General features: G+C 41.5%; 1 protein-coding gene across 7 annotated transcripts; it reads right to left on the reverse strand.

Annotated features, from left to right (window-relative positions):
* Positions 1-26,246: 26,246 nt before the first annotated feature.
* On the reverse strand, positions 26,247-98,774 carry LOC121279007 (serine/threonine-protein phosphatase 4 regulatory subunit 1-like). 7 transcript variants are annotated; one of them, XM_041189735.1, is made up of 21 exons: positions 98,753-98,774; positions 98,389-98,433; positions 87,712-87,847; positions 78,609-78,715; positions 74,521-74,663; positions 72,522-72,668; positions 69,382-69,489; positions 69,226-69,291; positions 67,572-67,730; positions 64,090-64,232; positions 60,197-60,768; positions 52,741-52,919; positions 51,231-51,335; positions 49,516-49,602; positions 43,895-44,080; positions 42,220-42,381; positions 41,220-41,320; positions 35,641-35,761; positions 34,359-34,493; positions 32,915-33,056; positions 26,247-29,143 (listed from the first exon to the last, which is right to left on the reverse strand). In XM_041189735.1, exons 1-21 carry the CDS (start codon positions 98,757-98,759, stop codon positions 28,980-28,982), a joined length of 3,015 nt encoding a protein of 1,004 aa, XP_041045669.1. In that variant the 5' UTR covers positions 98,760-98,774; the 3' UTR covers positions 26,247-28,979. The 7 variants fall into 7 exon arrangements, 6 of the variants coding, with proteins under 6 accessions (XP_041045669.1, XP_041045672.1, XP_041045674.1 ...); XM_041189738.1 differs by lacking the exons at positions 98,389-98,433; positions 98,753-98,774 and adding exons at positions 82,682-82,882; positions 86,606-86,690 and having other exon boundaries at positions 87,712-87,845; XR_005943311.1 differs by having other exon boundaries at positions 29,006-29,143; positions 32,915-33,025.
* Positions 98,775-144,179: the final 45,405 nt, after the last annotated feature.

Here is a 144,179-nt window from a genome sequence, read left to right on the forward strand (position 1 = left end):
TGTGCAAACTGCTCAAACCTGTTCTCAGTCGGCCTAAGCGCATGGAATTGTTATGGGGACCCTTGGATATCATTCGGAGGTGGGAATCCTGGTAGATTTTCCCCTCTAATCCAAGGCATCGATAACAATTGTAGTTTTCCTATCAGTCATCTCAATGAAATCAGCAAGTGTCTCACGGATTGAACTGGAGCTTTTTCTGGTCTGTACTGGTTCAACCTGGAGAGATGCTGAGGAAGCCAAACAGAACCTAAAAGACAGTTTCACCAAGAAAAGCTTCACAGAGCACTTAGAGCTGTAATCGGACAAAAAAACTATTGGGAGGGTTGACTAAAATTTTAGTCAACGATTGGTTTTAATAAAAGCCTTAAAACAGGCAATGGAGGTCTTTAGTAAAGAAATAGCTGAAGGCAAGAATTGGAGAAACAAGTGCTGGAGGAACAGCAATTGTATTTAAATTTCTTCATAGCAACGTACTTTTAAAATTATTTCTGGCATGCATGAGCCATTTGTTCAAGTTTTGAGATTGCGCATGCCCAGTAACCTAAATGCCTTCTGCATGGGAATTTTTGGGTTGCTGTATTGCTTTCATAATCTTCCAGGTATAACACTGGAAGATGCTACAAGTAGAGAGGGGTAAGGCCATGAAGGGAACTAAGGTTGAGGGTGACCATTTAAATTGGCGTGGGGGGGGGGTGGATGAGGTTTGGGGGACCTTTTTTTATTCATGGGATGTGGGCTTTGTTGGCTGGGCCAGCATTTATTGTCCATCCCTAGTTGCCCTTGAGAAGTTGGTGGTGAGCTTCCTACTTGAACCGCTGCAGTCCACGTGGTTTAGGTACACCTGCAGTGCTGTCAGGAAAGGAGTTACAGGATTTTGACCCAGGGACAGCCAAGGGATGGCGATATGCTTCTAAGTCAGGATGGTGAGTGACTTAGAGGGGAACTTCCAGGTGGTGGTTTCCCATCTATCTGCTGCCCTTGTCCTTCTAGATGACAATGGTCATGGGTTTGGAAGGTGCTGTTGAAGGAGCCTTAGTAAATTCCTGCAGTGCATCTTGTAGATGTACAGACTGCTGCTACTGTGCGTCAGTGGTGGAGGGAATGAATGTTTGTGGATGTGGTACCAATCAAGCAGGCTGCTTTGTCCTGGACAGTGTCAAGCTTCCTGAGTGTTGTGGGAGTTGCACTCATCCAGGCAAGTAGGGAGTATACAATCGCATTCCAGACTTGTGCCTTGTAGATGATGGACAGGCTTTGCAGAGTCTGGAGGTGAGTTACTTGTCACAGGATTCTTAGCCTCTGACCTGCTCTTGTAGCCACAATATTTATATGGCTAGTCCAGTTCAGTTTCTGGTCAATAGTAACTCCCAGAATGTTGATAATGGGGGATTCAGTGATGGTAATGTCATTGAATATCAGGGGTGGTGGTTGGATTCTCTCTTGTTGGGGATGGTCATTGCCTGACACTCGTGTGGCATGAATATTACTTGCCACTTGGCAGCCCTGGATATTGTCCAGGTCTTTCTGCATTTGGATGTGGACTGCTTCTGTATCTGAGTGGTCGTGAATGGTGCTGAACATTGTGCAATCATCAGCGAACATCCCCACTTCTGATGGAAGGAAGGTCATTGATGAAGCAGCTGAAGATGGTTGGGGTGAGGACACTACCCTGAGGAACTCCTGTGGTGATGTCCTGGAGCTGAGATGACTGACTTCCAACAACCACAACTATCTTCCTTTGTATTAGGCATGACACTAACCAGTGGAGAGTTTTCCCCTTGATTCCCGGTTTTGCTAGGGCTCCTTGATGCCAAACTTGGCCAAATGTGGCCTTGATGTCAAGGGCAGTCACTCTCACCTCACGTTGGAAGTTCAGCTCTTTTCTCCATGTTTGAACCAATTCTGTAATGAGGTCAGGAGCTGAGTGGCCCTGGCAGAACTCAAACGGCATCGCTAAGCAAGTGCTGCTTGATAGCTCTGTTGATGACCTCTTTCATTACTGATGATTGAGAGTAGACTGATGGGGTGGTAATTAGCTGGGTTGGATTTGTCCTGCATTTTGTGTACAGGACATAACTGGGCAATTTTCCGCTTAGCCAGGTAGATGCCGGTGTTGTAGATGCACTGGAACAGCTTGGCTAGGGTGCTAGGGCAAGTTCTAGAGCACAAGTCTTCAGTACTATTGCTGGAATGTTGTCAGGGCTCATTTCCTTTGCCCTATCCAGTGCCTTTAGCCATTTCTTGATATCACGTGGAGTGAATTGAATTGGCTGAAGATTGGTACCTGTGATGCTGGGGACCTCTGGAGGAAGCTGAGATGGATCATCCACTCGACACCTCTGGCTGAAGATTGTTGCGAATGCTTCAGCATTATATTTCGCACTAATGTGCTGATCGTTGAGGATGGGGACATTTGTAGAGCCTCCTCCTCCTCCACTGAATTGTTTAAATGTTGCTTAGCTCTGCCTATCACTTGCTGCTTATGCTGTTTGGCATGCAAGTAGTCTTGTCTTATAGTTTCGCCAAGTTGACACCTTATTTTTAGGGTATGCCTGGTGCTACTCCTGGTATGCCCTCCTGCGCTCTTCATTGAGCCAGGGTTGATCCCCCTGGCTTGATGGTAATGGACAGGAGCCAATGTAGGAGCAATGGGTGAGCAAGACTTGCTGTGGTATAGGATACAGACAGTAAAGTTTTGGATGAGCTGACGTTCAGAGGGTGGTTCTGAGGCCAGGAGCTCTTTGGGATAGTTGGGTTTAGAGGTGATGAATGCAAGGGCAAGTTTCAGCAGCAGATAAGGTGAGGTGGAGATGGGCACTTTTTGAGGTCGTCATTGAGAGGCAGTGGTTATGAGATTGTTTGAAACCTCAGCATCTTTCCAGTCTGGCTCAACCTGAAACTGACAATCGTGAGTATTTAGTTTTGTCCTTTATTCTTTCTTAGGACATGGGCACCACTGGCAAAGCCAGCCTTTGCCCATCCCTAACTGCCCTTGAAATGAAGTTGCTTGCTAGGTCCATTTCAGAGGGCAGTCAAGAGTTAACTACATTGCTGTGGGTCAGGAACATAGGAGTAGGAATAGGCCATTCACTATTTTAAACCTCTGCACCATTCAGGAAGATCATGGCTGTGGTCTCAGCTCCACATTCCTGTCTGTGCCCCCCATAACCCTTGATTCCCTTGCCTAACAGATTCTGTCCAACTCTGCCTTCTTGTATAAACCTAAAGATCCAGCTTCCACTACTTTCTTGGGACGTCCTGTAGGCCACACCTAAAGGGCACTAATAAACCAGATAGGTTTTTACAACGATCGATGAGTTTCATGGTCAACGTTGGGCAGAGACTAGCTTTCAATTCCAGATTTACTAATTGAATTTAAATTTCCCTAGCTGCTGTAGTGGGATATGAACCCATGTCCCCAGAGCATTAGCCTGGGCCTCTGGATTACAAATTCAGTGACGTTACCACTACACCACCAACTCCCTGTAGTGCCAAAATATGCCATGTTTGTGGGAGTTGGTGGCTTAGGGGTAATGTCACTGAATTTGTAATCCAGAGGCCCAGGCTAATGAAGCTAATCCCATGGCCTTGGATAATGTCACCTGCAGCATTTAAATGAGGAAGGGGTGGAAGCCAGTTTTGATCCTTTGGGGGGAGTGGAGGGGGGAGTAGGTTGTAGGGGGGACTTCAGAGGTAAGATAGCAGCAGCAAAACGTCATTGCTGAAGTTGTTCCAGCTACAATTGGATAGGTAAGTGTGAAACAGGAGAGGTTGTAGACCGGGGTGGGCAAACTATAAAGAAGTAATTGTGACAAAGGGATAAACTTCTTTTACACAGCATATGGTTGGGATCTGGAATGCAATGCCAGTGTGTGATGGAGGCAGGTGCAATCGAGGCATTCAAGGGGACTGGATTAGTATGTGGAAGGGAAGAATGTGCAGGACTGCAGGGAGAGGCGTTGGGTGGAGTGCTTTGGAGAGCTGGCACAGGCATGATGGGTTGAATGGTGGCCTTCTGTGCTGTTCCCATTCTATGATATTTAATATACTGGAGTGAATGCCAAAACAAATTGTTTTGGAAGCCAAGGTAAAGTGATCCATTTACTTCAGTCCAAAGTAAGCCACAGGTTAGTGTCTTTAACTCTTTTAACTATAAGTTTATACCTGCACTGAGTTTGTTTCTTTCGGGGAAATTAGTGCTTCTCTTTTTTATTTTTAGACTAAAACTGCAATGATGATGTTGCAAAACAAATATAATTACCCTTTCTAGCTATTTTTCAAGCAACTTGTAGAACTCATTGCAACACCCAGCAGTTAAGACAAAAAGCATACATGCGTTGAAGAAGCTAGATAAACACATGAAAGAGAAAGGATGTGCTGATAGGCTGAGGTGAAGTAGTATGGAAGGAAGCATGTGGAGCATAAACATCAGCATGGTGAAGACCAGGTGAACTGAATGGCCTGTTTCTGTGCTGTAAATTCTGAGATTACATTTGGGTCTGGAAATTGTATGGAGGGCCATAAATGCTCAAGAAATTAACAATTAAAATAAAGATAAGTTTTGTTAGAAATAAAAATGAAACTTTCATTATAGTTATACCATCATAGCGATACACTGGAAGAAGGGGAAAATGGTGGGAGGGAATACAGTGATCTGTATGCTCTGTTATGACCCTTGTAGAGATTGATAGCTTTTGAAGAGAAGAATTTTGCAAATGATCCAACAGAAATAACCCTGAAGGACAAGATTGCACTTTTAAAAACTTTTACTGTAACATTCAAATCAAAATCAACAATTCAAACAATTAACAGGCAAAATTATACTTCAAATAAAAGGATAAGAATCACTTAAACCAACACCAAAAATGCTGTTGGTAGAAGTGTAGCATCAAGGGCAGTTCCAAAGATTCTCCCAGTTCTGTGATAGCTTATCAACACTCCTCGCCACACCAGGTCAAAACTTCAAAGGCCTTCGCCAACCTCTCCACTCAATTTGAGTTTTCTGGATAGGATTACCAGCAGCAAAGCACATTTTGGCAAACCCTCTCCCTCTAGACACTTCAACCCTAACAGCACAGATTTCCAGAAACTCTTCTGTCCAACTCCTTGAATTAACGTCATTAAACTGGATAGACGGCTCTGGTAAAGCTGCATTCCACAGAAAGATTGCACCTTTTGCAACCAAAAGATTCTGCTCTGTTCCATTTTGAACAGAAACAGAACCCTTAAAAGTATCCTGCTTGGTCTTTAACACAAGCAGTTTTTCTCTGCTCCTTCACAGCTGAAGATACTGTTCTGAGCTGTCTTTTCTATGTACAGGTGGGCTGTAACTCAACATCACAATTCCCAGCCTGTTTGCTCTTTCCCCTTTTCAATTCTCATTCCCATGGCAACCTGAGATCACATAGGCATTTCTCAGAACTGAGATGTTTGCTGGGAATTCCAATTACTCCTTTTCCAGAATTTTCTTTCACTTTGGATTTAAAAGGACCTTCGCAAAATTAAAATACAGGCTTTTTCCCAAAGTGCAAGGTTCATCACACCTCCATCTATCTCTCCTAGAACTGGGATTTAATAAGCTCATGGCATGTTTTAAAAGACGTGCTACAAAGTACATCTTATAATCTGTTCCACTTCTGTTAGGGAACACATTTCTAATTTTCAATTTTCTCAAAACAGAAAATCCTAAAACCACACTCTTCACTTTTTATTACATGGATCAATCTCTTAAAAATTGTTACAGAGTGGCTGCAGGATATTCTTTTGGGGTGGGTGAACAGCCAGAGATCGTGGTCCATGTTGGGACCAATGACATAGATATGAAAAGGGAAGAGGTCCTGAAATCAGATTTTAGGGAGCTAGGAAGGGAATTAAAAAGCAGGTCCTCAAGAGCAGTAATCTCAGGATTACTCCCACTGCCATGTGCTGGTGACCATAAGAATAGGAAGATTGAGCAGTTCAACACATGGCTGGAGAAATGTAGTAGGAGGGAAGGCTTTAGATTTCTGAGGGATTGGGACCAGTTTTGGGGCAGTGGGACCTGTACAAGAAGCTTGGGTTACACCTAAACAGGACTGGGACCAACGTCCTTGTGGGGAGGTTTGCTAGTACTATTGGGAAGGGTTTGAACTTGATTGGCAGAAGGATGGGAACCTGAGAGAAAATTCAGAGTGGAGAGGAGAAACACTGGCAGTGATAAGCAGAGAAATATTAACTGATAAGCAAGATATATCAGAGAGTAGTATCAAGGTAAATAGAATTCTTGGACAGTTTGATAGAATAGGCAATGGTAAGTCATTGGATGGGGCCAAAGTAAAGGGAAAAGTAAAAGAATCCTAATCAGGGTTAATGTGTATGTGTGTAAATGCATGGAGTGTGGTTAATAAGATTGGTGAACTATGGGCACATTTTGATAAATGAAATTATGATGTTATTGCTTTAACATAGACCTGGCTCAAGGAAGGGCATGAATGGGTGTTAAATATTCCTGGGTACAAGGTGTTTAGGAGAGACAGGCAAGGAAGAAAAGTGGGGGGGGAGTGACAGTCATTAAAGATGGCATTACAGTACTGGAGAGAGAGAGGATGTTCCAGAGGGGCCAAGGACGGAATCCCTCTGGCTAGAAGTAAGGAATGAAAAGGTGCAATAACATTGATCTGTGTAGTATATGGACCACCAACTAATGGAAGGGATGTAGAGAAACAAATTTGCAAAGAAGTTAGAGAGTGGTGCAGAATTATTGACTAATAATAATGGGGGACTTCAATTATCGAAATACAGACTGGAATAGGAATAATACAAAGGGAGAAGAGGGGTGAGCATTTCTGGAATGTGTCCAAGATAATTTTCTGCAGCACTAAGTTTCCAGTCCAACGAGAGGGTAGGTACTGTTGGACCTGGTTCTGGGGAATGAGTTGGCCCAAGTGGATCAAATGTCAGTGGTAGAGCTTCTAGGGGACAGTGATCATTCTATTATTAGGTTTAGGTTGGCCATGGAAAAGGACAAGGAACAATCCAGAGCAGGGATAATTAATTGGGGGAAAGCCAACTTCGATGGGTTGAGAATGCACCTGAGCCGAATGAGTTTAAATCAAATGTTGGCAGAAAAGATGGGGACTGAACAATGGGCCATCTTTAAAGAAGAATTATTGCAGGCAATGTCAAGTATATCCCCTTGAAGGGGAAAGGTGGGACAAATAAACTCAAAGCACCCTGGGTGATGAGGGAGATAGAGGTGAAGATGAAAAGGAAGAAGTGCGCGTATGACAGATGACAGGTAGAAAATATATTGGACAGCCATGATGAATATAGAAGGATCAGAGGGGAAGTGAAAAAACTAATAAGGAAAGCCAGGAGGGAGCATGAAAAGAGCTAACATAGAAGGGAATCCCCAAGGTGCTCTATAAGCACATAAATAACGAAAAGGTAGTAAAGGAAAGAATAAGGCCGATAGGGAATTAAAAAGGGGGGACTTGCATGGGGAGGCAGAAAAACAGTGGAGGTATTAAACAAGTGCTTTGCATCTGTCTTTACAAAGGAAGAACTTGCTACTCTGGCCAAGGTGAGAGGTAACTGGTACACTAGAAAAAATTACAATTGAGAAGAAGGTGGTGTTAGAAAGGCGGTCTATACTTAAAATAGATGAGGTACCAGGACTGGATGAGATGCATCCAAGGGTGCTGAGGGAAGTGAGACTGGAAATTGCAGAGGCACTAGTGATAATCTTCCAGTCTTCCTTAGACACAGGGGTGGTGCTAGAGGACTGGAGAAATGCAAATGTTATACCCTTGTTCAAAAAGGGATACAAGGATAAAGCTGCCAGTTACTGACCAGTCAGTTTGACTTCAGTGTTAGGGAAGCTTCTGGAAACTATAGCTCAGGACAAAATCAATAGTCACTTAGGCAAGTGCAGGATAATTAAGGAAAGCCAGCATTGTTTTATTAAGTGAAAATCATAATTAATTAACTTGCTGGAGATTTTTGAGGAGGTAACAGAGAAGGTTGATAAGGGCGATGTTGTTGATGTGATGTATATGGGTTTTCAAAAAGGCATTTGATACAGTGATACACAGCAGACTTGCGAGCAAAATTCTAGCTCAAGAAATAAAAGGGAAAGTAGGCACTTGAATAAGAAATTGACTGAGTGACATGAAACAGAGAGTAGTGACAAATGCTGGTTTTCAGACTGGAGGAAGGTCTGTAGTAGAGTTCCCCAGGGGTCAATGGGTTGGGACCTTTGCTTTTCCTGATATATATTAATGACTAGAGTGTGGTGTTCGGGGAATGACTTCAAAATTTGCAGATGATACGAAGATTGGAAACATTGTCCACTGTGATGAGGATAGTCCTGATCTTCCAAAGGACATAGACATGTTGGTGGATTGGGCAGACAAGTGGCAGGTGAAGTTCAATACAGAGAAGTGTGAGGTAATTCATTTTGGCAGGAAAGATATGGTGAGACAGCATAAAATAAAGGAAGAAACTCAAAAGGAGGTGCAGGAAGAGGGACCTCAGTGTATATGTATATAGATCATTGAAGATGGCAGAGAATGTTGAGAGAGCGGTTTGTTATGATATGGTAAGTGGTAATTGCCAGGCTGACCAAATCACAAAGGGAAACTTGGACAAGCTATCGCAACGATTTGCAATATGTATTTTTATTACAAGAAGGAATGTGTACTGAAGTCAGAAGTAAAGATTCCACTACTGCTTTTGGAGATTTTGAATATTAAATTAAAATGTTGATTAAGAAAAGAAAACTTAAACACACAAGATTACAGTTATAGAGTTAAATTTAGTCTTATAACATTTCCCAAAAGATTTATACTTAGCTAGACTCTCAAATAAACATCCTTTTCCAGGCAACAGTCCCTATAGATTCTTAATCTATAAAGCATCCAGTAATATTACTGACAAGGCATCCAGTGTTGCTATAGGGTAACTATCTCACAGGGCTTCTTTCTCCCTCTCACTCAACAATGGAAATCCAAGGCTTGTAACAAAATCTTGCTTTCTGGAACAACAAGACACTTCTCTGGGGTGGCTGGAGGCTGCTTCCTTTATAGGTCTGTCTTCGCACAGCATACTCTTCAAGATCTCATGGCCTCACCCACGCCTCATACAGCTTTCAATCTTTCCTTAAATATATTTTTCCCCTTTCATCTTTACCCATTGTTCTTAACTTTCTTTTGAATCTAAAAATCTTTCATGTTGTCTTTATAACCACCATTTTTGAGGAAAATAAACTTAATTTTGCTTTATTTATTTATGATCTTTGCCAGTTTTAAAACTTCCTTTTCCTCTCTTTGAAATTCAATAGCTGAAAATTCCCTCATTTATCTCTTAATGCAAATTCCTATTCATGCTGTATCTCCTGGTATCCCATTTTAGCTCATTCATCTCCATTTCAAAATGCAAGCTTTATACTTAATCCTTTGAAGAGTTAAATCTTGCAGACTGTCTTCAGTCTAATTAAATTAGTCATGCACACACAGACACACACACAAACACACACAGCCCCCACAGCCTGCTTCACAATACCCCACAATAATATTGGAAAAATTATATTTTCTTTACAAGTTAATAAAGCATATAGTATATAGGCTTTATTAATAGAGGCATTGAGTACAAGAGTAAGGATGTTATGTTGAACTTGTATAAGACACTAGTTCTAGGGATTCCAAGGATAAAGAACTGTAGCTATGAGGATAGAGTGGAGAGATTGGGATTGTTTTCCTTGGAGAAAAGAAGACTAAGAGGAGATTGATAGAGGTATTCAAGATCCTGAGGATTATGGAAAGGGTAAAAAGTGAGAAACTGTTCCCACTCAAGAGACCATCAAGAACTAGAGGGCACTGATTCAAAATAATTGTCAAAAGAGGAAATGCGGGGAAATTTTTTTTCACCCAGAGGGTGGTTGGTGTCTGGAACAAACTTCCTGAGAGGGTGATGGAGGCTGGCTCGATTGAGGTATTCAAACAAAATTGGATTGCTATCTGAAAAGAAAGAATGTACAGGGTCACAGGGATAAGGCAGGGAAGTGGGACTAGCTAGAATGCTCTTTCAGAGAGCCAGTGCAGACTTGATGGGCTGAATGGCCTCCTTCTGTACTGTAAAGATTGTGATTCTATGAAATTAAACCTTAGCTGCACCTATGGCAGGGACACAAGATGCTTTCTCAAATCTAATTTTTGTAAGTGCGTAATGAAGCTTTGGTTCCCAGAGTCTCACTTAATCACATGGCAGCCAAAACAGTATTTGAAGTTTTGTTAATCAAGTACTAGCCAGAAGGGTATTTAATCACTTGAAGTTTGGAAAATAATGGTAAACATTTAATATTGCTACAGTATTTATAAATAAGCCTCAAACAATGTAAATTCAAACATCATTTTTCTTGGCAATTGGATTTTTTGACTTATGATATTTACAGCAGTTTAGAAAATGATTGCACATCAAATTGAAGTTTAAAAAAAAATCTCTCGTTACCTTACAAATTGGCTTATTTATACTTATCATCCAGCAGAGCCAGATTTTGATCTTTGAGGGACAAAAATTGGAACTCTGTCTAACCCTAAAATGTATCCAGAAACCCTTGCCCTCTCCAAGTAATTTCGAGTGAGATCAGACTGAAATATTTTGTAATGCAGATCATCATATCCAGTCCAGAACTCAATTAGCTCAAGATCAACATTATTTCCTTCCCTTGGGACATTGTTCTTAACAAACTGCATCAAATCAGTAGAAATCAGAGGGTTTACTCAGTGCTCCTCCATGTCCACTTCTGCCATTTCACACGGCAGGACTGAAAGAGTTAATGTGGGACTGGGGAAACAGTACCGCCCACATGATGATGTAAAGGAAGTCACAGGACTAATGGTAGTCTGGTAGCAGACTGAGTGGCGATAGCTCATGGCTTTCTGTCTTGTATATCTGTAAATAGTTATGTTCTTTAATAAATAATTACTGTTCAGACTCTACGCCTCTGAACCTCTTCCTTAGACAACCACAATAATATACAACAGTTACCACTAGGAAATGCCAGATCAAGGAAACTCTGTAGAATGAACAAGCCTGGATTCCAGGATCTAATGGAATTAGCTTGCAGCAAATCCCTTTCCCCTTATCACCCCTGTGTTCACTGACCTACATTGGCTCCCGGTTAAGCAATTCTCTTCCTGGTTTTAAATCCCTCCATGGCTTTGCCCCTCCCTACCTATGTACTCTCCTCCAACCCCACAACACTCCACCCCGCCCCTAATCCTGATCCTGCGATATCTGCGCTCCTCTAATTGTTGTCCCTTGTGCATTCCCGGCTATACTCCTTCCGCCACTGGAGGCCACGCTTTCATTTGCCAAGGGCCCAAGCTCCGGAATTCCCTCCCCACAGCTTCCCACTTTGCTTTCCTCCTTTAAGACACCCCTTAAAGCCAACCTACCCCCGACCAAGTTTTTGGTCATCTGACCTTATATGGCTCGGTGTCATGCTTTATTTTACAAAGCTTCTGTGAAATGCCTGGGACGTTTCATTACATTAAAGGCGTGATATAAATCTGAGTTGCTGTTGTGAACCTGTACAAATGTGCAACTGCAGTTCTGTAATTGGGTAAGGAAACTAGTTTTAGTTACGTAAATATAAGAATTAGTTCTGCTCTTTTTTTCCCCGTAGGCCACTGTATAATAGCGGAAGAATGGTGCATGGAAGTTCCTCTCCAGAAAGATTGCCGTATTACAAGTAGGTTAGGAATGCACTTAAGGTGGGTGCAAGCTGACATTCTGCGATATCCTTTCTCTGCACTTAAAAGACAGAACCACTGGAATGTATTCAGATGTTAACAGATGTGCAAGATACTGCAGCGAGGCAGCATAAGGGATCAATTATTATCAGAAGTATAGATATGATCCAAGGACTTAAAGAGAGAGTAAGCTCAGAAAACCACAAGATAAATGAAATAGCCGGGCTGCTTAAGAGCAGCTGACTTATGAAACACTGCCACCTAGTGGAGCCCATATTGCTCTGGTCGAAGAAAGTAAAAGAATTCAGTGGACGGTAGATGGGGTTATACCTGTAATTAGGAAACAGACGTTCAGCTAATCTAATGGATAGCTTTTGAAGTCGTTGGTGGTCAAATGTCTGTGGACGTGACCCATAAATGGACTTTCAGAATGCATTTGATAAGATTCCACACAGAGTTTTGTCGGTTATATTAAAAAAAGAAGAGGAATTGGAGGTAACCTTATAACATGGGTTGGCAACTGGGAGGTTGGAGACGACAACAACAGTTCTCTCTTTGACAAGCCTCGGCTTTTCACTATAATATTTGATTTTTAAAAAATCCATGACTGGGTTATGAAATAGAGAGTGGCAGATCCACGCTTGAGATAACAGTAAGTTAAGGGGCACAGTTAATTCTGTAGATGGCAGCAGAAGTTACGAAGAGAAGAATTAAAAATGGGCAAAAAAAAATGACAAGTGGAGTTCAAGGTTGAGAAGTCAGAGGTCATCCATTCTGGATCCAAGGCAGGCAATATGGAATATTACCTTAATGGCAAAAAAAACAATGACCTGTGAAACAAAAGCTGATTTGTATGTCATGCATAGAAGTCCCAAAGCTAGCACAGGTACAAAATGGAATGAAAAATATTGGCGGAATGTTAACCTTTATCCTGGGGAGGGGGTGGGTCAGGGTGGGTGGCGTACAAAGTAAGGGCGTGGGGAAAAGGTTTATACATCTCTTGGAGAGCCATGGTTAGATTCCATCTTGGGTACTGTGTTCAGTTTTGGTCATTGTACCTTAGAAAGGATATATTGGCCTGAGAGACTGGGTACAACACTGGCCCATCATAGGGTAAATTATGAGGATAGGTTGCATAATTTGACATATTAGTTTGAATTTAGGAGATTGAGGGGTATAGAATCATAGAATGGTTACATTGCAGAAGGAGGCCATTTGGCCCATCGTGTCCATGCCTGCTCTCTCCAAGAGCAACTCAGCTATTTCCCTCCTCACCGCCCCCCCCCCACCTTTTTCCTGGAGCCCTACAAGTTTTTTTCATTCAGGTGCTTATTTGCTTCCCTTTTGAAAGCCTTGATTAAATCTGCCTCCGCCACAATCTCAGGCTGTGCATTCCAGATCCTTTTTCTCATTTCACCTTGGGTTCTTCTGCCACATTCACCTCGAATTGTCCTCTGGTTCACAGCTCTTCTGTCAATGGGAACAGTTTATTCCCATCTACTATGTTCAGGCCCCTCATGTATTTGAATGCCTCTATCTCACAATAAACAACAACATTCTATTAGCTTTTCTAATTACTTGCTGTACCTGCACACTAGCCTTTTGTGATTCATGCACTTGGACACCCAGGTCCCTCTGAATCTGCAACCTCTCATCATTTAAATAATATATATTTTTTTATTCTTCCTGCCAAAATGAACAATTTCACATTTGCCCACATTATATTCCATTTGCCAGATCTTTGCCCACTCACAACTTATCTATGTCACTTTGTAGCCTCCTTACATCCTCTTCATAACTTACTTTCCTACTTATCTTTGTGTCGCCAATCAATTTAGCAACCATACCTTTAGTCCCTTCAATCAATTTATTTATATAAATTGTAAAAAGTTGAGGCCCCAGATTTGATACCTGTAGCACAACATTTGTTACATCCCGTCAACCAGAAAAAGACCCATTTATGTTTCCTGTTAGCTAGCCAATCTTCTTTCCATGCCAATGTGTTACCCCGTACACTATAAGCTTTTATTTTCTGCCATTACCTTTGATGTGGCACCTTATCAAATGCCTTCTGGAAATCTAAGTACAGCACATCCATTGGTTCTCCTTTATTCACAGCACATGTAATTCCTTTAAAGAACTCCAATAAATTGGTTAAATATGATTACCCTTTCACAAAACCATGTTGACTCTGCCTGATTACCTTGAATTTTTCTAAATGCCCTGCAATAACATCTTTAAGAATATCTTCTAACATTTTCCCTATGTCAGATGTCAAGCTAACTGGCCTGTAGTTTCCTGTTGTTTTCACCACCACTCTTGTTTCCTGTCACTCAGCCAATTTATATCTACACCGCCACTGTCCCACTGTCCCTTTTATTCCATGGATTTCAACTTTACAGACACGTCTGTTATGTGGCACTTTATCAAATACCTTTTGGAAATCCATGTCCACCACATCAATCCTCTCTGTTAGCTCATCAAAAAACTTCTATTAGTTAAACATGAATTTTCCATAACTAATCCACGCTGACTTTCCTTAATTAATCCACATTTTTCCAAGTAATCTGCAGTGTTTTCCTAAATTACTATTTTGAAAAGCTTCCCCAACACCGAGTTAATCTGATGGGCCTATGTCGCTGGGATTATCCCTACACCCCTCTTTGAACAAAGGTGTAAAATTTAAAATCCACGAGTCCTTTGGCACCACACCCTTACCAAGGAGGAATTAAAGATTATTGCCAGTGCTTTTGCAATTTATACCCTTACCATCAGTATCCTTGGATGCTTCTCATCCAATCCTGGTGACTTATCAACTTTAAGTACAACCAGCCTTTCTAATACCCCGTCTATTAATTTTTAGCCCATCCAGTATCTCAACTACCTCCCCTTTCACTATTTCTTGCACAGCATCTTCTTCCTTGGTATGGAAAGATGCAAAGTACTCATGTAGCTCCTTGTCCATGCCCCCTGCCTTCATGTGTAAATCCCTTTTTAGGTCCCTAATCAGCATCACTCCTTTTACTGCTCATATGCCTATAGAAGACTTCTGGATTCGTTTTCATGTCAGTTGCCAGTCTCTTCTTATACTCTCTTTTTGCTTCTCATTTATTTTCTCATTTCCCCTCTGAACTGTCTATATTCTTGTTCTCACTTGGGTTTTCAACCTGGCATCTGTATATGCCCCTTTTTCTTTATCATAGTCTCTCTCTCACCATCCAGGAAGATTTGGTTTTTCCCTACCTTTCCCCCTCCTGCGAATGTACCTCAACTATACCTGGTCCATCTACTCTTTAAAGGCAGTTCATTGCCAGGCAAAGCTGAAAAATGAGCAATCTTTGACTCCAATTTACCTGAGCCAGATCCATCCTCACCTCACTGAAATTGGGCCACTTCCAATTCATTAATTTTGCTCAGGATTGCTCCTTGTCCTTTTCCAAAGCTAACCTGAGCCTTATGATTATTGTCCCCTGAATGTACCCCTATTACCACTTGACACACCTAATTCCCAAAAACCAGATCTAGCAATGCCTCCTTCAAAGAACAAAAGAACAAAGAAAAGTACAGCACAGGAACAGGCCCTTCCACCCTCCAAGCCTGCGCCGATCATGTTGCCCGTCAACTAAAACATTTTGCACTGCCAGGGTCCGTATCCCTCTATTCCCATCCTATTCATGTATTTGTCAAGCTGCCTCTTAAACACCACTATCGTACCTGCTTCCATCATCTCCTCTGGCAGCGAATTCCAGACACTCACTACCTTCTGCATAAAAAACTTGCCCCGCATATCTCCTCTATAGTTTTCTCCTCTCAACTTAAATCTATGTCCCCTCATAATTGACTCTTCCATCCTGGGAAAAAGCTTCTGACTATTTTACTCTGTCCATGCCACTCATAATTTTGTAAACTTCTATCAAGTCGCCCCTCAATCTCCATCGCTCTAGTGAGAACAATCCGAGTTTCTCCAACTTCTCCTCATAGCTAATAACCTCCAGACCAGGCAGCATCCTGGTAAACCTCCTCTGCACCCTCTCCAATGCCTCCATATCCTTCTGGTAATGTGGCGACCAGAATTGCACGCAATATCCCAAGTGTGGTCTCACCAAGGTCCTATACAGCTGCAGCATGACTTCTCAGCTTTTATACTCAATACCCCTGCCAATGAAGGCAAGCATGCCAAATGCCTTCCTGACTACCTTATCCACCTGCATTGCACTTTCAGTGACCTGTGAACCTGTACACTCCAATCCCTCTGCCCGTCGATGGGTTCTGTCATTTACTGTATAATTCCTGCCTGTGTTAGACCATCCAAAATGCATTACCTCGCATTTGTCCAGATTAAATTCCATCTGTCATTTCTCCGCCCAAGTCTCCAACCGATCTATATCCCATTGTATCCTCTGACAATCCTCTTCACTATCTGCAACTCCTCCAACCTTAGTGTCGTCTGCAAACTTACTAATTAGCCCAGTTACATTTTCCTCCAAAACAGTTATGTATACCACAAACAGCAAAGGTCCCAGCACTGATCTCTGCGGAACACCACTAGTCACAGCTCTCTATTCAGAAAAGCACCCTTCCACTGCTACTCTCTGTCTTCTATGACCAAGCCAATTCTGTATCCTCATTGAACTCATGTAGAAAATTCTCCTAAGCATGCTAGAAATTCTTGCCCCTCTTTCCCCTTTACACTTTTGCTACCTCACTCTATATTCAGATAATTAAATCCCCCATTATAACTAAAATACTTTTTTCACCTCTAATTTCCTTGCACATTTGCTCCTTTATATTTTTCCCACTAGCTGGTGGCCAGTAGAATACATCGAGTAGTTTCATGGTAGTTCTAACGTTTCTTAGATCTGACCAATAGTATTCTGCCCTCGATCCCTTTGGGACATAGGCCAGATTTTCTGTGCCCGCTGGTGTTGGGTGTGTTCGGCAATGTGCGTGGACAATATGGCGTGATCGGTTTCATGAAACCAGTTTGCGATCGTCCGCTCAGCCCTCCCATGTTGGGCCGCGTTCTCCACCATCAGATGTTGGGAACCTCATTGTAATACATCAGCATATCATTATAAGGCCAGTCCACCGGAATCCACCCCCCACCAGTTGAAATGTCTGCCCACATCGGCGGGAAAAGATGCCTATGTGTTTCACAACAACAGATAAGCACTTGGCGGGCTGCGACTTTGCTCGGGACTTCGAGGTTTGTTTGCCCGCCTTGCTTCAATCAGCACTCGCAGTCATCAGCGCCAGGCTTCACAGACAGCACCACATCACTTTTAGGGGTGCTCACGGCAGGCATCCTACCAGATCATCCATATGTGGGTGGCTTTTCAATGGCTGCAGGGCTAGGGCTTTGCTTGGCGAAGGGGGAGAAGTGGCCTCAGGCAAGGGAAGAGGATGCAGGATGAGGGCTGTACCAGGGAAGGAGGGTATTCCAAGGTGTGCATGGGAACACATGTTGATCTGTGCAGTGGTCTTGAGATGGTGAGGGCTGAGGAGGCAGTCTGCAGAGGAGATGGGGCCAGATGGACATGTGAGGGTGTGTGTGAGAATGAGAGGTGATGCCCCTTGAGCTGGCAGTGAGTGAGATGCCAGTGAATGTGCGATGGGCTTGAGTGTGTGAGTTTAGAGTGATGAGATGGTTGCCATACCCTGGCTGCACAGATGCGATCATTCATCCTCTATCTGCATTGGATGGCCAACCTTGTCTGTGCAGCATTGACATTGATCACCACTGCCATCACCTACCAAGCCAGAATGGTAATGTTGCTCCCCCTGCTGTGGTCAGAGTGGGGTAAAGGACATCACAGTGGGCCTCCACAGCATCCAAAAGGCGCTCGAGGGCTGCAGTCTTTTTGTCTTTCGTGCACATATCTTCTTTACTGCAATCCTGGGCTGGAAGCACTGAGCACAGATGTTCTTTAAATGTGGTGCCTGGCGTGATGAAGCAGCGAGGTGAAGGCGTGGCAGGCGAGTCGGAGACCACCCACCATGAAAATGGCCTGTTTCACGGGAATGCATAAATAATATGGTGAGTCTGACTGCAGAAGAACCATCACTCTCACCAGTATTTAGAACTGAGCATCGGTTGGAAGTGACCTGCCTGGTGCTCCTTGACTGTCTGATGGTCACCCATTGTTGCTCTGCCTATACTTTCAGGCTGCAGGGTGTCCACATCCAGAAACGTGCTATCCATGAAACTCAGTATCCATTGTGACGCAAGCTGCCGTTCAGACTCTGTAGCCTGGACCTAGAGCTGATCCAGTTGACACTTTCTCCAAGATGATTGTCCATGACATGAGAAGCATCCTCGAGTTCCCACATGGAACAGGATGTGTATTCTACAGGACTGAGATGCCCTGTTGTGACCCTATTTATTAGACTATTAACTGAATTAACAGAAATAAACTTGAGATAATTAAATACAGCTATTCAATCAACGATTTCTCTTGTGCTGATGTTACTATTTTATAGCGAATTTAACTTAAATAGGAACATAGGACTTAGGAGTAGGAGTAGGCCATTCAGCCATTCGAGCCTGCTTGACCATTCAATAAGATCATGGCTGATCTGACTGTGGTCTCAACTCCATTTTCATGTCTGCCCTCCCATATCTCTTGATTCCCTTGTCTATCAGAAATCTAACTCACCCTTAAATAAATTCAGTAGCCTGGCCTCCAATGTTTTCTAGGGAAGAGAATTCCACAGACTAACAAACCCCAGAGAGAAAGAAAATTCTCATCTCCTTCTTAAAAGTGAGACCTCTTATTTTTAAACTGTGCCCTAGTTCTAGCCTCCCAAGAGGAAACATCCTCTCAGCATCCGTCCTATCAAATCCCCTCAGGATCTTATGTTTCAGTAAGATCATCTCTCATTCATCTCCAACTGTTCAAGCTTTCTTAAGATAAGCCCTTCATCCCAGGAATGTTGAGGAACCTTCTCTGAACCGTTTCTAATGCAATCATATCCTTCTTCAAATAAGGAGACCAAAACTGTACACAGTATTCCAGGTGTGATCTCACCAAGGCCTCGCTCAGGTGCAGTAAAACTTCCCTACTTTTATATTCCATTCCCCTTGCAATTGACACCAACATTCCATCGCTTGCTGTACCTGACTACTAACTTTTTATGATTTTATTATAGGACACACATATCCCTCTGTATTACCAATTTCTACAATCTCCCTCCATTTAAATAGTTTACAGCTTTTCTATTCTTCCTGCCAAAGTGGACAAGTTCACATTTCCCCGTATTAGACTCCATTCGCCAAATTTCTGCCCATTCACTTAGCCTATTTATATCTCTTTCTAGACTCTTTACCTCCTTGGCAACTTATTTTCCTTCTTATCTCAGTGTCACCAGCAAGTTTAGCTACCATAACATTTGGTCCCCTTACCCAAGTCATTGATATAGATTGAAAAATAGTTGAGGACCCAGCACTGATTCCTGTGGCACCCCACTAAGTTACAGCTTGCCAACCCCAAAATGACCCATTTATCCCTGTTAGTGAACCAATCCTCTATCCATGCTAATATGTTACCCCCAAACCATGAGTTCATATTTTGTATAGCAACCTTTGGTATGGCATGTTATCAAATGTCTTATGGAAATCCAAAAGCGCTACACCTACATGTTCCTCTTTACCCACATTGCTTGTTACTTCCTCAAAGAAGTCTAATAACTCAGTTAAAAACTGTTTCCCTTTCACAAAACCATGTTGACTCTGCCTGATCCCATTCAGTGTCCTGCTATAACCTACTTAAAAATGGATTCTAGCAATTTCCCCATGACAGATCTTAGGCTAACTGGCTTCCTTCCTTTTTTGAATAATTGTGTTGCTTCTGCTATTTTCCAATCTGTTGGGACCCTTCCAGGATCTAAGCAATTTTGGAAGATTAGTACAGGCATTAATTATATCTCTTGTTGGATCCAAATGTACAAGATCTATAGTTTCTTTTAAAGTTTGGAAGGACATTGATTTATTTGGACACTTGGGGCCCTGGAGGAACCCAAACTGGGCATCAGTGAGCAGGTTATCGCTAAACAAGTGCCCACTTGATAGCACTGTTAATGACCCCTTCCGTTACTTTACTGATGATGGAGAGTAGACTACTGAGGTGGTAATTGGACAGGTTGGATTTGTTCTGATTTTTGTGTACAGGACATACCTGGGCAACTTTCCACATAGCCGGGTAGATGCCAGTGTTGTAGCTGTACTGGAACAGCTTGGCTAGGGGCATGGCCAGTTCTGGAGTACAAATCTGCAGTACTACTGCTGGAATATTGTCAGGGCCCATAGCCTTTGCAGTATCCAGTGCCTTCAGCCGTTTCTTGATATCACGTGGAGTGAATTGAATTGGCTGAAGGCTGGCATCTGTGATGCTGGGGACCTTGGGAGGAGGTCGAGGTGGATCATCCACTCAGCACTTCTGGCTGAAGATTGTTGCTAACGTTTCAGCCTTACCTTTTGCATTTATGTGCTGGGCTCCTCCATCATTGAGATGGGGGTATCTGTGGAGCCTCTTCCACCAGTGAGTTGTTTAATTGTCCACCACTATTCAGAACTGCACAGTTTAGGTCTGATCCGTTGGTTGTGCAGTTGCTTAGCTCTATCACTTGCTGCATATGCTGCTGGTGCGCAAGTAGTCTTGTGTTATAGCTTCGTCATGTTGACGCCCCATTTTTAGGTATGCCTTGTGTTGTTCCTGGCATGCCCTCCTGCACTCTTCGTTGAACCAGGGTTGATCCCTTGGCTTGGTGGTAATGGTAGAGTGGGGAATATGCAGGCCCATGAGGTTATAGATTTGTGTTTGAGTACAATTCTGCTGCTGCTGATGTCCCACAGTGCCTCATGGATATCATGTTGTGAGTTGCTAGATCTGTACAAAATCTATCCCATTTAGCACGGTGGTTGTGCCACACAACACGATGGAGAGTATCCTTAATGTGAAGGTGGGACTTCGTCTCCACAATGACTCCTACCAATACTGTCATGGACAGATGCATCTGCAGCAGGCAGATTGATGAGGATGAGGTCAAGTATGTTTTTCTTTCCTGTTGGTTCCCTCATTACCTGCTGCAGACCCAGTCTAGCAGCTATGTCATTTAGGACATGGCCAGCTTGGTCAGTAGTGGTGTTACCAAGCTATTCTTGGTGATGGACATTGAAGTCCCCCACCCAGGTACATTCTGTGGCCTTGCCACCCTCGGTGCTTCCTCCAAGTGGTGTTTAACATGGAGGAGCACTGAGGGAGGGCGGTATGTGGTAATCAGCAGGAGGTTTCCTCGCCAATGTTTGACCTGATGCCATGAGATTTCATGAGGTCCGGAGTCAATGTTGAGGACTCCCAGGGCAACTCCCTCCTGACTGTACACCACTGTGCCGCCACCTCTGCTGGGTCTGTCCTGCTGGTGGGACATGACATATCCAGGGATGGTGGTGGTGGTGTCTGGGACATTATCTGTAAGATATGATTCCGTGAGGATGAATATGTCAGACTGTTGCTTGACTAGTCTGTGAGGCAGCTCTCCCAATTTTGGCACAAGCGAGATGTTAGTAAGGAGGACTTTGCAGTGTAGACAGGGCTGAGATTGCTATTGTTGTTTCCAGTGCCTAGGTCGATGCTGGGCGGTCCACCTGGTTTCATTCCTTTTTTGTGAGTTTGTAACGGTTTGTTACAATTGAGTAGCTTGCTAGGCCATTCAAGAGTCAACCACATTGCTGTGGGTCTTGAGTCACATGTAGGCCAGACCAGGTAACAACGGCAGATTTCCTTCCCTGAAGGACATTAGTGAACCAGATGGGTTATTACAACATTCGACATTAATTTCATGGTGATCATTGGACTTTTAATTCCAGATTTTTATTGAATTCAAACTCTGCCATGGTGGGATTCAAACCTAAGTTCCCAGAGTATTACCCTGGGTCTCTGGATTACTAGTCTAGCAACAATACCACTACACCATTGACTCTCTCTAATTGATGCTTGTAAAATGGTAAAGAAATTTGCTGAGAGTAGATACAGAAAAACTATTTCCTCTGTTAGGGAATCCACAAGAAGGCAGACAATGCCAAAAATTAGAGCTGGGTCATTTAGGAATGAAATTGGGGAACACTTCTCCCCTTACACAAAGGGGCAATAGATTTCTGGAACACTCTTGCCCAAAACATTGTGAATTTTGAACATTATAATTCTGGTTCATTTGAAATTTTAAAGACTGAAATCTGAAAAGACTGATAGAGGGATTTTTCTTTTCTGTTTTTCATGGGATGCGGGCATTGCTGGTAAGGCCAGCATTTGTTGCCCATCCCAATGGCCCTTGAACTGAGTGCCTTGCTAGGCCATTTCAGAGGGCAGTTAAGAGTCAACCACACTGCTGTGGGTCTGGAGTCACACGTAGGCCAGATCAGATAAGGACAGCAGATTCACTTCCCTAAAGGGCATTAGTGAATTAGATGGGTTTTCACAACAAACAATGATAGTTATTGTGCTCACCATTACTGAGACTAGTTTATTACAGATTAATTGGGTTCAAATTCTGCCAGCTGCTATGGTGGGATTTGAACCCAAGTCCCCTGGATTACTAGTCCAGTGATATTACAAATACAACACCGTCTCCCCCAGATTATGAAGTGGGCAGGAGATAAATGGAGTAGAGCTACAATACCAGCCATGATCTAACTGAATGCAGTAGAGGCTTGAAAAGCAAAATGGCCCTCTTCCTGTGCCTACCTATCAGCCGTTTAAATATTTCCTCTCGTCTCTTCTGGCTTTCATAGTCTCTGATGTAAACAAAACACTTCTTAAAAGTATATTTGATTCCAATCCAAAAGTTACCATTATTACATGGGGTAAGGTAAATTAATGGTGAAGAGCAAATATATCAATGAGGGAACAACAAGAAAAATGGATTAATTTTCAATTGTTCCAGCAAAGAGCCAGCACATGCACCATAGATACAGTGGCCACCATTTGTGACATACATTTTTGTGATTAAAATATTACCATAATACCAGAAATAGAATCAGTATTTGTTATGGACAGGAAAGGGTTTAATTGAAACAGCCCTGACTTCTCCCCTCACCCCTATTCATAAATAGAAAGGTTGGTTTTATTTCCCCCTTTATAAGTGGTGGTGTACTTTCCCAAACCCCAGTTTTGGTGTGATCCAATTCTCTATTAATAACCCCACAGCAAACTTGAGCTAGGATGAACTGAAAGGGTTAGTTTATTTTACACACACAAAGCACAAGGAGAGGGTGTCATTACATAGTCCCTGGTACATTCATACAATAAAAGAAGGATAAAGGGAAACAAGAGGTACAGGACAAAGACCACAGAGAATTATTGCTTCACATGAGTCCAGAACCAAAGTCCAATGGTGTATTTTTTCCAGAGTCGGCAGGCTGTAAACTGATGCTGGATAATTCAGCTTTCCAGTAGAGATGAATTCCTCGTTGAGGTTAGCCCATAGGGATTAATTAGTCTTGTAGGCGCTGGTACAGAAGTTCAAAAGTTCTAGTAGAAAACAGTATTGGTGGAGAGCTAGGTTTTGAAAAACCTGGACAGAACCCTTTTTCTACTGCTGCCTGCTAGATGGAAATTGGAAGTCTGAGTTTTTTTCAGCTCCACAAGGCAACATTACAGGTTCTAGCAGTTGTGGGGAGGGGTGTCATGTCTCATGACTCCCACTTCTCCACTTTGGTTTGGATCAAGGATGTATATTCCTTGTCTGGATTCTTGAGATGGTTAATGTTTCAGCCATTAATAAGTTCAACAGAGGTTTCGGGGTCCTTTTGGCCTCACAGTCTCCATTAGCCAGGGCCTGGCCTTGGAAATGTAAAAGGCCTTTTGGACAACTCCTTGGGATCTGATCTCCATGGGGTTTGGGGTTGGGGGTGGGGGGGGTGGTATTAGCACCTCTTTAGAGATAATGAGATTGCTGCTGCCCTGAAGGCCAGAAATTCCTTTTGTGCTAGTCATAGCCAGCCATGGCTTCATTCATTTTAAAGCCTTTGCTCAGTTTTAAAAATTCTCATGAATTAGCCATGCTAACGTTTATATATTTTATAAAAATATACAGTGAGGTCTTAGGCCCCTGACATATTTAAGTTGATGCACCTCAGTCTTTATTTTTAAATTTTGGAGGGGATTATTGGTCACTGGTATAATCTGAAGTCTGGTATTTGATATTTTGGCTCTTCAAACTACTCGTTTGGCACTTGGAGAGAGAGACACATGCTGGTCAGATGGTCATCCACATCAAATTGAGCCATATCAATGCTGAATAATCGGTCAGCTTTTTTTACATCCAGTGGCAACACCAATACAGCCCAACACACCTTATAACCAACCTCAGATTCATCAGCATTTTGACATCCCACCCTAGATGGAATCCACTCTCCAATTTCTTTCCAAAAACATTCATCCTAAAAAAAAACAGGACAAAGTGGCATAGAGCTGTTTTCTTTAGGATAGAAGAAATAGCTCCATTGCGATTTTACAGCATCCAGGCCCAAACTATGGCAGTAAGGATGTAATTTGCTCCGATTTGACATGTACAACTGTATAAGTGAATACTATCAGCCAATGGTGTTGGAATCAACTAAGAGTTCCTGGAATATTGCCCAGCCCATTTTTCATGCTGTAAAGGAAATATCATACTTTTTCCTAATACCACTGTGGGGTACTGAAGCAAGCTAATGAGGACTGTGTTTGTATGTTTGTGTGTGCGCACATTTGTCTCTAGTTTAATTAAACTGCAGACAGTCAGACTGCAAAGTTTGAATCATCAAAAGGGCTTAGGTGTGAAACAAGCATTTGAAATGGAGGTGGGTAAGCTGGGATGAAATGTAATAAAAATGCAAATTCCATTCACATTGTAAGTTGAGAGGATGTTTGATTTTCAAGCGGGTATGATCAGATGCTTGCAACTGGCAAGGTAAATAAGGCAAAGTTATTAAGTTTATTTATTACCGGCAAGTGCTGGCCGTAAGGACAAGATGAAAGATTTTTTATATTCTGGGAAAAGTAACTTCCAAAGAAGAGTTTAAATAATGGGATTTACAGGTCAAGAGGGGGGAAATATATTTAAAGAAAGATGGAAAGCTGTGTGGGGTGTGACCATGAGATCTTGAAAGGTGCAGTGTGAAACAGACCTGTGGGGGATAAAGCCTCTAGCCACCCTGGGGAAGTTTGCTGTTCCAGTAACTAAGGTTAAAAGCCTTTGGAATTCCATTGTCAAGTGAGAGGGAGAAAGCAGCTGTGAAATCCCTCCTTTACAGAAACAAGGGGTGTTTGAGGTAATATTGCTAGATATTTTATACATTAAGAATCTATTTGAACTGTTGCCTGGAAGGGGTGTGCAGATGTGAGTCCAATTAAGTAGCAATCTTGTGAGAACTGTTAGAAAACTAAGTGTAACAGTAGTTTTGTGTATTTAAGTTGTCTCTTGTTTTAATTTAATCTTTAAAATCTTTTAACGGTGGCAGTAGAGTCATTACTTTTGACTTCAGTGCACAAACCTGCTTGTAATAAATACAAATTGCAAAATTGTTGTGATAGCTTGGCCAAGTTTCCCTTTGGGATTTGGTCAGCCTGGCAAATACCACCTGCCTTTTCATAGCAATGCCAGTTACTGAAGTGGATGCTGCTTTTCTGAACCTTGTAAACCTGTCCTAGACATTTGCATACAGGCTTACAGTTGCCAGGTTTTCAAAAGAACATGGCTTAAATACCTCCAGCCTTAGAGAGATGCATTTAGCTGGTTTAGACTTTTATAAGCTGGTGTGTGGTTCAGGATCAAGTCCAGAATCTTCGCCAGGATGAAAAATATGAAATCAAAACAACTTGTAAGGTTGCTCCATTCAGTTATGCCTCCACCTCCCATCTTCTAGTCTCCACAAACCCATAACCTAACACACTCCAAATCCCATTCATCCCCTCAGCCATGTGCTTGCCAACACACTATGGCTCCCAGTCCAGCAATGCTTTGACTTTAAAATTCTCATCTTTGTGCTCAAATGGCCTTGCCCTTTCCTCTCAAACCTTCAATTTCTTTGCCTCAGCATTGCCAGCTGTACATTCAGCCATCTAAGTCCCAAGCTCAGGAATTCTCTCCCTAAAACCTCTTTGCCTTTCCTTGACTCAAGAGCATTGGGTCTTAAGCAATCTCTAGTGTGGGGTCATCTGTCCTGAGCTGGTGTCAATGTTTGCCCAACTACACCCTTAGGTGCCTTACTACATTAAGGAGGTGCTATATACTGCAAGCTGCTGTTGATGTCAAAGTCAGGCTAGAATTAAGGAACTTAAAGTGCAATCTCAGCAGTAGTTTCACAATCAGAAACTGGAGTCTCGTCAATAGTCAATGACCAACATGCACTAAATTTTATCAGTTCAATAGAGCTGCCAGATAAGGTGCCAATTCCCAGTTGGTTTGCAGGCACTCCCTTCAAATATCCACAGAAGAATCCAAATCACAAATAAAACTTGAATAGCAACAAGCTTATATAGTTGCATATTTATTTTTATTTGGACAAGTACAGAACAACTTGTATTACAACAGCTTTTTATGACATGATCAACAACAGGCACTCAAGAGTGCTCACAGATATGTACATATAAAAAAAGGTGCAGCATTCAGCCGATCATGATAAAAAGTTAAAATACCTGAATTTTCAGACTTAAAGCTTGTGTGCTAATCCAATTCAAACATACTCCGCAGGACATGACCAGCATGAAATAGACATAAGTACAACGCAGAATTCTGCATAACACAGAAATATGCTGTACTTTAAAATCATTTAACTACTTTGTAGTGTTAGTGCTGAGCCCGAGCCCTTAAGAGAGTTCCCACTGCACACATTTAAACTCACACAGAAATCTGACCATTTATCACACTTTGCAGCATGTCAGATTAAATTATCTGCTATAGGCAACACCTAATTTTCTGAAGCGTCCAAAATCCACATATGGAATGGATCATCTCATTTTATTCTTGGTGGTGAGAGGTTGCTGGGGGAGAAGTGGGGTGGGGGAAGGTGGGGGTGATGATGGAGGTGGGGAAAGGAGTCAGTGGGTTTAAATAAGATGGCATGGAGCTAATCAGGTGAACACTCCCTACTGTGTCACAGATAGAGAACTATTGCCTGGAATGAGATCTGTTTCTCCAATGAGAATTCAAACTAAAACATGGCAAGACCCAGAAAGCAGAAACAAAACAATAAGCAGGTTAATCAACATGAGGATCAAGAAGAGTGTGGGTAGGCCTGATGGAAAGAACATTTATACGTGGAAGTTGAACATCTTTCAAAGAATAAGGAAGACCATAGCTAATCCATCATTTGTCTTTATATTCAACCTCCAAACACAAAAACACTAGTGCCAGAACTGGAGATTGGACTCTGAAGACTTACGACTATCGGCTGATCTGGAACACAGCAATGTCAAATCACAACCACTTATCACAATACACTGAGGTCAGAACTGTAATGCCAGTTGGCCGGGGGGTTGGGGGGGCGGGGGGGGGGTGCAAAAAAAAAAAACCATGGCAATTTTTAAGGTAGACATCAGAGAACCCATTACGTGATAGCTCATGAAGTGGCCACTCCATAAGTTGAATTCAACTCCCATTTCAAGGAGCACATTATAATAAAACCCACTGCCTCATTTGCCAAAAATCATTCTTCAGAAACTTGTTTAACCAATGGTCTCATATCCTGGACTGATGAGAATCTTTCATCTCATTCACATCTTGTAGCCAGGAAAACCTTTCAATGAATATGGTATTTTCATTAAGTTAAATTTAGAACAGACCTGAAACTTTGAAGACTTGCAATAATGGAAGACAGGTGCTATGGATGCTAGTTACTGGAAGCCATTCATTGCAGGTTTTGAAACTGAGCTGACATTGACCATGGACCAAAGAATCAAATCAACTGAGGCAGACCTCATAGGCTGCCACTAAGGCACAAAGACCATCAGTTTGAACAAGATGGTGGGATTGTTAACTCAGAAGAATGGGGTTTTATAAATGATGGATAGTCAAGTGATCAAAATGACCCTTTAGGGCAAAGATCTTTGAGGGACATTGTTCCATGGTGATTTTCCTTCTGTGTCTCTCCTTCCTAATCAAGATGGTGGATAATCTTGTTTATATGTAGAGTGAATGAGAAATAAAAGGTGCCTCGTGATTTATAAGGGGAGTCAGGCATGTAAATTTAGATAGATGTAACACCTGATTTGCACAACAAATAGTACAAAATTCCATTCATCTGAATTTAGTCAGATCCATCTCAGTCTGAGGTATAAATTCTAGATTAATTTGGCAGGGTTCGCACATCTATACTAACAGCTACCACTACCCCTTGCACGGCAGATTATTACTTCTCTGCAGTAATGAGGGATTTGTGAAAAAAAATGTACTCAAAAGAGAGTATCTTGTATGAATGTATGTATTTTTTGTCTTGTTTCTTCTACATTTCGGTCAATTGCTGTGCAATATGCAAGGTAGTTAGAACAAAATCCCCTAGAAAAGGATGAATGAGTTGGTTAAAGAGGGGAGTCGAAGCACAACAGTGGCAGCCATTTCATGTCCGTAAGGTTGAAATTTGCTGTAATATGAATGGGCAAATTTCAAGGGCACAAAGCAACGCCACTGTCCATGTTCAAACTAAATGAGGTATAACTAATCCATTTAGGTAAAAAAAAACCTTTACATATCTAGCACAGTTGAAAATAACTTTTCAGAATCAGTACATGAAACTTCTTGTACAGTATTAAGAAATACACATTAACTTGACATTCTTATTCTTTGCAGATGCTTATAGACAAGAATTGTCAGTAACATTCGTATAACTTTTTTCTGGAAGGAATGATTAGGTTTGAAATGGATAATCCCTCCTCCATTAAGGCGGCTCCAGGTGTTCAAGTTTGTTACTTTAAGAATACAGGAGATTAAGGCTTCGGTGGTAAAATCCTCTGAGAATTTTCAGTGGTCAAAATATGAAAAACAAGAGTCACGGCCACACGACTAGTAATAGTCTAAGTGAATCTCAATGTAATCAAGGGCCACTAGGCAGGTCACCACAAAACATAAAACCCCATCATTCAGTGTAGAGAGCAGATATCTCGCCGTATTCTGGAGCACTCACCCAGTACATTCCAGCTGATACACATATTTAAAGCACTCATCAGTGACTCAGTTTGATCAGTCCAATGGTGCAAAAAACATTCACCCATTTTAATAAGTGGAAGAAGCAGTACTCATGGCATCATCACCAAGTTTTGTGCTGCTGGGGTATATGCTGGCAAAATATCGGACATCCCGGTCTCGATCAGCCTGCAGTGCCACAGCGATTTGCTCTATGGCTTCCTGGTGAGAACTGCCTGAGTTCACAAAGTATTCTGCAAGAAAATAAGGAGATGAACTGGTTTGGTAGGATAACCTTCACTTTCTCTCCTAATTCTCTTTTCCCCAAGCCCCAAGCATTATTTCTCAGTTAAGAACTGCAAACTGAAACAAGATGCACTATGAACACTGACATGCCAGTCTTTGGAAAATGTTCTTTTAAAAAAATAAAATAGTCTGCTTTTTAAAATTTAGCAGAACACAAAACACTTACAAAATATATCTATTCATAGTTGTCATGCGTTGCTGTGAATGAGATATGCATGAATATGAAGTATTAGCAATCTAGATTCTGGTTTCCTTTAGATTAACATTGTTGTTCCATCTGAAGCTCAATGTTTACAGAGATCAATTTATTTATATGAATTATTTTTTGGAAGTGGAAGAGGAGACAACAATTTTTGACCAAATCAGAAAATCATAGAATGGTTCCAGCACAGGAGACCACCTGGCCAGTCACTGTTTCGTGCTGGTTCCCTGCAAGAGTAACTCACCTGGTCCCAATCCCGTCTTTCCCCATAGCCCTTAGAAATTCTCTTTTCAGATAATTACCCAATTCTCTTTGAAGGCAAAAACAGAATTACCTGGAAAAGCTCAGCAGATCTGGCAGCATCGGCAGAGAAGAAAAGAGTTGACGTTTCGAGTCCTCATGACCCTTCGACAGAGTTCTGTAAAAAGGGTCATGAGGACTTGAAACGTCAACTCTTTTCTTCTCCGCCGATGCTGCCAGATCTGAGTTTTTCCAGGTAATCTGTTTTTGTTTTGGATTTCCAGCATCCGCAGTTTTTTGTTTTTATCTCTTTGAAGGCCTTGATTGAATCTGCCTCCATCACATTCTCAGGCAGTGCACTCTAGGTCCTAACCACTTACTATGTACAAATACTTCCATGTCACCATTACACTTTTTGCCAATCACCTTGAATTGATGTCCTCTGGTGCTGGATCCTTCCGCTGATGGGAACAGTTTCTCCCCATTTAGTCTGTCCAGATCCTCATGATTTTGAATACCTATCTCCTTTTCTCCAAGGAGAATAGTCCCAGCTTCTCCAACCTATCCACGCAACTTAAGTTTCTCTTCCCCGGAACCATTCTCAAGAATCTGCGTCCTCTCTAAAAGCCTTCATGCCCTTCCTAATGCGTAGTGCCCAGAACTGGACACAATGCTCCACTTGAGGCCAAGCCAGTGTTTTATATAGGTGCACCATAACTTCCTTGCTTTTGTACTCTTATGCCCCTACTTATAAAGCCCAGGACCCAGTATGTTTTATTAACTGCTTTCTCAACCTGACTTGCCACCTTCAATGATTCGAGCACATATAAACAACCCTCCCTGGTCCCTCTGCTCTTGCACCCCCTTTAGAACTGTACCCTTTAGTTTATTTTGTCTCTCCTCATTCTTCCTACCAAAATTACGTCATATTTCTTTGCATGAAATTTCAACTGCCAGTTGTCCATCCGCCCATTTAACTATCCCTTCTATGGTCTGTTGAAGTCCATCCTCACAGTTCACAATGCTTACATGTTTGGTGTCATCTCCAAATTTTGAAATTGTGCCCTGTACCCAAGTCATGTATCAAGAGAAGTAGGAGTCCCAATGCCAGCCCTGGGGGAATCCCATTATATAATTTCCTCCAGTCTGTAAACCAACCATCACTCAGTCAATTTTGGATCCAAGCTGCTACTGTCCTTTTATTACACGGGCTCTAATTATCCTCACAGACCTATTATGTGGCACTTTATCAAATGTCTTTTGGAAGTCCTAATGCACCACATCAACAGCAATACCCTCATCAACCCTTTGTTACCTCACAAAAAGACTCAAACAAATTAGTTAAAGACAAATTTCCCTTAACAAATCTGTGCCGGATTTCCTTAATCCACACTTATCCAAGTGATTGTTAAATCTATTCTGAATTATAGTTTCTAAAAGCTTTCCCACTATTGAGGTCAAAGTGACTGGCCTATAGTTGCTGGACTTATCTTTACACCTTTTTCTGAACAAGGATGTAACATTTGTAATTCTCCAGTTCTCTGGCACCAGTCCTGTAAGGAGGATTGAAACATTATGACCCACGTCTCTACAATTTCCTCTATACTTCCCTCAGTATCCTTGGATGTATCTCATTCAGTCCTGGGGACATATCAACTTTAAGTTATCTGATACCACCTCTATCAAGTTTGAGTCCATCCAACGTCTCAACTACTTCCTCGTTCACTATGACTTGGGCAGCATCTTATTTGGTAATGATAGATGCAAAGTAATCATTTAGGACCTGAGCCCTGCCCCATCCTCCATTTGCAAATCCCCTTTACGGTCACTAATCAGTCCCATTCCCCCCTTTACTATTTATATGCCTTCAGAAGACTTTTGGGTTCCATTTTATGTTAGCTGCCAGTCTCTTCTCATACTCTCCCTTTGCTTCTCTTATTTGCTTTTTCAATTCTCCACTGGACCTTCTATACTCAACCTGGTTCTCAACTGTATTCCCCATCTTGACATCTGTCAAAAGCACACTATTTCTGCTTCATCTCTTTTGAGATTCAGGGAGCTCTGGATTTGTTTGCCCTCCTTTCCCCTGTGACTGTACCCAAACCATCTCCTCTTTAAGGATAGCCCATTGTTCTATTACAGTTTTATCTGCCAACCTTTGATTTCAATTTGCCTGCGCCAGATCCATTCTCACTCAATTGAAATTTGTCCTCCCCCAATTAATTTTCACTCTGGATTGCTCCTTATCCTTTTCCAAGCTAACCTAAACATTATGATGTTATGATCACTATTCCTTAATGTTCTCCTATACTTGATTCACTATATTCCTCCTAACCAGATCCCAGCAATGTCTCCTTTCTCACTGGACTGGAAACATACCAATGTAGAAAATTCTGAATACACTCTCGATATTCTTTCCCCTCTTTGTCCTTTACAATATTACTATCCCATTCCCCCATTATAACTAATCTATAATTTTTGCACCTCTAATTTCTTTGTAAATTTGTTCCCCTTTTTCTTTCCCGCTATTTGGTGACCTACAGAATATACTCAATAATGCAATAATGACTATCATTTCTTAGCTCTAGCCAAATAGATTCTGTCCTTGACTCCTCTATGATATCCTCTCCTTAATAAATACTGCTATCCCTCTTTCTTTCTTTCCTTCCCCATCTTTCCTGACACCCTGTATCCAGGAATATTTAGTACCCGGGTTAGGTCTTCATTATCACAACATACTACAGCTCGCCAACCTTACCCACCACATATGTACCTGTACACTTAATTTAGACCTTATTACATTCCCTCTTACTCTGACCCCACTAATACCCTAGTATTTTCCACTCCACTGTTATCTGTCTAAGCCAATTCTCTGTGCACCTTATTTTCCCTCATTCACAGTCATCATAGAACCATAGAAATGTTACAGTGCAGAAAAAGAGGCCATTCAGCACATCGTGTCAACACTGGCCAAAAAGAGAAAAAAGCCAACCGCTCATTTTAATTCCACTTTCTAGCACCTGGTCCATAGTCTTGCAGGTTACAGCATTTCAGATGCAGATCCAGCTACCTTTTAAATGAGTTGAGTGTTTCAGCCTCAACCAACCTCATCAGCATGCAAAAAACAAATTTATCCCTCAACAAGATGCTAAAGTAAATCTAAAGTACTTCTAATAGTAACTCAAGTTCTACAAACAAAAATTTCCATTTAAAAATAAATGCAAATTTCTGAGAATACCTTGCGACAGGCATAGAAATGGAGAGAAAAGGACCTCACCTTTTTCCAATAGGGTTTGTCTCAAAGTTTTTGCCAGTAACACTCTGACGTTTGGAACAGGATCGGATGCTAACTGTAGTAAATGTGGCATCAAGTGCTCAGTAAACTGTTCTATAGGGATATAATCATCTTCAATTACAGCCTGCATTTTAAAAATGATAAGTAGAGAAATATAATCTTCAATGTGCAATTCAATATGTTTATATGTAGAAAACAAAACTGACATTAATAGCCAAAACATTACCAGTCCTAAAGGAAATAGCACAGTTATAATTTTACAACAGCACTTGGAGGTATTCACTCCTCTGATTAGGTGTGTTGCATGCATGTACCTCATAAATGGCATGGTCAGGTTTCAGTGGCTGGGAGATTTCAGAGAATCTTTAAAGTGACACCCTGCGCATGCTTGTGACCAATGATATGTAAGCCTGTAATCCTAACTGGATAGCAGTAAGAGTTTGCACTGACATGATGGGTTTCTACACTCTGAAATACCATGAATACAAGGACAAAATCTCAATTGTATATTTTGACTGTAATTATAAACAGTTGTATGCAGACTGTACTACAAACAGACAAGAGAAATAGCAAACTATTATTGTGATGATGAGGTTGTCTATAATGTTATTGGAAATTATATTTTTTAAATAGAGTTTAGTGGTGTCTACATGTATCTTTTAATTGGATTAAAGCCAGCTCGTCTGGGTGCTTTGATGTATAGTAGTTTTGAGATGTTAATTGGGTGAACAGTTAGGAGAACAGTAAGGTAAAGTGTTCATTTGCGTTTGTTGAATAAACCATTCAAAACTGTGGGTATAATCTTGCACCCATCTACAAGAAACCAAACAGTGTGCTTGTTTTTTTCAGCTTACTAATAAAATTGGTGCTATGAAAGGGGTTTTATTGTCAGAAGAGCTAAAGTTCAAAAGACCCAGTGATACAATGGAAAATTTACATTCAAAGGTATATAAAGAATGGAATTTGTATGTGTGTAAGGTAGACCAACCAGCCTGTACACCTCCAACCAACTTGCAAAGCAACCTCATTTGGAATTCATAAGGTTAAATGTGCTTTGCCTGGTGTCTATTTAAAGTCTATGGGTTACTGTTGCCTTAATGGAGATTTACCTGGGGGTGATTAATTTGGGGATTTGTTAAAAAGTTATTATAGTAGTAATTTGTAACCATGTGTTTAATTTGTTGTTAAATTAATAAATGTTTATTTTAGTTTTATAAAAACCATGAGACTTGGTGGTCTTATTCCTACTGAATTCAAAGTCTGCATCTCGAAATTACAAATAGCAAAAATAGATTATGAAGATTGTTTCAAGCTTTCCTCTGGGATTTGAACAACTCAGCCTTTACTATCTGCTGTGTCATAATATTAGGGTGAGGCTCAGTTTATCGTAATACTACTAGGTAGGTTGCTTCTGGACTCTCTTTACCTGGCAGACAAAGACAAAGGCTTGACGACCTGACCATTTCACACAATGGCAGAACTTATCCACAAGTTCATGAATAAGGTCCACTGCTAATGCAGGAGTTGAAGTAGCATAGAATTTTCTAATCATCTCACCAACCTGCAAAAAACACAGGAATCATCAATCATTAGTGTCACTTCTCTTGCAAGAAGCAAACAGTAGCTCAAAGCATGTTTTCTACGACTACAGCCTTCACACACTAAATCAAGTGGTGGCCGAGGCTTAGGGGTGGGGAGTGGGGAGGGAAAGGAGGGTGAGGATGTGCATATTTACTGCAGGGATGAGGTTTTCATTTCTCAGTACAAGATTTTGCTTTTATTAGGAGTCTAAAAAGCCATCGAGTCATACACTGTTTAACTAGCACTAAGTACGATTAGTACACTTGAGATGTAGGCAGTCTTCACACTTTAAAGCCTTATAATTGTACAACTAATGTAATCATTTCACAACCAGGGATATTGCCTTTTTTTGCTCTAGCCCTCCCTTTCATTTTTGCCTCTCAAGCTAGTCTCAGTTGCCAGGAATTCCCTGAGAGTCAGAGTATGAGTTCAAATTCTGGATAGGAATTGAACACACAATCTAGACTGACTCTTCAGTGCAGTACTGATGGAATAGAACATTTTAAGTTGTGCAAAATTTCAGATGAGATGTTAAACTAACTGAGCTACAATTGAAGCTGTTCTGGTGGACATAAAGATTCCACTGCACTATTCAAAACAGGCGCAGGGAATTCTTTTGGTATCATTTTTATTTCAACCAAAACTATTCCGGTCAGTCATCTTTACTGTTTGTGAGTTCTAGCTGTGTGCAAATTGTGGCTGGAGGTTTTGGGATGTCCACATAAGTGGCTTAACTCCAAAAGTGATTAACTTCAAGGGAAGCACCCTGGGAAATCTTGATGCCATGATAAGGCAATATACAAAGGCAAGCCCATTCTTTTGCCCCATACTGCAATGTGATTCCATTGGTGCTGACTGCTTTACAGCTTCAATCAGGTGGCTACACTTTTTGTGAGAACTTAAACAGGAAGCGCTCCAATCTGCCTGGGAGAACCACCACTGCTGGGTCACATTCAGTCTGTGGCTGTTTGGACATGAGCCCCCTCCAATATGAATCACTGCACTCAGCAAAGATCAGGAATTAAACCTGGTTCCTTCCTAGCTTGTGTCCACACTAGAAAATGCATTTGTCCACTGTATTGCAAAGCAGATCCTCAGTTATTTCCATTAGCATTTGTAAAACTTACCAATCGGTAAGCAATCCATCGGACCGAAGAAACCTTATCGGCACAGAGGCTGAGTGATATGGGCCGTAGGTAGTCATATACGTCTTTGGGATTGTACAGTTCCAGCAGCAAAATCAGCTGCCTAAAATGAAAAAAAATTGGAAACAGTCAAAAGCTAGACTAGTTACACACAAATTCAACAAGTTCAATTGTAAGCGGGGGGCGGGGTTAATAGAGCAAAAGGAAGCAAGAAGAAAATTAAAGTCAACAGTAAAACAAAAACAAATAAAAATGAATGGCACAAAGGGGCATGAGACAGACAAAGAACAAGAAAAAGACATAAGGGCAGAGAAAGAAATAAAGAATATAATTATGTATTGTTTTAGTCCACATTCATTCTTCAATGTAATCTATTTTAAAATAGTTTTCCTTCTACCACATCCTCTGGAGAAATTTCTCCTAACCTCTCTTCTCACTAATTGACCAGGAGATTCATGAAGAACAAATGGATTGTTTTACCCACAACAGATTCATCTCTCGCTAGGGGAAAAAAAAAGAATCACAGCCATCACCTCGGACTGACGTGAACAAAGCGAGAAACTCCCTTAGTGCTATTATTCAAGGGTGGAGCATCTTGAACTCTGATTTGATTCTATAAAGTTAATAAAATATCAATGTAAGTTGTGATATCAAAAATTTATTTTGAATGGAATAACTCCTAGTGATATGTACTTGGCCTGCAATGGGGAAGCTGATTAAACACATTATAACTTGACAGATAGTGTAAGATGATGTAAAGAGTGCAAGGGCGGCTGGACATGCTCTGCTTCAGCTGGACCAAGGTTTGAAGCTAAATATTCTCTGCTATAAAATGTAGGACAGCAATTTTTAAAAAAAGGTATGTTAATGAAACTAATCGCTACAGAAGGGAAAGTTTAAAATGATATGGATGTTCAGTCTGTCAAGGTCAAACTAATAAATAATAAAAAGATAAACCATATTTGGGAGTATATTATCAGAAGGAACCTGCATTCAGATAGTATCTTATCATACTATCTGGATAGCCTAAAGCGCTTCACAATCAATTTTTAAAAAAAACTAGTCACTGCCTTTACATCAGCAAATGCAGCAGCATAAAGAGGGGGAGGTAATGGTGTGGTGGTATTATCACTAGACTAGTAACCCAGAGACCAAGGGTAATTGCTCTGGGACCCGGGTTTGAACCCCGCCACGGAATATGAATTCAATAAAAATCTGGAATTAAAAGTCTAATAATGACCATGAAACCATTGTCGAATGTTGCAAAAATCCCTCTGGTTCACTAATATCCTTTAGGGAAGGAAATCTGCCATCCTTACCTGGTCTGGCCTACATTTGACTCCAGACCCACATTGCTGGGCTGCACCGGCAATATAGTTGACTCCTAAATGCCCTCTGAACAAGGGCAATTAGGGATGGGCAATAAATGCTGGCCTAGCCAGTGACACCCATATCCCATGAGCGAATAAAAAAAAGACTTGACAAACAGTAAAAGATTGGTCAGATAACTTTTAGTGTTGATGATTCAGGGTTAAATGATGGGTCAGACCCTAGGAAGCTTTCCTACCTATCAGTAGATAGCCCTGTGGAATTCTTTGCACCCATGTGAACAGGCGGATGGAGCCTTTCATTAATGTCTTAAGGGTTAGACTATGTGGAGAGATTACATACATACCATAGAAGGTTAAGATGAGTTTTGGCTGAGGATTTTAGGATTCTGAAAGGAACTGATAGGGTAGATAGATTAAGTCTTTTCAATGGTGAAGGAGTTGAGGACATGGGGATATAACCTTAATCAATCAATGCTAGGTCATTCAGGAGGGAAGATAGGGAACACTATTTCATACAAAAGGTGCTAGGAGTGTGGAACATTCTCCCACAAAAAGCAGAAGATGCTAGATCAATTGATTTTTAAGTTGGAGATTGATACATTTTTGTATGTTTAGGTTTAAAAGGATATGGAGCTAAGGAAGGCAGATGTAGTTAAGATACAGATCAGCCATGAACTTATTAAATGGCGGAACAGGTATGAGGAGCTAAATGGCCTAGCTCCTGTTCCTGTGTTCAAAAGTATTCTATGCTCTAGTGTCCTCTGTATGCAGAAATTTCTCCTAAACCCTCTCCTTACTAATTTGAGACCCACATGGACAATGACAGGAAGGAAGAGACCTAATGGTCCATCTAACCCTTCCCATATAATTGTGATGTCTTGTGCATCACAACATATACATCTATTCCATTCAGAAACAAGTAGGCACCTGAGAGGGGCAAAATGCCACATTAAAAACGCAGGCCAATTTGGACAAAATAAACCGAAAAACTCAACTTTCTGAAAATTATCATCGAAGTGACTCCCTGAAAAAGGAAATTACTGCTCTGTATTTAAATAGTTGTTTGGTAGTACAGAATTTGAGTATTGCTGAAAGAAGAGACATATCTAAGCTTTTCGTCCTGCACCCATCAGGACACACAAAGAATACTGCTACATGGGAGAAAACAATTTATACTGTATGTAAAGAGGGTGCTGGTGGAAAAGTGCCCTCAGATTACCCTGGAAGGGCAAGACATTGCAAAAATTTGAGCAACAGCTGTAGCTAGCTGTTTCACGCTGCTACTATGCACTAGCAACAAGAGTGGTGTTCGCCACTAACAGGTGCCGCTGTCAAGCCAAAAAGTCATTCTGCCTATCACACAAATGAGTAATGTGGTATATGAATTTCAGTGCCAGTGTGATGCTAGGTAGGTAGGCCATACATCCCAAAGACTGGCAGGTTTTATCAAACAGCATGTCACAGCCGTTGTTCGCAATGGGTAGAGTACAGACCATACCCAACCAGCCCATGCTTGCAAAACTCAAAAGTGTTCAATATTAGATGTGATTCATGATTGGACAACATTTGCTAAATAATCCTGTGTGCTAAAAATTACGCTGGTGACCAATTTAAGATTGTCAGTGCGGCTTGCAATGTGGCACATCTGCGTGCAATGGAAGCTACATATATTAATACACAGGACCCTGTTCTTTGCAGACAGAAAGAACATGTACACACATTGCACCTGTTTCAGCCAAACAAAATAAATGACAGCCATTTGCTGATTCATTCCTCAATGTAATGCCTTGACCAATCAGGGTCAAGCTGCCTCGTTTAAATTTCAAACAACGTTTAGCAGTTAACTGTCAGTCACCATCAGTGGTAACACTGCTTGCCAACCAATCAGCATTCTTTTCACATATGGTATAAATTGTTGTTTTCCCCCTTATACTGATATTCTTGAGTGTCCTGATGAATGCCGGACAAAAAGCTTAGACATGTCTTTTTCATCAATACTTTCTGTATTTATTTAATTAAAATCTTTCATAATGTTAAAAACTTCAAATCTTATCCTAGGGTCCTCTGTACCATTACAAATTATTCCAGTGCCTTAACCCTCTTAATTATAGTTCGCAATCATCACAATATCATGGTCAATCTAAGTCACGGCTCTCCAGAGCTTAAATATTCTGTGGCCTTAATAATAGTTGGTTCAAGTGCATTACTTCATTTGTGCATTTTATGCTGGTTGCCTTTTTAATGTTTTCAGGGAATTTTCTATTTGAACCCTTAAGTCTCTTGGTTCATCCACACTCCACGTGCCTTCTCATTAGACATATACTCCCATTTTTTTGCTTTTCCTTTCAAAATGTATTACCTCACATTTATGAACATTAAAATGTAACTTCCACATTCCATTTAATTCTGCTAACTTCTCTATATTTTCTTGAGGTGCTCTACAAACTGTTTACCAGACCCCTAATTTCATGTTATCAGTTGTCTTCTGTCAGTCAAACAACCCTCCATCCCTAATACTACATACACCTTAATTTTTCCTACACCTTTCACACAGCATATCACCTTCTAAAAATCCATATGGAGTACATCTACTGCATTTCTTTTAACAATCTAGTTACTTGTTCAAAATCCATTAAATTGCCAAGAGACTTGCTTTTAACAAGTCCTTGCTTAGCACTTGCATTTGATCTTATTTTGTAATCTTACATTATGGAGAATTAAACAACAACTGATGCTTGACTATTAGGCTCACTTATCTAGTTATCCAGTTTATCCTTCTGGATTTGAACATGGGTGGAACATAAATGAGATGAAGCTCTGGATTCCATGAGTTAGGGGCTCCAGTAAACTAGACTAGATCAGCAGAGTTGGCAGAAAAAAATTGAACGCAGTGTAAACTAATACATTGAAAGGAAAGTGAAACGCAGCATATCTGAAAAAGCAAGAATGAGGAAGCAATCTAGTGGTGCAGATATTTTGATTTTTAAAAAAAAGTGGAAAAAGCCGTAGGTTAAAAAAAAACAAATGCAATCCTCTCTGACTGGCAACACTGAAGACAAAAGCAAGGAAATTATCTTGAAATAATTGCATATTTGATGATACCACATGCAGCCCCGGGAATATCATAGTAAGAAAACTAAAGCCGTAGAAAGGGTATAGTGAAGATTCAGTAGAATTGTATAGATTTGACAAGTAATAATTATGAAAAGAGACTTAAAATAGCTTTGCCACCACCATTCCCCTCCCTCCTCCAACAGTAACTGAAGCAGAAAAAGCTAAGGGCAATCCAATAATGTTTCAAAATAGTGAAAGATTTGGCAAGAGTAAATAGTGAAAGACTGTTTTCCATCAGTTGGCAATAAGTGGGTATAACCTTGAGATTCTCAGTACTGTGGCAGAATGAAGGAGAAGTTAGAATTTATTTGAGAGTTTTATTAGAACATTGAATGCTTCACCACGGGAGGCTATCAAGAAAAGAATTCCTTGACAAGGGAACTATATAAATGTGAAAAAGACAATTTTAAAAAGTTTCAGAAAAAAAGGCAGGGAAATTGGATTAATAGCAACTGCCCTTAATGAAGAATTAGCACCAGCACGATTGGCCAAATTCCTTCGGATTATGATTTATGCTACAGCTGTAAATTTATAGCCAACGTACACTCCAAATCTCTGTGTTACTCATTATAATTTTTTAAAACTTTGTCTGCTAATGTCCTGTCCTCCATACAAAATCAGGCTTATGTAAACAGTCTGCTTATTCCAGATTTAACTTGGAGAACCATCAGTCCGCAATTCGGACAGGTACTGTATCACCCAGAGTTTGCTCGCACTGCACACTCTGGGAAACAGCTCACATCATTCAGACCATGGCTGATTAGAATTCTGAATCAGTATCCAATTACAAATTCTCGAGCTGAAAAACACGGGTTGGAGCATAAATAGAAATAGTCATGGACCGAGGAGAATTGGATTAACATCACTACCTGATCAAAAAAAAAGCAGAGTTCCTTCAAATTTCTATAAGGGTCAAGCAATTAAGTTGCTACTTTAACTGAGCAGCAAGGGACAATAAGGCTGTAAGTCTGTTCAGAGATAAATTCTAGAATAACTTGCTACATGGGAAAGCTTTTGATATTTTAAAAATTAATCCACTCAAGCTAACAAAAAATAAAATATAGGTCTTGAACAAAGCTACTGAATGTTCAAATATTTGCTGGTTCAAGCACATACTCAGAAAGCTCAGCTCTGAAGCGCCAATTCCTGCTGTTATCTGTTACCATAAATTCTTGGAGCTGAGAAAGGTACTCCCTTCTCTTTTCTGCTTGGAGCAACTGTGGAACAAAAAAAACATGATCTGAAGGCAAACATACTTGAAAAAGGACGATCTAAATTGAATGTGAGCATATAGGGACATTTAAAAAACAAGGCTATTGGCACATATTTGACAAGTGCAGAGCATATGAAGCTGTAATATTAAAGTTTTCAGAATTAACTTTCAGATCAGAATTTAATATGTCAGGTATCAATATTCACAAGCACATCTGTGTCCTAGTTCAAAAGCGTTACAGTTTCTCAGCTGGCTTCTCCTATTTTCTGTTCTTACTAATATATACTTAGCTTTGTGCAATCATTGAACTGGAGTGGAACACTTTTTCACCTTGGTGACCCAGTATCCATGATAAACATTTCCAGGTCAGGTACAGGTACAAATGTGGAATAAAACTCCATCTAAAATACTCTAGAATGCTTTGGCCCAAGGTCAGACAGGAAAACAGCCTGTACTTCAGCCATTTCAAGTTTTTCCACATTCTTCACTTCTGTCCTTGTGGCTTCATGGTAGGTAACACTATTTTAACACCACTCACTGTTTACATCTGTGCAATATAAACAGGATTGGCTAGACAGCGATCAGGAGCAGGAACTGTGGTTGATACCCCCTTCTTTAAACAGACTGCTTGTGTTATCCCCACTGCCAGCTCAGATCAAGGTCACTAATTCAGTAGACCAAGGATCAAACCTGCAACCTTCCTGGTGTTTATTATGCAACCACCTACTTGTTAAATTCACTGAAGGATCCCTACCATAAAGAGGAGACTTTCATCCCAGCCTTAGAATCTGCTTCTGAATCAAAGCCCCAGGAGTATGAGAACAAGAGTGCAAAAATCTTGCACCATCCAGTCACTTTGTGGGCCCAGCGTTAACCGATTAGTCACTCCAATTTAGAAATTACCTTCAAGAAGTCATACAAGTGCTTCAGGACTCCTATCCGTACTTCATCAAGATCCTTCAAAAAACCATTAAAAACAGGAACTAGATCTGCTGCAGTCAGCTGGTCTCCAAGAATGACTGCCAGCTCATGAATGGAAAATGCAAGAGTCCTTCGAACCTTCCACTGAAAACAAAGTAAAGCAGGAACAATTAATGCAAATTAAGCAGAATAACAGTACTAAATGTTGACTTATGCACTTGAACTCACTGCCCAATTCTTTCCGACGCTAATCATGCTGGTGCATGTGGGGAGCTGAACTATGACTGAGGAAGCTGCTACTCAATACAAGTTTCTCTTTCTCAATGTTCATTTCTCGAGGGCAATTAGGAACATGCAACTAAGTGCTGGCCTTGCCAGCGATGCTCACGTCCCATTAAAGAATAAAAAAAATTTCCATCCACGCGCAAGGCAAAAAGTCTTTCTGCTTTTGGCTTCCATCAAAAAGAGATTAGTTTGAATGTTTAAAAAGTAAATCCTTACACTGCATATGCTTAAGTCAATGCTAAATTTGGAATAATTAATCCAATGAACTTTGTTTAGATTCCCCATGAAGGATAGTGAAAGAGATCGAAACTCTTTTTTAAAATTTCCTAACTTGGTATTAGAATCAAGTATTTATTCCCTAGCTTAGTATTAACATAAAATATTTCATATTACATATCACTACAGCTAGCTACATACAAAAGTCCACTTTTAACCTGTCCTAATGGAATAGTGGAGCTGAAATTCAAAACTGCACTGTTGGACACTTCTGAATTTCTCCACACTTGAATGTAGTTTTTATTGCAGCAGTTTAAAGCGGCAGCTCACCACCACCTTCATGTGGGCAATTAGGGGATAGGCAATAAATGCTGGCCTAGTCAGCGACGCCCACATCCCGTAAGTGAATAAAAAAAAAACTTTCCAATTTAGCGCCAACAGTTTGGGCTCAAGGTTCAGATAAACTAGATAAACAATTAAGCCAGCAGAGAGTGACTTCAGCTTACCAATTTGACCTTATATTCAAACCAAGGTGTCTAACTCACTGCGCCACCCAACCCAATATTAAATCTTTTCTTTAATGTTACAACAGATTAAAGTGAAAAAAAGACACCAGTTTCAGTTTAAATTTAAAAACTTCATAACCATACAGCTATTATTGAACATCATTTCCAATTTTAAATGATATGACTGAATACACTTAAAGTAATGCATGGACTTTTACCAAGTGATCAACAAAATCCTATTCTTCACAAGGAAAGGGGACACACTGTGGGATTTGGTACCAAAGACAGTAGCAACCTCTGATACTTCATCACTTTAGAGTTCCTTCATGTGCAAGTTCAGTGAGCGTCAGCTGGATAGTATGCTGTGGAGAATATCATAGCCAAACCTAATTCTCCCTTCACCGAATGTCCACATTCAATCTTTTGAACAAAAAGGGTATTTTATAACCGCAGGCACTGAGGTCAATTGCAATGCCCTAAAGTCACAAATGCCCAGATGAAAATCATCTTTAGAGTCATTCTGCTACTGTTAAGCTCTTTAAAAGGAGTTGAAAATAAATTGTGTTTACAAGCATTTCTCTGTATAAAAACAGCACTTAATGCATAAGCACATCTATTTGTTTTCAGAACTGCATAATTACACTGAGTACCTGCATATCTGAGGCCAGTATCTCATACGTATTTTTCAGACAGTGCCAGTTTTGCCTGCCCAAAGTGAATGCCACACCTGGGAGACTGTAAGCGCAGTGCTTTGCTATCTCTGTATCAACAGTCTGGGCACGTGAAGGATCAGTCATTGAAAGATATTGATCCAGCAATGCTTGAGGAACAACGTCCTGAAAATATTGAGGAGAAAAAGTTAAAACAAAAATCTTCTAGATCTTGTAATACAATAAAGAATATTACTGTGCAATAAATTTTATGACAGTTTTGTAGACAATCACATACATATATTTCCACATTCAGACTCGCCCTACTCTCCCAAATCTCCATTAGCATTCCTTTGTAGAAAGCAGTTACGCATGCTTATGTACAGTTTCTATTAGTTGCCTAGAACTTCACCTTGTTGGAAATGTTTTATACATGAAGTCAGATGGCGAGCATTAGCAGGCTATGTGATTATGGTGGGATTACAGTCAAACTTGATCTCATCTTCAAGAACATGTAAACATGCATTTTCCGCAATGAGGTACTGATAGTACTGGTTCCTAATCACCATGCAACCCAAGTCAAGGACATTAACTCAGCCGACTCTACAAGTGAAACCCAGGATCTTAAATGATCCACAAAAACGATAACTTTAGAAAATTAAAAGGCTTTCTGAAGGATTGGCTGAAACATCTATTTTCTTTGTCACAGAATTTTTATTCATAATGAAACTCATTTCAAAAGGGATGCAGTGAATTATTTACTGTACCCATTCCCTGACTGTTAATCTCAAAAGTTTGCAAGTGAGTGTGACCTTATCTTTCTTTGACTGTACAGGATTCTCTTTTTAAACATGCAAGTGCTGCTCCTGGACTATTTTCAATATGTGTAAAACACTGCGACTGGGCTACTTCCTTGCTGAACATATAAAACAGCTGTTTTTTTTCTTTATTCATAGAAACTAGGAGCAGGACCTTCCGACCTTCAGACAGCTTCAGGGTTCTGTTTTATATTTTGAAAAGGCTGCCAGAGAACCACAAAAATGCCCAAAGGTCAGCACCAGGGCCCATTAGTTCTCTCCCTGGCCCTGGTAGTATGATAATTATTTCCCAGTGGGTCTTTTATGTGAGATTACTAATTAACCTTGCTTCATTACACAATACTAGATCTAAGATAGCTTTATCCCCAGTCAGTTCCACAATTGCTCCAAAAAACTGTCATGAAAACATTCTACAAGCTCATCAACTCTTGCCAAGTTGATTGTCCCAGTCTATATGAAGATTGAAGTCCTTCACAATTATAGAAACATAGAAACTAGGAGGAGTAGGCCATTCAGCACTTCGAGCCTGCTCTGCCATTCATTATGATCATGGCTGATCATCCAACTCAACAGCCTGCTCCCGCTTTCTCCCCATACCTTTTGATCCCTTTCGCCCCAAGAGCAAAATCTAACTCTTTCTTGAAAGCATACAATGTCTCAACTACTTTGTGGTAACAAATTCCACAGGCTCACCTCTCTCTGGGTGAAGAAATTTCTCCTCATCTCAGTCCTAAATGGTCTACCCCATATCCTCAGACTATGACCCCTAGTTTTGGACTCCCCCACCATTGGGAACATCCTTCCTGCATCTACCCTCTCTAGTCCCGTTAGAATTTTATAGGTTTCTATGAGATCCCCTCTCATTATTCTGAACTCCAGCGAATATAATCCTAATCGACTCAATCTCTCCTCATATGTTACTCCCGCCATCCCAGGAATCAGTCGGGTAAACCTTCGTTGCACTCCCTCTATAGCAAGAACATCCTTCCTCAGATAAGGAGACCAAAACTGTACACAATATTCCAGGTGTAGTCTCACAAAGGCCGTGTATAATTGCAGCAAGACATTCCTGTTCCTGTACTTGAATCCTCTGGCTATGAAGGCCAACATACCATTTGCCTTCTTTACCACCTGCTGCACCTTCATGCTTATCTTCAGCGACTGGTGTACAAGGACACCCAGGTCTCGTTGCACATTCCCTTCTCTCAATTTATAGCCATTCAGATAATAATCTGCCTTCCTGTTTTTGCTACCAAAATGGATAACCTCACATTTATCCACATTATACTGCATCTGCCATGCATTTGCCCACTCACTCAGCTTGTCCAAATCACACTGAAGCATCTCTGCGTCCTCCTCACAGCTCACCCTCCCACCCAGCTTTGTGTCACCCGCAAATTTGGGGATATTACATTTAATTCCCTCATCTAAATTATTAATATATATTGCGAATAACTGGGGTCCCAGCACTGATCCCTGCGGTACCCCACTCTCACTGCCTACCATTCGGAAAAAGGCCCGTTTATTCCTACTCTTTGTTTCCTGCCTGCCAACCAGTTTTCTATTCATCTCAATACACTACCCCCAATCCCAAGCACTTTAATTTTACACGCCAATCTCTTACGTGGGACTTTGTCGAAAGCCTTCTGACATGATTTCCCTTTCATAAATCAGTGCTGACTCTGTCCGATTCTGCCACTGTTTTCCACATCCTCAGCTGTTAAATCTTTTATAATGGACTCTAGAATTTTTCCCACTACCGACGTCAGGCTGACTGGTCTATAATTCCCTGCTTTCTCTCTGCCTCCCTTTTTAACTGTGGGGTTACATTAGCTACCCCCCAACCTTTATTAGGATGTGGGCATCACAAGTAAGGCCAACATTTGTTGCCCATCCCTAATTGCCCTTGAATTGAGTAGCTTGCTAGGCCATTTAGAGGGCAGTTAAGAGTCAACTGTGGGTCTGGAGTCACATGCAGGCCAGACCAGGTAAGGATGGCAGATTTCCTTTCCATTAGTGAACCAGATGGGTTTTTTTTTAAATGACAATCAACGGTAGTTTCATGGTCACCATCACTGAGGCTATATTTATTACTTGCATTTAAATTCTACCAGCTGCCATGGTGGGGTTTGAACCAGTGACCTAGCATGAGCTGCTGGGTTACTAGTCCACTGACATTACCACTATGCCACCGTCAATTGAAATGAGGCGGGGTGACATCAGGAGTTCCGCCCGACGGCATCCTGTCATTTTATACGTAGGCAAGTGGGCCCCACCCCTCACTTGCTGACCGGGAAATCATGGCCAGGATGTTTCAGGGTTTACAGTTCCTTACACACCATTTGAAAGGATAATGAACATGTTAAAATGACTAATAGGTGATTCATCACTTCTCGCAGATGTAAAACATTGTCGGAACAGAATCATGACCAATTCTGTTGAAATATCACCCAGTGCTGGATGGAGGCTAGACACTATTTTTCAATAATTAAAAAAGCTATGCTTTTTAAACCAATAAACGAAGCCCAATGAGAACAAAAGCAGAATAGAGCTTTACTCAAAAGAAGATTCTTATTAACAAGGATCCAATCAAAGAATTAAGAAAGTTTTTTTATCCTGCCAATTTCTCGCCATCCTTCCTGAAAGCATTTATTCTTTTGCTGGCCTAATCCCTTTAGTACCTTACCCAAGTGGTTGCGTACACTTACAAGCAAGGGTTTCCAGTACCATCGCTGATTTTTCACTCCCTTATCCAGGGACTTAAATTGACTATAGTATCCCTATCTCTGCCCCAGCTGAAGCTAGCTAACCAAGCATAGACCAGGGGCTGAATTTGGGACCCAACTGGTCTGTTTGGCTGAATATTATGAAAGAGTGGAGCTACTTAAGAATATGGGTTCACAGGATATTAAAGGCAGTGCTTCAGGTCACTGAGGCTGTAAAAATAGATCTGATGGAATTCTATGTAAAGCCTTACAAGTGATGCGTGCCATAATGGGCTCCATGCTACAGGAAGAATATTGAGACTTTAGAGAATGGTAACACCATTACACTAAGACGCTGCCTGGTGTTAAACAAAGTCTAGCAAAAATCTTTTTTTAAGAATAGGTTTGCTGTGCGAAGCAACAGGATTATTTAAAATTATTAAAGAATGGGTAGACAGAAGCGGTTGATGGTTGATACAATATTTGATGCAGGAGATTTAGAATAGAGGGGACATTTTCTAAATATTAAAAAAGCATGGCTGAGAAATCCACTTGCAAGATTTGGTGGTTGAGAAAGAACATTAGAATGGATAGTTGGATGAAGAAAAAGGGATTGAAGGGATTTGGTAACATGATAAGTTCTAACTATTTCTCCTCATGGAGGCTAAACTCTGGCATGAACTAGTTTGAAAGGCAGTGTCTAATGTAATAGGTCCAACAACTTGGCATTGATAAAGAACATCATGGGAAAAATATGGCTTAGTTTGGAGATAATAAATCTGCACTGGGTTGGTAATATTCTGGGAAAAGTATGTGCCCACAATGATGAAATTTATTTTATCTTCTATTGAGAGCTGGAGCTATTTACATTAGTGAGAATGAAGTATTAAAGTGCAACATTGTCACCTAATAGTGTAGCAGCATATGAGACACAAGTCTTAAAGTTAACACATTTAAAGCATTGCTTAGGAATTGTCAATCAGATGTATATCAGATGTCATAATATATATAATTATTCATACACACACGCACACTTAAGTTTTAGGTATTCTACATATGAGCAGAGATATATTGCATATCCCACACAGTTTGCTGTGCTGTCTTGAATATTTGTCAGTTTCATCACCAATACTTGTATGCAGGTACAGCAAGCAATTAAAAAGACAAATAATATGTTGGCCTTTATTACAAGAGGAATAGAGTAAAGATATCTTACTGAAATTATATAGAGCCTTAGAGTACTTGGAGTAGTGTATGCAGTTTTGATCTCCTTACCCAAGGAAAGATATACTTGCCACAGAGGGAATGCAATGAATGTTCACTAAATTAATTCCTGGGGTGGAGGGATTGTCCTATGAGGAACGAGTAAATATTCTGGACCTTAATTTTCTGGAGTTTAGAAGAATGGGAAGTGATCTCATTCAAACATATGAAATTCTTACAGGTCTCAAAAGGAAAGATGCAGCAAGGATGTTTCCCTTGGCCTGGATTGGTGGTGGTGGTGGTGGGTGGGTGGGTGGGGGTGTTGTCTAGAACCAGGGGCAGGTCATATAGCACTGAGATGAGGAAGAATTCTTCCTTCAGAAGGTGGTGAATCTTTGGAATTCTCCACCCCAGAAAGCTGTGGAGGCTCAGTTGTTGACCATGTTGTCTATGATAGATTTCTATATATTAAAAATATCAAGCGATTTGGGGAGAGTGCTGGAAAATGGTGTTGAAGTAGATCAGTCATGATCTTATTGAATGGCGGAGCAGGCCAAAGGGCTGAATGGCCTTCTTCTGCTCCTATTTCTCATGTTCTAAGGAGCTGAACTAATTGGTCTAGCCCAATATAAAGTCCAACAGGCCATATGATCAAATAATGTTATAACTTCCACATATTTTGATACAGCGGCAGTGCAGGTCACAACTGCACAGGTTGTATTGACAGACAGCCCCACCTGGCAAGAAATCGCAACCTTTGAATACTGAATGTGCTTTGTGTAAAACAGGGGTCCATGATGCCAGACTAGGTGAATATTTAATGAAAATAATTTTAATTATTTAGTATCTCCTTTAGCATTACTGTTAAGATTAGTTACCTGCTACATTTAATTACCTGAATTTTAGATTTTTTATCGTCTTCAAAACTGCTTTGCCTCCGACAAGAGTTATCTTGGATAAACTGAAGCCTGCCTTCTAGGTTCTGTTGATGGAAGGAACACTGAATGAAACAAGTTTGAATTTGAAGTGGAATTCAACATGCTGAACACATGAACACAAAAGGCTGACATAAGACTACATCACAAAAGTTCGCATATACTAAATCAAACAGTTTTGTTTCAAATTGGTTTCATATAATCACTCAACCCACAGAGGCATCCCATTCCTTGGACTCTCAGTAGGACTTAGTTACTCACTTACCAAAAGTGAGAAGTGATTGAAGGATCCAGAAAAATTAGGATCTAACAAGTTAAATAAATGTTACAAGCAAGTATTCCACATTTTGCCCAGCTTTAAAACTGTAGGTAAAAGGTATTTGTAATACGTACAACATGTTGGAGCAAACATAGCTTCACTAAAATGCAGAAGTTTTATAAGTTACAAACTAACAAAATCCAAACTTGCAAAAGTACATTTAAAAAGCAAAAGCTGTAGACTCTAACTATATTTATGAAGAAAATGATTTCATCGCCCCACACTGTATTAATTGCAACAATACTTGATTTAAGAATAGTAGGCACAACTACTGAGTGCTGCAGGGTCAGCCCAATAAGAACAAAAAAAATTGCAGGAGTAGGCCTGGAGATCATTGTTGATCATACACTTCAACACCATTTTCCCACTCAATCCCCAAATTGATCGCAGTCTTGACTATAGCCAATGGCTAAGCACCCTTGTCCTCTGCGGTATAGAATTTAAAAGATTTACCAAATTTACCAACCAAACAAAACTGCTCATCTCAGTACTGAATCGTCAACCGCTTAACCTGAGACTATGCCCCTATTTCTAGGCTCTCCAGCCAAGGGAAGCAACCTCACTGCAAGTACCCCATCAAGCCCTCTTCAGGATTTCAATGAGATCCCCATTACATTCTTCTAAACTCAGTATAGGCCTATGCTACTCAGTCTGTCCTTGTAGAACAATCCTCTCATCCAGGAATCAATCTAGTGAACCTTAGTTGCACCCGTTCTAAGATATGTACACCTGTCTTTGGCTATGTACATAGTACTCAAGATGTGATCTCATCAAAACCATGTATAAATGCAACAAGGCTTCCTCACTCATAGTCCAACCCACCCCCCACCTCCACCCCCGCAACCCAGCAATAAGGGACAATATACCATTTGCCTTCCTAATTGCATGCTGTGCCTGCAGTTAATTTTCATGTATAAGGATACCCAAATCCCTTGAACATCAATGTTTAATTGTTTAGTATTGAAAATATAATTTTTTACTCTTCCTATCAAAGTGCAAAACCTCACATTATATGGCACCTGTCACCTTGGCCACTCACTTAACCACTTGTAGATATTAATTACCTGCCCACACTGATGCTCCTCTGGCTGAGGACAATTCTTTCTCATTTCATCAGGATACAGTTTTGATTTAGCAAAGTGCTCCATTAGGTGTTAAGAGAGGGAACTGCTAAACTCATTGAGCACCTGCATTTGGCAACAGATGACTGGAGTAAACTGAACTCAAGCATGGCTCTCTACTTGATCACAAAGTTGTCAATACTGCACTTATTTAAAAACCCTTTGTTTTTTTAAAAACATACTGTAAGCTTTTCACAAACCGCTCCACACTTAAAATTATCTTTCATAACCTCACCGTCTCAAAATAAGTGAACACCCGATCATCTGGTACCACTGTTGAAAAGGGAGATGCCTCCTGTGTTTGTTTGGTGCTATACACTGCATCACTTACACAGTCTTCCTGCAAATAATCAGAAACAAGTGCGATAAAGAAGCCTTAAATAACCTTTACGAAACTTTCAGAATTCAAACAATTCAGGCATTCAAATTGATATTAGTCTTACACCAACTAGCTAGCATTTTGCTTCAAAAAGGGAGATGTGGCAGGACGATAAAACAGATGAGAAAAAAAATTGGTGCATCTTAATTCTGATCAGATAATTTAAAAAAAAAAATCACAGAATCAGCTTACTACAAGCTGCAGAATATGTCTAACTGCCAACAAAGCAGTCTCATCCAAAATTATATCAGCGTGGAAATCAATTGAACTTTTGACAATCTTGGATCACAGTATAGCATCGAATTATGAGCTAAAAGAAACACTATTAGTTTCTCAACCAGACTCCTTAGTTTTGAACTGATATTCAAAGTCTAAATTACTGCAAAGAAAAATTGGCACCACATATTATGAAAGTGGTCAAAAACACAGCTTAGCAGTAACTGAATGTTAAGTGCCAAGCAGCAACCAAAACAAATTCTGAACTACATACTCAAAGAATGAGGCAGAGAAAGTCACACTAAAATTGTGCTGTGCTCTCTCTGCACAGGCAGCACTTAGAGTATTACATCCAGTTTTGGTCATAAACACAAGAACATCAAGTTTGGAATTTGTTCAAGAGGCGGTTGACTCTTAGCATCATAAGAATGATTCACAAGCAAGAATTGGAGAAATCTGGCTTTTCTCAGTTCCAAGAGAAAGCCCTATGTGTGTAAGATTTAGTAAACAGTCTCCAAAGGACAGTATGGACCAATACTTGGTTAGCCTGCAAAACCAACAGGATCAACCAACAAAAGGCAAATTTGGGATTGATGTCAAATAAGAACAAATCTACAAATGCTGAAAATCCAAAACAAATAGAAAACTTTGGAAATACATAGCAGGTACATCAGTATTAGCAGAAGGATGGATTGTTACTCTGGCCACAAGCAGGGTCATCATTCATCTTTCAACTGGGCAAAGGATCTGAACCCAAAACTGTGCCCCTTATTTTTAGATACCAAGGGATCTGCTGCGTATTTCCAGCATTTTCGGTTAATACTACCGATATCAGGAAGTTCCTTACACTGATCAACAGGTGAAATGGGTTTCTGCAGGGAACTACAGATTGGTTCTGAATCCAAAGTTCAAAGCATATGGGTCTTGTTAATTTATTTATTGTGTGCTCCCAAGGGGAATTAGATTTAAAGCCAGTTTAAAACATATTATTAAACTTTCTTTTTGTTGTTTTGTTCTTTCTTAACAAACAAAACAGCCTCACACCAATAACAATTCAGCTTTGGTCAACCAGTACATTTAGCCAATAGCATTCTTTTCAATCACTAAGGAAACATATGATCCCAAAAGTTCATGAGGGCTAACCCCCTACCTCAACAGTGGCTGATATTTCAGCAGTTAAAGGCACATGGTCTTGGTCAACATTTATAGGGTCAACTTTCATAGTTTCTGCTTGCGACTCGGTTTGGTTACACAATGGTTCCACAGATGTTTCTTCCTCAAAATCAAGAGTGGAAGCTCTGAGGGCAGCAGTTAGAACATCCACTTGTGCTGTTGGGCAAAACAATACACGTCACTTTCCCATTCTCTAATTTTGTGATCCAGACATTCATGTTTATATAATCTTTAGATAGATGGATATGCTCAATTTAGGTCAATACTGTATTAACTTCATAATTCTTAAAAAATATATACTTACTGTCAAATATTTGTGAACTATGAAAGATATTGTTGATGGATATATATTTGTTAGGTGAAGGTGTTAAAGTTTATGGAACCAAGGCAGGTAGGCAGATAGAGCTCTGACACAGATCAACCATGATCTAACTGAATGGTAGGACAGGCTTGTATGGGAGAGTGGCCTACTCCTGCTCGTATGATATACTGAAGACAGGCAGGTGACTTACTCACAGTGCACTGCTCTATAATGTGCTGCTAGGAGGTGCACAACAGTGCGATCGATGTTGACATTTAAAAAACAATCCAACTTGGGATCTGAAACCACTGTCACCTCAAAGTGAAATTCCATAATTGACCACCTCCATAGCTCAGCCCCACACAGTCTCAAACAGAATATTTACCAGTTTGATGTCTTGTTCTCATCTTGAGTTGAATTTTAGTTTCTACATGCACTGCATCACAAAAGTCGCTTACTTTCGCCACCGTGACAAATTTCAAAACATGCCTTTGCCAGCTCTGGACTCCGCTTTTCATTTGTTCAACTTGCTGGCATCATTCTGTACCCTTCATACACTCTGCTGCAGCTATCCTGGTCTGCACTGTCCAGCTCGCTCATCATCCCAGCCTTTGCTGATTTATATGAACATATGATTGAATATATGAATTAGGAGCAACTATAAGCCATTCGGCCCTTCAAGCCTGCTCTGCCATTCAATGAGATCATGACTGGTCTGATTGTAACCTCAACTCCATTTTCCCTCTTACCCCCACAACCTTTTACCCCCTTGCTCATTGAGAATCCATCTATCTCTGCCTTAAAAATATTCAAAGATTCTGTTTTCACTGCTTTGAGGAAGAGAGTTCCAAAGACACTCAACCCTCAAGAGAAAAAAATTCACATCTCTGTCTTAAATGTCCTAAACTTATTATTTTATTTCTATAAATTTACATCAGATTCCCCAGTAGCTCAAGTTTCAAACCTATTAATATCTTTACCCTCGTCACACTTCACCATCAGACTCTACTTCAGTTCTGCATCTATTTCTCAGACTGAGGTGTTTTATGCAACCTCTTTCCCTTTCATCTCAGTGATGGAACAGTATTTAGCCACCTGAATCCCATTCTTTGTAATTGTCTCCTTAAATATGTCTGCCTTGTGCTCTCCCACAAAGATAAAAATTCTCTCAAGACACCTCAAAATCCCACTCTCCATTCAAGTTTTTCATTAGTTCCCTTTTCCATTTTCAGTGAAGTGCTTGGATTGTGCTTTTTTGAAAAAAGTAATTCAAAAGACATTTCATAATTGAAAGCTGCTGAAGGAGGAAAATTTCAGCTGCAAACATTCTTGTGTCTACTATATTCTTGTAGTATTGAGTGGCATCCCACCAAAAACCTAGGCTTGTTTTTTCCATTTTTTTCAGTTGTGCACTTCACCCGTAAGGCCTGAAAGTGCGGTGTTCAAATTAATGTACTTTTATTGACTTTAGGGAAGACTGCGTCTTTAAATTGTGTTTATCTTTGTATTAAAAAGGTGTGCACTGAACCATGTCCTAATGATTAGATTGCATTAACTTTAATGCCCATCTCAAGTTGGCCTGAGAAGATGCTGATTGGCTGTCTTCTTGAACTACTGCAGGTCATGTGGTGAACGAGCTCCCACAATGCTGATTTTGGCACAGCAATGTTGAAGGGCATGTCCATCTCAGGATGATGTGAGAATTGGAGGTGGCAATTCTCAAGTGCTAACCATATCCTTCTCGGTGATGCAGGTCATGGTTTGGAAGGTGCTGAAGGAGGTCCATCTTCTTGAGTGTTGTTTATACAGGCACTGCCCCATCCAATTAAAGGGAGAATATTTCATTACTCTCCTAACTTGCGTCTTGTCAATGATCTTGATGACAACTCCATCTTTCACATTGCTTGTTATTAGCGGATAGGGTAGTAATTGGACAGGTTGGGATTTGACCTACTTTTTGTGCACAGGAAATACCAGGGCAATTTTCCAATTTTCGATACATGCCAGCTGTGTAAGTGCATTGGAACAACTTGGTTAAGGCATCACATTTTGAAAGCAGAGGACAAACTTCAAAGTACATGCAATCTAATCATTAGAGCATAGTTCAATGCACACCTTTTTAAAACAAAGATAATCACAATTTGAAGATGCAATCTTACCTAAAGGCAATAAAAATACACTAATTTGAACAGTGCACATATAAGCACATACTTTAACAAATTCTCATTTGTGCCTGCATTTATAAATTTACATTCTATCTCACTTTAAAACACTTCAGTGGGCTTTGCATCCGTAATTTGAGGCACTGCACTCCACATAATTCCACCCTTTGAACAAACAAGTTTCCCTGGATTTGGCATTAGCTCAAAATCAAGATTGTGCCCCCATATTTTGAATTTCTTTACTGAAAGGGAAGAGTTCTTCCTAATTTACCACAATAAATCCTTTCATTAAACACCTTAATCAAATCACCCCTTAACCTTCTCAAGGATATGACTCAACTTCACTCAATTTATCATAGTGCAGCCCTATTATCTTTTCTAGTGAATTGCTCTAAACTGAATGTTTCACGTGCTGTTTCGCCAGCTTTCAGCATAACTATGATATTCTCCCTTGTGATGTCTTACCAGAATGCAACATCAAAATAGGATTCTATCTGCACTCATTTTGATTTTCATGACTTATGTAACAAACTAAAATCACCCCTCATCCTCAGGGGTTTCCATTTAGATTACACTACCAAATGTAATTCTTGTGTTTGAAATATGCTATCACACACTTTGTTTCATTCATTTGCTTTAACTCTCCATCTGCATTTAATTTTCTGCTCTCTTCATAATTAATCACACCTTCATTTCAGTACTGAGGGAAACCTTTAGGTTTCTTTACAGGACATGTTACATCAATGCCCTGCTTACTTCATCAGATGGGCACAAAGTTCCATTCAAAGCAATAGGGAGAGCCTGCACAGGCCCAATGGGCAGAAATGCCTCCTTTTGTGCTGTATCGCTCTCTGATTCTCCTGGAAAGACCTGGCCAACATTCCTTCCTCAAACAATACCGAAGTAACAAAATAATTGGTCATGCATTTAATTTGCCATTTCTTCGACTATGCTGTGCACAATTCTCAAGGGCAATTAGGGATGGGTAATAAATGGTGGCCTAGCCAGCGACATCCCTCCCGTTAAAGAATAAGATTGGCTACGTTTGCTGACATAACAGTGACTGAAATTTTAATGGTTGCAAAGCTCTCAAGAAACCTGAGGATTTGATAAGACATGATATAAATGCAAACTCTTTAGTTTCTAGTTTAGTGTGCTTATTCACAAGCCTATATGTATCTCCACATATCTCAAAGTTTAGCAAAGAATCTCTTCTGCAGCACTGTTAACATACATTTTAAGAATCCATATGACTCTCACTGTCATCATCTAACATTTAGAACTATCACACATTTATATGGAGGCAAATATTGCAGGTCTAACAGTCATGTGTGAAAAGATATCCATAAATGAAATGCATAAAAATATACCATACTTCCTTTAAAAATTCACATGAAAGGTAATTTTTTTAGAAAGTTGTCTGCTTGATGTCCATCAAATATCAATTTTTATATGCTATCTGATTAAAATAACTTTCAAATAGCTTTTATCAGATGGAGAACAACTTGGTAATATTATAAACAACCAAAGGCACTTCACGGAGTGTTGTTAAACAAAATCTGACACAGCCACAAAGAGCTATTAGGACAGATGATCAAAAGCTTAGTCAAAGAGGTAGATTTTAAGCAGCGTCTTAGAGGAGGAAAGAGACATGGAGGGGTTTTGAGAGGGGTTTCCAAGCTTGGGACTTAGACAGCTGAAGGCACAGTGATTAAAAATTGGGGATGCCCAAGAAACGTGAATAAGATGAACGCAGATATGCTGCGATGGTCAGGCTGGAAGTAGTGAGCAAAAATCTCGAGTACAGCTGGCATGGTGTCAGTGCCCATAGACTTTGCTGTATCCAGTGTGTTCAGCTGTTCCTGAGCTGAAGCAGACTCATCGAGCCTTTTGTGCTGTACCCATCCTATGATTTTATGATATCAAGCAGAGTAAATTGAATTGGTCAAAGACTGGCACCCATAAGCGTTGAGTGAATACACAATGGTTGCAATTCAGCCCAGTCTCTTTGCACTGACATGCTGGGTTTTCCATCATTGAGGATGGGGATGTTTGTGAAGCTGCCTCCTCCAGTTTGTTGTTTAATTATTCACCACCATTCACGACACTATGTGCTAGGCCTGCAGAGCTTTTATCTGATCAATTGGTTGTGGGATCGCTTTGCTCAGTCTATAGCATGATGCTTTTGTTGTTTAGCATGCATGCAGTCCTGGGTTGTAGCTTCATCAGGTTAGCACCTCATTTTTATGTCTGCCTGGTGCTGGTTCTAGTATGCTCTCAGACACTCTTCATTGAACCAGGGTCGAGGGCTGGCTTGATGGCAACAGTAGATTGTGGGATATGCCGGGCCACAAGATTACAGATTATGGTTGAATACAATTCTGATGGCCAACAGCACCTACCTTATGGATGCCCAGTTCTGAACTGTTAGATCTATTCTGAATCTATCCCATTTAGCATGGTGGTGGTGCCACACAGCTCAATAGGGGGGATGCCCTCAGTGTGAAGATAGGACTTTGTTTCCACAAGGACTGTGTGGTGGTCATTCCTACCAATACCATCATGGATAGTTGCATCTGTGATAGGTAGGTCGGCATGATGAGGTGAAGCAGGTCTTGCCTTCTTGCTGGTGTTCTCACTAACTGCCACAAGCCCCATCTGCCAAGTCTTCAGGCCTTGGCCAGCTCTGTCAATGGTGGTGATATGAAGCTACACTTGGCGATGGAATTGAAGTACTCCAATCCAGAGTACATTCTGTGCCCCTCTCCTCAGTGCCTCTTCAAAATGGTGTTCAACATGAAGGAGTACTGATTATCAGGTGAGGGAGGGAGGTGGGTGGCAGGCAATCAGGAGGAGGTTTCCTTGCCCACGTCTGGAGTCACATGTAGGCCAGATCAGGTAAAGATCCCAGAAGGACATTAGTGAACCAATTTGGTAGTTTCATGGTCATCATTACTAAGACTAGTTTCTTTTCCAGATTTTTGTTTTATTAATAATTGAATTTAAAATCCCCCAGCTGCCATAGTGGGATTTGAACTCATGTCTCCAGAGAATTGTCCATGTCTAGTAACATCATGCTCTGCTCATGTTCCCCCATTAAGGGAAGGGAGAATCCTGAAGAGAGAGAACTGTTAATAATATGAATAACGTGGGAGCCATGAAAAGAGGTTAGGTGGTCAGCAGTTTTGAGAGAAGTGTTAAGCAAAATAAAAAACAAGCTTTAATATACTAAATGATCACATCTGAACTGCAGCTTTTCAGTTCAGAGATGCTACTTCTACAAAGAAAAAGCAAACCTATTAGGTTGTGATGGAAAAGCACTGGAAGACCATTTTTGATAAATATGGTAAAAAATGAAGAGGGCACTCAGTAGAGCACATAACGCCATCACACTGTGTAAACTCAACATTACAATTACACAGCTTGAGTATTGCTGAAAGAAAAAGGCACACTGTCAAAGCTTTTAATCTCACACTCATCAGGACAGATGCAAGAATTCCAAATTTCAAAGGGAAGAACAATTTACACTGCATGAGAAAAAGGGTGCCAATTGGTGGGCGAGTGGACTCTGATTGTCCATGGCATTGCCTCAACCTATGTACCAAGAAACAGTTGTCCCTCATGCTTTTGTTTAATTGAAAAAGGCGCAATGCTTAGACATATACTGTTTATAGAGGACAGGACCCTATGTATGAATATACGTAGCTTCTAGCAAGCATAATAAGCCACATTGAGAGCTCAACTGATTATGTTAAATTAGTTGCTCATTTAATTTTTAGCACACTCAGGATTGTTCAGTAAAGGCTATCCAATTGAGGAATCACATCTAAGGTCGGACATCATGTTCTGAATTTTGCAAGCATGGACTGGTCAAGTACAGTCAGTAGTCTGCCTGTTACGAACAGCCAAAGGGACCTGTACGATCAGCCAGTCTTTGGGATGTATGGCCGACATACCTGGCATTGGAATTCATATACCACATTATTCATTTGTGTGGTAGGTAGACCGTCTTTTTGGCTTGATGGCAGAACACCGTTATACAGCTCTTATCAGCAAACTTGTAAATAGGTCACCGCGCAAGCTTAATGCCGAAAGAGGGCAAAAAGCTATCCTGCGGGATTATGGCTACCCTGATCAAATCATTGCTTGCTGTGGGCCCATTTGGTCCTGAAAAGTGCGAGGCCGACCTCAAATTACGCTGAAGGGTAAGGTGCCTCAAAAATTTAAGCAACAGGTGAAGCTAGGCATTTCATGCTGTTACTATGCAGTAGCAACATGAGTATTCTCTACTAACAGGTTGCCCTTTGAAATTTGGCATTCTTGCACCTGTCACGACGTGTACAAGACAAAAAACTTCGATGGCATGTTTCTTTTCTTGACAATACTCAAGTTCTGTACCACCAAGTGACTAATTACACAGCTTTTGCCTGCCTGGTTGGTGCTCTGTAGTTACATGCTGAAAAAAATAAATTTTTTATTAAGAGCTTCCGGCTCACTGAAGAGGCTTCAGGCCAATCCACATCCAATAATCTGCTCTCACAGCTGTGACAAGTTCCACCACAGCAGCTGAGACAATCCACAACAGTCTTAAAAAAAGTAAATTCACCTCATATTCCAATGTTAATGGATCCTTCAAAAAATTCCAGGGTTCAGATCTGCATCTTTGCTAAAAACTAATCAGTTCCATACCGTGTACCAGGTTTTGTTGAAATCATTCATCAGTTTTGAAATATTGTTTACAGACAAACTGGGGCAAAAACATTACCTCCGCCCACCTCTATTAATTGTAAACTTCAGTCGTAAACTGCAGTGAGCTGGCTAATAAATTTATTTTGAAGAACAAAAGTTCAACCAACTTCACCTATAATTTTACATCGACCACTTAAGTTGATAAAATATTGAAGGAGAAATGCCCAAGGTATTATAACCACGAGGGGCTTGAAAGGACTATGTTTAACATGTCATTGTACCTTTCACATCCGGGTCATCTATGTGCGGCTCCAAGTTTTCCAGCATTTCTTCCAGTTCTTTTCTAGTAGCTGTGCTAAAGCTTGGACAGTCTGATAGCACCTCTTCCTGGGTTGAATCTTTGCTTTTCTGCTTATCTGAACATTGTGGCGGCTCCAGTTCCCAATCAAGGTCAATTGTAGGGATAGGAGTCCTCCAATAATGGAATGAGTTGTACATGTCCTCTGGAATGGCAGTCTTTTCTGAACTGGACCCAGATTTTTGTGAAGACAAGGTTGAATTTGTGCTGTCTGAGTTTGGCAACTGACTTTCGCTGAGAACTCTGTTTGCTTCAGATGATCCAGATTTAGTACATACATAGCAATCAGAATGCGGTTGTAAAGATGTAGCCTGAACCTGAATGGCATCACTTCTACATTCACCATCACTGTTTAGTTCATCTTTTTGGGCGAGTTCAACAGCTGCATTTACTGATTCCACAGTACAACAGTTAGAGCCTGAAGTTTGCCGTTCCATTTCTACAAGATCCATAGCTCCATCTGCAACTTTTGCTGGTTCTGCTGCACGTTTTGCACTAAGATGAAAGATAACAGCTACTTTATTTAATCAAGAATAGCCAAAATCTGAGTAAATGCTATTTCACAGCTTAAATTCTTTTAAGAAAAACCTGAACATGGTAAACTCTAGAATTCTTAGCTTTATGGCCAGTTGGAAAGCATCACGTTATTCAAAAGTTATCCACTGGAAAAATACACCTATGGATTAAGTAATGAATCCTCCAATAAAGCTAGCTACTGAGAGATTTACTGCAAAATCTCGCCTACAAGACAAATTCTGAAATAAAAGTCTTCCTTCCAGTCCTGGAATTTAAACATGTCATTTGAAATGAAGTCAGTAAGGATGTGCACACCACTTAGTTTCTTGTAGAATGTATAATGTAAATATAAACTAACCGTAACCTGACATGCATTTTTTTTTAGAATGGCCAACTTTCCTTCCATTTAGGTTTCTGTAGCAATACATTATTTGTGATGAAGAAACCAAATTTCTAAAAGTGATCAGGATAATTTTACCCATTTGTTTTTTCTCCTACATCAAACACAGTAATGCTTAGCTGGTGAACTCTCAGCACAGAGCTATGGGTGTAAACCTTGATTTGGCAGCCCTGCACTCACTTATTTAATTGTGATATAATTCGTTTGCACAATGCAGCCTAGGCCACAATGCTGTATTGTAGTTTGAAATGGGTGGGGACATCACTACAGGCACCTAGATAACACTGCACAATTCTGTATTAGAGTCATTATAACAAGCAAAGGATGTAACCATGGAGGCCAGAAAGGCCATATTCACACAGCACCAATCTTCAGATTTGGGTCTCGACTTCATAAAGATTTTAGCCTCAGTAGATAACCTCATCCATGACTCACCCCCAACTTGACTATTCCAGAAGTTATTTTGGCCAGCCTTTCATCCTGCAGCCTCTTAACTTTAGCTCGTCCAAAACTCATGTCAATTTCTTTTCCTGCACTCATCCATTGCCTATTTTGTCATTGGCATCCAGTTCTCTAACACATCAAATTTAAAATTCCCATCCTCTTACTTACGTTCATTCATGACCTCGCTGCTCTGTCAGCCCTATAATTTTCTACAGTCTGACAACTTCCCACCCCCCTTTCTCAGCTTCTATGCATTCCAGATTCTTCCCATGCCTTTAGTTACCAAGGTTAGACACTCAAATTCCCTTTCTAAATTCTCCTTTGAGACCCTTTTCAAACTCCTCTTTTGATTATAGCATCTTTCCATCACCGAAACATGCAAGTTGTTGAGTGCATTATGGAGTGCTACTGTTGGAACTATATTTTAGACCAGACATTGATAGCTTGAAGCACCATTTGCCTGCTCAGATGTACAAAAAAAATCCATGATACCGTTCAAAGTAAAGCACATTGTTCTTCCTCAAGCATTACTACCAAAAGCAGAATATCTGGTTACTTACATGGTTTAAGACCTTGCTCTGCATGGATTTACATATTACTGACTGCATTTCAAAAGTGATCCAATTATTGTAAAACAATATGTCCAGGACATCATGAAAACTCATGAGACAAAGCTATTTCTTAATACGCCACAACGGTCTTATCCAAGGGTGTTCTTTGCAAAATCATAACCACAGTTTTAACACTGCAGTTCTTTAATAATAATATTGGAGCTGCTCTTTTGACGAGGGGCAGAATCTTCGGCTCAGTGAGCGGGGGCAGGGTCTGCTCATCAAGGCGTAAAATGACGCACGGGGATGTTGTGCATGTGTCCCGAGGTCACCATGCATCATTCAGATTTTCGGTTTGGCGGACACACACCTGAGTCAGCTGCGCGCTTGCCAATCTGTCAAGGGCTTATTAAGGTCAGTTAACTATCAATTAAAATCAATAAACTGAGCTGCCTGTCCAACATTAAGGTTGGTGGGCAAGCAAAGAGCCCAGGTGGCCTTCACGTTTTTTCCCTCCACAGGTGGGATGAGGTTTCGTGAAGGTTTTTAAAGTCTTGTAAAATTTTAAAATAAAATTAACAGACTTGTCCCAGCTCATGTGACAGTTTCACATGAGATGTCTTAATTTTTTTTTTCCCCTTTATTAAATTTTTTTGCACTTAAACTCCTGAGGAAGCTCTGTGCCTCAGAGATTTCTGCACTCTTTCGTGCGCATGCGCAAAAGAGCGCAGGCTCCAACTCAGGCAACCACCCCCCACCCCCAAAAACCCCATGAGGGCTGAGCGCTTCCGGGTGCATGTCACGCTGGGCAGGCATTAATTGGCTCGCCCACGTAAAATGGTGGCAATTGGCCAGCGCCCACTCCCCCCACCAAAGGGGAGAAAATTCTCCCCAAGATTTCTTTAGGCATTAATGACGAAGCATGTTTAATACTTGGGCACTGTGTCAATGTTGATTAAGGTGCATATACCATGCATTATTGATACTTAATAAAGGATAACTTAGCAAAACGTGTAATCTTAGAAGAATCTGCCTTTCACAGATCACATGACATATGATGGTTTTAACATTATAAAGCGACCAGCATTAAAAAGTCACTTCACTGAATATAGCAGAATCCTGCAGACATTGGGATATACAAAAATTGCAGCTGTAATGGGGAAAATATATCCAAAGAAGTACAAACACTCAATTTTCAAAATAAAGAGTAGTTCATTGCCCAGCATGGATATTACCTCAAGGAACACATAATACTTTGGCATAATACTAATTAAAATGATTCCCAATGACAAGGCCATTCTAGCACATTTTCAGGGATTCTTTTATCAACATTACATTAGTTCATGAAAAGTGCTTTAACTACTATTTATTGTTTTGTAAAAAAATAAATCACACTGTGCCTGGCCAATTTAATAATTGCAAATGGCTTGAAACTAATCTCAGCCGCAAAGGGAAAAATTTCTTAGAAGGGAACCAAAGAGAAAAATGGTGAGGAACAAACTTAAAATATGCCAATCAAGTAATTTCCCTTCGGCAATAAAATAGATAAGAGTATAGTAGGGTAGTCATCAGGTTATTGGACTAATAGATCAGAGGGCTGGGCTAGAACAAGACGATGCAAGCTCAAATCACACCACTGCAGTTTGGTGAATTTGAACTGGCGTAAAATCACTTCTTGAGGGAAAAAAAAATCTGCTGTCCTTACCTCCCCTGGCTTAAATAACTTCAGTCCCACACCAAATAATTGCCTCTTAACTGTCCTTTAAACGGCAGAGCAAGCCACTAAATGGTAAAGGGAAACTGGGGATGGATAATGAAGGCAATCATCCTGAGAATTAATATAATGGCATGCTTCAAAAAATTAAGTATAAAAGCACATTCAAAAACATTGACTGCAGAGTGCACCTGTTATTGTTTTCTGTCCCTTGGCTCTCCAATACATTCTTGGAAGAAAGCACATCTTCCTCTTTGAAGTAATGGCCAGCACCAGAAGAGCTAGCAAAGGTTGAGATAAAAGGCCCCAATGACTGAAAGGCAGCTTGACGAACCTGCAAACCAGAGAGCATTTCAAAGTCAAAATGCTACCCTCTTAATAGCTTCCCACCACCATTTGCAGTAATTTTTCCAGGTGGAAAGTAAACTACCCTGAGTAACTAAGAATAAAAGTAGAAAATGATAGAAATACTCAGCAGGTCAGGCATCATTTGTGGAGAGAGAGAAACAGAGTTAATGTTTCAGGTCAGTAAACTTTGTTAGAATTGGAAGAAGTTAAGAGATGTAACAGCTTTTAGTAAAGCATAGAGGCAAGAAAGGGGAGGGAATGCAGAACAAAAGGGAAGAACTGAGAAATGGGGGAAGCCAGGAGAGATTAAGTGACAAAAACAACGATGGTGCAAGGCAAAAGGAGATGGCAATGGGACAAGAAACAAAAGATGAGACTACAGGAGGTGTGAATGGGATGGGAATAATGGAACAGGAGTTTGGATGCTGGGGTTTGGGAGCATTGAATACTGCTCACAAGAAAAAAGTTCTTTCAAAAGGAGTCATGGGGTCAAGGGAAAGACTTTCCTCATTGTAATTTAATTGTTGTTTAAAGCTCCAAGTTGAAATTTGCAAGTAAATAAAACTTAATGGGAAAAGAAAAATAGAAAAGGAGTGGAGGACAGAAAGATCAAGGGCATGCAAGCCTCAAGACCATCACCACCCTCTTGTGAGGGAAGTGATGAAATCCCCATGGTAGCAGGGAAATACATAGGCTTAGTAGGTGGCCTGAAGGGGAAGAGATATGAGTGTAAGGAATGGTAGTTAAGGCTGGAATGAGAGTACAATGGTATTGGGGGAAGACAGAATGTAAATAGTGAGGAGGAAACCTTAGATTACAGGACGATATAGATGGGCTGGTAAGGTGGGCAGAGCAGTGGCAAATAGAATTTAATCCTGAGAAGTGTGAGGTGATGCATTTTGGGAGGACTAACATGGCAAGGGAATACACAATGAATGGTAGGACCCTAGGAAGTGGAGGATCAGAGGGACCTTGGTGTACATGTCCATAGATCCCTAGGCAGCAATACAGAGGATAAGGTGGTCAAGAAGACATATGGGATACTTGCTTTTATTAATTGAGGCATAGCATATAAGAGCAGGGAAATTATGTTGGAGCTGTAAAAAATACCAGTTAGGCCACAGCTGGAGTACCATGTGCAGTTCTGGTCGCCACACTATAGGAAGGATGTGATTGCACTGGAGAGGGTGCAGAGGAGATTCACTAGGATGTTAAAAACAAAAAAACTGCGGATGCTGGAAATCCAAAACAAAAACAAAAACAGAATTACCTGGAAAAACTCAGCAGGTTTGTTGGAGCTGTAAAAAATACCAGTTAGGCCACAGCTGGAGTACCATGTGCAGTTCTGGTGATGCTGCCAGACCTGCTGAGTTTTTCCAGGTAATTCTGTTTTTGTTTTTGTTCACTAGGATGTTGCCTGGGCTGGAGTGTTTCAGCTATGAAGAGAGACTGGATAGGCTAGGGTTGGTTTCCTTACAGCAGAAAAGGCCGAGGGAGGACCTGATAGAGGTATACAAAATTATGAGGGGCATAGATAGGGAGGAACTTTTCCCCTTAGCGGAGGTGTCAATACCAGGGCATAGATTTAAGGTAAGGGGCAGGAGGTTTAGAGGGGATTTGAGGAAAAATGTTTTCACCCAGAAGGCAGTTGGAATCTGGAACACATTGCCTGAGGGGGTTGTAGAGACAACATTTAAGTATTTAGATGAGCACTTGAAACACCATAGCATACAGGGCTATGGACCAAGTGGTGGAAAATGGGATTAGAATAGATAGGTGCTTGATGGTTGGTACGGACACAATGGGCTGAAGGGCCTGTTTGTGCTGTATAATTATATGACTCCATATGATTAGAAGACGGGATGGAAAGGGAGTCATTGAGGGCTTCATTTTCCTTATAAGCCACAGCAATCGGTGGCTCCTTTTCTCACCATACGATCCAAACTGAAGGAGGTAAAATTATAGATGAAGCTGAAGCAAAAAAAAAATTGGAAGGAAGAAAAAGACAACAGTAAAATAAAAACAAAGACAGCCAACAGACCATATTCTCCAAATGACTTAATGCCATGGAGGAAATTGAAAATAGATATAAAAATCGACAATGCACTGACATCTCAGAATTAAGATATGTACTAATAAAATAGTATATATTACTATATGCTAGTTATAGTATGTACCATTAGATCTATATTATTGTATATTATACACAAATCTATATAATTGGAAAATTTGTCAACGTTAAGGCTGCACATTAAATTTGTAGTAGAAAAATAACAAACACAAGGTATCATGCATTACTCAAGCTCAAATAAGCAACTTATTCGGAGATTTTTTGAAACTGCGATTGGGAAAGTGGACACTTAAATGCTGTAATTTTAACAAATTAAACTGGTGCATTTATTTGATGAAAGAGTAGCAGTGATTTTTTTTTTGTCCCGGCTGACTACATGCCGTGGTATAAACAAGTTCATCTAAGAACCATTTTACCCTAAAATCTTTGGCATTTCCCAACTATTTGCATTTTGGGTACCATGCACTGCAATACATCTTGGGACCTACTACCTTTACATGTCAAGTTGTTGAAAAAAGAAATCCTTCATTTGTTCCTTTCACTATATAAATTTGATTTTTTTGGCCTGTGATTGAAATTCTGCCCAATCCCAATTCCCTCTGACCACTGGTATCTTCTTGCACAGACCCACTCTTAATCAGTGAAATACTTCACAGGAAACTAGCTGGACTACTCCCATTTCCTATAGCAATTGCACAGGCTAAGGACACTGCCGAGCAAATTTGCTCTGTTTACGTTCAGGTAGAATGTTGGAGTTTGAGATTAGGGCAGTTCAGCAGGACAGGGCAAAGTACCTCAGAAAGCTAAGGACAGAGCAGTCCGCAATAAACCCAGAAAGGAAGTTGAACTCTGTGATAAAACAAGAGATGCAGAATCCAGGCTGAGCTCTGAGAAACCAGGAGGCTAGTGAGTAATGCCACAACGGTGGGTGATATTTGGACTGAGGCTGGGGAGTAGGAAGTTTTATGGTAGCTATTAACATGTCTGAAATGCTTGTCCTTAAAAAAGCAAATTTCTGGTAGCTGTTAAGAACAACAATAACAAATTTTTTGATGCTAATTAGAAGTTCAAACATGGTCCTACAGAGAGAAAAAAAACACCACATAGGATGAAAGCCATGGATGGGAGCTCATGAACCACATGTACGGGCAGTCCACTATAGGAGAATTACAGTAGCAATACAAACATAGTCATTTCATTGCATTGCTTATCTACTAAAGTTTCAGAACATACAGGAAAGACATTGCACCTCACCCATCGTGAAGGGTCGCTGATCAGATTAATGAAGAGTGAAGAAAGTTTTGTTCTCCGAACTTCCTGAGAGGTTGCACAAGAAATGCCCATAAAGCATTCGGCACAGGCTTTCCGCACACCCCATACATTATCAGAGCAGAGCTGGAAGAACCTGGGTAACTACACAGAAAAATCCAAAGAAATGGGATTTTCAGTTATGGCTGACACTTTGTTTCAGACTGGAGATTTTTTTTTGAGTATCATTGTCACCACATTTACAGGTATTGCTTACAGTTGCACAAAAGCATTTCAAACTTTAGTTTTTGGGCCTTTGCAACAAACACACAGATGCACCATAACACAAAGTAAACTTAATCTATTCTTAATTCAATTCAAGTAACCAGTAAAATTTCAAGAATTTGGTCTTGCATTTGTAAAACAAAAACAAATGACACTTCATTAAATAGATGTCAGGACAAAAGCAGGATGCACAAAACAGTCCCAAAATTGAAAATTAATTTCAATGCAAAGTGCCTGAGGTGACTTGTTTCCACATGTATTTTAATTATGGTATCCTTCATAACCAAAACATAAAATGAGAAAACTGACAAGTAGATAGAAAGTAGCTCAAATTCCACATTTTATCATATTTCAATTGTGAGTTCAAAATTCAACATCATTTTAAAGACCTATTTCCCAAGAGCTGGAAGCAACTGGTGAAAAGCAAAACACGACTTCCACTAATACTTAAGTGGGTAAATGCATTGCCTAGTGTGCTACTGAGCTTTCTACGTTAAAGACATGCATGACTCAAACCCTGGTCTGTTCTGATTTTTCTGATCTCAGTGACTGCAGTGCATGGAGTGTTACAATTGATCTCCATGCTTCTACACTTTGGTGAGAAGGGTCCCTGCAGAGATTTCTATCTAGTGACCACCCCCACAAAGTGAATGCTTTGGGCAAGGATCAGATTTAGCTCCCCCACCCCATCATCATGCATGGTCAAATACCCCGGTGCCATTCTCTTTCAAGGTTCATACATTAATAATGGTTCATGGTGAATTACCCGAAAGCTGCCGGCACCTGTCGACCCTTACCTCAGGATAAGCCTTCTAGGGAAACAGAGGAAAAGACGGAAATAGGAGACAAATAATAGGAAAATCCACTAAGACCTACTCAGTTCTTCTCGTTAAAAAAATGTAATTTATTGCCAACTAACGAAGAAATCCTCAAGAGTTACACAAGGGATAAATGTCAACAGACCAATATGAACTCATATTGGTCTGTTGACATGCACTCATCATGAGTGTGCATGAAGTTTTGATGTGGTTTCACAAACTTATTCCAACACTCGTTTGCTATACCATGAAGTATTTAAGTGATTTTGATTACATTCCAATTCCAGAAAACAAAATCATTAAGTGCACTCATGCTCACTTTCACCACTAACCGAGTTCTGGTCTAATTATTCATGGGGAAAGATCAACTGCTGAACAGTAGCTGACAAGCTTAGCAAGGCTATTAATCATGTTACTTGTTCAGAACAATGTCATGGTAACACAGCAGATGATTAATTAAAATTTTTAGTTTGGATTTTTTTCCCCCCTTTGCAGTCCTTGATAGTTAAAGGTGACATTTGGTATGGAGTGCTGATCACTATTTTATGCATACCTACCAACAATCCTTCGGTTGCCTCACGACCAACGACACTGGATATATCGCCAATATTGGCAGCACACACCTGAAAGAAGAAATCATGTTTCTTACAAATTAAAACAAAAAGAGGGGATGCGGAGTGAGAAATCACCAAGTGATAATTATGTAAACTAACCTTGCGAACGTGGAACATCCGGCAATCACAGCACATCTCACAGAACCGGTGCAGTATATATTTTTCTGTGATAGCCTTCCCCACCATGGGAGCCATTTTACACATTATCTACAATCAAGGCAAAAGCAAACCAGTAAAGTAAATCTGCATCACCTTTTCTTAATTTCTGTGAAACAAGTTGTGCTCCTTTTGGGGATAAGTTGGATAGATACATGGATGGGAGAGGTCTGGAGGGTTATGGACTGGGTGCAGGTCAATGGGACTAGCGGAATAATATTTCGGCACAGACTAGAAGGGCCGAATGGCCTGTTTTTCTGTGCTGTCATGTTCTATGGTTCTATATGCAATTTCTGCAATAACAACTTAAACTATTCACAAGCTATTTAGGAACACACAACATAAAAAACTATGAGCACTTATTCCCTGCTAATCTTTACCATGCAACCTATAAAGTCCCATTGACTGGTTTGAAGAAAAACTAGTTAGGTACTTGTTTGACAGGCACATGTCTTTTTTTGTGCTGTAGACCGCTATGACTCTATGAATGATTTAAAGTAGTATTTATCCCATCCATTTCATCTTTAAAATTACATTCATCCTCCACACAACAACTAGTCTAACAGGAAGCTACTATTCAGCTTTTCCTTTAAAGGAATCAATGCAGAACTTTGTCTACTGCAGACACCTGATGCTTGCTGCATAGTAAAGAATTCTGCTTGACAAAAGCAAAATACGCTTGTATCACCCAGCTCCTGTTCTATTCATGCCCTTCTACAACTGAGGTCACACAAATGAATTTCAGTGCCAGTGTGATGTCAGATATGTAGGCCATACATTCTAATGACTTGGTAAACCATATCAAACAGCACGTCTGTGTGGCTGTTTGCAATAGGCAGGGTGCAGGCCGTAATCAGCCAGCCATGCTTGCAAAGAATGTCAGAACGTAATGTCTAATGTTAGATGTGATTGTGCAATTGGACAGCACTTGATGTCCCAAGTGTGCTAAGAATTACACTAACAACCAATGTAATAATATCAGTTGGGCTCACAATGTGGATCATTTATGCTTGCTAGAAGATGCATATATTCATTAGCAGGGTCCTGTCCTCCGCAGGTGTTATGACATGGCAGTTGGTAAAGGCTGAATTATTTAAAATCCCAGAGGGAAATTTTAAACAACTGTCATAACCTATATTTTCAATTGGTATGTTTTGAGTTGCAGATTTAAATTCAGGAATAAGACCACATGTTCTTGAGAGGTTTTTCTATCAAACTAAATGAAACAATTATTAAGTTATAACAAATTAAACATATACACATGGCTACAAATTACTACTATCATAACTTTTTAACAAATTCCCAAATTAATCTCCACTAATGCAACAATAACCAATAGACTTAACCAGACACCAGGCAAAGCATTTTTACCATTTGAATTCAAAATAAGGTTCCTTTCAATTTTGTTCCTTTTCAGACAGTTGTAGGCTTACAGCTGCTGAGATATTACATGCCTTTCACTGGCACACACAAATTCCTCTCATGTTACACCTTGCCTTCCCCTTTGAATGTAAATTTTCATTGCTTCACTAGGCCCTTTAAACCCCTTCATAGTACCAATTTCATTAGTAATATAAACATTGCTTGGTCTTTCCTTGCTCGGTGCAAGATTTCATTCCCACTCTTGAATGTTCTATTCAACAAAATGCCCCCATGTTTATCTAATTACCATTTCAAACCAACTTCTTTCTATGCATCAAAGCACCCAGGCTAGCTGGCTTTAATCTAATTAACACACACAGACAAAACCTCTATTTTAAAAAATAATAATTTCCAATAACATTATATTCATTAATATCTTCATGACACAGGCAAAAAGAACACGTCCAGACATTGTACTTTTGCGAATTAAACAAGTGGCATGGGGGGGGTTGTGGGCAACAGTTCTCTAGTGCATTCTCAATGGCAACACCTTGACCAATCATAGTGACTTGCCAAACAACCAGCACCCTTTTCTCATGTTTGGATTGTATAAATTGTTGCTCCCTTTGAAATTTAGCACAGTGTTTGTTCTGATGAGTGCAAAACAAAAAGCTATAACAGTATGTCTCTTTTTTCAGCAACACTCAAATAATTTGAATTAGCAAGAAGAATTGAATTTAGCAGAAAGGAACATCTGTGACACATTTAACTATTCCAAAAGCAGGAGATTGGTTTAGAATAGCATAGAATTATAATTAGAAATTTAATTCAGTAGAATTCCAACAACAGTGAAACTACAAATAAGGTAAAGTAGGGAACCATAATTCTTAAATTATAATATATAGTGAAGTATACAACCAATCTAAGGTTGTAAATATCTGCTTAAATGAGAAGAGTTATTAGGGGTCATGGGTAAGAAAGGGTTCAGGTCATCATAGGGTAGGCAGAAAAGCTTCCTTTATTTATTCATTAGAAGAGGAACCTTGAAGTGTTACTTATGAAAAGCATCTGCCTGAAAAAGATCAGCTGGAAAGTTAGAGAATGCTAATCAAGTAAAGGAGTTAGGCATTTGTGACTGCAAGGATAAAACAAAGCAGCGTTGAATGATACTGAAGAAGAAGTGCAGATTGTTATGTAGGAGGGATGAGATAAAGGCACAATAAGTAGTACTGGAATAGATACTTTAGAAATCCATTAAGGTCTGATAACTGAGCTCAACTATTAACATGTTTGAATTCTCAGGACAAATATTTATTCTAAGCTTAATAAATCGGTTACATCTAACAATGTTGTGAACCCTATTAATTTGAGGAGTACATTATAAGAACAAGTATCCACTCCATCTCCAACATCACCTAAACCTTTTCCTAAATGGACAAAATTCCATGATTTGTTTTTCCTACACCACCCACATTAACTAATATGCAATGTACACAAAATTTCAGCTGCCATCTTTGAGCCTGAACACAGTGTGCCCATATCCTGTTGAATGTTACCAATCTTCTCATTTGTAATTATATGGCTAAATCAAGAAGGCAGCTCAACACCACCTTCTCAAGGGCAACTAGGGATGGGCAATAAATGCTGGCCCAGCCAGCGAAACCCACATCCCATGAATGAATAAAAAAAATTAAGTGGAGAAAAAAGTGCATTTCACTTACTGCGACAGCTTCGGTTTTCAAATCATCATTGCTTTCAGGAGCAGTTAGATCCAGTAGAACAGGACATACTTTAGTCTCCACGTCATATCTTTCTATTATCTCTTGTTCTAACACCACCAGCAATGCTGCCTGGCTTGTCTTCCTCACCTACAAATAACAGTTGGATGCGAAAATTAGTCTGTAACCAATCAACTCAGTTGAAAGAGCTCAAAATAAAGACTATGTACATCACAAAGTTATTTTATCAATTGATTGATTTGACACTGGGAAGAAACTTCAAACAGAAGCTTTTTATATAAAGCTGCATTTCTATTTTATCATTCATTAACTTTTAAAACCAAGTGTAAGGGATTTCATAACGTCTTAATACAAGTTACTGTATTTGATGCAAATTCAAATCGACTGTTCCTTCATCAAGGTAAGAATTACCTATCCGATTAGTATAATCTTAAATAACAATAGTCAATTCTAAATAAATTTCTATACAAGATTCATTTAGATTCAAATCATAGGGAATATAAAATAGTGCTTAAACCATTTTTCTTAGATTACTTTGGTTAGTCCATTTTTGTGTTCCCTTTTCCAGCATTTTGATTATTTTCCTGTTCTAAGATTTAGCTGAATTGAAGAAATTGAGTTTTTATTTCCAACTCCAGGGTCATCACTGAAAGCAAGTTAATTCTCAGCAGACTATTGAACTGCAAGGATGTCACACAGAGCCCGATGCAAACATGGGCAAACCTACAGCAGGAGTCACTGGATACCAAAAAGAAACAGGTGTCCTGACCCATTTTCTCCTTCCTAACCCAGAGACTCTGCTAACAACTGCAGTGCCTGTTGCCTCAGCTGACATCAGCAAACACAGTGGAGATGAAGACTGAATCTTAGACTTTCCTGCTCTGCATTGTTCAACTACTCATTTATCAAGTTTGCCAAGAATAGTTTTCAACCAGGGTCTTCAAGTCCTAGTTAGCAAGGAGCATTGTAATTTGATCCAAGAGCTCAACATCAGTAAGGACTGTGCACCATTTAAAAACAAAACAACCAAAAATTTTATGTATAGTGCCAATTTAGTAATGAGGGCTGCAGAACAAATTCTGCCTGAACAATAAAAGCAGCCATTCAATATCAAAACAAAGATGTGAACAAAAATTGCTTGGTAGCTCCCCCGCAAGGTGCTCTACTTTTAGTTTGGCAGAGTTAGTCTTCTCTGATTCCAATTTGAATTGTTTTAAAATCCACCCTAAGTCCGCAAATGGACTCAGCTTGGAAGTAGCCAAGCTTCTACGAGTCATACACATGCTCAACATGCAGTCTTGGTGCAGTGCTGGGGAGGAGGTTGAGGGAGGGAGGGTGGCGAGGTGGTAATGAAGGAAGTCATTAAGCTTCGGGAGAAGGATATTTTAAGTGTAAATTCTTTTCCATTAAAAAATATATCAAGTTGCTAAAACTAAGATCCTGGTATCAGCACTGCTGTCTTGGGTAAATTTCAAGTAAAGCTCTTTCCAAACATTCAGATTCAGCCTTCAGACAAATGGCAACAGGGCGAGACTTAGTTGCGATATCCTCAAGAAACGAATAGGTTGCAATGCTTACTTCAGAAAAATATAGGTAAAGGGGGTGAAATATTGGATGGCTGCTGGAAGCCATCAAGCTGTATCTCAGCTCAAGTTAAGGCATTGGAGTAGGCTTGTGGTCGGTGAGGAAATGCAAAGGCAAGTCGCATCTTTCGTTGAATTAAGGGACTTCTCTTTTTTATCATACAAGAATAAAGACAAGCAGCTTGTTAAATTGCTTAAATAAAATTATAAAAAAGTAATTAGGACCATGTAAATAGCACTAAGTTCTAAGAAGCCTGTATTTCAGATAGACCAAAAAGTTTAAAATGCATATTTTCCTAGGCTTACAATCAAATTGAAAACACATGATTGGTTTTACTGGAGTCTATTTAATCTAAAGGAAAGGCTTTTTAAAAAAGGAACAAAAATAGACACCTTACCTGGTTGTTGGGGTCTGCAAGGCATCTAACCATAAAGGGCAACAAGTATTTGGAGAAAGCATAAGGAATAGAAGGCCTATTCTCTTGGCAGAATATTGCAATATGAGGCACCTGTTCCATCAATTCTGCACGAACTGTTGGTTCTGTAAAGAAAATTGCCTATTTTACACAACTACTAATAAACAAGAAAAACTATTGAAATCTATTTTGCCATGGGTAGCAGTTCACAAGGTGGTTATTTTCCATTGTTTTGGATAATACATTGCAACACAGCTAGTGATCTTTTTCACTGCTCAGAAAAGGAAACCTAACTGCACTGTCATTTCCAAATGGCCTATATTGCATCACAAACTCTATAAATGCATTTATGTTGAGAAAATGGATATGTTGAAAGCTATTTTTCCTCCTGCTCTTCAATTTTGTGTTTTTTTCACATTTGAATTTTTATTTGATTACTGGTTAACCTTTTATAAAAGTCTTTATTGTGACAGTTTGATTGAGCCTCCCAGTCCAGAACTTTAAGGTTCCAATCTCACAGATTGTGTTACAGAGAGATTACTGTACTCTAAAATGAAGGATTAACTGGTCACATAGATTGAATAAATCTAAAACAGTTATGTAATTGATACCTCCATAATACACTTCCAGTCTTATTGATTAGATTTGTACAGCACAAGGGAATCGCATTACCAGTTGCACTACTGAAATGAGATTTGTTTATTTAACAGGCTGAACATATTAATTGCTTAACATAAATCAAGAGGCTTTTGGAGCTGCTGCTTTTAATACTTCTAAGCTGTTCAAGCTATTTTAGTAAAAGTGTTCCTGCTCATTATATGTTCTTTAAGTATAACACTTCCCTGGTTTCAAATTTACCTATTGGCATGTTTGGAGTTTTTAAAAAAATTACATGCAATGACTAGTATAGGCACTACACTTAAATCTTCAGAGCTCAAGTCCCATGGGCATAAACAAATCGACACACCTAGCAACAGTCATAAACACAGGCAACATCCTTCTGTTACTGACTGTCCAAACTCAGTTCAACTTTTCAAACGAGTTTTTACAAAACATATAGTGGTGGCACAGAAAGTGTTGTCCACTGGTTACTTGTAATCTGGAAAGAATTCCATTCTAACAATGGAGTGAATCAGCCATCAGCAATTATGTGCTTAACTTGGAGCAGTGGTAAGCACATAACGCAGTTCCAAAAACAAACTCTGGTTGATTAAGAGCACTCCATGACTTGTTGCTGATCACTAATTTTATTGCATTCTATCACACTTCAAGTGGAATAGGCCCCACTGTAATGGATAACGTCACTGCCTCAGATCACCAAAGGCCAATCTGCACACAATTTTTTAATGCTTTTTGTCATCCCTAATGCAAGAGATAATGTAGGATAGCAACTACATTATAACCAGATTGCCTCATGCATTTGCCATTTCAAAACTGCGAACACACATACTCAAGTTAGAGCAAATAAAGCAGTTACCAAATTAACTAAAATATTTTGAAGTTTGGTCTTCAAGGAGATACTGCTCACCAACTGGGAGAATACTGATGCAAAATTCACTCTCCTTGCTTCTTCCCTGGGCATCATGAGTTCCATCTTTTATGGAATTGGCTATAGCAAAGTCAATAGTTAACTGATCTGCATTGCTACTCAAAGATAATTAAAAATATCCTGCAGATATATAATGGAGTAAATTGCAATCTTTTGCTCCTTTACAGCCCAAATATCATAGTATTTCCCTCAGAGACAGTGCTATTATGCTGTAAAACTACAAGGAAACTCTTTTGGTCAAACGTGCAGTCAAATTAAAACAAATGAGTTCAAATTACAAATGCTATTACTTCTTCTCCCCCAATTTCAACAGCAGCTGCAGATAATGCATGGAAAATAAAATGAAAGTTGAATGTGTTAAACACTAAACTGCAAGTGTACTTTTCCCCTCACATGGTTTTGGGGATGTGAACAAACAATCCCCACGATCCCACTTACTTGTCTTTTGCTTATTCACCACTATTCAAGTCACTGTAAGGGCACTCCAAGTTCTTTAGGCAGGTCAGTACTAGCCTTTCCCACTGTAGAACACTGCAGTGCCCAACCCAAGAGCAAGCAGAGATAAACAGATTAAACAAAGGGAAACTGACATAATCAGCAAAAGGAAGGGAAAAATTAAAATCGTTAGGTAGTGGTCTAAACCACCAGCAAAACTAACAAAGACAGCATCACCTTCTTCAACTCTGACTTTTATGCACTGATTGGAAAGGGTTAAGTATCAACCAATGCTGAAACTTCAGACAGCTGAACAGTAATGAGATGTAATGTCAGAAATGTAACAACTAATGTGAAATATGCACAGGAGCTAATTAGGGCAAGTCAGAAGATAGTCAGGATTAAATCTTTCCATTCCTGTATTTTCAAATATGTCACACTACATCAATCAAGGGGCAAAAGGGAGGGGGTGGGTGGGGGGAAGGAAATAAATATAACTATCACTAGAGAAAAAATACTAGGGAAACTAATGGGGCTAAAGGCCTGGACCCAATGGGTTGCATCCTAGGATATTAAAGATAGCAGCTGCAGAGATAGCGGATGCACTGGTAGAAATCTTCCAAGAATCCTTAGATTCTGGAAAAGTCCCAGAGGATTGGAAAACTGCCAATGTAACACCTTATTCAAAAAGGGAGGGAGACAAAAACAGGTAACTATAGGTCAGTTAGCTTAACATCCATCATTGGGAAAATGTTGCAGTCTATTATAAAGGATGTAATTGCAGAGCATTTAGAAATGCATAATATAATCAAGCAGGGTCAACATGGCTTCATGAAGGGGAAATCATGCCTGACAAATTTATTAGAATTTTTTGAGGAGGTTAACAAGCAGGATAAAGGGGAACCAGTAGATGTAATATATTTGGATTTCCAAAAGGTTTTTGATAAGGTACTGCACATAAGACCACTTAATAAGAGTCCATAGAGGATTGGCTAACTAATAGAAGACAGAGAGTTGGGATAAGGGGTGAGGGGGGGGCATTTTCAGGATGGCAACCTGTGGAATGCCACAGCGATCAGTGCTGGGGCCACAATTATTTACATTATATATTGTGTTAGGTGAGGGAAATTAATGTACTATCGCCAAATTTGCAGATGACGCAAAAATAGGTGAGAAGGCAAGTGTTGAGGATGACAGTGATACAGACAGGTTAGGTGAGTGGGCAAAAACTTGGAAAATGTAATATAATGTGGAAAAATGTGAGCTTATTCACTTTGGCAGGAGGAATAGAGGAGCTGAATATTATTTAAATGGAGAAAGACTGCAGAATGCTGCAGTGCAGAGGTCCTTGTGCATGAATCCCAAACAGCTAGCATACAAGTTCAACAGGTAATAGGGAAGGCAAAAAGAATGTTGGCCTTTATTTCAAAGGAAGTGGAGTATAAAAATAGGAAAGTCTTGCTAAAACTATGTAAGGCACTAGTTAGACCACACCTAGAATACTGTGAACAGTTTCGGTCCTCTTATCTAAGGAAAGATGTGCTGGCATTGGAAGCAGTCTAGAGAAGGTTCACTAGGTTGTTCCCAGGCATGGAGGGATTTTCTTATGAGAAGAGGTTGAGTAGGTTGGGCCTGTACCTGTTGGGAGTACAGTAGGATGAGAAGAGACCTTATTGAAACATATAAGCTTCTTAGGGGGCTCGACATGGTAGATGCTGAGAGGTTGCTTTCCCTTGTGGAAGAGTTAGGACCAGAGGGCATAATCTCAGAGTAATTAAGACAGAGATGAGCAGGAATTTCTTCTCTTAAGACAGTAGTTAATTTGTGGAATCCTTTACCACAGAGGGCTGTCAAGGTTGGGGGGTCGTTAAGTATATTCAAGGCTGAGATAGGCAGATTTGCAATCAATAAGGGAATCAAAGGTTATGGGGAAAAGGCAGGAAAGTGGAGTTGAGGATTATTAGATCAACCATGATCTCACTGAATGGCAGAGCAGACTCGATAGGCCAAATGGCCTACTTCTGCTCCCATGTCTTATGGTTTTACAGATTATTCATATAGACCAAATACAAATTGCATTTATTACCTGGATCTTCAGCTAGTTTACTTATTCTCTCCAACACTGCGAGGCAGTCTTTTTCATCATCGCTGACTGCCCGCAGTGTATCGAGCAACCCTCGCGCTACCATTTGTCTGTTAAAGAAAGAAAAGAATTAAAAGTAAAAATGCTTTAACATTTGATCTAATTGTTGAAAAATAACTTATTTCAGCCACTGTATACTCTCTCTCTCTCCCCCCGGGGGATTAAAATAAGTTCTGATTTGCTAAAACCACAGTGACTGAAAAAGACACAGAGGATAAGTCGTAGAACATTGCATAACAATTTGTTGAGAGATCCAGTGGCATTTCTCTTCAGAAGAACAAAATTAGGACAATCTGAAGTTCAACACAGATCATATACCCATATTTTCTGGTGATTAGTTAGATGGCAACATTGGCAGAAGCCATCTACAGCTATCAGTTCACCACTAATGCAGTCTTTATATTGTACAAAGGGTACCAGCGTGAAAACAGGCCCTTTTATATTGCAGTGGAGCAACAAGCAAACCCAGCACTTGGTTTAAAATCTGTGCTTCGCAACTTCATTTTCAGGCCACTGCATCACCCCAAAAGACAAATACCACTACTTCGTATGGGGTATGGACTCTCAGAAAGCAATGACACATTTTCATTTACTCTGTAGCATTGCTACCAAAACAGCTGGCATTAATGGCTGCAATGTAAAGGAGACATGGCACACATTTCATTCTCTTCCACTATAATCTTGTCGTCTTTTGTAAAATCTTCCCTTCTGTTTTAAGTTATGTCTGCAGGAACAAGGTTTTCCAAATAGCTCAGTAGCTAACCTAATATGGGAATAAGCTAGAACAACACATCTTACTTCACTGAGATGGCTGATACCATTCAGGGTGGTGGCTGCTAGCAGTGGCTGACCAGCCTGCCGACATTCATCTTTGCTAACATTGGAAGAATGGTCACTTGATTGTGGTGCTGGAGGGTCGCCAGCACAAATCACCAACTTTTGAGGCTGGAAGGAAATTACAGTTGTGGTGAGGGAGTAGTGGAGGGAAGAAAGTGTGGCCAACACCAATCCCTGCCTGAGGGGACAAAGAGACTTCTCCCTCTATCACTTCTGGGTATTAGTTTCCAATACTACTGCACCAAATAATCCAATTTGTTGTTGCCCAGCACCACAATGATCAAGAACTAAAAAAATTAAACACAGTAACTTTCAAGAGTGAGAGGGACAGATTAGTTAGCTCTTTTAAAGAGGTGACACAGACAACAGGCCAAATGGTCACCATCTGTGCTGCACAATTCTAAATGGTCTGCAACTCTGTGCACTTTAACCAATGTCATAGCTCAACTAGACTTGTCTTCAATATTTTTTCCTTTTAGCAACTTAAAACATTACATAACTGATCTGCGCAACAGTAAAAGATCAGCATTCAGCTGTTTATTTGCCCTAAAGTATTAAAAAAGTGATGTACTATACTGAAAAGAAAAAATTAATTAAGATGTCTCAGAATCTGGAATAAAAGGAATATTTCATTGGCAATATAACTACCTCAGCATGGAATTCTTGGAACATTAAAGAATGCCAACTTGTATTATGCTGGTAGGTGAAGCACTTAAAACATAAATTATTTCCCCCAAAGGCAAGTCACAGAATTGAAAGTCAATATATTGTGCCAATTACTGGTAGGAAAGTGCTCATGTCCTCCACCTTACAGTGAGTATTTATGCAAGGAAATCCTGAGCAACAATTTGGTAGTAATCCACAGAAGTTTTCAAAAAGATTGAAAAGTGCTCTCTCACACTAGTAATAACATTGCATTAGTCAAAACTTAGATGCACTGGAGTGGGTGCAGAGGAGATTCACTAGGATGTTGCCTGGGATGAAACATTTAAGTTATGAAGAGAGGTTGGATAGACTTGGGTTGTTTTCATTGGAGCAGAGAAGTCTGAAGGGCGACCTGATTGAGGTGTACAAGATTATGAGGAGCATGGACAGGGTGGATAGGCAGCAGCTGTTCCCCTTATTTGAAGGGTCAGTCACAAGGGGGCATAAGTTCAAAGTGAGGGGCAGGAGGTTTAGAGGGGATGTGAGGAAAAACTTTTTTACCCAGAGGGTGGTGACGGTCTGGAATGCACTGCCTGGGAGGGTGGTGGAGGCGGGTTGCCTCACATCCTTTAAAAAGTACCTGGATGAGCACTTGGCACGTGATAACATTCAAGGCTATGGGCCAAGTGGTGGTAAATGGGATTAGGTAGGTAGGTCAAGTGTTTCGCACGTGTCGGTGTAGACTCGATGGGCCAAAGGGCCTCTTCTGCACTGTGATTCTGTGATTCAAATCTGCACCCTGCCCTCGTAACCAGTGGAGTTACGTGACAGGCACACCAAGGAGATGGGCTTTGGGACAAAAACAAAATACAGCAGATGTTGGAAATATGAAATAAAAACAGAAAATGCTAGAAATTACTCAGGTTAGGCAACATCTACAAAGGGAGAAAGAGTTCATGTTTCAGGTCTATGATCTTTGATTCCAGCTTTACGAAAGGTCATTAGACATGAAATGTTAACTCTTTGTTCTCTCCACAGATGCTACAAGATGGCACAGGTATTGGAACTGAAGATATACAAAATATAAAAGATGACTTGTTTGAATGACTGTTCAACATTAACCAGTGGAAATGTATATTTTCTTATAATTTTCTGCCCCAGGTGTTATGATTCTTTGCTGGGTATAATTCCAAATTACCATTAAAGAGTAAAGTATACTGGAGCCCAATACTGCCCATGAAACACCCATTTCCAACAGAATTCACTGGATTGTGACCAAGAATCCAACTGTATGCCCAATCACAATTCTGAATGAGATCAGCTAACTCAGCACAGGCAAGGTTTGAACTTGGGACTTTCTTGGATGGGTGGTTGAGCTATTGTCCGAAGCCCAGAGACAAAGTAACAAACTGTCACTTAAATCAGGCATGCTGTGCTCCCCAAAACCAGAGTTACAGTTTCTCAAATACACACAGGAGAAACGAGCCAGATATTATTTGAATGAGGAAAGCTATAGATGAGTTACACTGTCACTTGTTGCTTCTTGTCAGCAATTTTAGGCCCCAAATGCCCACCTTTCATCAGCAATATTAGTATAGGATATTCATTTAATAAAAGCTCTAGCAGTTTAATTATTCACTGGGGAATTTACTTGCCAGGACAAGCAAAATTGTAGAACGTGTTAAAGAAAATTTCAGTAGGATGCAGTGCTGATTCAGCTAACTACAGAGACATGGCTTTAGATCGGCTGAATCCGTTACAGTGCTAATAGATGAGAGAACTAATTAGAAAACCTAAAATAGTCAGCAGTAAGCAAGATAATACCTTATATTTGATGTTTCAAAGGAAAATCAGGGAGCAAGGCTGCAGAGAATGTGACTGCAATTTCCAATTTACAGTTGTGATGATACTTCAAAAGTACTTCATTGGCTGTGAAAATGCTTTAGAATGGCCTGTGGTCATGAAAGGCACTGTGTATTGCAAATCTTCTTTTATTAAGTGTCTTACAGAATTATAGACATGTTTTGTAATTATTGAAATTGTAAATGTGCAGCTGTGCCTTAAGCAAGTTTTCAAATTAAGTTTTGTCAATCTTAGAGGGGCTGCAAAAACCACCAGATTTTTGCAGCTGAGCATATTTAATACCATGATCCATCGAGATATCTATTCCATATTTCCTGTCTTTGTTGATTTTTATTTCTCACTTATTACTAATTAAGATATGTTTTTCTGCAGACTGCAATCCAAAGGTGAACTGTCTTTCAGAAGTAGTTATATAGGTTTCCAGAACTGTCAATAAGAATGCATGTGTGAAGTAAGAGCAAGTGAACCCCACTAAAAAATTCCTAAACTATGCCAAAATACTATTCATTTGAAATGCAGTGAGTCAAGGTCAAAGTGGTGTACAAGACATAAATACTACTTCCTTTCCCTTTTACCACTAAGGTTCCCTACATACTGTCCCACTACTTTCACTGACCTATGGAATAAACCCTGCCCAAAGCTATTTACAATTACACACTTTAATCCCTCACCTTTGATTCACTACTCTCCAGGACACCTCTACAGATGTAGATTCATCTCTGACCTCAATCTTTGTTCCTTTGTTGACAGTAAAGCTATCATTGTTTCACACGGCATTCGCCTGACACAGCTCCATCTTAATTCCTTCAAATAGGAGGGTAGGTAAACACAAGCAGACCTGGTGCACCGCTGGCCTAGTTTGCCGTCACAAGCTAGTGACGGTGGGACAAAAACAAAATACAGCAGATGTTGGAAATATTAAATAAAAACAGAAAATGCTGGAAATACTCAGGTCAGGCAACATCTGCGGAAAGAGAAAGAGTTCGTTAACAAATTAAACTGAGCTCTCAATGGGTTTAATTTCCATGATGGAAGGACTAAAAGAGGTCAAGATAAGATTCAGACAGTTTCTGAACAGCTATGCTTCACCTTAAGAGGTTAGCCTGGACATTTTACTGCTCATTCATGCGTATTCTGGTTGAGACGATGTGAGCCACATGAATTCAGCAGGGGGAATTTGCCAGGATAGTCTGGTGAAATTGCACTTCCAGAAGATCAGGATTAAAAAAAAGCAGGAATGCCCATGTTCAGGGTTAGTCATGTTTCTAAAACATAAAACACTATAGTATCAGAAACAAAGGCTGAAAGTTTAGATGCAAAACAGCAGTTATAAGTTACCTTAATTTAAGTCAAGCAAATAATGTGAACTGTCAACACTTAAGTGAAGAATTCAGATTAGGCTGTGCTGTGTTCTAGTTTTTGGCTGTATGCAAAGTGAACCACAACTGGGAAGCCTACAACCATATACTGTTAACAAACCTTGAAATGAGAAAAATTTACTGAACTTATCACATCCACTTACTCCATGCATGACTATCTCAACTGGGAGATCTTACCCCTCTCCTATCCTCTCTCTTGCCTGCTCAAGGACTTAATTTTGATGTTCAATATCCATTTGAATTAAATTTAATGTTCTTAGATCTAATAATACCTCTCTCAACAGGCATTGATCCAGTTCATTCAAAAAATAGTTTCAACCCAGAGTTAACTATTCATTCTGGTACCTTGTTCCACTATCTAGGTTAAAAACAAGTGTCTGAGCAAATGAGCCTCTCACCATTTTTGAGAGTTCATCTACCCTTCAGTTGGATTATAAATTCAAGACAGAAACAAGGCAGCAAGCTCCCATGCCAATAAGATGACCATTTTTTGATCATGGGAATATCGGTCAGAACGCCAAAATTCTCTATTCTTCATCAAAGATGTTCATGGGATTTTTTTTATCCACTAGAACTGGCATACAGGGGCTTGGTTAAACAATAGACAGCCTACCAAAAATGTTGTAAGAGAGTCAGCCTGGACTGTGTGCTGCTATGCTCTATTTTTCTATCTTACCTTTCACTTCTCTGTTTCCTATAGTTTCTTAAATTAAGATCTAGTCAGGAATTTGTCATTCTTACTTTTTCACTTCATACTGTCTCGAGGTCAGTTGAGAATTACATTTGTTTAGTCTGCACTTAATAGGCCTTGGTATACATTTATCAGTTAGAAACCAAGGGAATCCCAAAACCCAGAGTATGAAAAGCTGGCATGATTAAAAACGCGCGCAACGCTTCTTTTTTAGCTGCTTAAGATGACAAGACCGATCTTTAATTTCATGAGAATATAAATTTGTCAAGCATTTGTGAAAATTAGAAACTAATGCCAAATTATTTCTCTGCAATCTTCATTCTTCCGATTGGAATTGAATATGGAATTAACTAGAATGGCCTTATGGAAATCAACAAAATCTTTTACTAGTGTTTCACAAAATCTAAACCTCATCTTCAGCATAATATTTTGTCACTTAAAATCCTACCGAAAAGCAGCTTTAAAGAATGTACATAGCCCCATTTCTCTACCTACACTTAAAAATAAAAGCCCAATTTAATTAAGGAAATTTATTACATTTCATAACCTAACTAAAATACAGTAATATTTCACAAAATAACTTCTTATAGCCATAGCATACTCAGGTCTAGAAGTTCTTTTGTTTAAATTACATTTCATGGACTATGTCCATACCTTAATCTTGCTTAGTACTTCTGCATTACAACCATATATATATATACACAATTTTGACAATTGCAGGCTTAACCATGAACAAAACACAGTCATTGCTATTTTCAAAAGCATAGAATATATTTCATAGAAAAATTACATAGCTGCATTTGGGTAAAGTGTTACACAATCTGCACCCAAATTTGCTGCATCTGTTGCATTTTTGTGTGAGACAGTGCAATGTATGAAGGGAACACCTCAAAGTGTATTCCCCTACCAGCTGGCTGCTGGATACCATACAGCACTTCCATTTTTGGCATGGACAGAATCAGTGCTTCCCCTATTGCAGATCCATCTGGAACGTCCAATGCGCAGCCAAGTTTGCAGGCAGAAAATCAAAAGTTGTAGTTCTGATGTTTAAGCAAGGGCTAATGTCTCTCAAAATTTGCTTTCAATGTAAACTCTGCAGATTCCAGAGTAGCAAGAACTGAAACGCCCAGAACTGTTTCTGTGCAACAAACTCCATGTCAGGACTGGCTCAGGGGATGACTGTTACATAATCTTTCCAGCTGTGGCATTGGTTCCTGTAATATTCTATCACTGTGACTGAGATACAAACATAAATGTCACATCTACATAAGACTTAGCTATCTTTTTTAAAGACAAGAAAATGCATTTGAACATTTCACTTATCATTTCAGAAATGTTCAGCAACTGTCCTTTTTTTAAAAACAAAAACACAACACAACATGCAGCAACAGCACCAGTATTCCATTCCACAACATGGTACAACATGGGTTTGTACCATTGATTCACCACATTTTTTGCCAGGGTAAATTGGGCATCTTACTTGGAAGTTGCACCGTCACAAAAGATTTTCCTAACCAACTGAGATATCATGCAAATAGTTTCTATTGTCCTGATTGGGCAACACACACTTACCTGTTATGAATGAGAGATGTTTTGAACTGTCTCTTTAATTCAAGGTAAAAATGTAGTGAAGAGGGTGATGCAATATGCTATGATTCTGCCTGACAACAAGCCTATTTGGCTTTGTTATCATGGAGACCTGGGGCCCAGGTTGAGACTTAGTGAGAGCAAGGTGCAAAATGTTCACACCTGAAAATAAAGGCAGGAGCAGTTAGACTGACTGTGGGGAGAGTGAGCAGTCTCAGAGACAAAAGGCTGCAGCTGTTATACGCTCAGCAGACAGAAGGCTGCCCGTCCTCTGTAAGCCTACAGGTAGAATGCAGGAGGTTGGACAGTCTCTGGTCAAAGAGACAATTCCATGACATTCTAAAAACTCTGGAAGATATGCCCTGATGAGGCAAGGTGGAGAAATCACCAGAATGTACCTTATTGTGAATTCTCCAAAAACTGAACCAAGTGCCTTTCAACAGTCATTCAAATGTTATGACTCAGTAAAGTGGGGAGACTTGAACCCGTTGGAAGATGGGAGTAGCTTTAGATTGCTTCCTGAAAATAATGTAATCCTGTGGAGGGCACGCTGTAAAGTATATACATGTGCCGTGGGGTTATCAGTCATGTTAAGATGTTAATAAGAGTTATTGTTTCTGTAGAGAATTAGTTGCCCAAGTAATGTTTAGTTGCTGTTGATTTTAGCTTGTTAGTTACAGTAAAAGTTTTAAAACTTAATGGAATTGCACAACAAGATTTCACACAATTCAATTCCCAGTGACCAATCTTTTTAAAAGTTATCGGTCTTTATGGGGATTGTAACACCTCTCAAACAGGCATATTACCTATACCCAAAGGTGGTGTTTAGGTTGGCAAGAGCTAAAGCTCACACATTGTCGCTTTGCCTTCCCCACACTTCCAACTAGCTCAATATGCTTAAAATACTCTATTTAGTTGGCTAAAGCTGCTCAGCTTACCAATGCATAGTCTTGGTAAACTTCTATATATCCAGCTAGCTCTTCCTATCCATTATAAATCACTGGCATGCAAAGTTATCTGGAGCTGAGTGAAAAGAAAACAGCCTCAATGACAGATGCATTTAAGAATATAGGTCATGTGTTTCTTTGCAGAAAAGTAAACTCAGTCTGCATTCACACACTTCTATTTAGAATACAGCACATGCACATCTTAAGACTAGTCTCTAAACCAACCTCTTTGCTAGAAAGAAAGGACTGCGATATGGGACACTGAGGAGAAAAATGCAACTGTTTTGCCATATTACGAAGAGCTGGGAAATTTAAGTTAAAATAAATTTACAGAAATTTTGCTATCAACTTTTCTCCATCAATTTTATCTTTTTTTCCTGTTCTCCTCCCAAACATAGTATTCATGATGGAGTAAGGCTCCACTGGTAACGACAGCCACCAAAGTGAGCTTTAGGTTACTTGACCAAGGCAGGCATCATATTCTGGGCTGAGTCAGCATTTACTCAATATCTGCATATTTACACTATTCAGCAGGGGTTAACGGATCAGGAATTGCTCTTCCCTAATCTCAAGACAAGGCCAACTGCAGTGTTCCACCACTCTGTAGATCAGCAAACAACAGAAGTCAAAACTGAACAGCCTGGTTTATAGTTCAGCACCATCCCAGTTACTTACACAATAAATATCTTAACATTGAACAACAAACTTTAATTATATTTCCAGGTTAGCAAAGAGTACATCATAAATTACATTCATATGGTACAAGATTGGTCTAATTTACAGGTGACTTGTGGAAACACTGCAGTTCAAAGTTTAAGTGCTTTATAATTAGGCTTCATCTTAACCATGCAATGATCAAATCACAATGTTATGTTTTGTTACCATACTTCCTGAGAGAACAAAAAGAGGATAAATCTAATATTGTCCAGTTAGATTTTATAAGTCAATGCTTTATTCTATCCAATGTGTATCAGAGATTGTGGTATGAAATATGCTAACTATTGAAACAGAAACTTTAATCTTTAGAAGCTTAAAATAGAGATGAATATTTATTTCACAGGGATTATCTGTATTAAGTGTACTTCTCCACATCATACCTGTTAAACGTGTTCTCACTAGCAATGTACTTATCCAGTCGGCCCAACGGTGTTAGCATCTCGTCTTGAGAAACAAAATCCAAGGCTGAAGGTATAATAAGGACATCAGACTCTGAGCTGTAGTCATCCACACCAACTGGCAGAGACATCAGAAATGTTAATTGTAATTGCAACCTGTTGAACTATAAATCTGAACGTCTCCTTATACACAGTGCTGATATAACAGGAAATCGATGTACTGTATTATAGTCACAAATCTCCAGCCTATTTAGAGCAGAAACAGAAAATAAAGGAGCTATGGGGTGTAAAACAGCATTTGCTACCATCACCATGTCACTTTGATAAACACTGCAAGTGAGCTGGTTGAAATACATCTTTGATGTACTGAGGGCTTCATCAAACCTCTGAGTGATATTCAAGAGTCTTTCTTCCAAACATTCCACTGCAAACACACAACTCGCACATTATAAGTGAAGCCAAATTGCTATTGTGTTCATTTAGTCTCAAAGTGACCTCAGGTGGAAAGAGCTAACCAAAAGGACTTTATTTGAACATATTAGTCACTTTCCTAAAGTTTCTTGACAATTTTTTTGTAGTTTGGTAAGTGTCAGAATTAGACAAGTGAGTTAAAAGTGAACTCAGTCAATTCTCTGGGTTCTCTACATCTGCCTGGATGATTTAGAATAATGTCAGCTCAAAGGTTCAACAAGTTTATCCAGTAACCTAATGACCCATATGGAAGGAAGGTATTATAGTCTGGGAAGAATGAGCTCTCAGCTGGCCTTGCCTGGAATGCTAAATTGACCCAATATAAGGGGAGTAAAATCAGCCACGGTTCCTTTATCTAGCTGTTACCCTATATGAACTGGAAGTACCGATGCTAGGTTACAACAGTTAAACAGCTTGCCAGTATTAATCATAAAGGTCACTTGAATAAGGACCACTTAATATGTCTTCAGTAGGACTCCTCATGCCTGGAGTCCAGGGATGTGAAATTCCAATCTGGGCCAAAATGCAAGCTGAGTTGAGGGACTGGAAAATAGAGGGAACTTACTTCTGTCAGGGATTAGGTTTCATCCTTACAAGAAATTCCAGTGGCTAGGGGAGTTGGGCAGGGCATGAGCAATTCTTCCAACCCATCCTCCCAATATTGAGGGGCATGGAGTAGTCAAGTACCACAGGAATTTCATTCCTTAAGCCTGGAGAGTTAATGAGTGTTCCAATGAGGCACATGGAAAGTCACCAACAGTCTTTCAAAGATAAATCGATTCAGAGAGGATATTATCTATGTTGCTCAAGGAGCCACTTCCTTTCACAGCTGAAGAATTTCTAAACTTCCTTTTCTCTTTGGCCCAGAAAGGGCCTCAGGTCATCTCAAGTGCAGACACTCCAGCTTTAAAGGGCGGATGCGAGTGAAGCACCCTTGCCTATCCCAGTCACTCTGGCAATGCCAGCTCCTCTGCCTTCACAAACTGAGACCAAGACTCACTCTGCCACCAGAACAAGTCAGTAGAAAATTTGGTCGCAAGAGTTTCAGGAGAAATTGGGGGGGGGGGGGGAGAGTTAGTGTTGGAGGGTGGAGTATACAGAATGAGAACATAAATGTCAAACAGTTTAATACAATTCAACATCTAATGACAAACTTTACAAATTTCTAAACTTACCACATACAGCTCTCCATATACAACAATTTGTCATAAAAATCTCACTGGCAGCAAAAATAACAGTTTCTAGGCAAACTGGAGCAAAAATAAAAATCACTCATCACAAATGCCCCAAGTACATATTTGTAGAATATCTGACCACACTGTAGGGCATATATATTTCTAATTATTCCATGCCTGTCATATGTAACCTTCAATTAGGGAGCTGCTCTGTTGACAATTTACACATGCATCTGTGACCAACTCCACAGAGCAATGAGCAATCGGGACCAGCCTCAATAATGCTCCCGATGGACTATAATCAGTGTCAGCTGGATACCTAATAGTATTCAACTGGTGCTCCTGCTCTTAATTCAGGCATTTCATTGCTCATGACCTAAGAGAGAAAACAGCACAGGAGGAGGCCTGGTAACAGACCTCCAATTTGACCTCTTAGCCATGGAACTCATGGAGCCTTCAGAGAGGGAAAAAAACAAATTTAGGGCACCATCCAAGGCTACAATCTTAGAAATAACACTTTGAAATGAACACAAAACGTTGACAAATGCAGCCCTACTTCTGCCTTCACATTCTGAAGCTGTAGCAAACAATTTCAATGCTGTAGATTTTGAGTCTGAATTTACAACACCCTAAAATTGTTAATTTTAAAAAAACTTGTTCATGGGGTGTGGGTGTCGTTGGCTCGGCCAGCATTTATTGCCCAGCCCTAAAAATGCCGTCTGAACAAGGGCAATTTAGAGTCAGCCACATTGCTGTGGTTCTGGAGGACATTAGTGAACCAGGTTCTTACAACAATCGACAATGGTTACATGGTCATCATTAGACTTTTTAATTTTAGATTTTTAAAAAAAATTGAATTCAAATTTTACCCCCTGCCATGGTGAAATGGAGAGATTACACTGAGTCTTCTAGAATACCAGTCCAGTAACAATATCATTATGCCACCCCACCTCTCCCTAAATGACAAGTAAGAAAGTTATGACAGAATTAACATGAACTGCCAGATTTAAGGGCTAATATTGTAATGTCAAGGCCTGGAGAGGATCCTCATCTGTTGGAAATGTGGGTGAACCACTGCCATTTAAATCCCCAAAGAGCTTCAATAGATTAGACAAATATTACATAACTTTTATAAAAACATGCCATCTATATCCCCGATTATGGATCCCAGCAATTTTCACACTGACATGAAATTCATTGACCTGTAGTTACTTCATTTGTTCTTTACTCTGTTTTTTTGGAATAGTGTGTATTTACTAGTATAGGTATTATCCCGCGAAGCTGGGACATGACCACAACTTGTATTTACTTAATATCTTCAATGTTAGAAAAAAACGAAATGTTTCACAAGAACATAATGTGACAAACCTGACACTGAGCCTTGGAACTAAAGACTTTCAATTTTCTCACTTAAATCCTTCAATATCCTTCATTTATTTTCCCCATTCATGGGATATCGTGTCAATGGCAAGTCCTAGTCCAAACTAACTTGGCGAAACTGGGGGTGAGCCATCTTCTTGACCACTAAGTGCCTTGCCTGGCTATTTTGGAGAGCAGTCAAGCACATGCAGGCCAAACCAGGCAAGGATGACAATTTTCTTCCATAAACAGATATCAGTGAACCAGATTGTTATAAAAACCAATCTGGTGGTTACATGGTCATCATTACTGATATTAACTTTTTTTTCCAGAGTTATTTAAATGCCATGGGTGGAATTTGAACTCCAGGTTATCTTGGCCTCTGGATTACTTGTATTACTATGCTATCATTCTTGATATATGTTTATTCCTTACATCGATGTTCTTATACCCGTACTAAAATATGTGAGCCCTTCCCTTCTCTCACCTTCCAAAAACTTCAGCATTGCAACCTCTTTTTTCACCATATACTTATTGTCTACTACTCTCACACAATGCTTATAAAAGGCCACCTTATGTACCATTCTTTCTTGATTTACTAGTCCAATAATTAACACACAAATCACTAATGCCAAGATACACTCATGCTTTTCTTAGCCAAGACTGCTGCTGCTTTAGAAAGCTGTCTTGAATGCACTCAATAAAGCTAGATTGTGTCACGTCAAAAGTTGAATATCAGAAACCTTCCACCATGATCATTTAAAGCTGTTTTAAGTGAGCTCTATCTCATCATCTTTTCTTTGCAGCTTCAAGTTTGGTTAAAAATGCAGCTTTACTTCAAGCAGTGCATTTACTAACCTCCCATTCCTGTGAGGTGTTCACATATTACCTAAACAGTGATATATTTGCAAGTTGCATGGGTACATTTCTATTAGCATGTGACATCCTCTGGTTTTTCACTCAGTTGACTACAAAAGCTTCAAGTGTTAGCATGTTGTTTAAATGTGGATGAGACAGGGGTGGATATCATAGTTTAGTCTGATCCTGTATTAACTCATGCACTTGCAAAAGGAATTTCTGGATGGTAGATTAGGAACCCTGGTTTACTGTTTTCCTCATTAATCCAAAGGCACTTCAGCTAACTGTAGTCCCAACTTTTTTTTGTAATTATTCGTTCATAGGATGTGGGTGTCGCTGGCCAGGCCAGCATTTATTATCCATCCTTAGTTGCCCTAGTTCAGAGGACATTTAAGAGTCAACCACATTGCTGTGAGTCTGGAGTCACATGTAAGCCAGACCAGGTAAGGACAGCAGATTTTCTTCCCTAAATGACATTAGTGAACCAGATGGGAGATGAGACATTTCCCCTCTGACCAACTCAGCCTATGCCAAAGACTGAACTGGAGACCTTCTGGTATACACAGTTCAGACACTAAATGATAAAGCCACAAAGGTCTGAGTGCCAAGTAGATTACTTTAAAATGCTCCTCATAGTGTACATTTTCCTAGTTAGATCTATCTTGTGCTGTCCCTGCTCTTCTGAGAATAAACTGGTGGCACAATTAAAGAATTAAATGTGTAAAAAACGAATGGCATACTGACATGAAACGTAGCTAAGATAGCAGGCTTGTTAGCAGTTGCACAACTAAATTAATAAGCAATGTAGGCGCTTTCCTAAAAGCTCAGAAGGTCACAACGTGCTGAACGAACACAAGAGGGAGGAATTAAACTTTTGGGTCATTTAAAAAGGAAATGTAATTTTTAGTATGTTACTGAATAAACGAGAGAATTTTCTTTTAAACATAGCTACCTGGGGTAATTTAAATCAGATAGCACATAAGGGGGCCTCTTTCACCAATTGTGCTTAAGGCTCTTCCTTGAAAGAGCTATCCAACTAGTCTCATTCCCCTGCTTCTTTCTGCCACCACCCCGCACCCCAGTAAATATTCCAATTCCCTTTTGAAAGTTAATCTGCTTCCACAATCCTTTCAGACAGTGAATTCCAGGTCATAACTTGCAGCATTAAAAAAGACCTTCTCATCTCTGGTTCTTTTGCTATTCATCTTAAACTTTTTCTGGTTACTGACCCTCCTACCAGTGGAGAAAGTTTCTCCCTATCCTCTATCAAAACAACTCAATTTTGAAAACAACGCCTCTTAATTTTCAGGGCTCTAAGGCTCTTTAAGCCAAGCTTCTTAGACACTCTTCATAACTAAAGTCTCTCATCCCTGCCTTGCACTATGCCAGGAAATCTCCTCTGCACCTGAAGGCCTGACATTCTTTCTAACGGGCAGCGTCCAGAATTGGATACAATGCTCCAGCCGACTATTAACCAGTGATTTATAAAGGTTTAACATAGTTTCTTTGCTTTTGTACTTTGCCTCTTTTTATAAAGCCAAGATCCCCAAGTTCTTACTTTTCTTTAAAAAAAGGCTTTATCAAATTGTTCCGTCACCTTCAAAAAGGAACATAGAAAGGAACAGGAGTGGTGCAATTTGCTCCTTGAGCTGCTCTGCCAATTACATCTTGGCTGATCTGTATCTTACCTCGATCTAGCCGCTTTGCCTAGCAAGAATCTATCAATCTGAGTTTTGAAATTTTCAATTCATCTGGCCTTTTTGTGGGGACAGAATTCCAGATTTCATTACCGTGTGTGTAACAAAGTGCTTTCTAACATAACCCTTGAACAGCTGAGCTCTAACTTTAAGTTTATGCCACCCCCCTGTTCTGGGCAACCCGACCAGAAGAGTTTCCCTTCATCTAACCCTTTAATTATCTGAAACACAATAATATCACCCTTAATCTCTATACTCAAGGCAATATAAGCCTGATCTCTGCAACCTGTCCTCCTAAACTAACCCTCTTAGTGCAATATTATTCTAATAAATCTCCACTGCAACCTAAGTTAAATTTATCTTTCCTGAAGATAAAAGCAAAATACTTCAGATGCTGGAAATCTGAAATGAAAACAGAAAATGCTGGAAAAACTCAGCAGGTCTGACAGCATCTGTGGAGAGAGAAACAGAGTTAATGTTTTGAGTCTGTATGACCCTTCTTTCCTGAAGTAGTGTCCAGAACTGCATACAGTAGTCCGGATGGGGTCTAACCAGAGCTCTATACAACTGAAACAATTTACACATTTTTTTATCCCAGTCAATTTTTTAGATAAAGGCCAACATTCCAGTGGCCTTATAAGTCGTCCATACTTGTTGGTAATTCCTGTACTCGGACCCTCTAAATCTGTTCGCCCTCACTTCTTATGCTCTCATTATTTAGAAATTAATCTGATCTGGCTTTTTGGATCCACATGGCCTCTCACCTTCCCATACTGAATTCCATCTGCCACAGATTTGCCGACTTACAATCCATCAATGCCACTTTGCAACTTTCGGTTCCTAAGAACACTATTTACCGTGCATGGCATTGATATGCAGTTCTGTTTCTGCACCAAGTCAATTTTATAAATGTAGTGAAAATGCTGAATACTTGGGTGAATCCAGGGTTTTTGTTCCTGAAACTCTTTCAAATTGTGCCATTTATTTCCTATTGCCTCTCCTCATTCTTTGTTCCAAAATACATCATTTCACACTTCCCTGCATTAAATTGCATCTGCCATGTGTCTACCCATTTCACCAGTCTATCATTTTGAAGTCTGCTTATCTTAAAAATTTAAAATGCAAACTTTAAAAATTATGCCCTCATACCCAAGTTCAGATCATTATTAAAATATTTAAGAGTAATGGTTCTATAACCTTTTGGGGACACCAACATATCCTGTTGTGTGTCCACACTGCCATTGTCTCTAAATTACATAGACTTGCAAACAAAATTAAAGCCAATTTTAAGACCATTTATCAAATACCTTTAGAGAATCCAATTACACAACATGAGCTGCATCACTTTCACAACATGAGCTGCACCACTTTCATCAACTCACTCCATTATTTCAAATGGAACTCAATCACAGTTGTCAGACACAATTTGTCCTCAACAAACCCATGCTGTCATTTACTAATTCATGTTTCGCCAAATGAAAATGAATTTTGTCCCAGGTATTATCTCTCGAACTTTCTCTACCACCATCGCAGGCATGGGCTGCAGTTACTGGATTTAGCCCTTGTTCCTTTTTCTCAACAAGGATTCAAAATTTGCAATCCCCTAGCCCTTCAACATTACTCTTGTATCCTAGGAAGATGGAAAACCTGTACTGAGAGCCTCTGCTATTTCCATCCTTACTTCCGTCAGAAACCCAGGATACATTCTAGTGTGACAGGGTGGATTTTCTACTTTGTGCAGCCAAACATTTTAAAATACTCAATTTGATCTTATCCAATTTCTCTCCCCCTCCTCCTTTAATGACTTTGGTGATATTATCATATTTTACGAAAACTTAAACAACACTTGCATCTAGTATCTCAGCCATCCCCTCTGCTTGCACAAGATAATTTTAATTTGGGTCTTGAAGCAGTCCCACCCTTCCACTACCTATCCTTTTACTCTTATACCCTCTTATAGTACCGTTTTTATTCATACAACAGTCTTTGCCCCTCTTATTTAGATACAAAAATTAAGTTCTATCTTTTTGTTAGATTGCAACTCCTATTTCCAGTGCTTGCCTTCTGCAGATTTACAGATCCCCCATTCTACGTTTTCAGCTTTATGTCACTTCTTCTGGCAGTTTTCTTTCCCCCCATTTGCTATCTCAAAGCAGTTTCATTAGATTGGGCTTTTGCACCCCAAAACAGACGCTAACATCGATGAATAAGGCTGACGCATCCGACTGAGCAAAGAAAGCCAGACTATAGAAATGCACATAATGGGCGCTATAACTTTTTCGATTATCTGTCATTACTTGGAACCTAGCCCCATTATCACCCACCTATCTGTGGGATTGGCATTGCAAATTAAAACACAGCCAAAATTGAATATAGGAAGCCTATAAAATCCAAAGCATTAGCCATGGATTCCCTTTAAACTTTCTCACAAAATTCAAAGGATTTTTAAAAAATATGATTTTGCTAACAAACCATTTACTATAGAGTTATTAACTAAATCAACTCAAATATTTTAAGTTACTTACTTTAGGGCCGTATGCAGTTTGGAATGGTGATTTCCAATTATACTACAGGCAATTTAAAAACGCTACTGAATAGTGAGGGTTATTTCTTCTCTCAAATGTATAAAAAAAGTCTGCAGTGAGATGTATCAGTTATTATTTACATATCTCAACTTGAACAGATACAAATAGCTCCCATAACAAGGATGGTTGAATTGGTAATAGGAAACCAAAGTATGGGTCCTTGTGATGAAAGACCTCCATATGCTCATGTCGCTCTACTAAATTCATTTATTTCACTACTTCGTGGTCAGCATAGATGGAGGTGGCATGCAACAGAGAGATGGCGTTAATCTACAAGTCTGACAAGGTAAAACATCTGCTGTCACGGATAGCCATACATTAAGCAAAGTGCTTTTACTCTTACTGACTGTAAGTTAACCTGCCTTGTAATCTGCCAAAAGCTGCAAATAGTGACTTCAAGTGCTTGTGTGACAGCTTGCTTTAATCTGGTGCTGATGATGTAGAAACTATTCTGGAACACATAGGGGTTCAGCTGCTTCCACATCAGGAGCTACGGGTACAATTGCAGAACCATTTCCTGAAGTGATTCTGCAAGGCATATACACCACAAAAAAAATGTGATTTCCTCTTTTCTTTCCCTCAATCACCTAAAGGAGGTTAAAACCTTCCTAACAATTACACCATTGAATCCCAAATTATTGCCAACTTCCAAAGTCAATAGCTGTGAAATTATCTTAATTATTTTTTCAAATAATTTAAAAAAAAAATTGAAAAACAAATTTTCCTTAGACGTTCGATTATCTGTCCGCTTCTCTCTCCCTTTGTGAGATTTCTCAAACAAGGATCAGCAGTAAGCTACTTTAGGCTTCTATGAATGCAACTTCAAGCTGTGGTGTGCAAAACAAGACCAAGTTAACTATAGCCTCTAGTTTTCCATACTGCAAGGAAACACCTCAATGTACACTCAGCTGTTCTTTCAACAGCTTAGATGAGACCAGGAAATTCAATGCAAATTTGTAGTCCACAACTCCATGGGAAAGTACAACAAAAAGCTACTCAGTCAGTCATTGTGGAAGCATGCATGCAAAGCTTGTGTACACATTGCATCAGCCACTACCGGCACATAGATGATACCATCAGCCACTACAGGCGCATAGATGATATCAAAGTAAATTATACAAAATACATATTTTGGCAAAGTCTATCCAAGTACGTCAAACTGCACATAACTCAGACATCGTGCCTACACATAAGAAGTCTAAAGGACAGTCAAAACCTGACGCCAATTGCTCAAAAACAAACAACTGGAAAATAATACAGAATTAAGTGACTTATGCATGCAAGTAGTGCACTTTATACTTCAGATTATGTCCAACTGTACTATTTCTCATTTAACATAACATAAAAATATTTTAATATTCATTTTAAAATATTTCAATGCTTCCATTCAAAATATTATTTGCTTTTTCAGAGGGTCACAAACCATGCTGCCACAACTGCCAGAAAGCTCCAATTCGAAACAAAATGGTGCTGCCCTCAGAATTGCCTTTTCCTCCTGCATTGTTTCTGTAAAGACTGTTAAAATCTCAGTCATGCAGACCTCAAAACTCCCGGGTCTTTATTCTGTTAACAAGTCATGTCGGTAGAGCTGCTACAATTGGTCTCTCTTGGGTTAGGACAACAATTCTGACAACTTGTCAATGCCTAATTGGTATTGGGACTGATAAGTTTTGGACATCAAATGAGGGCACGTACCAGACTCAACTGTGATACAATTAAACAACCTGCTGCCACTCTCATCCAAGTTACGAATGAAAAATGGTCACTTGAACTCGGTACTAGGGGCAACCGTAAGCTCAAAATCATAACTGGATATAGAACAAAAAATGGGGGAGGGAATCAACTGGACTGCATTCGTTTGGCAACCAATTTGATGCTTTTCGTTATACATCACAACATCAATGAACTTCAACTTACTGCTGAATAAAGCTTGTGGAACGATAATACCAGGCTAACATTTGCAACTGGCGCTTTGACAGACGAACTGACAGCACGCAATTCCAGGAAACATGAGTGCCGTTGATAACCCCACTACCCCTGAATAAAACCTCTAAGGTTAGGGGGACACTCCCCTCCCTCCAAACAAAAAACAAACCCCTCTTCTTATACTTCCATTAAAAGACACACGTCTACTTTCCTTCCACATTCCCAGCTAAATTATTTCCGCTCCCACCAGAGTATAACACGCACGGACCACCTCCTGCTCCTCTTCCTTCTGTCAACTACATCCCCCACCCCTTCAAAGCGATGCCATCAAAAAAAAAATTAAAGGGAATGTTTAAGTTCTGCTCCGGCCTCTGGACCCAGCCGGCCTCCGCCACAAACTCCCGACTTGAAAAGGAACATGGAGAGAGTGGGGGGGGGGGGGGGGGGGGGGGGGGGAGAAGAGAGAGAGAGAGAGAGAGAGAAAGAGAGAGAGAAAAAAAAGAGGGAGGGGGTGAGAGTGAAGCCCGAGTGAGGGGAATATGAGGGGAGGAGGAAGAAGAGAAGGAACAGTCACCGCTCATCACTCACATCCGTCCAGATCCTCCTGCAGCTCCTCCTGCACCAGCGACAAATCTGCGGCACAAAGAAGAGAAAAAATAATTTAAAAAATAAATAAATGCTTCCGACAATCGGAAATTTCAACAACAACAAAAAAAACCACCAACGAACTTCCGAAAACGTCAGGGGTTTTGACACAAACTTTTTTTTTACACACACACACACACAAACAATGAACGCTTTCAAATTTTACGGAAATAGTTATCGACAAATTTCCTAAAAAAATTTTTTTAAAAATCTAAAGCAAGCAGGTTAAAAGTGGGAGTGTGGGTGGGGGGGAGATAATTCCCCGCAGTTAAATAAATAAATAAAGGAGCAGCCAACTCTTCCCTACCCGCCATCTTGTTGCCCCCCCCCCCCCAACCTCCACCTCCGGTCCTACATTTAAAACACTCCCCCCACCCAAACCTGCCTGTTTTACGCGATCGTGTGTCCCCCCGCCGGAACTGACCGGGCAGCACCCAGTGCACAGAAGGAAAAGGACCAGGCCCCTCGCGGGACTGGAGTGCATCATCAACATACCAAGCATTGTGATTTAATTTGGCCACGTTTCCTTTCTTAGAAGTTATAATTTGGTGTTGATGCGTCGGGCCTTTTTTTTTTAGAAAAAGAATTCATTGTTGGCGACACCACTGTCATTCTCAAACGAAGAGTGGAAATGCCCCTTCATCCCCCAGGTTCTCACCTATGTTTGACATTCAGCGGCGTTAGCTCTGGTCGAATCCCCCCCCCCCCGCCCCCCCAGCATCAACACCCTGCGCATCACCTGCATGGACCAGCTACTAGGCCAGGTCAAAGGCTGGGTATTCTGTGGTGAGTAACTCACCTGACTCCCCAAAGCCTGTCCACCATCGACAAGGCACAGGTCAGGAGTGTGATGGAATACTTTCCACCTGCCTGGATGAGTGCAGCTCCAACAACACTCAAAAAGCTCGACAGGAGGACAAAGCAGTCCACTTGATTGGCACCCTTAAACACTTCTACTACCAATGCACAGTGGCAGCAGTGTTTACCATGCACAAATACACTGCAGCAACTCGCCAAGGCTCCTTTAACAGCAGCCTTCAAGCCCACGACCTCTACCGCCTAGAAGAACCAGGGCAACAGACACATGGGACCATGCCATCTGCAAGTTCCCCTCCAAGCCACACTCCATTCTGACTTGGAATTTTATCAACATTCTTTCACTGTCTTTGGATCAAAATCACCTTCTTAAGGGCAGTCAGGGATGGGTAATAAATGCTGAACTTGCTCACATTTTGTGAGCGAATTAAAGAAAGTATTGGAAGATGTGGACGTATGCTCACTTCCCTAGACCAGGTCTAATTCTAGTACCCTAAGGCAAGCTCAGGGAGGACAGAAACTTCCCATTAAGCAGATGCCCATGCTAAATCAGTTAACTCAATATCGAATGGAAACAGAACCAGGAATTGTCCTGCTTGTCATAGTTCATCAGAATTCTTGATCTTCAAGAGATGTTATAGCTTTTCATTATCGTCATTCTAGTGACTACATATTGATCATGCTATTCCAATTATGCATCAGAACTCAAAGAGGTGAGCTTTTACAAGGTCTCCATTACTTTTTCTTGAAACACTGCAATCCATATGGTTTAGATACGAGTCAACAAATTAACTCAATTCCTCCTCATGTGACAATTCCCCCATCTGAGAAATCAGTCCAGTGAACATTCATTGCACTCCTTCTAAGACAACTATATCCTTCCTTGGGTAAGAAGACTAAAACTGTACACAGTACTACAGATGTGGCCTCACCAAGGCCCCTTAAAATTGCAGTAAGACTTTGAAATCTTGTACTCCAATCCTTTTGTGATAAGACTAACATACCATTTGCTTTCCTAATTGCTTGTTTTACCTGCATGTTAACCTTCTGTGATTCAGACCCAGATCCCTCTGAACATCACCATTTAAAAAAATATTCTGCCTCTTTATTTTTCCTGCCAAAGTGGATAACTTCACACTTCTCTCCACATTATATTTCATCTGCCATATTCTTACCCACAGACTTATGCTGTTGACATCCCTTTGCAGCCTCTTTGCGTCCGTCTCACTGTCTACTTTCCTACCTAATTTTGTATTGTCAGCAAACTTGGATACATTACACTCGATCTTCTCAGGTGATTCATTGACAGAGAGAAAAAAATAGCTGAGGCCCAAGCATTGACCCTTGTTGGTTACAACTTGCCAATTCAAAAATGGTGGGCAAGTGAGCTTAATGCAGGATAGGATGCAGGCACTAGAGTTTTGGATTTTTTCATCACACACAAGTTGTAACGTGAAAATAAATCAACCCAACTCAACCAGCCTGTGTTATTTATTCTCAAGCAAGGGTTGGTCCTCATCTGGCCTGTCCTGTTGCCAAAATCTGATTCCAACCCTCACTTTCCTTTAGAGTTTATGGCTGACAATGGCTGCTGCAGTTCTTTTCTATACTGCTGCGGGTATTCTGGAATCTAACCTGGAAATGTAAAGGATTCTGGGAGCATAAAGAAAGGCTTCCAAATGGAATCACTTGTTACAAATGTTATGTACAGTATAATAAATACAATGTTTCAAGATGCTAATTTTGCAAAGTAAACCATGAAGTAGCCTTTAGAAATGGATTTGGCTGGCAGAATGAAATGTTAAGTGTTAATACTTTACAGTGTGCCTAATGTACCTGAAATAATTAGTTATGCAAGAAGTGTCAAGTGATTTGAATTACCTTGGTAGCTTTCCAGTTATGAGTTATTCCTCCTTGCCCTTTCTCTTTCTCCCACCACAAGTGTGAAGCTATCTGTACCTGACTCACTGAGTATTTCCAGCATTTTCTCCTTACGTCAGCTATCAGGTTAGTTCATTGCCAAAAATATCATAACCCTTGCCATAGGGTTAGATGAAGAAGGGTGAAAGGAGGCTTATATGGAGCCTAAACACTGGCACAAACCAGTTGGGTCGAATGGCCTGTTTCTGTACTGTGGAAATGACATAATTCTATGTTACGTTGCACCACCATCAATAGCATCTCCAACATCAATGACAACACTGCAGTATTTGTTCTGCAATGCGACTGCTGCTAGAGGAGGATCTTTAGCCAGTTAGCATCACTACAATTAGCCTTCGCCTCTGGCACTGTCTAAATGTTTATACATTTTCTTCTTCTGTGCATACCTAGTTGTTGCTTTGGTGGTGCTGGTCCACTGAGATTGACTGATTTGATATTGAGCAAAGGCATGGTCAGTTTTGGCTGTTCCCCCTTCCTGCTGTCAAATAGCACAACAACATTCATCATCGAGTTTCACACATGAAGAACAGCATCAAGGAGCTCAAGCAAAATTGAAGTCAATATGGGAATCAGGAAGAAACACTTCCATTGTTTAGAGTCAAACCAAGCACAAAGGGAAATGGTTGTCATTGTTGGAGATCAATCATCTCAGTTCCACAATCTGCTGCAAGAACTCCTCAAAGTAGTGTCCTAGGCCCAACCATCTTCAGCTGCTTCATTGATGACCTTCCCTCCATCATAAGGTCAGAAGCATTGGTGTCCATTGATGATACCATTCACAACTCTTCAGATACTGAAACAGTCCGTGCCTACATGTAAGAAGACTTGGACAGCATTCAGGCTTGGCCTGATAAGTGGCAAGTGACATTTGTGCCACATAAGTGCCAGGCAATGACCATCTCCAACAAGAGAAAATCAAACCACCTCCCCTTGACATTCAATGGCATTATTATCACTGAATCTCCTTCACAGGTCTAAATCCTGGAGCTTCCTCCCTAACAGCACTGTGGGTGTACCTACACCACACAGACTGCAGTGGATCAGGAAGGCAGCTCACCACCACCTTCTTAAGGGCAATCATGGATGGGCATTAAATGTGGGCCGAGCCAGTGATGCCCACATGCCATGAGTGAATACAATGCCTGGATGAGTGAAGCTCCACAACATTCAAGAAGCTTGACACCATCCGGGACAAAGCATCCCGCTTGATTGGCACCCCATCCGCCACCTTAAATGTTCACTCCCCACCACTGGCACACAGTGCCATCTATGCTACAAAAAGCACTGCAGCAACTCACCAAGCCACCTTCAGCAGTATCTTCCAAACCCATGATCTCCACCACCTAGAAGGACAAGGGTAACAGGTGTATGGGAGCACCACCACCTGCAAGTTCCCCTCCAAGCCCCACACCATCCTGGCTTGGAACTATATCGCATTTCCTTCAATGTTGCAGGATCAAAATCCTGGAACTTCCTGTTTTGGCAGGAGGATGGTAAATGCTGAGCTGCCCACATCCCAGAGGGAAACTTGAAGCAGCTACCACAACTATTTGCAATTTGTACTTATTTCGATATGTGGGTTTTGATTTCAGTAAAAAGGAGGCCAAGTCTTATAGCTTTCTTACAAAACTAAACTAAACATTTATTAATAGAAGAAATGATTTTAGGCACATACATAGATCTACAAATTACTATTATGATAACTTCTAAGTCCCCTAAATAATCTAAACCCCAGTTAAGGCACACGGATTTTAAAAGACCCAGGCAAAGTAACACACAATACCCTGACCAGTCGAATTCAAAGTGAGTTTTTCTCAGCTTCAGTTCCTTGTAGACAGCAGCTTGAGGCTTAGATGCTGGAGGCTTTTCACACTTGTGGTACATCTTAGAACCTGCCCTTACACACAGCCGTTGTACCCGGTTTCGGTACCAACACAATAGGTGGACCTCAGTTACTGCAACTAGTCTCGATGATATTATTTTGAAGCATGAATTCAATTTCTTTCTGTACTTGTGATAACTTTGCCGGATTTCATCTATAAGGATGTTGCCTTAGCAAAGATGAAACTCCTACACATCACATATGGCTAAATTTGTCCTTCCCAGCTTATTCCGACAAATATCTTTGTGTGACCGCAATAGCTTCCCCAAATCACTTTGACGCTTGTATGGAATGTAACTCAATATTGCATTTAAATTTTCAAGTACCCTGTCTCATTATCCAGTTTGATTAGAGGAAAATCAATTTCAGAATCCTGCATTTCTACCTCTTTTTCATTATTTACCACCACTAATACTTCCTTTTGGTCCTCTTCACTGTCAAAGTACTTTTCAAGCATATTTACATGACATACCCTCTACTTCTTCTATCTGGAGTATTTATTAAATAATTTACTTCACTCAGTTTCTTTTCAATCCTGTAAGGCCCACTAAACCTTGCCTTTAATGAGTCACCCAGTACTGGTAACAGAATGAGCACCTTCTCCCCAGCAACAAAACTACAAGCTGTAGCTTTCCTGTCTGCCTTCACTTTCATCACTTACTGTGATATCTTTAAATGTTCCCTAGCCAACTCACATGCTCTGTCCAATCTCCCTCTGAAGTTTGATATGTAATTCAGGAGAATAGTTTCTGAACTTTCACCCACCAATTTCTCATTAATCAATTTCAGTGGTCCTCTCATTCTCTTGACCATAAACTAGTTCAAAAGGACTAAAACCAGTCGATGCATTAGGAGCATCCCTAATAGCAAATAACAAGAATGGAATTCCTCCAACCCAATCCTGTGGATAATCCTGACTACATGCCCTCATCATAGTTTTTAAAGTTTGATGCCATCTTTCCAAAGCCCCTTGTGACTCAGGATGGTAAGCTGTTGACTTAAACTGTTCCCACACTGTTCATTACTTCCCTAAACAGCTATGACATGAAATTTGAACCCTGATCTAATTGTATTTCTTTAGGTGAACCATATGTTGTAAAAAATTTAGTTAACTCTTCCACAATTTTCTTTGTTGCAATATTTCTCAAAGATATTGTTTTAAGAAACCTGGTAGACATATCCATTATTGTCATCAAGTACTGATTTCCACTTTTAGTCTTAGGGAGGGGTCCAACACAATCAATCATGACCCCAGTAAAAGGTTCTTCAAATGCTGGAATGGGAATTAAAGGTGCCGGCTTAATCACTGCTTGTGGTTTCCCTATCACCTGACATGTATGAAATGTTCTGCAGAATCTGACTACATCTCTATTCAATCCAGGCCAATTAAAATGTGTCCTTCTAATTCCTAAATGCTCCCCCCACTGGAATTTCATGTGCTATCCTCAGAATCTCATTTCTATATCCAAATATAATTACAATCTGATGCACCTCACTTGAACTTTCATTTGCTGAAGCATGATAAGGCCTGCATTTCTCATTAAAACATTACCCTTAAGATTATAACATTCTGGAATGCATTTTGCCTCTGTTTCTGAGTAAGCTGTCTGACATACTGTTTTACTTGTATGTCCTTTTTCTGTAACTTCACTAACTGTCTTGAGTTAAATGCTTCAGCTGAATTGTCTTCCAGTCTTTCTTCCTGAACAATCTTATCAAACACAGTGTCAGCTAATTGGATTTCCACATCTTCTCTCTGCCTTTGAATTTCCTGTTCTTGCTTCGACCTATGAGCCTGTGATCTTGTTATCACACAACCTGGAAACAATCCAGGTTGCTCTCTCTGTAACACTTGTGTTGAAAATACTTCTACAGGCTGCTCAACTACCCCTAGGCATCACCCACAGCAGTGATCCAGCTATATCATTACCCAGAATAAATTGAACCCCTGCAATGGACAATTTTTCCACTACTCCAACAATCAGCCTACCTGTTTTCCACTTACTCTTTACATTTACCCCCCACAAGTGAATAGGTTTAGCATCTCCATGAACCCCATTTATTATACCTGTTGCTGCAATACCCCCTCTGAACAACAAATGTCACTACCCCACAACATTAAGGATTGACTAGCCCTTGTGTCTCTTAAAATTTTAACATCTTTATCTACTCAACCCTGCACACATGGAAAGACTTTCCCTTCACACACAAAACCTTTAAACATTCCTGAAACCTGATCCTCCAAATTCTCTTGGGTAATTTGTGAACACATTCCTATTTTTTTTACCTATCATTGATTCTTCCTGTTTTACCTGTACACAAACCACTGGTTTTTGCTGTGCCTGAACCTCAGAACCCATAGTACTTCTACTTCCAGAACTTTTCTGTACCCGAATAATTCCAACTGATTTTCCCTGCAATTTTTACCATACTGACTTCGTGTACCCAACTTTATTATAATGGAAACACCTCATTTTTGAGTGTCACTTCTACCCTCAGCACATTCCTTTTTATTTTGAGAAAAAACTTCCTGGGAATTTCCACCTACTCCTCTTCCCTGACTACCCACCTTCCTTTCACCTTCCTGTTTTTTATCCTTCTCTGATTTAAAAGGGGAACGGAAAAAAGGTTTAGCTCTATGAACTAACTCATATGCACTCAAGATAGCAATTTTTTTTACTACAACATAGTTCGCCGACATTTCTTCTGACAGTGAAGCATAAACCTCATGTGCTCTACCCAACAACCTGGGTTGGAACAACAATGTACAGTTTTCCTGTGGCCATTTCATCTGTTTAGCTATCTTCTCAAATGAAATAAACAACACCTCTTTTCTCAAACTTTGGAAGAACTTGTACAAATTTCAACATCTCCCCACAAGGCTCTAATCTGGAAATAAGTCCTTCCACATCTTCTGGTGTTTCTTTTTTAACTGCCAGCAGTTTACGCTGGAATCCTCTCTCTCTCTCTCTCTCTCTCTCTCTCTATTTCTCTTCCCTCCTTTTCTAACCTCTACATTTCTAATTCCCTTTCCTGTTTTTTTTCTCACCCCTGCCTTTCTGCCTGTTCCCTTTGAAAGGCTCTTTCTTTCTCATTTTCTGCTACCTCCATTTCAAGTTTTTCTGTTCCTTTGCTTGTTCATGTTCAAGCTTCTTCATTTGTAACTGAAGTCTCACTGCCTCCAGCTGTGACTCGCTAGTGTCAGATATCACTTCCAACTTTAAATACTGTGCTATACCTTCAATTATGTCTGCTTTCTTTGCCCCTGCAGGTAATCCCAGTTGTAACATACCCACCAATTCCAGTAACTTAACTTTATTTACCTTTTGTAAACCAGCCAAAGTTATAACGTCAGCTCTGTGACAAGTCTTAGCAACTGCCAAACCCATATTGCAGCCTCACCACTAATAAAAAACCTCACACCAACTCTTGAATTCAAAGTGCTTCTTGTACTCATAACCTTAAGATTCACCAACTCCAAACCAATCAAGGAATCTCAAATATATCCCGCAAAGAGCCCCTAATTTTTGTTATGGCAAGCTGATGGTAAATGCCAGGTTGCCCAAATCCCAGAGGGAAACTTGAAGCAGCTGTCACAATTATTTGCAATTTGTACTTATTTCGAAAGGTGAGCTTTGAATTCAGTAAAAAAGAATTCTACCAAATCTTATTGGTTTCTTACAAAACTAAACTAAACCTTTATTAATAGAAGAAATGATTTTAAGCACATACATAGATCTACAAATTTTTACTATGATAACTTCTAAATCCCCTAATTAATCTAAACCCCAGTTACACCTCGGTTAAGGCAACAGTGAGACACATAGATTTTAAAAGACCCAGGCAAAGTAACACACAATACCCTGAACAGTTGAATTCAAAGTGAGTTTTTCTCAGCTTCAGTTCCTTGCAGACAGCAGCTTGAGGCTTAGACGCTGAAGGCTTTTCATACTTGTGTTACCTCTTAGAATGCCGGCCCTTACGCACATCTTTCTCTCCTTAATACATAGTTTCCCCTTTGAAAGCAAATTCCCATTGTTTCACTATGGGAGGAATTTTCCGAGCCCGCTGGTGGCGGGTGTGATAGAAGGTGTGTGCGGAAAATATGGCGGGACCCACTTCACAACGGTGTGAATGCAGGTCGTGAGCTTCCCGCAATCGATCGGCGGGGAGCTAATTGTAATACATTAGCATATAACTAAAAGGCCATCCCGCCAGGCTCTTGGAATCCTGCTGCATCGTCCGTCCACCTTGGCGGGAAAGCACACCGATGTGATTCATAACAGCACGCAGGCGACGTGCACTTGGCGGCCTTCATTTTGGGGGAACTGAGGTAAGTGTTGTTTACAGGCCTCAGGGGTGCCAGGGTGGTTGGGGGGTTGGGGGGGAGGGGGGGGGGGGTGGCAGCAGCGAGGAAAACTGATGCCTGGCCTCGGAGGTGACTGCTGAGTGTTTGGGGGGTGGTGTCTGGGACAAGTGCTGCTCAGCCTTGGGTGGGGGGGGAGGCGATCAAGTGCTGCCCTGGCGCTACATCCCGCGCACAGACAATTGAGGTGGGGGGGGGGGGCAGGGTAAATGAGGGAAATGGCCACTCACTAGAGGCACCTGTATAAACTGACCATGCCTCTGTAACTGAGACAGATCAGGTGCAGCCACAGAGATATGATTGGGGTCAGGGTCCTAGCCTGTCCGCCCATGCGAGCATCACAGAGGCACCAAAGGGCCACCAAGTGCTCCATACCTTACCCTCCCTGCCCCGCACCCACCCCCTCACACCTCAGCACAGACTTGGAGTCCGCCACCACTTTACTGGCCTACAGAGCAGTTGGACTGCACATGTTGTACAATCTCCTCACCAACGCTGGCCATGTAGCAGTCGCTGCTGGAGGTACTCACAGCCCCTTGCAATCTCAGCATCCTGGTTTGGACCAGTATCACCCATGTCATAGGTTGACAAGGCAGCGCACTCAATTCTGGCCATTCGAGGGGTGACCAGCACTCACCGGAAGCATTAAGGGGTGGTCACACAGGGCCAGGAAAGGTGCTAAGTACAGCCACGATAACCACGTCTCTCTCTCTCTCTTACTGCAGGAGGACCACGTCAGGATCATAGATTCTGGTGACATAGCTGTGTGCCTGATGGCCTACAGAGACCGTAGAAGATGGAAGAGAGAGTGACTGAGGCACCTGGCTGCATATAGGCAGGAGCAGCAACCTCAGGAAGAAGGGGCAGTAGAAGGTCTCGCACATGCTGCCCTGGAGCGACAGAGAGCCGTGGCTGGTCAGTGCCTAGTGACACCTAAAGTCTATAGATGCTGCCTGCCATTCCTGCAGATGACTGAGAACCAGTGTCTCTGATGACTGCGCATGTCTAGGGATCTGGTGGCTCACATCTGCCACTTACTGCAGACTTGGTGCCAAGGTGATATGGAGGGCATCCACTGCCAGTGGCTGTGAAAGTGACTGTGGTGCTCAATTTCTATGCCAGTGGCTCCTTTTAGGGCTGCACAGGTGACCTCTGTGGGATTTCACAATCCCCCACCCACAAATGCATCCATGAGGTCACGGATGTCATCTTCCCTATGGCACACAACTTTGTGCATTTCGCCCGGGACCAGGACAGCCAGGATGCAAGGGCCACTGGATTCGTCCTGATCCTGGGATTCCGACAGGTGCAGGGTGTGATTGACTGCACCCATGTGGCGCTCAGGTCTCCATCTTTACACTCAATGGACTTCATCAGCTGCAAGGGCTTCCACTCACTGAATGTGCAGCTGGTATGTGACCACCAGAAACACATCCTGCAGGTATGTGCACTGTTTCCAGGGATCATGCACGATGCCTAAATCCTGAGTTGTTCGCAGATCCCTGCAGTCTTCCAGGGTCCACAGAGGCTGCAGGGTTGGCTCCTTGGGGACAAGGGCTACCCACAGAGGCCAAGGCTGATGACACCCGTGCGGCGGCCTCAGGCTGCAGCAGAGCGACGGTATAATGAGGCTCATGTAGCAGCTCACAACTTGGTGGAGCAGACCATTGGGATGCTGAAGATGCAGTTCCAGTGCCTGGACTGGTCTGGTGGAGCCCTGCAATACAGTCCACAGAGGGTGTCATGCATTGTCATCATCTGCTGCACCCTTTACAACCTGGCGGTGCAATGGGGAGAGGAGCTGGCTGCACCTCTCCTCCGACGTGGAGATGAGGATGAGCAGGTCCTTGGTGGTGACGATGACGGGGATGAGGTTCTCGCACTGGCTAAATGAGGCAGGCACACTCAGGAAACCCTCATAGCTGCCAGATTTGTGGACGATGATGATGACATGCAGTGAGGTGTGCCCATAGATCCTCACATCGCCGTTGTGAATGTTTGATTCCAGTCTAGCTTATCTCAGTGCTAATACCCTCTGTGAGAACGCTCCTGTCATGGAGATGTAGTGGAGGCCCTAATAGTCACTCGATGGCAGGAGGATGATGTCAACATGCAGTGAGGACACTCCATAGATCTTCACATAGCCTCTGAGAATGCCCCTGACTCCTGTCTGGCTGAGGGCAGCTCACTTGCGCTCCATGATCAGGGCCATCTCAGAGATGCAGCCATGAAACTTTAGAAACATCCGATGCTGTGTCCACTTTCAGCACCTCAGCCCTTCGGGAGCTGGTGTACAGCATCACTGGTCACAGACGCTGGTGTGATTGGGGCCAGCCCCACCTTAAAGGTGTTGAGAGCACACAGAGAGTATGAGAGAACTCTGTGGCACCTGCCCATTACATCCTGGCAGCAATGACTAACACCGCCGAGGTGCAGGCATCAGTAATGTTTCCAGGGAGTTTGAGACTGGACCATTACTGTGGTCTGAAGGCTGCACAGAGCACAGGGAAGAGGCCTGGACTGAGACAACTGCCTTTTATCTTGGGCAGAAAGATTTCACATCTGAGTGACAAGAACACTGCTCATTAGAAGAAGGAGCCATAGGCAGTGAGACACTCTTGGGAGTTTATTGACAATAGTGAACATTATGTACAAGTTATTAACACCTGTGCCCAGGCTGTGCAACTAACTCTCCTTAACTTTCCTAACGTCACTACATCTTGGTGCTCTCCGGATATCCACAGCGGAAGTGGAGGCAGCCTGCTGACTGCTACACCCTGTCTGTGATGACTTTAGTGGGCATCCTCTGGAGGGCTGAGACTTGGTGGGCCCCGGCCTGCTTTTGGGGTCCTGCTGTGTGGCAGTGGTACCATCCCTGGCCTGTGAAGCTGGATCTGTGGAGGTCACAGGAAGAGGGGAGTCAGATGGGCCGGTTACTCCCAGAGAGTCCTGGGTGGATGGCCCTGGAGTGTGCACCTGCTGATCCTCCTCTCTATGGGTGCTCGGGGGCCCCTGCCTGACTTCATGAGCAGAAGGGGTAGCTGGAGTGAGATTGAGCTGCCCAGCACCCCCCTTGTATTCACACTGTTTGGGGCCAACTATGGCATCAGCAATGGAGTTAAGCCCGCGCAGCAGTGCAGGAGTGACATCCTGGACCAATGTCTCCATGGCGGCCATCCTACCAGTGTTGACCTCGGTGCGTTGCAATGCCGGTGCTATCGCTTCAGCCTGAAGACAGACGGACTCCTCCATCGTGCCTTGCAATCTAAGGAGTACAGTGGACATCCCTTCCTGATGTTCCCGAGCTTGCTTTTGCAGCTCCAGCAACTGTGACATGACCGAGTCCAGAGGCTAATCATTTGACTCGGACTCAGCAACCTACTGGCCTCCAGCAGCCCTCCGAGTGTCGGGGACCTGGGAAGTCCCTGCCTCCACCTGCTGTGGATCAGACAGTGCGACATGCTCACCAGATTGCGGTCCTGAGGCGACTGCAAAGCTAGGTGCCACCGAGGTGTGTGTCTCTGCGCTGGTGGAGGGTGTGGTTGAGCGCTGTGATGGGACTTCAGGGAGGGTGCCTTCAGATTCCTCTTCAGAGGTTTCTTTGGAGCTTGCTTGGAGGCCCTGGGTCATGGACTCCATCTGCTGCTTCCCAGATGTGCCTGTGGAAGCAAGGGGAGATAATTAATGCATGGCAGTGGCCTGTGAAACAGGGCACATCACTCACAGCGTGGTTATCTGATGGACGTTGCACTGCTGGATCCTCACTTGGTAGAGCAGTGCTGACCTCACTGTCAGCACAGGACCAGTCCCGGTCATCGCCGGCCAGCTGGATGGCTCTGTTTTCAAACTCTGACAGAACTTTGACTTCCGACATCCCTCCACCCATCTGTATCCTTTCCCTCCTGTTGTATGCCTGTTTGTCTTGCATGGATAGAGATGGGGAGAGTGTATCAGGATGCCTGCCAGGCCAGATGATAGAAAGCCTGACCTGTGTGGGTGGTGAGTGGTCCCATGGACAGGGTGAGGACGATGATGGTGTGTGTGAAAGAGTGAATGGTAATGTTCCTTGTCCTGGCAGTGAGTGAGGGCCCTGTGGATGTGTGATGGGTTTGTGAATGTGTGAGTTGGGAGTGATGAAAAGAGTGACTTACCCTGGCGGAACAGAGGAGATCATTCATCCTTTTGTGGCACTGGGTGGCTGTCCTTTTCTGAAGGGTGTTGGTGCTGACCACCTCTGCCACCGCCTCCCAAGCCGGGTTGGTGACATTGCTACCCAGCCTGCGATCAGAGTGGGGGTAGAGCACATCACGACGGGCCACCACAGCATCCAGCAGTCACTCAAGGGACCCATCTTTGAAGTGGTGGGGCGAGGGCTGCAGTCTTTTTGCCTTTGCTGGCCATGTCTCCCTGACAGCGGGTGGTGAGCTGGTGGCGATGAGCGCTTTTCTGGTGGCTGCCATTTGAAGATGGCGGCAGGCACGTGATGCCACAGCGGGGTGATGGTGAGTGGGCGAATGAGACCCCGCCCGCCACGGAAATGGCATGTTTTGCAGGCGTGAATATATAATGAGGTGGGTTCGGGAAGATATGGCGTGAAAACCCGCCATTTTCATCAGTGGGTAGGACTCCATTTTACCCACCTGCTACTGTACTTAATGCAATTCTGAGAAAATTCAGCCGTACTTCTTTGGACTTTACCTCTTTAATATTAAAAATCTATCATAGTATCAATTTTACCAATAATCTTTGGGGAAAATAAATGCACTGTTCCTTAACTTCTCCTGGCCAGGTGTGACATTTCACCCCCTCTTTTGAATTCAAGCTAGTCTGGTTTATTTAAAAATGCAAATGTTCCCTTCACACCTCATGTTCTAAAACTTCCCCCATGTTTACCTGTTTAACATTTCACACCCAGCTTATCTCCTGATACATCAAAGCCTTCAGACCAGCTGCCTTTAATTCAATTAAGTCCCCCCCCCCGACACACACACATATAGACACAGACCCCACTATCACCCTACTTTACAATAAATTCCAATAACATAATGAAAATTATTATATCTTCCTGACACTCCCTTCCTAACAGCCCTGTGGGTAGCAGTAAGTGTAATAGAGTTGCGCTCTCACAGGCAGGCTCACCACACTCTTTAAAGCGGTTCATCCTGTATTGGTCTTCACCTTCACCCAGCTCTCTCCTGTGACTCCAAGTAGCTGTTAGTCTGCAGCAGTGGCCACATCCCAGTAAACTGCTTTGACGGGTGGGCCAAACGAGGTGAGGATAGCCGTTGAGTCTCCAAGTCTCAGTGACGTAGGAGTTTGTCTACATTGACATGTGAAGACTGATTCCAGCAGACTGGGTGGATGAGACCAACCCAAGGTCCAACGATTTTGAATGCAGGTCAGCACCATGTTGTGGAATGTGTAGACTTGACAAGACACAGAAGACATCCTGGCCACCCACTGCATCCAGAACTTCTCCAGCCATCTAGAGTTGATTTGATACTGGACCAAGACAGGTAAAGACAAGAGAGTGAGGCCGATGATGCGCAACCCTCCCTCACTATAATCCAATTCACATGCAAGGCATGATCATCATCTTTCTCTCATCTATCATCCATGGGTGTAGTGACACCAGAGTGGACCCAGAGTCTTCAAAGAGCGCAAGAGGGGGACGAGACTTAGGGTGGAGCCAGAGGCTTCAAAGAGTGTGAGAGAAAGCGAGACAGGGAGTGGACCTGGAGGCTTCAAAGAGCGCAAGGGCTGGGGGCAGGGGCGGGGTGGAAAGACTTACAGCGTACCCAGAGGCCAGCTGCGGCTAGTGGTGGGTTCAGTCGTACCCAGATGCCAGCTGCGGCTAGTGGTGGGTTCAGTATGTGGACTGTCTGCATTCAGAGAAAATCAAAAGTGACGTCACAGGGATCTCAGCTAAGTGATTGGTTCATGAGTATTTTGCTTGTTTATCTCTTAAGATCTGGTACAATTTATTGGTAACTGAAAGATTTTTTGTAGTGAGGTTTTGTAGTTGCGGTAGTAAAGCTTATTGGGTGTAGTAGGGTTTATTACTTAAAATGAATTAATTAAGGAGTAATAAATTAATTAACACAATGAAGATGGCAGGGCAAGTGATGTGTTGTGACTGCAGAACGTGGAAGCTCCTGGGCACCAGTGTGATCCAGGGCAAACAGGTCTGCAGTGAGTGTCAGTAGCTTCAGGAGTTTCAGGCTCAGAGTCATTGAGCTGAAGACTAAGCTGCAGACACTGCAGTGCATCAGGGAAGGGGAAAGTTACCTGGACACTTTGTTCTAGGAGGCAGTCACACCCCTTAGGCTAGGCAGATCTTTAGAGTTTGTCACTGGTCAAGGACAGCAAGTCAGGCAGCTAAGGGGATCCAGTAGTTAGTGATGGAAGATCCTCAGACCCTGACTTTGTTCAACAGGCACATGGCACTTGCTACCTGTAAGAATGAGGAGAAAATGGATTAACAGACTGACCATGGCACCATGGTGAAGGATGCCATCCAAGTGGGGTAGGAGCAAAGAGGAATATATAGTCAGGGGGATAGATACTGTCCTCTGCAGCTGCGACCAGAAGCTGTGGAGGTTGTATTGCCTAGCTGGTGCCAGGGTTAAGGACATCTCCTCGTGGCTGGAAAGGACCTTGGAGCGGGACGAGGAGGATCCAGTTGTTGTAGTCCACATGGGAACCAACAACATAGGTAGAGCCAGAAATGAAGTTCTACTAAGAGAATTTTAGGAGTTAGGGTCCAAATTAAAATGCAGAACATCAAAAGTAATCATCTCGGGATTGTTACCTAAGCCACGCGCCAATTGGCACAGGGTCAAGCAGATTAGAGAAATAAATGCGTGGCTCAAAAAGTGGTGTGGGAAGAAAGGGTTTTGATTCATGAGGTACTGGCCTCATTACTCAGGGAAGAGTGAGCTATTCCATTGGGATGGGCTCCACTTGAACTGGTCTGGGACCAGTGTCCTGGCTAATTGTGTAACCAGGCTATGGACAGGGATTTAAACCAGCAGAGGGAGGAGAAGGACCAGGTGAAAGGAGATTTATAAATCCAAAGAGAAAGGTCAAGAAATCGGAGAAGTGTAGCAATGTCGATAAAGACAAGCAGAATGGGAAAGGAAGGGACAGAGAGTTGAACAAAAAGTGTACATCAATGAATAAGGTCTTTGCAGGGAATAGAAGTAAAATTATTAGATTAAATGTTCTTTATCTGAATGCACAAAGCATCTGCAATAAGATAGATGAGCTAGTGGCACAAACAGAGGTAAATGATTTCGATCTAATTGCCATTACAGAGACATGGTTACAAGGTGATCAAGGTTGGGAAATAAATATTCCAGAGTATACAATACTTCAGAAAGACAGACAGAATGACAATGGAGGAGGCGTAGTCCTGATAGTAAAAGATGACGCAATGACATTAGTGAGAAACGATCTGGCCTCTGAAGATCATGAAGAAGAATCAGTATGGGCAGAATATTAAGTTCAGCGAGCGGGCACACTGACTTGGCCGAGCGTCCCGATGTCATCGCGCAGTCCCACGATATTTCATTCGGCGCGCGCGCGGAGTCGGCAGCACACCCGTCAACAATTAAAAGGCTTGCTAAGGCCATTAAAAAGGTAATTAAATTTAAATTTATGCTGCCCGTCCAACACAATGGTTGGCCTAGCAGCCTTTGCACTTTTTAGGAAGGGGATGAGGTTTCCTGAAGCAAATAAAAATCAAATAAAAATTTTACACTTGAATTAAAGACATGTCCCTGCTCATGTGTCAGAGTCACATGAGGGGATATGTTTTTTATGACATTTTTATTTTCTTTATTATTTTTTTCAATATCCTCTTCATCAAACTGCCTCAGGGAGATTATTCTCTCGCGCGCATGCGCCAAGCTCACACTAAACCTGCTCACCCTCCTCCCGCCACTCACGCAGGTAGTGCTCAGCACTGCCACCCGTGTATCACGCAGGGCGGGCCTTAATTGGTTCGCCAGCGTGAAATCGCAATGCACTGTTGATCGCGGGAGGCGATCACTTCCCGACTGCCCCCGCCCACCACTGCTGATCCTGTGCACCCAGGTCAAAATCCTGACTTACGGGTGGAAATTAGAAATAGGAAGAGTCAGCAAACACGAGTGAAAGTAATTTATAGGCTCCCCAACGGTAATGATACCGTTGAACAGGGCATTAAACAAGAAATTATTGGAGCCTGTAACAAAGGCAATGTAATAACTTTGGGGAGGGTTTAAACTAAAATGGCAGGGGGATGGGAACCTATGCAAGGAGTCAGAGGAGGGGAATCAAAGACAAGAACAAAAGACAGAAAGCGGAATAAGAAAAGTGATAGAGAAATCAAGGGCAAGAATCAAACAGGGCCTCAGTGAAAAATAGTGGGAATGGGACAAGTAATGTTAAAAAGACAAGCCTTAAGGCTTTGTGCCTTAACACGAGGAACATTCGCAATAAAGTGGATGAATTAACCGCACAAATAGATGTAAACAGGTATGATATAGTCGGGATTACGGAGACATGGCTGCAGGGTGACCAGGGATGAGAACTGAACATCCAGGGGTATTCAGTATTTAGGAAGGACAGATAAAAAGGAAAAGGTGGTGGCATTGCATTGCTGGTTAAAGAGGAAATTAACGCAATTGTGAGGAAAGATATTAGCTCCAACGATGTGGAATCTGTATGGATAGAGCTGAGAAACACTAAGGGGCAGAAAACGTTAGTGGGGATTGTATATAGACCCCCAAACTGTAGTGGTGATGTTGGGAATGGCATTAAACAGGAAATTAGAGACGCATGTAATAAAGGAACATCTGTAATTATGGTTGACTTTAATATGCATATAGATTGGGGAAATCAAATTAGTAACAATACCATAGAGGAGGAATTCCTGGAGTGTATACGGGATGTTTTTCTGGACCAATACATTGAGGAACCACCGAGAGAACAGGCCATCCTTGACTGGGTATTGTGTAATGAGAAAGGAATAATTGGTAATCTAGTTTTGCGAGGCCCATTGGGGATGAGCGACTATAATATGATAGAATTCTTCATCAAGATGGAGAGTGACATAGTTGATTCTGAGACTAGGGTCCTCAATCTTAATAAAGGAAACTATGATGATATGAGGTACGAGTTGGCTATGATGGATTGGGAAACGTTACTTAAAGAGATGATGGTGGATGGGCAATGGCAACCATTCACAGAGTGCATGGATGAACTGCAACAATTGTTTATTCCTGTCTGGCGCAAAAGTAAAACAGGAAAAGTGACCAAACCATGGCTTACAAAGGAAATGAGAGATAGTATTAGATGCAAGGAAGAGGCATACAAATTGACCAGAGAAAATAACAGACCTGAGGACTGGGAGCAGTTTAGAATTCAGCAAAGAAGGACCAAGGGATTGATTAAGAAGAGGAAAATAGAGTACGAGAGTAAGCTTGCAGGGAACATAAAAACTGACTGTAAAAGTTTCTATAGGTATGTGAAGAGAAAAAGATTGGTGAAGACAAACGTAGGTCCCTCACACTCAGAAACAGGGGAATTTATAATAGGGAACAAAGAAATGGCTGACCAACTAAATACATAAGAGAGATCAGATATATAATTATTTGGACAGCCAAGGGCTGATTAAGGATAGTCAGCATGGCTTTGTGCATGGTAGGTCGTGTTTAACGAACCTTGTAGAGTTTTTCGAGGAGGTTACCAAGAAAGTAGATGAAGGAAAGGCTGTGGATGTTGTCTACATGGACTTTAGTAAGGCCTTTGACAAGGTCCCACATGGGAGGTTAGTTCAGAAGGTTCAGACACTTGGTATCCATGGAGAGGTTGTAAACTGGATTTGAAATTTGCTGTGTGGGAGAAGACAGAGAGTGGTAGTGGATGATTGCTTCTCAGACTGGAGGTCTGTGACTAGTGGTGTGCCTCAGGGATCTGTGCTGGGACCATTGTTGTCCATATCAATGATTTGGATGATAATGTGGTGAATTGGATCAGCAAGTTTGCTGATGACACTAAGATTGGAGGCGTTGTGGACAGCGAGGAAGGCTTTCAAAGCTTGCAGAGAGATCTGGACCAACTGGAAAATTGGGCCCGAAAATGGCAGATGGAATTTAATGCGGAAAAGTGTGAGATGTTACATTTTGGAAGGTCAAACCAAGGTAGGACATACACAGTAAATGGTAGGGCACTGAGGAGTGCGGAGGAACAAAGGGATCTGGGAGTTCAGATACATAGTTCCCTGAAAGTGGCGTCACAGGTAGACAAGGTTGTAAAGAAAGCTTTTGGCATACTGGCCTTCATAAATCAAAAGTATTGAGTACAGGAGTTGGGATGTTATGGTGAGGTTTTATAAGACATTGGTGAGGCCAACTTTGGAGTATTGTGTGCAGTTCTGGTCGCCTAACTACAGGAAGGATATCTGTAAGATTGAGAGAGTGCAGAGAAGATTTACTAGGATGTTGCCGGGTCTTAAGGAGTTGAGTTACAGGGAAAGATTAAACAGGTTAGGACTCTATTCCTTGGAGCGTATAAGAATGAGGGGAGATATGATAGAAGTTTACAAAATTATGAGGGGTATAGACAGAGTAAATGCGAGTAGGCTCTTTCCACTTAGATTAAGAGAAATAAATACGAGAGGACATGGCTTTAGGGTTAAAGGGGAAAGGTTTAGGGGGAACATTAGGGGGAACTTCTTCACTCAGAGAGTGGTGAGAGTGTGGAACGAGCTACCACCTGACGTGGTAAATGCAGGCTCACTCTTAAGTTTTAAGAATAAATTAGATAGATACATAGATGGGAGAAGTCTGGAGGGTTATGGACTAGGTGCAGGTCAATGGGACTAGCGGAATAATATTTCAGCACTGACTAGAAGGGCCGAATGGCCTGTTTTCTGTGCTGTAGTGTTCTATGGTTCTAACAGAAACAGAAATACCTGGAAAAACTCAGCAGGTCTGGCAGCATCGGCGGAGAAGAGCACAGTTAACGTTTCGAGTCCTCATGAACTAAATACATACTTTGGTTCTGTCTTCACAAAGGAGGACACTAATAACATACCAGATATGTTGGGGAACATAGGGTTTAGTGAAAGGGAGGAACAGAAAGAGATCAGTATTAGTAGGGAAATGGTGTTGGGGAAATTGATGGGATTGAAGGCTGATAAATCCCCGGGGCCTGATAATCTACATCCCAGAGTACTTAAGGAAGTACTTAAGCCCTAGAAATAGTGGATGCATTGGTGGCCATCTTCCGAGATTCTATAGACTCTGAAACAGCTCCTACAGATTGGAGGGTAGCTAATGTAACCCCACTATTTAAAAAGGGAGACAGAGAGAAACCAGGGAATTATTGACCAGTCAGCCTGATGTCGGTAGTGGGGAAAATTCTACAGTCCATTATAAAAGATTTAATAGCTGAGCACGTGGAAAACAGTGGCAGAATCGGACAGAGTCAGCACGGATTTATGAAAGGGAAATCATGCTTGACAAATCTACTAGAATTTTTCGAGGCTGTAGCTAGTAGAGTTGATGAGGGGGTGGGCCAGTGGATGTGGTTTATTTGGATTTCAGAAGGCTTTCAACATAAGAGATTAGCGTGTAAAATTAAAGCGCATGGGATTGGGGGTAGTGTTTTGAGATGAATAGAAAACTGGTTGACAGACAGAAAACAAAGAGTAGGAATAAACTGGTCTTTTTCCGAATGGCAGGCAATGACTAGTGAGATAACACAGGGATCGGTGCTGGGACCCCAGCTATTTACAATATATATTAATAATTTAGATGAGGGAATTAAATGTAATATCTCCAAATTTGCAGATGACACAAAGCTGGGTGGGAGGGTGAGCTGTGAGGAGGATGCAGAGATGCTTCAGTGTGATTTGGACAAGCTGAGTGAGTGGACATATGCATGGCAGATGCAGGATAATGTGGATAAATGTGAGGTTATCCATTTTGGTAGCAAAAACAAGAAGGCAGATTATTATCTGAATGGCTATAAATTGAGAGAGGGAAATGTGCAATGAGACCTGGGTGTCCTTGTACACCAGTCGCTGAAGGTAAGCATGCAGGTGCAGCAGGTGGTAAAGAAGGCAAATGGTATGTTGGCCTTCATAGCCAGAGGATTCGAGTACAGGAGCAGGGATGCCTTGCTGCAATTATACAGGGCCTTGGTGAGACCACACCTGGAATATTGTGTGCCGTTTTGGTCTCCTTATCTGAGGAAGGATGTGCTTGCTATAGAGGGAGTGCAGCGAAGGTTTACCCGACTGATTTCTGAGATGGTGGGAGTGACATATGATGAGGAGAGATTGAATCGATTAGGATTATATTCGCTGGAGTTCAGAATAATGAGAGGGGATCTCATAGAAACCTATAAAATTCTAACAGGACTAGACAGGGTAGATGCAGAAAGGATGTTCCCAGTGCTGGGGGGGTCCAGAACCAGGGGTCACAGTTGAGGATATGGGGTAGACCATTTAGGACTGAGATGAGGAGAAATTTCTTCACCCAGAGAGAGGTGAGCCTATGGAATTCGTTACCACAGAAAGTAGTTAAGACCAAAACATTGTATGTTTTCAAGAAAGAATTAGATTTTGCTCTTGGGGGTGAAAGGGATCAAAGGGTATGGGGAGAAAGCGGGAGCAAGCTATTGAGTTGGATGATCAGCCATGATCATAATGAATGGCAGAGCAGGTTCGAAGGACCGAATGGCCTACTCCTGCTCCTAGTTTCTATGTTTCTATAATTGCGGAGGACTTCAATCTTCATATAGACTGGGACAATCAACTTGGCAAGAGTTGATGAGCTTGTAGAATGTTTTCATGATAGTTTCTTTGAGCAATTGTGGAACTGACTGGGGATAAAGCTATCTTAGATCTAGTATTGTGTAATGAAGCAAGGTTAATTAGTAATCTCACATAAAAGACCCACTGGGAAATAATTATCATACTACCAGGGCCAGGGAGAGAACTAATGGACGTTGGTGCTGATCTTTGGGCATTTTTGTGGTTCTCTGACATCCTTTTCAAAATATAAAACAGAACCCTGAAGCTGTCTGAAGGTCAGAAACAGCCACATAGGACATTGACAGACTGGCTGTCCAAAAATCAGAATATGCAGCCTAACAATCCTGCATTCTTTAAAGTCTGAAGCTCTGGCTGGACAACTTGAGAACTCCGTTTAAAACACCCTGAGCCTGCATGCACCCCCAACCCCAGCCTCCTCCAGCCCCTGGCCCCAGTATTTGGCACCATCTGCACCCCCATCTCTTAGACCCTGCATAATACCATTGAATTGCAGGTTAAATTTAAAAGTGACATACTCCAATCACAAACAAGAATCTTAAACTTAAACAAAGCCAGTCAGATAGTTATGGGGGGATAACTGGCTAAGATAAGTTGGGTAAATAAGCTGAAAGGTATGGTTGTAATTGAACAGTGGGGAATATTTAAAGACGCAATTCAAAATGTCCAACAAAAATACATTACATGGAAAAACAAAACTTCAACAAGAAGGTCCTGTCCATGGCTCATTCAAAAAGTTCGGGATAATATTAGATTAAAAGACAGCATTTACAATATGGCAGAAACAGTCTGAGGATTGGGAATGTTTTAGAAACTAGCAAAGGGCAGCCAAAAAGTTGACAGAAAGGGAAAAAATAGAATATGAGTGTAAACTAGCCAGTAATATAAAAACAGATTATAAGACCTTTTATAAGTATATAAAAAGGGAGAGAGTAGCTAAAGTAAATGTTGGTCCATTAGAATCAGAGACAGGAGAAATCAGCATGGGGGATGCAGAAATGGCAGAGGCATTAAAAAAACATTTTCTGTCTGTCTTCACAGTACACGGCACAAGTTTCATTCCAGAAATAGATGGTAAACTAATGGCTAAAAAGTGAGGAAATTCGGTAAATTAATAGCAACAGAGAAAAAATTTTGGAGAAACTTAAGGGACTAAAATTGACAAATCTCCAGGGTATGATGGCTTCTGAAAGAGATAGCTGCACAGATAGTGAATGCTTATTCTGATTTTCCAGAATTCATTGGATTTGGGAATGGTCTCATCCAATTGGAAGTTGGCAAATGTTATTCCAGTTTTCAAGAAAGGAGGGAGAGGGAAAACAGTGAACAACAGTCCAGTTAGCCTAACATCAGTTGTTGAGAAAATGCTTCAATCTATTATTGAGGAAGTCTTAACAATTAGAAAAACATAGTGGGAAGAATTTTCTGCTCAGTGAGCGGGGCCAGGGCCCACTCGCCGACATGTAAAATGACACGCGGTGACGTGGGGCGGGTGTTACGATGTCACCACGCATCATTTAGATTTTCGGTTTGGCGGGCACGCAGCTGACTCGGCTGTGTGCCCGCCAAACTGTCAAAAGCCTACTAAGGCCTGTTAAAAACTAATGTCAACTATTTAATGAGCTGCCCATCCAACCTTAAGGTTGGCAGGCAGGTGAAGAGCCCAGGCGGCCTTCGGATTTTTCATGGAACCTCATCCACGGGTGGGATGAGGTTTCACGAAGTGTTTAAAAATTCAATAAAAATTTTTTAAAAGTCATTGATATATCCCAGCTCATGTGATACTGTCACATGAGGGGACATGTTTTAAATGTTTTCACCTCTGTGCCTCAGGGAGATTTCTGCACTCTTTCGCGTGCATGTGCGAAAGAGCGCACTCCTGACTCAGGGATTCCCCCCCCACCGCCCACACAGGGAGCGGGCCTTAATTTGCAGCACACACCCGGTTGGGAGCGCCGATCAGGTTTGCGCTCGCTCCCGCCTGTCCCCGCACAAACCCCCCCCACCAATGGGGGGAAAATTCAGCCCAGTATGATCAGAGCAAGTCAATGTGGTTTTACTAAAGGGAAATCCGGTTTGACAAATTTATTGGAGTTTTTTGAGGATGTAGCTATTGAGGTAGATAATGGGGAACCAGCAGATGTAGTATATCTGGATTTCCAAAAGGCTTTTGATAAGTTGCTACACAAAAGGCTAGTAGGCAAGATAAGTGCACATGGAGCTGGAGGTAACATGGATAGAGGATTGGTTAAGGACAGGACAGGAAGCAGAGAGTGGGCATAAATGGGACCTTTTCAAGTTGGCAGGTAGTGAATAGTAGAATTTCGCAAGGGTCACTGCTGGGGCCACAGCTATTTACAATCTATATTAATGATGCTGATGAAAAGACATAGAGTAATGTATCTCAATTTGCTGATGATGTAAAGCTAGGTGGAAAGGTAAGTTGTGGGGAGGACACAGAGAGACAACAAAGAGATATGGATAGGTTAAGTGAGTGGGCAACAAGAGGGCTGATCGATTTGAATACAGGGAAGAGTGACGTTATTCACTTTGGATGAAAGAATAGAAAAACTGAATATTTTTTAAAAGGTGAGAAACTTGTAAATGTTGATGTTCAAAGACACTTGGGTGTGCTTGTACAAGGAATGCAAAAAGTTAGCATACAGATAAGGCAAGCAATTAGGAAGGCAAATGGCATGTTGACCTTTATTTCAAGTGTATTGGAGTACAGGAATAAAGAAGTCTTGCTAGAGTTGTACAGGGTTTTGGTCCACATTTGGAATACTTTGTACAGTTTTGGGTCTCCACATTTAAGAAAAGATATACTTGCATTGGAGGTGGCACAGTGAAGGTTCACTAAATTGGTCCTTGGGATGAGGGGTTTCTCCTCTGATGAGGAGCTGAGAAAATTGGGTCTATTTTCTCTGGAGTTGAGAAGGATGAGAGGCAAACTCTTTGAAATGTACAAGATTCTGAAGGGGCTTGATAAGAAAGACTCTGAGAGATTGTTTCTACTGGTTGGGGAATCGAAAACGCGGAGCACAAGATAAGGGGCCAATTATTTAAGACTGAAATGAGGAAAAATTACTTCACTCAAAGGGTTGTGAATCTTTGGAATTCTCTGCCTCAGAGGGATGAAGGTGCTCCATCGTTGAATATACTTAAGATTGGAATTGACAGATCTTTGGATTGCTGGGTGTTAGGGGGAACAAAGTAAATGAGAATTTATGATAAGGGAGAATTCATTGTACGAGAATGATACAGTTGGAATCTCCAAGCAGCCAATACCTGCAAGTAAATAAACAGTGAAAAAGCACCAGATGAACCTGATACACTCTCGAACTTTGTACACCCTCAGGGTTTGCAATCACCAGCAAGGCCCTGGGAGTCAGATTGGAGACTTAGGTTGTAAAAAACAACCAAGATTGAGCCTGTTTACAGCAGATAAGGAAAGAACAAATGGTCCTAGTTTAAGTAGGAGGGAAGGTCTCTGCCTGGGTGAAATTAGGGACATAAAATGCATGTATCTGTTACCAGAGATGTCTGTTTAATGTAAAGCTATATATTGACGAGATCAGAATCTGGAAACTGTTCTTGTATGTGACCAATAATGTATAAATATGTTGAACATTTGTAATTTAGCAGAGTACTGTCTCAAGATGTATTGAGATGGTGCTCTCCTTGCAATTGCTCGAATAAATGATCGTGACCTGTGCCTGAGACTCCTGTGGTCCATTTGTCGAAATGACCACAACACTGGGTAATCGAGGAATATGGGGAATGGGCAGGAAACTGGAGTTGAATCCCAAAATCAGCCATGATCGTATTGAATGGATGGACCATATGATCTACTCCTGCTCCTACTTCTTGTGTTCTTGTGTTAGACTGCAGCAGTTCAAGAGACGGCTCACCACCACTTTCTCTAGGGCAGTTAGGAGTGGGCAACAAATGCTGGCCTTGCCAGCGATGCCCACATCCCATGAGTGAATTTAAAAAAGGCATTGCATGTCCTGGGGGTGCCCATCGAACCAAATCCTATTGTGAGTCACTGCCTTCAGGAAAGAAGAAGAAAAGGAGGCAAGAGGGAGATTTATACAAAACCAAATATGTAGATACTTTTATTTTGTCATTTTTCCTCCTTTTGTTTAGATCTCAATGAATTACACTCTATTTCCAAGCAGAAAGCTTTTCTGCCAAAAATCAGCCAATTTTCCAATCCTCTAAGGAAGTTCATGTTCCTGGTTTAACTCCTCCCTTGTTCCATTGCCAAAATTGGCAACTTGTCAGTTGGAACATTGCAGGCACAATATATCAGATTAGTAACGTGCTGTGTAGCATTTTGACACTCTTCAACGCAGTTTGATAGAGTAACAGCCACACGCCTACTAACTAACATTGAGCTATTATTTTAGCCTTTGCTTATTAAAGGGGATCAGGATTTATTGTATTTTTGGAACCATTAATGCAGGGATTCAATGTTCAGAAATGTAATAATAGATTCTCATTTAATGTAATGATACAAAATGAAGAATTGTTTGGCATCTTTAGGAACAGGTTTATGACATCATTACAAATACCACCAGTCCCATTCACCCATTCTCTGGTATAAAGAGGGTGGGTGATGGGCACATATTAGCAAGGAAACACAACTTATACAGAGGACTGAGAGATCCAAATAACATCAACAACTTGCATTTATTGGTGAAGGAGTCTTCAATGTAGTAAAACATACCAATGAGCTTCACAGGAGTGTAATCAAATGATAATTGACACAGAGCTACATAAGGATATATTAAGACAAAAAGAGCAATGTTATAAAGAGCCTTAAAGGAGGGAAGAGAGATGGAAAGGTGGAAAGGTTTAGGGAGGGAAATCTAAAGCTCAGCGCCTAAGCAACAGAAGACATGACCACAATGGGTGGAATGGTTACAATTGAGCAGATGAAAAAAAGGTCAGAATTAGAAAAGTGCAGATATCTCAGAGGGTTGTGGGGTTGGAGGAGATTACAGAGATAGGGAGGGGCAAGGCAATGGACTTGAAAACAAGAATGGGAATTTTGAAACCTAGGCACTGACTGACTGGAAGCCAGCATAGGTCAGCGAGCACAGGGGCGATGGGTGAATGGGACTTATGAGCTATGATATTGGCAGAAAAATTTTGGATGAGTTCAAGTTTATGTAGAGTGGAAGATGGAAGGCCGGACAGGAGAGCAAAGGAATAGTCAAGCCTAGAACATAGTTCTGAAATAGGATATGAGCATCGCTGCCAAGGCCAGCATTCATTGCCCATCCTTAAATCCTGGTTACAAAGTATTTAGGAAAGGTAGGGAAAGGGGGAAAATAAGGGAGGGGTGTGACAGTATTGATCAAAGAAACTCCTACCACTCTGATTCCTGATGTCAGGTCGGAGGTCACTTCTTCGCGTGTGCAAATGTGCACATGCCCAGGTGCCCCATATCACGCCTGCCCGCACATGCACAGTTCTTCTGATCTATGACATACTCAGAAGTCACCCTTCAGCCCACCTATCAATGCCAGTAACATTGTACCTGTGTGCAGATCATATATGGTGATATCATCACACACTGGGCATTTGCGTGGTGACATGATCAGGTATTTATCAGCGTGATTTTCGAAACTTTCAAGCTGGAGGCTCCAGGAGAGAATCATCGAAGATTTCAAATTCACCTTTAAACCAGGAAACTGTTTCTGATATGTGTATTTGAGCATATGGGCTGAGTTTCTGCAGGGACAGAAAGGTTCTCTTGCTTAACCAAAACGATGCCGGAGCCCCGATTCCGGAAGTCACCATTTCCACCGGGGGTGGGGGGAAACGGAGACGGGTTTTGGTTTACACATCTGTGATTCATGGAGTCAACTGCACATGAAAAAGTCTCTTGAAGACATCACCTGAAAGCACAGCATCAATGTTTACACCCACCTCCACTGTTGCAGAATGATCTGACTGCTGATAAGAGTGTGCAGGCAGGTAGAGTTCCTCTGAATTTGCAGCAGTTTGCTCTCTCATGGTCAAACCTCACTGTTATGAAACCTGTCGACAAGAGCAGTGCTGTTGTTGTTTCACAAGTAGGCCTCTAACTGGCAGAGAGAGAATGCTAACTATCTGATACCTCCTCCTCCATCATCTTGACTCTGACCCCTCGAGCAAAACATCAAGCCATTGTTTCCCAAACCATAACAGGGAAAATGCTAGAATCCATTATAAAGGATGTGATAACTGAATAATTAGAAAATAATGATAATACTGGGCAGAGGCAACACAGATTTATGAAAGGGAAATCATTTATGACACACCTGTTCGATGTTTTTGAGGATGGAACTAGCAGAATAGATAAGGGGGACCAGCGGATGTAGTGTATTTGGATTTACAGAAGGTTTTCGATAAGGCCCTATACAAGATGTTAGTAAACAAAATTAGAGCACATGGAATTGGGGGTAATATACTGGTATGGATTGAGAATTGGTTAATGGACATGAAACAGAGAGTGGGAATAAACAGGTAATTCTCAGGTTGGCAGGCTGGAGTACCACAAGGATCAGTGCTTGGGCACCAGCTAATCACAATTTATATCAATGATTTGGATGTGGGGACCAAATGTAATAATACCAGGTTTGCCATTGACGCAAAACTAGGTGTGAATATGAGTTATGAGGAGGATGCAAAGAGACTACAAGGGGATTTAGACAGGCTAAGTGAGTGGGCAAGAACATGGCAGATGGAATGTAATGTGGAAAAATGTGAAGTTAGCCACTTTGGTAGGCAAAATGGAAATGCAGAGGATTTCTTAAATGGTGAGAAATTTGGAAGTGTTGAATACAGGAGTGAAGACGTCTTCCTGCAAGAGTATAGAACACGGTGAGACCACACCTGGAGTCTTGTGCACAGTTCTGGCATCCTTACCTAAGGAAGATTATATTTGCTAAAGAGGGAATGCAGCAAAGGTTCACCAGACTGATTCCTGGGAAGGCAGAGATGTTTTATGAGGGGAGATTGAGGAGGCTGGGCCTGTATTCTCTAGAGTTTAGGAGAATGAGAGGTGATCGCATTGAAACTTACAAAATTCTTACAGGGCTGGACAGAGTAGATGCAGGAAGGATGTTTCCCTCGTCTGGGGGTGGGGGATCTAGAACAAGGGAGCACAGAATTAGAAGTAGGCCACTCAAGACTTAGCTGTGGAGGCTCAGTCATACAGCATGTTCAGGACAGATTGATAGATTTCTAGATAGTAAAGATATCAAGCGATATAGGGGCCACGTGGGAAAATGACATTGAGGTAGAAGATCAGCCATGATCTATTTGTATGGCAAAGCAGACTTGAGGGGCCAAATGGTCTGCTCCTGCTCCTATTTCCTATGGTCCTACGTTACCAACCTCATCATTACTCCCTATCTGGACTTTATTTTTCACCTTGTCGTATCCCTTCTGACCTAGATATGTGACTCTTCTACTGTCCCATTTTTTCAGTTTCTCTGTCACCTTCATTCTGTCACCTCTCACACCTGTGTTTCTGATATGCCTATGCAACCGCAGAAGGTGCAACACCTGCCCCTTTACTTCCCCTCTCTTCACCGTCCAAAGGCCCAAACACTCCTTTCAAGTGAAGCAGCATTTCACTTGCACTTTAGTCTACTGCATTCGTTGCTCCCAATGCAGTTTCCTCTACATTGGAGAGACCAAACGTAGACTGGGTGACCGCTTTGCAGAACACCTTCGGTCTGTTTGTAAGCATGACCCAGACCTCTCTGTCGCTTGCCATTTCAACACTCCACCCTGCTCTCATACCCACATGTCCGTCCTTGGCCTGCTGCATTGTTCCAGTGAAGCTCAACGCAAACTGGAGGAACAGCACCTCATCTTCTGACTAGGCACTTTACAGCCTTCCAGACTGAATATTGAGTTCAACAATTTTAGATCATGAACTCTCTCCTCCATCCGCACCCCGTTTCCGATCCCCCTTTTTTGCAATAATTTATGTAGATTTTTCTTTTCCCACTTATTTCCATTATTTTTAAATGTATTTCCATCCATTGTTTTATCTCTACCTTTTATATTTTCCCCCCACCCCACCCCCACTAGTGCTATCTGTACCTTGTTTGTCCTGCTTTCTACCCTTAATGTCACCTATTAGCACATTCCTTAGATAATATCACGACCTTCAACACCTCTTTGTCCTTTTGTCTATGACATCTTTTGGCTATCTCCACCTATCACTGGCCCTCTATCCAGCTCTACCTGTCTCACCCCCCCTTAAACCAGCTTATATTTCACCTCTTTTCTATTTTTCCTTAGTTCTGTTGAAGAGTCATATGGACTCGAAATGTTAACTGTGTTCCCCTCTGCAGATGCTGTCAGACCTGCTGAGTTTTTCCAGGAATCACATCTAACAGCAGAACCATGACAGAGTTCCCTTGACCTCACTTTCCACCCCACCAGTCTTCACAATAAATGTATCATCCTCGTCCATTTCTGCCAGCACGATGCCATCACCAAACACATCTTCTCTTCCCTTCCCAGTGTTCTGAAGGGACTGTTTCTCCTGCAACACCCTGGTTCACTCTGTCATAACTCCAAAACCCACTCCCATGGCACCTAACCATGATGGTTCTTGTAAGGGCATCTGAAATCTGAATTATTCCAAACTATTATTAATTCAACTCAATCCAAAATGTTCCAATCATGTTAGGCTTAGGCATCTCAATCTAACATTTATGACCAGCTCTTTAGAGAAGGGTAAAGAATTGAACTATTTTTTAAAGGGCAAACACTTAACAGGAGCTTTGGTGTGAGCAATCTGCATTAATCCTTACTCAGTTTGCTACATTTGCTGTCCCTCATTTAAAGTTTGAACTATCCTTATCTCCTTAATGACCATTGCGAAAATCATTTCCTTTTGAGAGACATGTCACCGAAGCTTTTGTCTTGCACTCCTCAGGGCAAATGCAAGAATGCCAAATTTCAAACGATCACAACAGTTTAGACTAGAGGAGAAAAGGGTGCTCATTGGTTGGCAAGTTGGCTCTGATTGGCTGAGTTGCTGCCATGGTGAAAGCAACCGGGAACTATAGGTTCCCCAAGCTCCTTAGTAATCCATAAAAAATGCAAGACTTGAATATATTCCTTTTGTTTGGAGAGAATGGGTCCTTACACATAAATGTAAATCACTTCTAGTAAATGTAAATAAGCCCAAGCTCAACCGATTATCTTAAATTGTAGCTTACTTGTTAGTGTAGCATTAGCGCACTCAGGGTTGTTCAACAAGTTCTGCCCAGTTGTGGAATCACATCTAACAGTAGACGTTGTGTTGTGGGTTTTGCAAGTGTGGGCTGGTTGAGCGTAGTCTGTACTCTGTCTATTATGAACAACTGAAGGAACATGCTGATGAAAGCAAAATACTGTGGATGGTGGAAATTTGAAATAAAAACAGAAAATGCTGGAAAAACTCAGCAGGTCTGGCAGCATCTATGGAGAGAGAAACAGGGTTAATGCTTTGAGTCCATATGACTTCTTCAGAGTTAAAGACAAGTAGAAATGTGATGGATTTTATACTGTTTAAGACGGGATGGAGCAAGTGGAGCAAGATAGAAGGTCAGGGATAGTTGGGAGCTAAGTAGAGATTGACAAGGATGTCATGGACACAAGACAAAGGGAATGTTAGTTGTAGTGGTAAAGACTAAAGAAGGTGCTGATAGTGGCATAAAGGTAAGATAGCAGAACCTGTTAGCAGAAGAAGGGTCAGCGCTCTGTGAAAGCACAATATAGAAACAAGTGACAGATGGCCTGATGGGGGGAGGGGGTTGGGGATGGAGGCATGGGGGAATTAGGGAAAAAAGATAAAAAAATGAAGGAACATAAAGTTTGATTTGATTAGCCAATCGCTGAGACGTCCGCCTTATATAACTGGCATCACACCAGCACTGAAACTCATACACGACGTGGCAATGCAAGTGATATTTTCCACTAATAGGATGCTGCTGTCAGTCCAAAAAGATGTTTTGCCCGCCGCACAATTGAGTACAAATTTCAGCGCCAGTGCTCTCAGCATGAACTGAAAGTGCATAGTGTGAAATGGTCGAACCTCAGGCTGTAATTTCCTATTAAACATAATGAATGGAAAGTCATGGGCTGCTGGTGTTATATATTGTGATACTCCCTGGGTGGAATCGTCTCAGATTTGCACTAAGTGCAGTAGTGGGCGGGACAAAGGACATTTTACCCACTGGCTGCAATGTCGACTTTTCAGGCCGTATCGTCCCATCCCTGCCTCATTAATCATGCATCCCTGGGAAGCACATTGGGTCGCTGGTGGGGCATCCTCTCATTCGCCAGCCCTGCCGCCACCTAGGGCCTTCAGTAAACCGGGCAGTATATTTAAAGGCTGCCCTTGCACAGAGCTAGCGCCCTTCAGGCGATAGGAAGCTGCTGCAAACTAATGGCTGCCAAAGGGAGGAAACATGCTGCGCCCCAAATTTAGCGACACCTGCTTCGAGTGCCTACTGGACACAGCCATGATGTCCTCTACTCTCACTCTGAGCGAAAGCCCACAAGCAAGGTCACTAATCCTGCATGGAAGGTGGTGGCAGTGGTGGTCATGGCCAACACCCTGCAAAAGAGGACAGCCACCCAGCGCACGAAGAGGATGAATGATCTCTTTCGTTCTGCCAGACTCTTCTCATCACTCTCAAATCACACACTCACAAACCCATTACATATCCATAGGGATCTCACTCATTGCCAGTTCAAGGGACATCACCATTCACTCTCTCACCCACACCTTCATTGTCCTCATCCCATCCATGGCACCACTCACCACCCACACATGCCAGGCAGACTTATCATTTGGCCTGGCAGGTGCCCCCCTTAAACCTGCTCCATCTGTATCCATGCAGGACAAGCTGGCACATAACAAAAAGGAGGTGTCACAGAATAGTGGAGGAATGACTGAAATTAAGGCCCTCACAGACTTTGAAAATAGAGTCTTACACCTGGCCGGTGAAGTTCTAGACTGTTCCTGTGCTGACAGTGAGGTCAGCAGGGCTCAACCAAGTGAGGATCCAGCAGTGCAACATCCATCTGGCAACCATGCTGTGACTGATGTGTCCTGTTTCACGCCCGTCAAGGTTATCACAGACAGAGTGTGGCAGTCAACAGGCTGCCTCCCCCTCCACTGTGAATGGCCAGGCTGAGAGGTTCGTGGGTAGCATGTTTAAGGGCGTGGTCACCCCGCAGCATAAGGAAGTGCAAACAGAGAGGGGATGGGTGACCAGTGGACAGAAGAAGGGCACGAGGCAGGTAGTGAGGGAATCACTCGCAAACCTTTTTTCGGCCTTGGAAAACAGTGAGAGTGATTGTTCCTCTGTGGCGGCCAACCAGAGCCAAGCCTTGTCACTGTGGGTGGGTCCAGATGCTCAGGAGAGGAGGAAGAAGTTGGAAAGGGCAATAGTGGTAGGGGACGTGTTAGTGAGGGGAGTAGACAGGTACTTCTGTGGCCGTAGATGTGACTCCAGGATGGTATGCTGCCTCCAGGGTGCCAGGGTCAAGGCTGCAGTATATTCTGAGAGGGGAGGGTGAACAGCCAGAGGTCGTGGTTCATGTTGGGACCAATGACATAGGAAGAAAGAGAAATGAAGAGCGAAATTTTACGGTAGCTGGATTTTACATCCCCGTCAAAGCCAATGAGATTTTAGAATGTCTCGCCGAAACGGGGGCCATAAAATTCTGCCTGAGGTCCTGCAAGAAGACTTTAGGGAGTTAAGTAGGAAATTGAAAAGCAATTTCCTTTTTCGTCAAAGGTAGTAATCTCTTGTTTACTCCCGGTGCTACGCATTAGTGAATATAGGAACAGATGGATAGAGCAGATGAAAGTGTGGCTGGAGGGATGGTGCAGGAGGGAGGGCTTTAGATTCCTGGGGCATTGGGACTGTTTCTGGGGCAGGTGGGACCTGTGCAAGTGGACGGGTTACATCTGAACAGGAACGGGACCAACATCCTCACGGGGAGGTTTGCTAATGCTGTTGGGGAGGATTTAAACTAAATTGGGAGGGGGCTGGGATCCTGAAAAGTATTTCAGAGGGTAGAGAAACTGAGATGGAATTAGAAGTTAAAACACTAGTAAGTGAGTCTGGAAGGCAGAGGAAACATAGGCTAAATAAGAAAGAAGTGAGTTTAGCAAAGCTAAATGGAATATATTTTAAAGCAAGGAGCCTGAGGAAAAAGACAGATGAGCTGTGGGCACAGGTAAGTACATGGGAGTATGATATCATAGCTATGACCAAGACTTGGCTAAAAGAAGGGCAGGTTTGGCAGCTTAACATTCCTGGTTAAAGGGTATTCAGACAAGATAGAGAGGGGGAAAGAAGAGGAGGCGGCTGCAATATTGATCAAGGAATCAATTTTGGCAGTGAGGAGGGATGATGTCTTGGAAGGATCATCAAATGAGGCCATATGGGTAGAAGTAAAAAAACACAAATGGGGAAAACACGCTGTTGGGGTCTTCTATTGGCCCCCAAATCAGTCAGGGAGAGATAGAGGATCAAATATGTAATCAAATTTCAGAGAAGTGTAAGAATAATAAGGCAGTGATAGTATGGAATTTTAGTTATCCAAATATTAACCGGTGGAATAGCTTTAATGTGCAAGATAGGGAGGGAGCAAAATTGCATCCAGAAGAACATTTTTAGTCAGTACGTAGAAATCCCAACAAGGGAGGGGACAGTTCTGGACCTAATATTTGGAAATGAGCCTGGGCAGGCGGAAGGCATATCAGTAAAGGAGCATTTTGGAGATAGCGACCATAATTCAGTTAGATTTAGGGTAGTTATGGAAAATAATAAGGTTGGAATAAAAGTTCTAAACTGGGGAAAGGCTAATTTTACTAAGATGAGTTATGATTTGGCTCAAGTGGACTGGGAGCAGCTACTCGCAGATAAAACAGTGTCAGAGCAGTGGGAGGCATTCAAGGAGGAAATAACGAGAGTACAGGGCAAATATATTCCCATAAAGACAAAGAGGGGCACCAAGTCTGGAGAACCCTGAATGTCAAGGGACATACAGGTTAGGATTAAGATGAAAAGAGAAGCTTATGGCGGATACCTGGGGCTCAATATGGCAGAGTCCCCAGAGGAGTATAAAAAGTGCAAGGGGGAACTTAAAAAATAAATTAGGAAAACTAAGAGAGTGCATGAGAAAGCATTGGTGGGAGAATAAAGGAAAACTCAAAGGGGTTTTTTAAGTATATAAAGAGCAAGAGAATAACCAGGGAAAGAGTAGGGCCAATTAGGGACCATAGAGATAAAGTGTGTGTGGATCTGGAATATGTGGGTGCAGTCCTCAATGTCTTTGTGTCGGTCTTCACAATGGAGAAGGACAACGCAGGTATAGGCATCAGGGTGGAGGACTATGAAATATTAGAGGAAATTAACAGAGAGAGAGAGAGAGAGAGAGAGAGAGGAGGTGCTAGCGGGTTTAGTGGCCTTAAAAGTGGATAAATCCACAGGCCCGGATGAGATGTATCCCAGGCTGATGAGAGAGGCAAGGGAAGAGATACCAGGGGCCCTGGAAGTAATTTTCAAATCCTCTGTGGCCATAGGTGAGGTGCCAGAGGACTGGAGGATTCTTAACATTATCCCATTATTAAAAAAGGGAGGAAGGGATAGACCAGGAAATTACAGGCCAGTCAGTCTAACCTCGGTGGTGGGGAAGTTGCTAGAAGGAATTCTGAGGGACAGAATATATCTGCACTTGAAGAGCCATGGATTAATCAAGGATAGTCAGCATAGATTTGTTAAGGGGAGATCGTGTTTGACAACTTTGATCAAATTTTTTGAGGAGGTAGCTATGAGGATAGTTGCAGCAGAGAAGACTGAGGGGTGACATGATCGAGGTGTACAAGATTATGAAGGGCATGGACAGGCTGGATAGGGAGCAGCTGGTCCCCTTAGTTGAAGGGTCAGTCACAAGGGGACATAAGTTCAAGGTGAGGGGCAGGAGGTTTAGGGGGGATGAGGGGGAAAACCTTTTTACCCAGAGGGTGGTGACGGTCTGGAATGCACTGCCTGGGAGGGTGGTGGAGGTGGGTTGCCTCACATCCTTTAAAAAGTACCTGAATGAGCACTTGGCACATCATAACATTCAAGGCCGCGGGCCAAGTGCTGGTAAATGGGATTAGGTTGGTAGGTCAGGTGTTACTCATGTCTTGGTGCAGACTCAATGGGCCGAAGAGCCTCTTCTGCATTGTGTGATTCTATGGTTCTATGATAATGCATTTGATGTGGTCTACATGGACTTTAGCAAGGCTTTTGATAAGGTCCCTCAGACTGATCAAGAAAGTAAGAGCCCATGGGATCCAAAGCAAAGTTATGGATTCAAAATTAGCTGAGAGGCAGGAAGCAGTGGGTGATGGTCAAGGGATGTTTCTGTGATTGGAAGTCTGTTTCCAGTGGGGTTCCACAGGGCTTGGTGCTGGGGCCCTTGCTGCTTGTGGTGTACATAAATGATTTGGACTTAAATGTAGGCGGTATGATCAAGAAGTTCGCGGATGACACGAAAATTGATAGGGTGGTAAATAGTGAGAAGGATAGCTGTAATCTGCAGGATATCAATGGACTGGTCAGGTGGGCAGAGCAGTGGCAAATGGAATTCAACCCAGAAAAGTGTGAGGCAATACACTTGGGGAGGGCTAACAAGGCAAGGGATTACACTATGAATGGTAGGACCCTGGAAAGTACAGAAGATCAGAAGGACCTTGGTGTGCATATCCACAGATCCCTGAGGGGAGCAGGGCAGGTAGAGAAGGTGGTTAAGAAGGCATATGGATACTTGCCTTTACTGGCCGAGGCATAGAATACAAGAGCATGGAGGTTATCCTGGAACTGTATAAAATGCTGGTTAGGCCACAACTGGAATACTGCGAGCAGTTCTGATCACCACATTATAGGGAGGATTTGATTGCACTGGAGAGGGTACAGAGGAGATTTACCAGGATGCAGCCTGGGCTGAAGGGTCTGAGATATGATGAAAGATTGGATAGGCTGGGGTTGTTTTCCTTGGAGCAGTGAAGGTTGAGAGGGACCTGATAGAGGTATATAAGATTATGAAGGGCATAGATATGGTGGGTAGAAAGGCACTTTTTCCATTAGTAGAGGGGTCAATAACCAGGGGGCATAGATTTAAGGTAAGAGATGGAAGGCTAAGAGGGGAGTTGAGGAGAAATTTTTTCACCCAGAAGGTGGTGGGAGTCTGGAACTCACTGCCTGAAAGGACAGTTGAGTTAGAAACTCTTGCAACGTTTAAGAAGTATTTAGAAATTCACTTGCATTGCCATAGCCTCCAGGGCTATGGACCAAACGCTGGAAAATGGGATTAGTGTTGTCATTCTCTCTGTGTGCTCTCAGCACCTTTGAGGTGTAGCTTGACCCCCCCATCAGGTGGCTTGACCATCAGTCAGGTGGTATCTCTTCACGTGTCTCTTTTGATTGGCCAAGTGGTTTAAATCTGGTTTAAATCAGAAGATGTATTTACAGCTGGAGTACAGTTAACAAATTTACTTTAAATATATCTAACATCCAAATTAATTAATTAAATAGAATAGAGATGGCTGGGCAGATGATGTGTTGCAGCTGTAGTATGTGGATCTGGTGGATGCTGGTGCGATCCACAGTGACCACATCTGCAGCAAGAATTGGCTACTCGAGGAACTTCCGCTCAGAGTTGATGAGCTGGAGTCCGAGCTGCGGACACTGTGACCCTCAGGAAGGGGGACAGCTACGTGGACACTGTGTTTCAGGAGACGGTTACACCCCTTAGATTAATTATACCAAACTTGGATTATGGTCAAGGACAGGAGGGTGTGACTGTGAGTGAGGCAGGTAAGGGGATCCAGAATTTAGCTTTGGAAGTGCCTCAGCCAGTGCCCTTGTCCAATAGGTACGAGGTTCTTGGTCCCAATGTGGATGAGGGCACAGGCTGCAGGGAGGATGAGTGAACTGACCACAGCACCATGGTACAGAGCACCATTCAAGTTGGGGGAGAAAGAGAAATGTAGTAGTAATAGGGGATAGCATAGTTAGGGGAATAGATACTGTTTTTTGCAGCAAAGACAGAGAGTCTGGAAGACTGTGTTGCCCACCTGGTGCCAAGGTTAAGGACATCTCTTCTGGGCTGGAGAAGAACTTGGAGTGGGAGGGGAAGGATCCTTTTGTCGTGGTCCACATAGGTACAAATGACATAGGTAGGACAAGGAAAGCTGTTCTGTTGAGGGACCACGAGCAGCTCGGGGCTAAATTAAAAAGCAGAACCAAAAAGGTAATAATCTCAAGATTATTACCTGAACCATGTGCAAATTTGCATAGGGTAAATAAGATTAAAGAGGTAAATGCGTGTCTCAAAGATTGGTGTAGGAGAAATGGGCTCCGATTCATGGGGCACTGATGAATCATATAACTAGGGTTGTAGATAGGACTTTAAACTAATTGGTTCAATTGAAAGGAATTTTAAAAATCAAAAAGAAACGAGAAAGCTGAGATGCAGAGTAGTGGAAAGGTGAATGATAATCAAAGTGTGACAGGAATGGCAGAAAAGATAAACAGAAGAGTGCAGCAGCAATTAGGACTTGAATGAGTAATTCTGGTAAAAGGTCAAAGCTTCAGGCTCTTTATCTGAAAGCACACAGCAGTTGTAACAAGATAGATGAATTGATGGCATAAATAGAAATAAATGAATATGGCTTGATAGCTATTACAGAGGCATGGTTGCAGGGTGACTCAATATTCAAGGGTATCCGACATTCCAGAAAACCAGGCAAAAAGGAAAAGGAGGTGGGGTAGCTTTGCTAATAAAGGAAGGTTCGGTGTGGTGGTGAGTAGTGATATAGGTGTAATAGATCGTGATGTGGAATCAGTTTGGGTGGAAAGAAGGAATAGCAAGGGGAAGAAGTCATGTGTGGGAGTCCCCCAAAGAGTTGCCTCGCTGTGGGACAAAATATAAATCGGGAAATTATGGAGGCATGTAAGAAGGGTGCTACAGTTGTCATGGGTGATTTTAATCTGCATATTGACTGGACAAATCAGATTGGCAGGAGTAACATGGAAGATAAATTTGCAGAGTGCATCAGGGATTGTTTCTTAGAGCAATACATTGCAGAGCCTACCTGGGAACGGGCTATTTTAGATCTAGTAATGTGTAATGAGGTGGGATTAATAAGAGAAATTGTAGTTAAGGATCCTCTAGGGGGTAGTGATCACAACATGGTCGAATTTCAAATTCAGTTTGTGGTCGAGCAACTCAGGTCTCAAACCAGTGTCCTCAACTTAAATTGGGGTAATTACAGGTTTATGAAGAAAGAGTTGTCTAAAGCAGGCTGGGAAAATAGACTAAGGGAAAGGTCAGTGGATGAGCAGTGGCAAACATTTAAGCAGATATTTCATCACGCTCAGCAAAAATTTATCCTGGTCAAAAAGAAGGACTCGATGAGAAAGATGTTTAATAAAGATGGTCAAGAAGAGAATCCAATCAAAAGCTAAAGCATACAAAGCGGTGAAAACTAGTGGTAGGCCAGAGGATTGGGAATTTTTTAGGAACCAGCAGCAGATGACTAAAAAGCTAACAAAGAGAGAGAAAGTTCATTATAAAAGTAAGTTGGCAAGAAATATAAAAACAAACAGCAAGAGCTTCTATGGGCATATAAAAAGAGAGTGGCTAAAGTGAGCGAGGGACCCTTGGAGGATGTAACTGGAGAATTGATAATGGGGAACAGGGAAATGGCAGATAATTTAAGCCAATATTTTGCATCAATCTTCATGGTGGAGGACACCATAAACATCCCAAAGATATCAGATAAGCAAAGATCTTGTAACAGTCTCTATCACGAGGGACAAAGTATTTGACAAACTAATGTGACACAAGGCAGGCAAGTTGCCAGGACTTGATGGCCTGCAGCCAAGGGTTTTAAAGGAAGTGGCTGCAAGATGGTGGAGGTATTGGTCGAAATATTCCAGAACTCACCGGATTCCGGGAGGGTCCCAGTGGATTGGAAGACCTAATGTGACTCTTGCGTTCAGGAAGGGAGGGAGACAAAAAGCAGGAAACTCCGGCCAGTCAGCCTAACATCTGTCATTGGGAAAATGCTAGAGTCCTTCATTAAGGAAGAAATCGCAGGACATTTAGAAAAACTTAATGCAATCAAACAGAGTCAATATGGTTTTGTGAAAGGGAAATCATGTTTGACAAATTTGCTATAGTTCTTTGAGGATATAACAAGCAGAGTTGATAAAAGGGAACAGGTAGATGTAGTGTATTTGGATTCCAGAAGGCATTCGAAAAGGTGCCACATTAAAAGTTATTGCACAAGATAGGAGCTCATGGTTTTGGGGGTAATGTATTAGCATGGATTTAGGATTGGTTAACACACAGAAGACAGATAGTTGGGATTAAAGACGTAACTAATGGAGTGCCACAAGAATCAGCCCTAGGGCCTCAGTTATTTACTATCTATACTAATGACTTGGAGGAGGAGGCTGTATCCAAATTTGCTGATGATACAAAAATAGGTGGGAGGACATCTTGTGATGAGGACACAAGGAATCTGCTAGTGGATATAGATAGGTTGATTGGGTGGGCAAAAACTTGCCAGATGGAGTTCAATGTAGGAAAGTGAGAGGTCATGCACTTTGATAGGAAGAATCAAAAGGCAGACTAATATTTAAATGGAGAGAGGTTCCAAAAAAGTGCAGCACAGAGGGATCTGGGTGTTCTTGTGCATGAAACACAAAAGATTGGCATGCAGATGCAGCAAGTAATTAAGAAGGCAAATGGAATTTTGACCTGTTTTGTGAGGGGGTTGGAGTTTAAAAATGGGGAAGTCTTGTTACAACTGTACAGGGTGTAGGTGAGGCTGCACCAGGAATACTGTGTACAGTTTTGGTTCCCGTATTTAAAAAAGGATACACTGGCATTGGAGGCAGTGCAAAAGAGATTCACTAGGCTGATTCCTGGGATGAAGGGATTGACTTATTAAGAATGGCTAAACAGGTTAGGGCTTTATTCATTAGAGTTTAGAAGAATGAGGGGTGATCTTATTGAAACATACAAGATTCTGAGGGGGCTTGACAGGGTAGATGTTGAGAAGATGTTTCCACTAGTGGGGGAATCTGAAACTAGGGGACATAGTTACAGAATAAGGGGACACTCATTTAAAATTGAGATGTGGAGGAATTTCTTCTCTCAGAGGGTAGTGAATGACTGGAATTCTATACTCCAGAGAGTTGTGGAGGCTGGATCATTGAAAGTATTTAAAGAGGAGGTAGATAGATTTTTGAAGTATCGGGGAGTTGAGGGCTATGAGGAGCTAGTATGCAAGAGGAGTTGAGGCCTAGAACAGATCAGCAATGATCTTATTGAATGGCGGGGTGGGCTTAAGGGGCCAAATGGCCTACTCCTGCTCCTATCTCTTATGTTCTTATGTTCTTATCTCATCAACATCTGTGACTGCTGACAGTAAGGTCTTGAAGGGTTCAGCTCACGAAGGATGCTCAAGGATCAGGACAAGTTAAAGTTTTCCCACTGTATTTCCATAATAAGATCCTATCCACAGAGCACACGTGAGCTGCCATCAGTCAGACAGGAGTCAAACATTCACAGATGCAATATGAGGATCTATGGTGCCTCTTCGCTGCATGTATTCATCATCCTCCATGAATTTAGCAGCTATGAGGGCCTCCCGAGCATGCCTGCCTTGTCTGGCCAGTGCGATGGTCTCACCCTCACCTTCAACCACCTCCTCACCCTCATCCCTGTTGACGTCCTCCTCATCAGAGATGTTTAGCTCCTCCATCTTCTCCTCAGCCAGCTCCTCCACCCATTGCAGTGCCAGGTTGTGAAGGGCTCAGCAGGCGATGACAATGCGTGACACCCTCTGTGGACTGTACTGCAGGGCTCCACCAGACCAGTCCAAGCCGGAACCTCATTTTCAATACCCAAATATTTTGATCCACCAAGGCGCAAGTTGCAGCATGAGCCTCACGGTACTGTCTCTCTGCTGTAGCCTGAGGCCACTGCACGGGTGTCATCGCCATGTCCTCTGTGGGTAGCCCTTGTCCCTAAGGAGCCAGTCCTGCAGCTTCTGTGCACCCTGGAAGATGTCAAAGACCTATGACTGACTGAGAATGTAGGAGTCATGGACACTCCCTGGGAACCACGTGCAGACCTGTAGAATGTGTTTGTGGTGCTTGCACAGCAGCTGGACATTCAGTGAGTGGAAGCCCTGGCAGTTGACACCGTTGACCACTTGTTGCCATGGAGATCTGAGCACCATGTGATGAAATCGATGGTACCCTGTACCTGTGGAAACCTGAGATCTGGGCAAATACCAGCATTCTTGCTTCCTGGCTTTCCTGGACGGAATGCACAAATTTGTGTGCTTCTACTAATATGGCACCCACATCCTCATGGATGCACTTGTGCTTGGAAGCTTACGATATCCCATACAGATCACATGTGGAACTCTGAAAGGACCCACTAGCACAAAAATTGAGAATCGCGGTCACTTTCATGGCCACAGGTAGTGGATGCTCTCCAAGTCCCCATTGCGCCAAATCGTGTAGCAGGTGGCAGATGTGACCGACCAGTTCCCTAGGCATGTGCAGTCTTCAGTGACATTGTTTCTCTGTAGGGTTGACAAACGCCATCTATAGACCCTGGGTCTAGCTAGGTGCCGACCAGCAATGGCTCACTCTGGCTCTTGAGTGGTGTGTGCGGGAGTCTGAGCCGCCCCTTCTTCTTGAGGCTGCTGCTCCTCCTTCTGCCCAGCCAGGCACCTCTGTTGTTCTCTTCGCCTTCATTTCCACTCTCTGTAAGCCATGAGAATTACAGCTAAGTCCCCTAGCTCCGTGCTCCTGATGTACTCCTCCTGCAGGTTAAGTCTGAAGGCCCCTTAATGCATCCCAGAGAGTGCTGGCCACCATTATTATTAGTGCTGGCCACCACTTTGATGGCCAGAGTTTAGTGCGCTGCATGGCTACCCGAAACCCCACCCACCTCCGTCCCATTCCACCTGACCGATTGGCAGCAGCTTTGCCCACTGGACTGCATGCTGTGCTCTCAGCTCAGGCAGAGGTATTCTCCTAACCAGCACTGCAAGGCTGGACTGTTAGATTGAACCATGGGGGAGACTGGTCCAAACCTGAATGATGACTTTGCAAGGGGCTGTGAGCACATCCACCAGTGACTGCTCCATGGCCAGCTTTAGCAAGGAGATTGTACAACGTACCCTGTTGTCCAATTGTTCTGCAGTCCACAAAAAACATTAATTAGTTTGCAGTCTGTGCCCAAGGGGTGAAAAGTTTAGCAGCATTTGTTGGCTCTGTATTGCTTGAGTGGGCAGTTAAGCTAGAGGCCTGACTCCAGGCATGTCAATGTGGCTGCACCTGAACTGCCTCAGCTGCAGGGGAATGGCCACTTTATACAAAGTGTCTCTAATGCACTGTCGCTTCCCTCATCCCCAACCCCGCACATGCTTGTGATCTACCATCAACTGCAATGTAGTGCTTGCCTGCTCACCCCACCCCCCACCCCCCAACTCACCCCAACCACAGTGCAGCCCTTGCCCCGGCACCACACTGTCAGCCAGCTGGGAAAAGCAACTTGTCTCTGCATCTTGCCTGAATGCATGGCACCTCAACCTTGAAGTTCAACAGGCGATCCTAGTAAGCGCTGCACGTTACTGTGTACTCACCTCTGTGTTCCCCTCGAAGTGCAGCTCACCAGGTGCATGCCTCATAAATGCTGTTGTGAAATACGTCAGCGTGATTCCTGTGTGTGGGGAGGATTCTGGATTCCCGCCATATTGTCGGCTCACGCCCGCCACGACTCCCGATGCCAGATGGCACAGAAAATTCCGCCCTATGTTTTTCCAGATACGTTCATCTTAGCCCCTGAAAACATGCACAATTTTCCATTATGGATAATGTGTGTCGGAATCTCAAGAGTCAGAATACATGCTGTCTCCCTGAATCAAACACTGCAATATTTCTGCCCAGTTTTCTCCTTTTGCAGGAGGCATGATACTGCCACTGATGACCTTTACTGTGTGCAGTTTTAAATCTCACCACATGCAGCTTCCAATGGTATTATGGATAAATGGACAAGGTGGTTTGTTTGTAAGAATGTGTTAAATGAGCCATGCTGAAAAGCGCATTGGCGTAAATGTCATCAGGACACAGCTTTGAGAGTCAAATTACAGTTTTAAGAATGTTTTATGTTGCCATATCTCGTTTTACCTACTACTCTACATCGATCTGTTTCTGTTCGGAACATAACCATTACTCAACATATTTCCTGGTTTGGTTTTAAGTGAGGCTTATACTTTATGGTGGGACACCTCATGTCATTAGACTGGTAATGACATGGTTGACTTCACAAGAAGTGACTTCTTAATTTGCAGCTTTGACTAATTATAATATGCATAGAATCTGCTACAATTTCAGTTGCACTGCAATGTTAAACACTTTCTATCTAACCGAAGATTTTAGGTTGCAGTCAGGAAATAGTGGATAAAAAAAGAAGCCACATGGTTGAGGAAACATATGATTAGTGATATGCCACTAGTAAAGAACAAGCATGTGGGTATACTGAAATAAAGCCACACTAGTTTAAAGCCACTTGAAATATATAATTTGCAAAATAACTCAGTAAAAATAATTTTCGTACACTACAATTCTAAGCAAAATGCACAAAGTTCTATAATTATGGTGCAAGCAGATGTGTGCAAATTCACTTTTGCAGCTTTCTAATGGGCTTTTTCCATATTATTTACTTGAACACTATGCATTACAGCAAGGGCTGATGGTTGCCTGGTATTGTGACTTATATAAAATCATTGAGACTGTTTAAAAAATTCGCAACCTCACTAAGCTCTTTTTCTAACTTTGTTTCCTCCTTCCTTCAATGTGCCAAATGTCATTTTATTAATGGTCACTGTTGCTTATTTGACACTGAGTCACAAAGTTGTGGTTTTAAGACATACTCCAGAGACCTGAGCACTCCAGAGGCTGACTCTCCAGCGTGGTGCTGAGGAAGTACTACACTGTCAAAGGAGCTGTCTTTCAGATGAGACGTTAAATTGGGGCCTGCTCTCTCACTTAGATCCATTTCAAAGAGGAGCAGGGATGTCCTGGAGTCCTGGTCAGCAATTATCCCGCAATCAGCATCACCAAAACAGGTTATCTGGTTATTATCACATTGCAGATTTTGAGAGTTGATTGTGTGCAACTTGACTGCTGTGTTTGCTACATTACAACAGTGATTACACTTAAATAAGCAAGTGCTTCATCAGCTGTAAGGTGGTTTTGAATGCCCTGTGGCCATAAAGGTGCATAACTCTGTTGCATTACAGGTCATGAAAAGTCGTCAGCCTTTGTTTTGGCATTGGAATGCTTGTTTTAAACATTTAGTTCAAATTTTTGCAAAGTAAGTGTTGTTATTAAATTTGTTTTATCTTCCCTCCTGTGTTGACTGTTTGGAGCAGACTGGTTTTGTCATGAAACAGTTAAACTTTATTACAGAGACATTTTTAGTGCTTGCACGCTAGACCAGATCTCTCATCGGAAAAACCCCGCCCATAGATTGCCTGCGCTAAGAGCTCACTGGTCGGAGCCCCCACAGTACATCACATGATCTGTGATTGACAGGATGGAGTGACTATACGTCCAGTTACCATGTTTCCTCCCCCTCTAGTTTTTTACAATTACTCTTTACAGAAAAACATTTGAACAATCCAACCAACATATATACAGTTTCATGTGATTGTAAATCAAGCCTCTGAGGTGCTATTCTTATACAGCTAGAGTGGCGTAGCTCTATCACCGAAGGTTCCTCAACAGGATCGACAGGGT

Source organism: Carcharodon carcharias, chromosome 6, assembly GCF_017639515.1.
Source record: "Carcharodon carcharias isolate sCarCar2 chromosome 6, sCarCar2.pri, whole genome shotgun sequence".
Lineage (NCBI taxonomy): Eukaryota > Metazoa > Chordata > Chondrichthyes > Lamniformes > Lamnidae > Carcharodon > Carcharodon carcharias.

Excerpts from the sequence above, each read along its gene's own strand:
- LOC121279007 (XM_041189735.1), bottom strand. Across the intron at positions 44,081-49,515 it reads ATAAAAAATCTAAAATTCAG|GACGTTGTTCCTCAAGCATT; the intron begins GTAATTAAATGT and ends CAATATTTTCAG. Across the intron at positions 29,144-32,914 it reads ACAAACCCTATTGGAAAAAG|AATACTTTGTGAACTCAGGC; the intron begins GTGAGGTCCTTT and ends ATTTTCTTGCAG.